The sequence below is a fragment of the Schistocerca americana genome, chromosome 1 (genome assembly GCF_021461395.2).
Source record: "Schistocerca americana isolate TAMUIC-IGC-003095 chromosome 1, iqSchAmer2.1, whole genome shotgun sequence".
Classification (NCBI taxonomy): domain Eukaryota; kingdom Metazoa; phylum Arthropoda; class Insecta; order Orthoptera; family Acrididae; genus Schistocerca; species Schistocerca americana.
The window spans coordinates 779,709,567-779,853,745 of record NC_060119.1 but is presented as its reverse complement, the minus strand read 5'-3'; positions in this window follow the sequence as shown (position 1 = coordinate 779,853,745).

Genomic DNA, 144,179 nt, shown 5'->3' with positions numbered 1-144,179 from the left:
TTGAGCAATTCGGCGGTACGTCCACCCGGCCTCCCGCATGCCCACTATACGCCCTCGCTCAAAGTCCGTCAACTGCACATACGGTTCACGTCCACGCTGTCGCGGCATGCTACCAGTGTTAAAGACTGCGATGGAGCTCCGTATGCCACGGCAAACTGGCTGACACTGACGGCGGCGGTGCACAAATGCTGCGCATCTAGCGCCATTCGACGGCCAACACCGCGGTTCCTGGTGTGTCCGCTGTGCCGTGCGTGTGATCATTGCTTGTACAGCCCTCTCGCAGTGTCCGGAGCAAGTATGGTGGGTCTGACACACCGGTGTCAATGTGTTCTTTTTTCCATTTCAAGGAGTGTATATCTCGACAGATATAGTCATAAAAACACGAGTTAAATGGAATGTCTACGTAAAACATTGATTATAATCTGTGTCGTACTCCTAAAGTAAAGTGGTGTGATTAGTAGTTGACAATGTTGAACCAAGGATGATGACTCGACTTTAATTGTACTTTAAATGGATATGGCGATCTGACTGTAATTGATGCGTGTGGCATTTATTGTGAACTGAAACCAGAAACAATGTGCACTTGTATCAGACAAGAACTGCTGCTGCTGTGGGCGTGCAGTCAAATAAGAGAATTCACTCTAAAGATTCCCAGCGCGGTGCTGTGAAATGCTCGCCACACGCATGTAGAAAAGTCGAGATGCAGTGCTCAGTGTGCCTCAGCATCAAGTCGGACGGTGGACCTTCGTCACCTCTTCCCATTCGGATACATGGTTGCGCCCAGTTCAAAAACACAAATGCCACCGAATTTCGTCCATACTCCTCCACGAATCCCTTGCTCCTCACACTATCCGCCAGACCACGGAAAGCTTTGCGTTTTCACCAACAACACCCCAGCTAAAAACTCGGAAAACATTCCTGCACCAGTTGTGCATCGCTTCACCAACCATACAGTCTTCCTCCGTTAGACACAAGAAAAACTATTCCTCCAATCCTAGTGCCCACTGTGCCCATTTCTAACTTCACGGACCGCGGTCCAATCAATACACTGTTATTTTGCGTGCAGTGGAAACCGTTCTATCCGTAGTGTCTACGTGACCTGGAAAGAGCGCCATAGCATTCTCGGCCTCCCAGTGTCCGGCCACCAGCAGTGTTTCCATGAAATGTTTTCGCCATTTAAGGTGATACTGATGCTAGCGCAAGCAGGAAACAATATGAGGCCCCCTGCTGAAACACTGGGCTATGCTCCACCTCGTCTGGGAACAATTGTCACTCTCACATGCCTACGCAACTCTGCGAAAGAGGTTGTGATAACCGTTTTTCTTCCTCTGGCTGAATGGACAATACGCCTAGCACATTTGCTCCCCCCCCCCCCCTTCCGACAGCTCGGGCCACGGGCCACATCCTCTCTGCTGAACGAAAGCTCCTTCCCGGCTGCCCGCCTCAGAACTAGATCCACTGTTTCCGATAAGATAGTGGAGCGGAACCACGAAGGGACACGTACAGCACAAAAGCGTACAGGCCGATCGTGTGTTGAGTAACAGAGACCGCCGACAGTTGAAGAGGGTTGTAATATGTAACAGGCAGACATCTATCCAGCCCATCACACAGGAATTCCATACTGCATCAGGATCCACTGCAAGTACTATGACACTTAGGCGTGAGGTGAGAAAACTTGGATTTCGTGGTCGAGCGGCTGCTCGAAAGACACACATCACGCCGGTAAATGCCAAACGACGCCTCGTTTGGTGTAAGGATAGTAAACATGGGACGATTGAACAGTGGAAAAACGTTGTGTGGAGTGACGAATCACGGTACATAATGTGGCGATCCGATGGCAGGGTGTGGGTATGGCGAATGCCCGGTGAAGGTCATCTGCCAGTGTGTGTAGTGCCAACAGTAAAATTCGGTGGCGGTAGATGTCTTAAGCACCTTCTTGCTTCCCACTGTTAAAGAGCTAATCGGGGATGGCGATTGCATCTTTCAAAACGATCGAGCATTTGTTCGTAATGCACGGCCTGTGGCGGAGTGGTTACACGACAAGAACATCCCTTTAATGGACTAGCCTGCACAGAGTCCTGGCCTCAAACCTATTGAACTCCTTTGGGATACTTTAGAACGCCGACTTCGTGCCAGGCCTCACCGATCGCCATCAATACCTCTTCTCAGTGCAGCACTCCGTCAAAAATGAGCGGTTCTAGGCGCTTCAATCAGGAACCGCGCGACCGCAACGGTCGCAGGTTCGAATCCTGCCTCCGGCATGCATGTTTGTGATGTCCTTAGGTTAGTTAGGTTTTAGTAGTTCTAAGTTCTAGGGGGCTGATGACCTCAGACGTTAAGTCCCATAGTGCTCAGAGCCATTTGAACCATTTGAACCAAAAATGGGCTGCCATTCCCCAAGAAACCTTCCAGCACCTGATTGAACGTATGCCTGCGAGAATGGAAGCTGTCATCAAGGCTACGGGTGGGCCAACACCATACTGAATTCCAACATTACCGATGGAGGGCACCACGAACTTGTAAGTCATTTTCAGCCAGGTGTCCGGATACTTCTAATCACATAATGTACCAAACACTTATACCTTAAGATGGAGACATAGACAACAATTAACTTTCAACCTGTTACGTAGGAAACTCTTTACTCTCGTTCTGAGGACCCCGGTTACAAAACTACCCTTTTTTGTTTTGGTATGAGAACTGCCAGTCCCGACAAAACTCTACCATCTGGTGAGCAAGGTATAAGAGACTGGCGAAATACCCTCAAACTTCAAGAAGAATATAATAATTCCAAGCCCAAAAAAAGCAGATGTTGCCAGATGCGAAAATTACCGAACTATTAGTTTAATAAGTGACGGCTGCAAAATACTAACGCGAATTCTTTACAGACGAATGGAAAAACTAGTCGAAGCCGACCTTGGGGAAGATCAGTTTGGATTCCTTCGAAATATTGGAACATGTGTGGCAATACTGACCCTACGACTTACCTTAGAAGCTAGATCAAGAAAAGGCAAATCTACGTTTCTAGTATTTGTAGAGAAAGCTTTCGACACTGTTGACTGGAATACTCTCTTTCAAATTATGAAGGTGGCAAGGGTAAAATACAGGGAGCGAAAGGCTATTTACAATTTGTACAGAAACCAGATGGCAGTTTTAAGAGTCGAGGGGCATGAAAGGGAAGCAGTGGTTGGGAAAGGAGTGAGACAGGGTTGTAGCCTCTCCCCGATGTTATTCAATCTGTGTATTGAGCAAGCAGTAAAGGAAACAAAAGAAAATTTCGGAGTAGGTATTAAAATCCACGGAGAAGAAATAAAAACTTTGAGGTTCGCCGATGACATTGTAATTCTGTCAGAGACAGCAAACGACTTGGAAGAGCAGTTGAACGGCATGGACAGTGTCTTGAAAGAAGGATATAAGATGAACATCAACAAAAGCAAAACGAGGATAATGGAATGTAGTCGAATTAGGTCGGGTGATGCTGAGGAAATTAGATTAGGAAATGAGACACTTAAAGTAGTAAAGGAGTTTTGCTATTTGGGGAGCAAAATAACTGATGATGGTGGAAGTAGAGAGGATATCAAATGTAGACTGGCAATGGCAAGGAAAGTGTTTCTGAAGAAGAGAAATTTGTTAACATCGAGTATAGATTTAAGTGTCAGGAAGTCGTTTCTGAAAGTATTTGTATGGAGTGTAGCCATGTATGGAAGTGAAACATGGACGATAAATAGTTTGGCCAAGGAGGGAATAGAAGCTTTCGAAATGTGGTGCTACAGAAGAATGCTGTAGATTAGATGGGTAGATCACATAACTAATGAGGAGGTATTGATTAGTATTGGGGAGAAGAGAAGTTTGTGGCACAACTTGACTAGAAGATAGGATCGGTTGGTAGGACATGTTCTGAGGCATCAAGGGATCACCAATTTAGCTTTGGAGGGCAGCGTGGAGGCTAAAAATCGTAGAGGGAGACCAAAAGATGAATACACTAAGCAGATTCAGAAGGATGTAGGTTGCAGTAAGTACTGGGAGATGAAGAAGCTTGCACAGGATAGAGTAGCATGGAGAGCTGCATCAAACCAGTCTCAGGACTGAAGACCACAACAACAACAACATGAGAACTGCATTATTCGTCTTTAGTCTAAACAGAAATATCAGTGGAACTGACAGAAGGTTTGCATGCAGAGCTATTTAACCGAGAATAAGCCATCATTCGGCGACCTGCTCTCAGTTTCCGTCCGAGAAATAACTGCAGACACCTTCCGCCCTTGCTGTGTGTTTGAACACGGGTCCGGCGGACAAGAGTTCTAGCCCTGTGCAAACCGCGGAAGCCAGCAGGATCAGAGCTCCGCCGGGCAGAAGAATCTGGTCGCCTGCAGGCGGTGCCGTAAAGAGCCGCCCTGATGAAAGCCGCCGGCTGCGGGCGTAAATGCCCGAGATGGCAGCGGGCCGGCCGCCCGCCTCCGCCACCCAGGGGCGGCGTAGCTGCGTCGTAAAGGCGTGGCCGGCGGCGGCTGCCTGCTGGACGCTGCCCACATGACGTCACGCCAGAGCCACTCTGCTGCCTGTTCCCTAACGACATCGTATGCAAAATTTACCAGCGGAACGACGCAGTCAATAACTCCACTGCGTGTTAACAATGCTGGTATCACTGGTGAAGTGCCTCTAAAGCAAAGTTACTAAATACAGTTTTCCCAAATTCCTTCATCAAAGAAGACGAAGAAAATATTCCAGAATTCGAATCAAGAACAGCTGCCAACATGAGTAGCTTCGAAACAGATGTCTTCGTAGCGCAGTAGTTTCAGTTAGCTAATGGCAATGCCTCTAGTACAGATTGTATACTTGTCAAGTTCCTTTCTGAGTTTTCTGATACAATAGCTCCATACGTAGCAATCACATACAACAAACGCTCGCTCCTGAAAGATCCGTACCTAAAGACTGGAAAGTTGTGAAAGTCACACCAATACTCAACAATGGAAACAGGAGTGATCCACTGAATTATGACCTATATTGCTAACTTCGATTTGCAGTAGGATTTCGGAACAAATGCTGTGTTCGAAGATTACGAATTACCTCGAAGAAAACAGTTTGTTGATAAACAGCCAACACTGATTTAGAAAATATCGTTCTTGCGAAACACATCTAGCTCTTATTCTCAAGAAGTAACGACTGCTTTCCACAGGCGACCAGGGGATGTCAAATTAATTCAATATTTTTAATTTTCCAGAAGGCTTTTGACACTGTTCGTCACAAGCGACTCCTAATTAAACTGCATGCATTTGGAGTATCGCCTTAGTTGTGCGAATGGATTCGTGATTTACTGTCAGAAAAATAGGCCTTCCCCATGGAAGTGTTACAAGCCTTCTGCTGTTCGTGATCTACACAAACGATTTAGGAGACAATCTGAGCAGCCCTCTTGGATTGTTTGGAGATGTTTCCGTTATTTATTGTTTTGTAAGGTCATCATATGTTCAAAACAAACTGAAAAACGATGTAAACAACATGTCCTTATGGTGTAAAAAGTGCAAATTGATTTTAAATAATGAAAAGTGTGAAGTCGCCCATATGACTTCTAAAGGAATCCGCTAAATATCGGTTACAGAATAAAACACAGAAATCTGAAGGCTTTAAATTCAACTAATTACATAGGGGATTACAATTACGAATAACTTAAATTGGAACGAACACATACATAATGTCGTGGGAGAAAGCAAACCAACGACTGTGATTTGTTGGAAAAACACTTAAAAATGCAACAGTCCTACTAAAAAGACTAGTTTCGCTACGCTTGTCCCACTTTTCGCAGTATTGCAGTACCAGATAGGGCTGACGGAGGACATCGAAAATGTTCAAAAAAGGGGAGCTTGTTTTGCATTTTCGCGAAGTAGGGGAGAGCGGATATGATATGCGAATTGGGGTGGCAATCATAGAAAGGTGTTTCACGTTGCTGCAGGATCTTCTCACGAAATTTCAATCACCAACTTTCTCCTCAGAGTGCGAAAATATTTTGTTGCCGTCCATCTACATAGGGACGAATGACTAGAATGACTGTCATAATAAAATAAGAGAAGTCAGAACTCGCACGGAAAGATTTTAGAGTTCGCTTTTGCCGCATGCTGTTCGAGAGTCGAACGGTAGAGAAATAACTTGAAGGTGGTTCGCTGTACCCTCTACCAGGCGACCGATGGCCTTTGTAGTCTGGTCCCCTCAACCCCCACAAACCAACCAGGCACTTAATTTTGAATAGCAGAGTAATCATGTGCATGTAGATGTAGGTGTAGATCGAGCTGCGGTCACATAAACTACTCTACTATTCTGTGGGTAGTGTCTCCTACTTCAATGTGCTGTTATACTGGTGTGCAACACTTAATCGTGAGAGTAGATTTCCCATGATGTGCCTCTGCAAAGTATCATAGCTCGATGAAACTTCGACCACGCATAGAGAGAACCGCTACAGTATAATACAAAAGGTAACTGAAAGAAATACGCAATGACACACCACTGCCACTGAGATTTTTGATGGTCCCCTGGACATTACAAAAGGTGGGGCATGGTTGTTAATAGGATCTGTGATCACCATGAACAGCAAGGCATGCTTGTACACAGGTTGGAAAGGAGTTCTTGGGGCAGGGCGTAGCATACCTTCACCAGCACGATTGAAAGTACTGGATGGTCGTTGGTGCATATGGATATGCTGCGATATGTCTCCTCAACCCATTGAAAGATGGCTTACTTGTTCATATAGCGCCATTCTACATATTTTATTCATATTTTTATGCTCTAGTAGTACTCTCCAAGTGTATTATCACAATTAATGCGAAACTCAGATGATGTTTTATTAATTCGATTTACTATTGCAAAATCCTACTGTCAAGCTGGGAACTGAATTAAATGTTCATTTCGGCTTGTGTGAAGCTGTATTTCTCCGTTTATTCCGCACAGCAGCCTAGCAGTGAGAGACAGAGGAGGGGCGCAAGCATCCGACCTTTGCCACGGCCATACATGCGTAGCTTTAAGTGAGGTTCAAGCGACGATGCAGCCTTCACCCTCGCTGGTTCCCCCCACCTCAGGGCTGGCCACGGTAACGCAACTGGAAGTAATGAGATGGACAGCTAGGAAGCGTTTGTGCAAAGGTGCGATTCCTACATGAAGGAACGTTTACATGAAGAAAGTAGCGGTTGGACGTTTTCGGTGGGAACAGCAAGACACAGTTGTCAACGGCTACTCTAGAACGTGGCTAGAGAGACGGATAGCTTTGCCCGTGGCCTCGCCCACGAAATAAACAAAAAAATCTCAGTCTTTCTGGCGCTCTGTGGAAATCTCGAAATTTCATTGGGGCGAAGATCGCAATCTTGGCTGCAGTTGGCTAGCACTCGGAATCATTACCATAATTCGTGGATGACTTGGAATTTAACCAAAACTTGAGAGAGAAGTTAGAATTTCTGCTTTTGGACTGTCTGTCTCCGGCATCCATGAACGACGACGACCTTTCTGGCTTCCTCGCGGGCCGTACTCGCGAAGATGGGGCCAGTACGCTAACTGGCGCTCACAGCTGGCGCGCACGCAGCCGAACGCTGGAAGTTTGTTTGGTGAGATGCTTTTCCGCGTAACAGTTCAGGGCGGGCGGTATTTAACTTCTCTGGGTCGGTCCTTTTGGTAACTGATAACCACACTTAGTTGTTTGATTTGCAGGAGGCACTTTGCATCTGTGAACGCTTTTTGCTCTTCCGAGATCATTTTTCATTGGCACTCTTTTGACATGCTCTTCGCTTGACCATTAACAATATTCATTATGCAATCCTGAAATTGATATCAAGATCGGAATTAAACATAACTGTTCTCCACCTTTGCATTTATTGCTATCTTGTTCAAGGTTTTCCTACTTGAATGCTCGTTAAGGGTAAAAAAAAAAAAAAAAAAAAAGGTCGTGTGACTAAGGCCTCCTGTCGGGTAAACTGTTCGCAGGGTGCAAGTCTTTCGATTTGATGCCACTTAAGCGACTTGCGCGTCGATAGGGATGAAATGACACAACACCCAGTCCCTGACCGGGAAAATCTCCGACTCAGTCGTGAATCGATCCCGGGCCTTTAGGATTGACAGCCTGCCGCGCTGACCACTTTTTTTTTACCATTTTGTTCGATATAGTTCGTTGCGCTTCGTCTGGGCGGACGTCACAAGACACCCGTTCAAATTGATCGTTGTTTTTTTATTTATTAATTTTTTTACAGAGGGCAGCTAACCCTCTGAGCGGACACGCTGAGTTACCGTGCTGGCATATTGAGGACAACACAAACACCCAGTCATCTCGTCCACTCAGCTACCGGGGGCGGACATTAAGGGCAATAATATATAATGTCGTGTGACGAGAGCCTCCCGTCGGGTACCGCTCGTCTGGTGCAGGTCTTTCGATTTGACGCCACTTCGGCGACTTGCGCGTCGATGGTGATGAAATGATGATGATTAGGACAACACAACACCCACTCCCTGAGCGGAGAAAATCTCCTACCCAGCCGGGAATCGAACCCGGGCCCTTAGGATTGACAGTCTGTCGAGCTGACCACTCAACTACCGGGGGCGGACAGGGCAATAAATAGCGTCTTTTATAATAGTGGATTTCCATTTAATAATTAGATACCTCCCTTAACTGAAAGTTACTGTCCCGTGGTGATTGAACTGTGTATTTCATGCATGACCATTAACTTTGAAAGGTGAGCCTACCCCTATTAAACTCTGACTCAATAAGACGTTATTCACTGCGCGATTGCTTCGATACCTTCGTAGGAATAAATTCGCTTGATTGCATAGGGGCCTCAGTCCGCTTTCCGACGACGGGACCTTTAATTTTGCATCTCAGAGGTATGCATACTACAACCACAACCATCCAACCTCACACCATCCCCCATCCCACATGTGCTCGATGAGATTTATGCCTGGGGAACGGGAAATCAAGGCCGAATGAACCCCTGTAAAGCAGAACATGGAGAAGGAGTACAGCGTCACAGTAACGTCGACCAGTGAGAGCACCGAGTCCAAACATTTGGAGGTCAGTAGGTCGATGCAACATTATGCCTCTCCACACCGTAACACCTGGGTCACGAAAACGATCATGTTAGACATTGCTGGACAGACTCTCATATCGTAAGAGGTGGGAACACCTAATGAGCCCAGGAACGTTATCGAACACGATCGTGTTCCCTCGATCTAAATCCCAACGAGGACGTGTAGGTTTCGTTGAGGAGACATACTGCAGCACGTATACGTGCAGCAACGACCATCCAGCAGTTGTCCAGCGCACTGACGCTGGAGTGGGATATCCTACGACCACCTTTGTAGCCAGCAAGGGAGCACGTTGCAGGGCACGTTCTTCCAGCCGTGGTCATCATATACCATATTAAGAACCATGTCCCGCGTCATTTAATGTGCAGGGAACCATCATAAATCGCGGTTACTCGGTGTAATTATTGTCTTTGAATAAGATGTCATTTCTGTTCGTGTCATTGCCTATTTCTTTCAGTTACCTTTTGTACTACACTGTAGAAGTTCTTTATATGTTTGATCCATGATTCATCGAACTGCTTTGTATGGCAACTGGCCGAATTGGCCGAGCGGTTCTAGGCGCTACAGTGTGGAACCGCACGACTGCTACGGTCGCAGGTTCGAATCCTGCCTCGGGAATGGATGTGTGTGATGTCCTTAGGTTAGTTAGGTTTAAGTAGTTCTAAGTTCTAGGGGACTGATGACCTCAGAAGTTAAGTCCCATAGTGCTCAGAGCCATTTGAACAGCACAGATAAGAGGGCTTGTGATCCCAGGCGTGTCAACACTAGCTGTTGCGAACCGGTTATTAGCAGTGGGACTCTGGGCATGCACACCTTCAGCCCGTTTTCCACTTACGGCACAGCACCGCAATGAACGGCTCGACTGGTGCCGTCGGAGGATCACCTGGAAGATGGAATGGCGCGCTTTGGTCTTCAGCGATGAAAGCAAATTCCGCCAGCACGCAACTGATGGTCGTCTGCGCGTACGACGTAGACCTGATGAACGCTGTTTCGTAGAGTGCATTCGCCCAAGACATATTGGCTCCACCCCAGCCCTTATGATCTGGGATGCGATAAGCTACAACTTTCGTTCACCTTTGGTGTTTCTGGAGAGGATACTAACAAGCGCACAGTAAGTGCAGAATGCTGTTAGACCTGTTCGTTTGCCATTGTTGCAACAGAAAGGTGATGATGTGATGTTCCAGCAGGAAAATGCTCGCCCACACACTGCCCGTGAAACTCTACGAGCTCTGCAAAACGTGCGGCAACTTCGCTGGCCAGTACGATCTCCGGACTTGTCTCCAATTAAGCACATTTGAGATATGATTGGAGGAGAAGTGACTCGTCCGCCTCGTCAACCAACAACTATTACAGAACTGCGTGAACAGGTCGAGCAGGCGTAACGTATCCTAAGACAGTATTCGCCATCTGTACGATCGACATCAACTGGTTGCCAGAGCCAGCGCCTGCATTGCCGCCTCTAGAGGCTGCACCACATACTAATACGGGCGATTCAGGATGGGTCGATACCCGGTACCTCAGAATCGCTTGTGCTACTCATCTGTAAATGTAATAACTTCTAATCATTTCATGTACTCCATCTACACTGTTGCAACAATAAATCTTGAGTGGGGTTGGGATGTTTGGGGAAGACCAGACAGCGTGGTCATCGGTCTCATCGGATTAGGGAAGGACGGGGAAGGAAGATGGCCGTGCCCTTTCAAAGGAACCATCCCGGCATTTCCCTGGAGTGATTTGGGGAAATCGCGGGAAACCTACATCAGGATGGCCGGACGCGGGATTGAACCGTCGTCCTCCCCAATGCGAGTCCAGTGTGCTAGCCACTGCGCCACCTCGCTCGGTAAATCTTGAGTGAATTCAAAACATGTAACACTACAGGCACTTACCAAATTGGCAGCCGGCCGGTGTGGCCGTGTGGTTCTAGGCGTTTCAGTCTGGAACCGCGCGACCGCTACGTTCGCAGGTTCGAATCCTGCCTCGGGCATGGTTGTGTGTGATGTCCTTAGGTTAGTTAGGTTTAAGTAGTTCTATGTTATAGGAGACTGATGACCACAGATGTTAAGTCCCATAGTGCTTAGAGCCATTTGAACCATTTGAACCAAATTGGCAATGGTCGATACTGTTAACCTGTACCTGTGAAAGAGTCTATATTGTTGCATTTATTGGCGATTGTATGTTCTGCGTATTAGTTAGGCTGTCAAGTGAGATTAGTTTCTAATTTGGAGTTTATTTCCGCTTTGCCATAAAATTTGATACCGCATTGCCTAATTAGGTAGGCGAGCCCATGTATATATAATTACAGTTTGCTTTCATATTAGTAGAACACAAGTTCAAAACTCATTTGCTTTTCTGCTGCTACTGCTACACTTACTTCGTGATTACGAAATTATAGTACGTTTCTTTGTCATTAGGTGTATTCTCTCATTGGACTCAAAGTTAAAATGGCTTTGTAAATGACTACACAACTTGAAAAACTAATTTAGAACAACCTGTACAAAGAAACAAACAATTACAAGTATACAAACCTGTTCAAAGTAAAATAATACTGCTGTCTTTTTATAATTTTTACTTACAGCTAGCTATAAACACTTTATTTTTTGACATTGATTATTTTAATGACAGCTTTTTATTTAAAGAAAAGAAAACTTTAAGATCAAAAATTATGTGGTGTAAATCATTTACTGGTATACAGAAAAATAATCTAATTTCATACTCCATAAAGTTAATAAAAACTGCAAAATCTTTTACTGTCAAAATTGTCAGTTTAATAAAAAACAGGATACACGGAATTAACTCAAGGAAATACCCTACCTAGGAATGTGCCTGGGCATAATCACTGGTGTGCACATGTAAGTTATGAGTTACACAGAAAGTTATTATTCAATAAATAATACCTGGTCCCTTGGAAGTACGTATTTAAGTAACAACTCTGCTGAAGGTGGTAGCGCTTGTGGCAAATTACAGTAGCTTTAAAACTGGAGGCAAAGCAACCACGGTTCTTGATGTCAGCCACGACCTGATATAATTCTTCTCGGCGTCGTAAATTTAACCAAACAGAGCCGATAACGATACACTTTACACTCCATCCGTGGCTAACTTAAATGCTCGCAAGCTCTTCTTGCCTCAATTTATACATCCAAATTAACCAAAATATCTTACCAGTATCACAGTTAGAAGTCGAATATCCATTCGCCTTGCACGCCAAGTCCACCTATTCCAGTACCGCCAATTAATTCCGTAGTGGTGAGGCTTTACTACATGTTTTACATTTAGCTTCTCTACTCATGAACGAGTAAGATACACATAGTTTTTACAAATTTACCAGAGGTACATTTACAACATAATTTCTTAAAACTCCAAAATAATTAACATAATTATTACATATTTACACAACCAAAGATTTTGATTATGCAGGTACACTAGTGTACAATGTCAGTAAAGAACTTACACGAAATATACATGAATCTATGAAATATTAGTATTATACATCTTTAAAAGGATTGCTAATTTTTTCCCAGGGGTGTATACCTTCTACAAGAATGGAGGCAGCAACTATAAATGAATGTTAAGTTACGCATCAAAACTAAAAGTTACTTTGACACCAGTCTGAAGTTGTTGGTTCACATGGTTGCCGGTAGGGGTCTCCACGGCGCAGCTAGCTCTCTCCGTTGCTCGTTTATCACCCACTGTACCTCGCGTCGAGTAGGCGATAACACGACAACCAGAGGTGTTCTTCGTTCTCCGTTTCAAACAGGGGCAATCCAGCTTAAACCGTGTCGTTGGGTATCGTCGAGAGTACGGTAGTCCATCTCCAGCTGTAAGGGGCGCACGTAGCTCGCATTGCGCCATCGACTTTCAAGATGACCAGGTCTCACGGCATGTGACCTATTCCTGTGGGGTTCGCGAAAGACGTCGTCTGTGCGCTTTCCCTTTCAGCAATAACTCCAAGTATACTCAAAAAGTATAGGACTAGCTTGACCTACGTCAACATGTTTGATGGTTCAAATGGCTCTAAACGCTATGGGACTTATCATCTGAGGTCATCAGTCCGCTACACTTAAAACTCTTAAACAAAACTAACATGCATGCCCGAGGCAGGATTCGAATCTGCGACAGTACCAGCAGCGCAGTTCCGGACTAAAGCGCCTAGAACCGCTCGGTCACAACGGCCGGCTCGACATGTTTGACTTCCGTCCAGTGGAGAGTAATTTTTGAGATTGAAGAAAGGGACGGTAAATGTAAAGTTTGTCTGTAAATGTACGAGGGCAGTTCAATAAGTAATGCAACACATTTTTTTTTCTGAAACAGGGGTTGTTTTATTCAGCATTGAAATACACCAGGTTATTCCCCAATCTTTTAGCTACACAACACTATTTTTCAACGTAATCTCCATTCAATGCTACGGCCTTACGCCACCTTGAAATGAGGGCCTGTATGCCTGCACGGTACCATTCCACTGGTCGATGTCGGAGCCAACGTCGTACTGCATCAATAACTTCTTCATCATCCGCGTAGTGCCTCCCACGGATTGCGTCCTTCATTGGGCCAAACATATGGAAATCCGACGGTGCGAGATCGGGGCTGTAGTGTGCATGAGGAAGAACAGTCCACTGAAGTTTTGTGAGCTCCTCTCGGGTGCGAAGACTTGTGTGAGGTCTTGCGTTGTCATGAAGAAGGAGAAGTTCGTTCAGATTTTTGTGCCTACGAACACGCTGAAGTCGTTTCTTCAATTTCTGAAGAGTAGCACAATACACTTCAGAGTTGATCGTTTGACCATGGGGAAGGACATCGAACAGAATAACCCCTTCAGCCTCCCAGAAGACTGTAACCATGACTTTACCGGCTGAGGGTATGGCTTTAAACTTTCTCTTGGCAGGGGAGTGGGTGTCGCGCCACTCCATTGATTGCCGTTTTGTTTCAGGTTCGAAGTGATGAACCCATGTTTCATCGCCTGTAACAATCTTTGACAAGAAATTGTCACCCTCAGCCACATGACGAGCAAGCAATTCCGCACAGATGGTTCTCCTTTGCTCTTTATGGTGTTCGGTTAGACAACGAGGGACCCAGCGGGAACAAACCTTTGAATATCCCAACTGGTGAACAATTGTGACTACCAACAGAGATGTCAAGTTGAGTACTGAGTTGTTTGATGGTGATCCGTCGATCATCTCGAACGAGTGTGTTCGCACGCTCCGCCATTGCAGGAGTCACAGCTGTGCACGGCCGGCCCGCACGCGGGAGATCAGACAGTCTTGCTTGACCTTGCGGGGATGATGACACGCTTTGCCCAACGACTCACCGTGCTTTTGTCCACTGCCAGATCACCGTAGACATTCTGCAAGCGCCTATGAATATCTGAGATGCCCTGGTTTTCTGCCAAAACAAACTCGATGACTGCCCGTTGTTTGCAACGCACATCCGTTACAGACGCCATTCTAACAGCTCCGTACAGCGCTGCCACCTGTCGGAAGTCAATGAAACTATACGAGACGAAGCGGGAATGTTTGAAAATATTCCACAAGAAATTTCCGGTTTTTTCAACCAAAATTGGCAGAGAAAAAAAATGTGTTGCATTACTTATTGAAGTGCCCTCGTAAATACCACAGGCCTGTAAGTGCAATCTCGTAAAATGCTCTGCGCAAGGCAATTAAACGATAACGTTTTCGGACATCGTACGTGTTTTCCATTAGACGCAGAACTTTGAAATGTAGCACAAAGATGCGTACAACCTTTCTCTGTAATGGTGCAAAAGCATGGCACTCTGCGGTGTCGCCCACGAGATCGGCGACGCCTCAAACCGCAGGGTATCGAAACGGGCGAAAAGAAGGCCGAAGTCTGGAAGCTGTAAGGTGGGTTGATGACATCAGACTGACAGCAGAGTTCACCACAATTCTTTCCAACATCACCGTAGGCGTGTCACACCATGGGAAGGTCATCACACCCCGTCTTACGCACATTTCACCCCATCTGCGTCTGTGATTGAGATCAGAACAGCGACGACAGATGTTAAAGTCACACGGGTTTTTTGTAGCTGGTCGGCGAAAACATTTCAGACACAACGCCGCTCAGTACAGACACGGAATGGCCTCACTGGGTGACATAAAGGGCGTCAATGAAACCAGCCCTTCACTTGGGCCGTCGACTTCCACACATTTTGCAGCCGCAGACGACAGGTCGCCCTGTTACGAGCAACAGGACGACGTTCTTGACCACCTTCAACACTGATGGCAATTCCCCGGACATTCCCACCTTTTTCTAAGAACATTATGGGTCTTCGACTCCACCGCACGTGTTCGCAGCCCTTTGGAGTGTAGTGCGAGTGCAGCTTTTCGCTCTGGTGTACATGGTGTAACCACTAGGGACCGCTCAAAACCATTTAACGAAATCTGAAAGGCGTGAATAATACGGCAAAAGGTCCTCTAAGACCCCCCAATTCGGGAACACCGTCGGTGCCACCCGCGCACCTTTATCAGACACTTTAAAACTGTTTCCATACAGAGACAGTGATTGATTTCTAGGCGCCGGCGTGAAAGGCATCCATATCAACACCCGTTAGATTTCGCATGCGGTCAGCTGGCAGGTGACATAGGACCGCTCAGCTCAGGAGTGCCGAAATGGCTGCCTCTCACACTAGAGCCCAGGAGCCAATGACTGGCTGTCTCTCTACAGGTACATTTTTAAAGTGCTCAACAAACCGTGATCACTCCGCAGGAGGGCTGAAACAGCATAACCCTCTGCTGCTTTGGATCACTCTGAAACTTCGTCGAACCTTTTTGCACGATCCCTAGTGGTTCCATCCGTACATCAGAGCAAAAATCCTGTCGTGCTACACTCCCAAGGGTTGCGATCACGTTCAGTGAGGTCGAAGGCCCATGATATCCGTAGGAAAGAGTCCGGGGGTTTGCAGGTAGTGCCACAGGTGGTCAAGAACGTCGTCCTGTTGCTCATAACTCTGCAACCTGTCGTCTGAGACTGCCAAACGTGTGGGAATCGTCGCCCCAAGGGAAGGGCCCTTTAAGTCACCCAATGAGGCCTTTCCGTGGCGATACTGAGTGGCGTTGTGTCAAATGTTTTCACCGGCCAACTATAAGAAAACCGTATGGTTTCATCGCCTGGCGTCACTGTTCTGATCTCAATCATAGACGCAGAAGGGGTGAAATGTGGATAAGACGGTGGTGTTGGACAGAATTGTGCTGAATTTTTGTGTCCATCTTTCAGCTCACATGAACTTCTGAACTTGCCCTTTTTTTCGCGCGTGTCGACATCATACTGTTTGAAGCGTCGCCGAGCTCCTGGGTGGCGTTGCAGGGCATCAAGCTTCTGCACCATTACAGTGGAAGTGTGTAGGCACCTTTGAGCCAAACATCAAACCTCTGCGTCACAATCAGAGATACTTACGAGATTTCGAAGAAATGATTCTTTAATTGTGTTTCGCAATTTACATACCATCGTATAATCACATGATACTTTTGAAAATCAAATAAAAACACTGTTGTCCTGTGTGTAAGTTAAAACTCACCTCAAGTTATATATATATATATATATATATATATATATATATATATATATATATATATATATATATATAGTGTGTCATCCACGTCAAGTGGATGACACCATTATGGAATGGGACGAATCTTCTTGAAACACTCTGTGTTTGAAGTCTACTCAGTTCACGACGTGCGTCTATCAACAGTTGTCCATTATGGTGAATCATTACACTAGAGTGACAATACTTCGGCTGAAGGTTCGTAGGCATTATGTAACGTTTTCTCCTTTTGATGGCTACACATTGCTGCCCACAGTAGCTAATGTATGACGTACCAGTACTTCGTGAATTACAGACTCACAAATATCTGACGAAGTACTTTCCCTTTAAAATTCTGTGGAAGGACTCACTACTGTCCACTAGAGGTCCAACAATATTTGTCCTTTTCAGTTATTCTCAGACCTGTAAGCACTCTGTTATATATACGCATAGAGGGCTGAATTTTACTATTTCCACACTGATTCTTTTATCGATCATGTTAGTGCTAAATCTTCCTAAGATCACCATAAATTTAAAAAAAATGGTGTTAATGAGTCACTGTAATGTAGGAGCACTGAATTAAGGTTCAGATTCACAGAATTGTTTTATTGCCACATAAAATCTTGGGAAATCAGTTATCAGTTTACACGCTAAACTCTTAGATTTGGGATGTGACCATGCGCCGGCCGGGATGGCCGAGCGGTCCTAGGCGCTTCAGCCTGCAACCGCGTGATCACTGCGGTCGCAGGTTCGAATCCTGACTCGGGCATGCATGTGTGTCATGTCCTTAGGTTAGTTAGGTTTAGGTAGTTCTAAGTTCTAGGGGACTGCTGACCTCCGATGTTAAGTCCCATAGCGCTCAGAGCCGTTTGAACCATTTTGTGACCATGCATGCCTTGTTTTACGATGCCTATACAGAGTTCGCCGAGGTATTTTCACGCAATATCGATGGATCTCTAGAAAGCGATTCTATACCATTGGAAGAAGAATTTCTCACCCTTGGGACTAATTTAGCAAGGGCAGAGATGGTGGCGAACAACTGTTGCCCACCGAACTGTGGACCAGTCTCCAATGTTAAATCGCACATTTTACTGGAAGGTCTCTTGCAGCGTGAAGATATATAATACTGGTGACGTTGATCTCTCCGTCACATGGATCGTTAATCTCGGAAGCCCACCCACAAGTTGCGACGTGATGTACTATAAACAGACCAGAGGTGATTGCATTTGGTTGTGTATGGCATTTAGTTCACGGGTATCACAGTGCAGAAGGCACGATATACACTACGTGATCAAAAGTATCCGGACACCTGACTGAAAATGGCTTACAGGTTCGTGGCGCCCTCCATCGGTAATGATGGAATTCAATATGGTGTTGGCACACCCTTAGACTTGATGAGAGCTTCCACTCTTGCAGGCACACATTCAGTCAGGTGCTGGAAGGTTTCTTGGGGAATGGCAGCCCATTCTTCACGGAGTGCTGCTCTGAGGAGAGGTATCGATGTCGGTCGGTGAGACCTGGCACGAAGTCGGCGTTCCAAAACATCCTAGAGGTGATCCATAGAAGTCAGGTCAGTACTCTGTGCAGGCAAGTCCATTACAGGGATGTTATTGTCGTGTAACCACTCCACCACAGGCCGTGCATTATGAACACGTGCTCGATCGGGTTGAAAGATGCAATCGCCATCCCCGAATTGCTCTTCAACAATGGGAAGCAAGAAAACATCAATGGACGCCTGTGCTGTGATAGTGCCACGCAAAACAACAAGGGATGCAAGCCCCCTCCATGAAAAACATGACCACATCATAACACCACCTCTTCCGAATTTTACAGTTGTCACTACAAACGCTGGCAGATGACGTTCACCAGGCATTCGCCATACCCACAACCTGCCATCGGTTCGCCACATTGTGTACTGTGATTCGCCACTCCACACAACATTTTCCCACTGTTCAGTCGTCCAATGTTTCCGCTCCTTACATCAAGCGAGGAGTCGTTTGTCATTTACCAGCGTGATGTGTGGCTTATGATCAGCCGCTTGACCATGAAATTTTTCCATGAAAGTTTTCTCACCTCTCGTCTAACTGTCACAGCACTTGCATTGGATCCTGATGCAGTTCGGAATTCCTGTGTGATGGTCTGTATAGATGTCTGTCAATTACACATTACGACCTAATCAATTGTTGGCGGTCTCTGTCAGTCAACAGACGAGGTCGGCCTGCACATGTTTGTGCTGTACTTGTCCCTTCACATTTCCACTTCACTATCACACCGGAAACAGTGACCCTAGGCATGCTTAGAAATGTGGAAATCTCGCGCGCAGACGTATGACACAAGTGACACCCAATCAGCTGACCATGTTCAAAGAGCGTGAGTTCCGTGGAGCGCCCCAGTCTGCTCTCTGACGATGTCTAATGACTACTGAGGTCGCTGATATGGAGTACCTGGCAGTAGGTGACAGTACAATGCACCTAACATGAAAAACGTGTTTTTGGGGGTGTCCGGATACTTTTGATCACATAGCATAGCTTCATCTACATTTTCGAACATGCATCACAAACCATAGTATTCTGAGAAGGGCGATGCACCATCTTAAACACCGAAGAGAGATAATTCAGCTGGTATATAGCTACACTATGAAAGAAATATACGTTATTAGTTATAGAACCGAGAAAATGTCTGTAACGGGTTTTCACTAAATATTTAAAGAAAATTGTAATTATGAATGCACAAAAGAAATCTATTCATCAAATTAAAGCCCTCATTGATATACATCGATTGAGCTATATACATGTTTGTTTAACTACGCAATTAACCACTGAGAGCCAGTTTGATCAGACTTAATTAATGTCAGCTTAATTAATAAATAAAAAATACGAAATTAGCATGGCAATATGTGTTGGCAAATGTGCACACGCTTCGCGGAGAGCATTTAGATTATAAGTTTTGTATGTTTGCCGGCCGGAGTGGCCGAACGGTTCTAGGCGCTACAATCTGGAACCGCGTGACGTTACGGTCGCAGGTTCGAATCCTGCCTCGGGCATGGATGTGTGTGATGTCCTTAGGTTAGTTGGGTTTAAGTAGTTCTATGTTTTAGGGGACTGATGACCTCAGAAGTTAGGTCCCATAGTGCTCAGACCCATTTGAACCATTTCTTGCATGTTTAATTTACAGTTTTAGTTAATGACTCATAATTTTACATAGTTCCTTTGTACACTTATTGGGTATAGCAGCAATCACAAGGAACAGTCTTAAATATTATATGGAAAAGTCTTGGTCGCAAAAAAAGACTTTTATTCATAAGTGGTGAAAGGTTTCTACCCGATGTCGATCAGCTTTGCTCAATACTCTGTAATACTGAATACAACAGTATAGAGGGAAAGTAGTAACATAATAAGCACGAAGTAAAAAATAAATTGTGCGTTGTTATACCCAATGATGACGTGTGGAGACGATGGCACTTAGCAGGAACTGTGTATCCCACCAACTGATGTCAACTGCTGGCTATGTTGACGCTGTCATGGAGTTAAATAGCAGAGGCCTCCCTCCTTTCCTGTCGCCCTACGTCTTCTTAGTCAACAGGACACGACGTATGCGACATATGTCACGCAGCACGAACATAAAAATAGTATGCTGTGTAGTATTATGTTATATCTAAATAACAATTTATATATTCTACGGTTAAAATTTACATAATATAATGTAAAAGAAAGTATAATTGACCAGCCAGTGGCATCAGTTAACACTAGTGGACTTTGCATACGCTAAAGATGGGCTGCAGGACGCCGCCGGTTGCCTATCACCGCGGACGAGTTGTCGATAACGATCAAAGTTGTTATGGCAAGGCGCGGGGCATCTGCTGTTTAACTCAATAACAGGGCAACCGCAGTTTAACGTAACAGTCGTGACACTCCGTCTCGCGTTTGTTACCCCCAGTGATAGTAGCAAATGCAAACACCCAGCAAGCGACACATCCGAATACATTTTCGGATGAGTCCGAATACTAACGTTTTCATTGATTTATCAAATAGTTTTTGCAATAGGGAGTGCATGTACTGTCATAACAATCATACATGTCCGAAGGAACCGGCATTGTGGCGACTACAGCCGTTGTGAAATACATTAAATATATTCGCAGCTGCGGATGCGAACAACCGCCAGCTGTAGAATGGAGTGACGACAATGAAAAGCTCTTCCGGACTTGGACTCGAATTCTGATTTCCCGCCTATGGCCAATCGTCGCCTTACTATGTGGCGAACATGACTCACGGCGAGAAGCAAACTTCCATGTGTCGTCAACCGCGTGTCTGCAACCTGTACTCGATCATCCATTATGTATGTTCCCGTACGGGGCAGACATTTTGGTCGAGGGTCGCTTGCCCGCTGTCGGTGATTAAATACGATGCTGCAGTGCCTGCGTTATTCCGATTTACGATGCAGGGTTCCACATGACGACATATTGAAGTTTCGGTAGGACCTTGGGCCGTGCTCCGATAGCCAAATGGCAAGCAACTGCTTGGCGTAACCGCGAAATCCGGGCTCGAGTGATCGTCCGGCACATGTTTTCATTATCGTCATTCCATTAAATAACTGATGGTGGTCCATATTCTGGGAATACATTTAATGTTTTTCATAATTTATATATTACTGATTTTTAAATACCATTATTAGATCTCCAGTGTTATACACCAAATTAAACACAAAATGTTCTTTTTTATAGCCTACTTCAGTCGTAAATTTTACGAGGATTTAGTAATCAAGGGTTCGTTGACTGTAAATTCTTCGAACAATGCGCAGTCAGTTATTCAGGTTTGAAGTATCATCAAAAATATAATCAATAACGGAAAATAACCATCTCATCATCAGGCTGTGATGTGAGACTTGCAATTTGAAACCATCAAATATTTTAACCAGTGGTTTCCCTGCAATCGTTTGAGAACAGTTGCATAGCCAAAAACACGCGAATCAAAAATATGTGGTGCTTTATTTTTTATGCTACAAGTAACACGTTTTTTGAAAAACTACTTGAGTAACTTTGCTTCGTTTATAGACAGTGAGTTCTTGCAGGAGCGCAAGAGATGACTCAGCTTTCAGCTTTCTCTCCTCTTTGAATCAAACCGAGATGTGGACACGATTCTCTGAGAGGCATGGGGAAGAAGTTTGCCATAAAGAGTCTACGACAAAGAATTGCGGCAGTGAATCTCAACAGTTCATCACACTGCGTACTAAACAGGACTGTTTTAACACCTGCTAAACATCTCAATCTTGCCTGTTTTTTCCTCACATTTTCTTTTATTTCTGGTGCCTCAGCCAGCCTTCGACACATACTGGATCATTCGCATACCCTTACACCCGTAATTCAAATGCAGTATTTACATAGGTTGTGAACATATTATTTGCATCACGATGTGCTTCCATTATTGCCATGAGATGTCATACCAAACGGCAATTCAATATGGAACGCATGACATTCATACCTCCATGCAACATTCCTGTCTTGCACTGTTTACATGGAAATGACGATATTAAATTACGTAACTTTGTTCTCAGAAATTTATTCATAACTCTGTGCAGTGGCCCACAAACAAAATACACTACACCACAAAGGCGTGTGGCTGCAGATATTAATGCTACCCATGCGAAACCAGGTCGGGGCGCTGGTACCGCATAAAGCAACACGCCGGAATTGCTGTCAGCAGTGATCGTTTTAATCGAAAGCGAGCTTTGTTCATTACATTCTGCCTAATGGCGGGAAACAACTGACAGAGTTCGAATTTGGTACAGTAATTGCGGTGCAAATGCCTGCATATCCGCGTTTAAAGGATAGACGATTTGACACGTTGAATTGAAATCTGCGGTGATTAGAGGATTTTGCAAAACGATAACGTGACGCAGGAGTTCAGTACGGCAAAACTGAGCAAGCAGCTCTGACGCCAGGTCATTATTGTCTCTCTGAGTTGCTAGGTTAGCAATAAAGGATCACACCTGCTGCAAGCGGACCTAAGAGATCCCGATCCACTATTGTGGCAACACCTCACAATCGAACAGCACCATCATCCAAGACTGCAGTAGGACATCGAATACAACCACAGACAAACTTTCCACTTTTCTGACCAATATTCCTTTAGTTTTTCGAACTACGTTAGGCTTCGTGAGGACTAGTCGTTTTACAGTTCTGCGTCAAGTAGCTCCATGGTGGCCCATCAACATTAAGTTTCGTTTCGTGTGCAGTTGCCTACCGCTTACAGTCTGCTCTGATACACATTTTATGCGTTGTCACCTGCCATGGTTATTTAAACTTTCCATGAAGTACCATTATCTCCAAATGACTGTCCAAGAGAGCCATTGTATCCCAGAGAACTACGCATAACTTACTTGCATAGAGAATGGCTATGATGTTTCACAATTTTTCCAAGGCTGCTAAATGAGGAGTCGAAGCGCGAAAAGAAATATGACTTGTGTTGAAACTCCCACAGTTGATTCAGAGGACTCGAATTAAAGCAAATTATTGGTCATTGCCCCTCCTTTATAAGCTTCGTATCAACGTCTCCGTTCCCCCGCCGAGACGATGGATTCCATGGTTCCTGTAAACTAATAATGGCAATCACTGGAATATTTGCTAATCATCTGTATTCTTTCCATTTACCCTTTAGTCTCCAACTGTGCAGATGGTACGAGGTCGAAGAGACGCTGAACGCTAAACTTTCCTTCTTTCTTGTAGTATATGTCATCGCCACATGTAGGGGCTCAACGAGAAAAAAAATGAAAAACGTCTGTTCAGGTACCGTTGGCTATTTGATGTAGAGAGTGGTGGTAGACTCATTGCACTACACAGACTACTGTCGCAAAAGTTACCAAATACCGCGCTTTCAAAACGTTGATTATACATAATTATAAATAAAATAAACCTATACATTACTCTGTGTCAGATGATATTCTGTTAAGAGTTAGAAAACGATAGCTAAGATGCATTTTGAGTGAACAGATTTCATGTGGCCAGTAGGCTTTAGCGTGAGCAAGCAGATGCCACAATTTTTTGTTGCTATGCCGAAGTAGTAAACCGAGCTCTCATAGAGACGCAGTAGTCGATTTAATAAAATTGACCGTCGTAGCTCTAGATTTTTAAATGCCTCGTGTTTTATACCATAGTTGCCTGTTCCACTGACAATACGTCAAAATGTTGTGGAATGATGGTATTGCAATGCGGGCCTGGAGACCACGTCGGGGGCTGCTCGTCTGCCTGCTGCAAATGTTTGTGTTTGACGCCCCACTGGCGTCGATGAAGATGAGTTGAAATTATTAGGACAATCCAAAGGGCCAGTACTGAGCGAAGAAAATCTCCAGCTTGGCCAGGAATCGAACCTGGGATCCCACGATCGAGAGGAAGCTACACTAACCACCAGACTAAGAGCTACGAAGAGTATGGGAACATTTATACAGGTGTGATAGTAGGATGTAACAAAATCAAAATGTTCGTGAAAGACTATTTCGCTGCTTCTCATAGGAAACAGTCTAAAACCACCTTCAACAGCACATACGAGGGTCGTTCCGTTTTCCACACCAGATGTTGGTGTCGTGCTAATGCTCGAACCTTCCTCTTTGATTTGCAGGTGACTCCATTGGCACAGCATAAAAGTGTTCCAAACGTTAGTGTGATATATATAAAACAGCTATGTGTGATTGAATCCCTCACTGAAGAAGAAACTGCGCCGATTGAAATCCATCGACGCTTGCTAAAGGTGTATGGAAACGATACAACAGATGTGGGCAATGTGAGGCGATGGGTGCGGCATTTTCAAGGTGGTGAAAAGGGTGTGCATGGCAAGCCATGGCCCGGTCGACCCTGCACAGCTGTCATCTCTCGCAATGAACTCATCCGTGCTGATCTGCGGATAACGATCAGAGAACTGTGCGCGCCGGCCGGAGTGGCCGTGCGGTTAAAGGCGCTACAGTCCGGAACCGCGTGACCGCTACGGTCGCAGGTTCGAATCCTGCCTCGGGCATGGCTGTGTGTGATGTCCTTACGTTAGTTAGGTTTAAGTAGTTCTAAGTTCTAGGGGACTGATGACCGCAGCAGTTAAGTCCCATAGTGCTCAGAGCCATTTGAACCATTTCAACCAGACTGTGCGCAAAGCTGAATGTCGGCTGTAATCCCTTGGAAACAAGGTTGGAATGTCTTGGCTGTCGCAAAGTCTGTGTGAGATGAGTCGCGTGGGCGCTTAGAGAAGAACAAGAAACTCATCGAACGGAAATTTGTCAGGAGCTGCTGGACCAATATGAAGCTGAAGGTGACAATTTCTTAATAGCATCGTAACCGGAGATGAGACGTGGCGTCACTACTACAACTGAAATCCAGAAGACAGTCCATGCAATGGCGGCATGCGAATTCTCCGTCAAACAAGAAATTCGAGACACAGCCATCAGCAGGCAAAGTGATGTGCACGGTCTTATGGAATAGCCAGGGTGTGGTTCTTTTGGATGTCCGGGAGCCTGGAGAAACTGTCAATTCAGCACGCTGCAAGACGTACTGACTAACATGAAAGTCCGAATTTCCAGGGTAAGGCCAGGGAAAAAGACCAGCTTTCACCTGCATAAATATAATGCCTGACCCCACACCACGCAACTCATTGCAAAATTCGGTTGGACTGTATTATCACCTTCAGACTTCTATCTCTTTGGGCCTGTGAAAGATGGACTACGTGGCGAACATTTTCAAGGCACGGATACTGTTGTCAAGTGGTTAGCCTCATCTGGTTCCGACTTTTACAAGCGCGGCATGCAGGCTCTGGTTCATCGTTGGCAAAAGTGAATAACGAATGGTGGTGACTTTTTGGAAAAATAACCCTCTGTAGCTGAAATATTGCTCTATTTATCTGTACTGTGATTTATATATCTCCTCCAGTTTCCATGAATAAAAATACGAGGCATTACGTTCAGTACGACCCTTGTACGTTTTAAACCTCACAGCCTGAAGCAACAATGAAAAGTCAGTGTTTAACTTCAAAAAGACGAGCAAGGGCACAGTAGACAGACATGGACGATATAACTTAACAGACAGTTTTTTAAAAAATATTAAATTAAATTTTTGTTTTAATTTTATGTGAGTATGAAGTGCCCATAATGATTGAATGGTATGCAGTAATACATGTCTCCCACTTTTGTCTTGTAGACTCCTTATTTCTTTTCTACATTTTTCGTTCTTTGAGCTGAGCAGCAAAGTGGACACGAGAGATCTGCCCCTTTATTGAGGAGTTTGTTTTTCTCATTTTTTAACACTTTTCATTCCCTAGTTTGAACGAGCTGCTCGGTTAATGACCCATATAGTCAGGGATTTTTCTTAGAAACATAGTTTTAGGACATGGATAGTGTGACTAAATTGCAAATACTTGACATGGGATTTTCAACCCAGGCTTTTTCCTTGCAACCAAACGAAACCTCCCAAAAACTTTGGTCAGAACCGAGCCATGGAAAGTAATTCAAATTAATTAAATGTAATTTAACTAGTATTTGCCTGAGCCAAGACCGTCAGTGATACTTTTTTAAATACTTTTCATTCCATATCCCCAACGTTAGAATGGAAATTTGAGTAATGAGTCCTTGGATGGCAGGGACTTTCCCGCCAAATAGCAGACGTTCTGGTACCAGGGCAAAAGGAGCCTCAAAGCGGATAATTTGGGAGTAGATTTCCAGTTTCAATATTTGCCTTACAACCGAGGAAACAACCTGAAAACCTCGGACAAAACCGGTAGGGGCGAACTACTGTCCCAGGCAAAATACGTGAAAGCATAATTTATGTTTAAGTGTACAACTATTTATTTATGTGTGTACTCAGTAAAGTCGATTACTGGCTTCACATGTGTATGTATTTATGCTGTGGCGACTGTTGTCATGTCATTATTATTATTATTATTCATTCCCACCTCATATTTTTTGACAATTCGTTCTCTGCTCCAAGGATCAGAGCCAGATATCTTAGCTGGCTAAAAGTCTTCTTTGCTGAATACAGCAGTTCGGTATAATATGGAGCACCTATGGAGATGTACGTAGCATTTCTCACCATCATTTTGTTTTCATTAGGAACGCCATCATACACACTGTAACATTAAGCAATTAAGCACTTCAGTGATCCCACACATGGCGGCTAACGCTTCATCAGTACGTCTCTCAAGAATTCTGCAATTCTGCTTGTGTGCCAAATACGTCAGAACCAATTAGTTTTTAGCTTTATTGTTTAACTGCAATTGAATGATACTGTGAGGCTGTGGCGGGAAAAACTGTTCCTGTCTCTATTCGGTGATCCTGTCACAGTATCAAGCAATATTCTGCATGCCAGCAATTCCCTTTTAGACTTTCTGTAAGTGTGAATTATATTTTTCGCTGAGAAAAGTGACCAGTAAACTTCTCACTACACAGATAACCGTTTACCTAGCGGAATTACATTTCCTTATCGTTGGTAACATGTCAAGCGACGTGCTCGGAGATATTCTACAGGCTGACGTAAATAAAGACTAGCAATGGCTAGAAAACGCTGACAACATATTACTCGATTGTAACACTGTTTTGGTAGAAAGCATGATTGCCGTTGCCTCACACAAATATTTTTTTTACATTTGTAATGAAGTTTAATTCCTTACCAAATTGAAATTTCGCTGCTAGACGAAGAGGATAGATATTCAGAATCGTTCCGACTCGAAAATCTCATAAAATTTACTACTGAACTCAGAAAAATTGGACTGGTTGTACTCTAAGCCTGACAGGAGGGCGTATTGCAAATTATTCAGCGTTATGTGCCACACTTGTGTCAATAAAGACACGACTCAAGTCGTGATCCAATGATGATCATCATACACTTCGGCAGTTACTTAAGTATAGCAATATTGTGCAGCACATCACAATTGTGTGTAAATGTCTTGTGTTCTGGTTTATATTCTGACGACAATTGTGCACCAATTTTAGTTCGTAACTGTGGCTCAGAAGTAGCCGTAGAGCTAAACTTTCTGTGAGCGCTCGCTATAACAACTGTACGTAGAAAGAGCGATAGTGAGGACGATGGATTTCAATTCGTGAGCCTTGGTGCTAGAAGTTCTCACGGTGATAAGTATATCCATTTACTTTTCTAGTTTTTCCGGGTAGAACAGCAGCAAAGGTACCAGCAAAGCCACTATAGTTGTCTCATATTAATCATAAACTACTTGAAGGCTTCTCTGTTAATTGTAATATGCAGAGCCAGTTAATGAAAGCCGAAATGCTAAGTTGTAACTTTCGTTGGTGGCTACAGCAAGTGATGTCGTTAGTACCTTTTTTCTTTCTGAAGGTGTACCGTAATTTAGCGGCGCACAGCACAGTTAGGGCCGGTTTCCACGTAGGGTACCGTGTTCAGACTGTGTTGCGACTGTGCTGCGACTGCGTCATGAAGCATGGGATCGCGACTGACCTCGTCCTATTCACTCTGCATAGGCGTCAAGTACCGCGCTTCCACATAGCCTGCTGTGTCGCTGCTGTATCCGTGTCATGCGCCTGTCGTGCTGTAGGCTACACATCGGGAGAGCGATTCCACCGCAGATGACAGGTGCGCAGCGGAAACACAGTACCTCATGTGGAAACTACACCGAGGCGCCGTTACGTCGCCTGCTGGCGGTCGTTCCGCGTTCGGATCTTTCCGGCTTTGCCCAAACTCCCACGAATCTCTTTCAAACCCACATGACCTGTCTGACCTCACACTAGGCTCTGCGTGTTTTTCGTGAACACGGACGAAGAGATTGTAATACTTGTTCAGCACCATGCAGAACTCTACGATTTCTTGCATAAATATTAGGACAGTACTCTTGTTAAAGACAATGTATGGATGGACATCGGTGAGAAGCTTAACAAATCCATTAAGCATAAGTTTTGTATTACTTTTTGTTGTATTTGCTAAAGGTAACAGTGATAATATTTTTCACATATCTGAACCAAGATTCCAAAGTTATTCTCACAACTTATTTTGCACATGAGTGGCGATAATTAAATATAGCCACCGATCCGTTTCGAGGAACTATATTTCGAGCTTACGGTCTCGTTAAATATTTTTTCAGGGGAAACGCCGCATCTCCAGTTATAAGAAATGGTAGTTCCTCGTTGTTCTTAGAAGGTAATGCTACATCTGATATGTACATTTGGTTACAGTCAAACACTATTCCCATTGCAGAGTTGTCAAACAGAAAAAAAAATGGTTCAAATGGCTCTGAGCACTATGCGACTGAACTTCTGAGGTCATCAGTCCCCTAGAACTTAGAACTACTTAAACCTGACTAATCTAAGGACATCACACACATCCATGCCCGAGGTAGGATACGAACCTGCGACCGTAGCGGTCGCGCGGTTCCAGACTGTAGCGCCTAGAACCGCTCGGACACTCCGGCCGGCAGTTGTCAAACAGTACACCATCGCTGACTTTCCCAGATCCTCCAACATCAACGAAAATAAATTTGCAGTTCGCATACACCAATTCTAATAGTGTAAGTAGGCTGTTCAGGTTTTTATATTGGTAACGCCACGTAGCGCTCTATATGAAAATCACTGACTGTGCTGTGTGAAGGCTGTGGTTGGTTTGCATTGTTGGAATAGTCGCCATTGTAGTTTTGGGCAGTTGGCTGTTAACAGCACGTAGCGTTGCGCAGTTGAAGGTGAGCCGCCAACAGTGCTGGATATGGGGAGAGAGATGGCGGAGTTTTGAGAGCGGATGACCTGGACGTGTGTCCATCAGAGACAGTAAATTTGTAAGACTGGACACAATTAAGCTAAATACATTGTTTGTTCTTTATCAAAATCTTTCATTTGCTAACTATGCCTATCAGTAGTTAGTCCCTTCAGTAGTTTGAATCTTTTATTTAGCTGGCAGTACTGGCGCTCGCTGTATTGCAGTAGTTCGAGTAACGAAGGTTTTTGTGAGGTAAGTGATTCATGAAAGGTATAGGTTATTGTTAGTGAGGGCCATTATTTTGTAGGGATTATTGAAAGTCAGATTGCGTTGCGCTAAAAAATATTGTGTGTCAGTTTAGTTTTGATCAGAATAGGTAAAGAGCGTAATGTCTGAGTACTTTCAGTTCTGCTCAGCTGTTTGAAAATCAAATAATGTAAGAGGTTTATCAGCAAAGTAATTCATTAATTTTTCAAAGGGGACGTTTCAATAGGACTGTAGCAAATTACCCTTCGGAATTATAGCAGAGACATTCAGTGTTTTGCGGAGCTTGTATGAAACCATGTTTTCTGTCTATAGCACCTATGCAGTTAGAAAAGTACTGCATCTCGCCAAAGCCCTCAGCAATCTTCTTCCCCGCTGCCTCATTTGGCTGAGGCATTTCAACAGCCGACAGAAACTTCCACATGAGATTACAGGTAGAAATGATGAAAAGATGAACTCATGCAGGGGTTATTCTGTAACTGAAGCTGATAGAAACTAGAGAATCTCCACAAGCAGGATACCCAAAAACAAAAATAAATTGAAACGAAATAATAGAGTGAAAAAACAATAAGAATGCATGATAAATGTGTAAATAAATAATACGTAATTATGTACAAAGTTAATGGTAGGTGCAGTTGGAAGTTCTTACCCTAGTAAGACTTTACTCAGCTGAAATGCGCTTTCTCCATTTTGTGTGGTTTTTCCGAAGCTCAGAAAGAAGGGATTGTAGTAAATTTTCGAAGTAAGTGAAAGTCATTCTAAAATGCTTTGCGGATTTCACATGATCACCAGCGAGCCTATTAAAAATCATGTGGAATTCTCCCTCTTTTTCTCTACCTCTGAATACAGGTTGAACCCAGTAGCGATGTTTCTTGCTTTCCCACTCTTGTTTCCCCCTCAACAAAACTAAGTCAGTCCCGAGAGCCACAACAACAGCCTCGTCTATCTGCTCCATCGGTGTCTGAACGCAGCTGGCACACTCTCGTATATGTGGGAATGCACGCAGAGCGACTCGTCAGGAGCACAGTAGGAGAACAGTCGGAACGCAGTGCCCTGTGTGGAAGTCGCCTCTGACAGTCCCGCCCGCACGGCAGTTGGTGCTAGGGCTGGGGATGAGTTCCTGCCGCTGCAGAGAGTGCGCGAAACACCAGTTGAGCCAACCGCAGCACCAGTGCGAGGCGACGACCACACAACAAGTGCAGCGTCGTTCCGTGAAGGCGTGTGCGGTGTGGTCCCAGAGGGGCTTGAACCTGTAGCTGACCGGCGAGCGGCGGCACCACCTGGTTTCGGAGTGCATGCCTGATGAAGCATGTCGTGATCAGCAAGCTGGGAAACCGAGAGAGTGGCCCCAAGTGCAAGGAGCCTCACAGGGCCGGTGCTGTCTGGCGGTCCGGCAGTCGATCGGGCAGCCACAGAGCTGCGCAATGTGGCAGTACTGTACGTACCTGCAGGCTCCACACTTAACAATCATATACAACCGTTCGCACGACGAAAGATCAGTACCCAAAAACTAGAAAGTTGCACAGGTCACAGCAATATTCAATAAAGGTAGTAGGAGTAATCCACTTAATTACAGGCCCATATCGTTAACGTCGATATGGAGCAGGATTTTGGAACATATATATTGTGTTCGAACATTTTGAATTACCTCAAACAAAATGGTCGATTGACACACAGCCAGCAAGGGTTTAGAAAACATCGTTCCTGTGAAACACAACTAGCTCTTTATTCACACGAAGTGTTGAGTGCTATTGACAAAGGGTTTCAGATCGATTCCGTATATCTGGATTTCCGGAAGGCTTTTCACACTGTACCACACAAGCGGCTAGTATTGAAATTGGGTGCTTACGGAATATCGTCTCAGTTATGTGACTGGATTTGTGATTTCCTGCCACAGAGGTCACAGTTCGTAGTAACTGACGGAAAGTCATCGAGTAAAACAGAAGTGCTTTCTGGCGTTCCCCAAGGTAGTGTTACAGTCCCTATGCTGTTCCTTATCTATATAAACGATTTGGGAGACAATCTGAGCATCCGTCTTTGGTTGTTTGCAGATGACGCTGTCGTTTATCGACTAATAAAGTCATCAGAAGATCAAAACAAACTGCAAAACGACTTAGAAGAAATATCGGAATGGTGCGAAAAATGGAAGTTGACCCTAAATAACGAAAAGTGTGAGGTCATCGACATCAGTGCCAAAAGGAACTCGTAAAACTTCGGTTACACGATAAATCAGTCTAATCTAAAAGCCGTAAATTCAACCAAATTCCTAGGTATTACAATTACGAACAACTTAAATTGGAAGGAACACATAGAAAACATAGTCCAGGTACATTAGGAACTCCCGTACCTCCACGTACAATGGCTACAGTGAGCCAACCATTACCATGATCAAAAGTATCATTAATGTCAATACTAAAATTAAGTCTGCAACCGCAGAAAACACAAGGTCCGTCGACAAGTGCAGCAGCAGCAACACGGTCCTTCTTGTCTCCAGCTATTGTGGCGAACTCGATGTTCACATTAATGATACTTTTGACCATGGTAATGGTTGGCTCACTGTAGCCATTGTACGTGAAGGTACGGGAGTTCCTAATGTACCTGGACTTGAAAGTTTCGTTGATAGAGACATTATTGCCTGTCGTACCTACCATATGGCAGAACTTGCAAATAAAGACTCTGGTAAATCAGCTTATATGTCGCCTTCGGCATTGTCGTTGTATACTCGTAATAAGAGAAAAATATCTGTAAATGAGTCTGTATTCATTTGGGTTAAAGATAAAGGAGTATGTGAATATGTAAAGTTTATTGGTGACTGTACCTTGTATTTTCATAAATAAAGTGATCTGTATGCAAACTGATCTGCAGCGTCAGTGACTGCGTTTTATTGGCAGGACACTTAGCAAATGTAACAGACCTACTAAGGAGACTGCCTACACTACGCTTCTCCGTCCTCTTTTAGAATACTTCTGCGCGGTGTGGGATCCGTACCACATAGGACTGACGGAGTACATCGAAAAAGTTCAAAGAAAGGCAGCACGTTTTGTATTATCGCGAAATATGGGAGACAGTGTCACATAAATGATACAGGATTTGGGCTCGAAATCATTAAAAGAAAGGCGTTTTTCATTGCGTCGGAATTTTCTCACGAAATTCCAATCACCTACTTTCTCCTCCGAATGCGAAAATATTTTCTTGACGCCGACCTACATAGAGAGGAACGATCACCACGATAAAATAAGGGAAATCAGAGCTCGTACGGGAAGATATAGGTGTCCATTCTTACCGCGCGATATTACAAGACTGGAGTAATAGAGAATTGTGAAGGTGGTTCGATGAACCCCGTGCCAGGTACATAAATGTGATTTGCAGAGTATCCACGTAGATGTAGATGTAGATGAATGGCAGTTGGCTGCTGGCAGCCTGTGACAACTGCCCCGCAATGTGGTAGCACTGTATGTATCTGCAGGACTAGTGGCAGTTGGCTGTTGGCAGCCTGTGATAGCGGCCCCGTAAGTATGAAGAAGGGATAACGGTTGCTATCTGGGACTGGAAGAGTGAGTCAGTCTGTCGAGAATCAACAAGGGAGCAACAGAGACGGCAGTGTGGGCAGTAGGGATAGAGCTGCAAGTGGGCACGACCAGCAGTAGGGCAGTCTGATGCGAAGTCCAGGCCAGAGCCTCACATTGGTGTTTAAAGAATCTCTCATTTTTATTTTATTTAAGGAATAATGTCCTGAGCTTGTGCCCAGCAACCTTGTTTCATTATTATTCTTTCTGAGTTTGTGTTGTTAATTAGCATTGGCATTGGTGATTTACCTCGTGCTCTCCTTTCATTTGTTGAAGCAAAACTCGTTTAAAGCAATAATACTTTTGTCAAATTGTTGTTTATTGTGAGACTTAGTGTTTATGTATTGTTTTTTGGAGTTGAGTGCACGTAATATTTTCTTGTTTTGTGAAGCTCGTGAGCTCTGATTAGCTGGGTTATATTATTGATAAATAGTACTGAAGTTAACAAGTATTTAAGAAGCCACACCTCCCTACCAACTTACCACACTCGACGTTTCTCGCACCACGAAGAAAATAAAGAGACGATCTGAGAGATCACCATTTCCTAATTTCTTGTGCTAACACATACCAAAGTATTATTCATCATATGTCCAATTTCGGAGATGCAATACAACATTTGTTGGAAGATAGCAACAAATAGTTTTTTACTTGTGGACACTATTTCTGTTCGATTTGATTCATTTGAATTTAGAGCGACATGAAAAAGTGAAGCACATATGCAAAGGATTGTGAAGTAGCGATCACTATGAAAACGAGCGTTGGGGTCGCGATTCTGATCCTATATAGATTTGTGAAGAACCGTCTGATTTTTACTATTATGATCGGTGAGTGTCCTATACGTTACAAATTATGGCGGACTAGGTGTTATAAGCAAATGTGTCGATCTCCTGCATCTACGGATCGTACTTTGACACCAATGCATTCGACGCTAGTCTGCTGGTATCCCTTACTACACCACTGATTAATTGGATCTATTGTACGTTACTCAGTTTTGTGTAACCTGGCTTCAAGTAATTTCTGCTACTGATAGTCTGATACTGTGGAACCCGTTCCATAAGTATTGCTCTTGTTGCTGGAATTGATTCCTTTTATCAGAAAGAGAGTGAAGAAGTGCTATGTGGTTACTACGTTCGTACAGTTAAAATATACTCAGCAAAATGCAGCGGAATAAATACAAACAATGACTTTGTCTACCAGGAAAATTAATAAAAACTACGAAAATCCACCTTCCGAAAAAGTGATGAGGTTTGCATTACACTTCGTGTTATTATGAAATGTTGATTGTTGCATAAGCATACAACCAGTCATTGTCCTTAGGCTCCACCCAAATATGAAGTGCAGAGCGAATTAATGTTGGTGATACATTCAAACGTTTCTGTCATTTGCGAAGTACAAATGGACCCGTATTTTCTTCCTGTAGTTTCCTTTTGTTCTTTTACTCACTTGGTTCATTCACATTCACACAAGTGAATGAAGCATTGGAGAGAGTGTATTCCGTTTTGCCTTGTACGACTGTTTGGAATATGGGTTGATTGTTCTACATCTGCTCGTATAGTTATTAGTCAGTTATCAGTCTAATTTTATCGTCACTCTAAGGTAGCGGTATGCAATGGACTCAAGAATATCGATAGATACCAGTTCTTTATATTTATTCATGGCTTTTCGTGTGTTGTTAACTAGTTTATAGCATTTGTAAACATCAGTTATATTCCTTAAATTTTAAGAACGACATCTGGTCCTTTGCGCATTTGTGATGCTACAGAAAAGTATGGATCATTGTTGTTTAAGCCAGAGACTAAAAAAAGGAAACATCCTGATATTAGAGTGTTTTATTCTCTTGATTTCTGTTTCGTGTAGGCTCAGAAGTGTCTCAAAAATTCTTCTGCACATCTGATGCTATAGGAAATAAATTGTCGACAGATAAAAATGACGAATATTTAGACAAGTTATCCCAGCTTGCGTAAGGGAAATGTAGCGCAAGTTACACTTTGCATGCCACGTGGCGCGGGTTTTCAGTTCGCCATGTGCGTGCACAGTGGCATTTTCTTGGGCACTCCGTGACTTCTGCCACAGTGTTTGCGCTCGGAAACGCCATTCAGGAAAGTTCCCTGCGGCACAGTAAAAATCCAATAACGTGCACGTTACTAATGTTTCAGAAGTTTGCGACTTGGGGGAGATACTGAGTTGCGAGTTCGCAAGGGAGCGGTTGCCTCAGACTTCGAGACACGTTGACCATCTTACTGTTCACTGTCAAGAGTAAAGATTAGACTGAGTTTTTATTTTATTTTTGATCAGCAGTATTCTAAGTTTTTGATGCAGCCCATCACTAATTCCTCTCGTATGTCAATCTCTTTGTTTCTTCGTACACGTAAGGCATTCAGTTATTTCTTGTAGTGCTCGTCGGGACAATCTGTGGTGTACTATGGAAACTTTGACCCGCCCTCTTGTCTTAACGATAAACCACACATGCGTGTAATATTTTGCCCGTAAAATTAAAATGTTAATATCTAAATTTGCAATGGTTGAAATAAATGAAATTTTTGGGGCTAGTGACAAATTGAAATTCACACCGTTTTATTCAAGTCGAAATAACTTTAAATGTAGTGGTGTGGATCGATGGGAACTACATCATTTGATAATGCCTCATTAATACGCGAGTTTAGCTAATGTTTATACACTTTCATAATCGTTCATACTGAAATACTATTCAATATTAATCATGTAAAATACTTTCCTGATGTTTTGCAGAAAATCAGAAAAGAGATTCCCGTTTAATATTGTTGCCATGGTCTGTCAAGCACCGACGTAAATTTCATTCAGACTTACTGTGCACAGATGAAAGTATTAGTGCAAGATAGGAAGAGATGTAATAAAATAACAAGTCGAGACGTTAATGACTCAGAAAAGCTATCCAAATCAATAAAAATAAATAAATAAACGTGTATGTACAGTTTAATTAGTCGCGTCAGCCTAATAATTTGAACTAACAATTAATAAACAGAAGTCAGCCACAACCGCTCGGATTAATAAAATTTGTATTGAAGGGTTAGACTTTCGGAAGTTGATGTCCTAAAAAACACTGCTGATTAATGATACAATCCGAGGAATTTGCCTCGCAAGACGGAAGCCACAGTTCGTTGCGATAGCATTGCAATCTGTAAATAACAGAATGTGAAATACTTTTTTTCAGTAACATTTGAGACACTCAGAATGGGTTCATGTATATCAACGTGTTCTCTAGAGATTTGTAAAACACATTTCCACAGGACAAAGGCTGGAGAATTCGTCGTCGGTCAAGAGGATTGTGTTTCTTGTTGCATGCCTGGCACGATACCAGGGCGTCTTTCACAGCTGAACAAGTAACGCTCGGCTACCGTTTGCTGCTTTACGACGCGATAAGCGGAAAATACTGGGCGCCAGCTGTAGCTGTCCCTACCAATGCGGAGGAACCAGTGGCAGCGCTGGATACCCGCGATACCATCAGATCTCGGCATAAAGTGTTGGAGTACAGTAGCGCCGTACCAGGCATGCGGCAGAGCGCAGTCTGTAACAATGTCGTACTTTCCTCTCCGGTTTATTGTTTTTCTCTGGCAACGACCGCCACATGTACGAAAACTTGTTGTGAGCCATTCCAGGCCACATATTCGGTACTCACAATTACTCACTTTATCTGATTTTGACCACCGAATGTTTTCAGAGCGGAATGCGCAAACATAAATGTAGGGAAAAATTCAAGATTCGGACGAGAACTAAAAGTGGATAGGATTTATTTTTTCCTGCGGGGAAGATACAGATTATCAGAAAAGCTGAGTGACTAATGCAGCATCAGATGTAAAGTAAGATAATAGAAATGAAACTTTCATTTTAACTTGGTTAGTTTGCGATCGCTTATGTTCATGGCGACCTGTTTAGTTCCACCACTCACTTCGCTCGCAGTAGGGATGGGTGTTGCCTTTGCTGAGACAGGGATTCTCTTAACGCCTAAGAATTATCACTGTAAAACAACTAACGGAAGAAGGGAAGAATATTCAAACAATTCTGCACGATTCATCAACTATTTGTTTAATCAGCACGAGAAGATTGTGGAATTGTTGTAAGATAACTAATGGGAGAACGATCCTTCCATGACCACCTGGCCGGCCGCAGTGGCCGTGCGGTTCTGGGCGCTGCAGTCTGGAACCGCGCGACCGCTACGGTCGCAGCTTCGAATCCTGCCTCGGGCATGGATGTGTGTGATGTCCTTAGGTTAGTTAGGTTTAAGTAGTTCTAAGTTCTAGGCTACTGATGACCTCAGAAGTTAAGTCGCATAGCGGTCAGAGCCATTTGAACCATGACCACCTACCGATATTTCCCCACTAGACTCGAAACCCACAGTGACCTAGAAATTGCTTCATTATGCACTTCGAAACAGATAAACGAGCTAATTGACAGCACAAGGTAACTTTAATATTTAATGGCTACTACAACGCAGTAGGACCCACTGTAGAGAAACTGCAGCCCATATGGAAGACATAGCGGAGCCAAAATCGCAATCAGAATTTAAAGTGGCTCTGGAAGATTTATGATGAAATAAAGCAGAAGAGGTAGACAACAGTCCATCGAAATTTACAAAATCTTAAGTGGAAGTGGCAACCAAACGACTGTTCAAATAGTGTGTCGAATCTATGAGAATGGCGATATACCACCAGACTTTTGGGAAAATATCATCTACACCATTCCGAAGATAGCAAGGGCAGTTAAGTCCGTGAATTATCAAACAATTATCTTAACATGTCATGCATCCAAATTCCTTATCAGAATAATATACAGAAGAATGGAAAAGATAATTGAGGTTTTGTTAGATGACGACCAGTTTGGCTTTAGGAAAGGTAAAGGCACCAGAGAGGCAGCCCTGACATTCCGTTTGATAACGGAATCCAGACGAAAGAAAAATCAAAACACGTACATAATATCTGTCGACCTCGACAAGGCTTTAGACCATATGAAATAGTGCAAGACGCTCGAAATTCTGAGAAAAAGTAGGAGCAAGCTGTAAGGAAAGGCGGGTAATAGACAACATGTACAAGAATCAAGAGGTAACAATAAGACTGGAGGACCAAAAACTAAGTGCTTAAAAAGAAAATAAGATAGGGATGCAGAATTCATCAGTTCAATTTATACGTCGTAAAAACAATAACAGAGATAAAAGAAAAGCGCAACAGCGGGATTAAAATTGAGAGTGGGATGATATCAGTGATAAGATTCGCTGATTACATGCTATCCTCTTCAGTCAAGGAGAATTACACGATCTTCTGTGTGGAATGGATAGTGTAATGAGTATAGTATACTAATTGACAGCAAACGGAAGAAAAGCGAAAGTAATGAGAAACAAAAGAAATGGGACTGTCGAGAAGCTTAAGGTCAAAATTGGTGATCACGCAATAGAAGACGTTAAGGAATTCTGCTACCTTGGAAGCAAAATAACCCGTGACAGACGAAGGAAAGAGGGCATGAAAGCAGAATAGCGCAGGCAAAGAGGGCATTCATGAACGAAAGAAGTCTATCAGTATCAAACACGAGCCTTAATTTGAGGAAAAAATTTCTGAGAAAGTACGTTTGGAGCACAACATTGTATGGAAGTGAATCACTGAGTGTCGGAAAACAGGAGGATGTTGAAATGTAGATGGACTGATAAAATAAGGGATGAGAGGTTTCTCCACAGAGTCGCGGAGAAAGGAACATGTGGAAATGACCGAAAAAGAGGAGGGACAAGATGGTAGGACATGTGCTGACATACCAGGGAATAAGAGGGAGCTGTAGAGGGCAAAAGGTGTGAGGCAAACAGAGATTGGAATACATCCAGCAAACTGATGAGGACATGGCGCGCTAGTGTTCTCTGAGATGAAGAGGAATTCGTGGCGGGCCGCACCAAACCAGTGAGAGAAAAAAGAAGGCTCGCCTTGTTACTGGTAGAAGGCAACTCATAGTTATCGCACACACAGTTCGGGATCAGCAGCGGACTTCCTGGCTAATACTGATGTCCACACTGCTGACACGATTACATTACTAAAGCCTTTATCTGTTGTGGCTCCACAAATGTCTTTCACGAGATCTGCGTCATGTACTCGACTGATACGTAATTCTTCATTATACGAGACATCATTCTCTGCCTACATAGGGGCTGATATTTTGCAGGTTAGCTACGCACGTGATAATGAGGGAAATGAGGCTGCAAGTGAACGAGCAAAGGATGCCTGATGGGAAGCAGTGGTGTTCGATGTGCTGCCTTCCTGGGACACAAGACGGTGCTACAATTGGAGGAAGAGTGTCTGCGGTTGAAGAACAACTACCTGCGATCGCCCAGGCCAACGATTGGCGTTCCTTATATAAGGCGAGGTGGAGTGATTTCAGTGCGCCTCCAGATGGGTTAGTACGCTATAGGCCGGCGACCTTCTAGTTTGACATCGGTAGTTCGATGTTTTACAACGGGAAATGGGCAATTCTGCAAAGAATAACCTTACCACGGCCTGTTTCCTTTACGCAATTAGATCTACTCAGTATTCATTCACATTATTTAAAATGTTTATTTGCTCAATTTATTCTTCATCCACGCAACACAAGCATGCTGATATCTCGAATAGCTAACCTGATATTATTTTAGTAAATACAGCAACCAGCCACATCGTTGTGTATTTTTATTTAAGCTAATACGTGTCTCGGGGCTTCACCCATCTTCAATCAGCGTAATACATATTTGAGTCTTTAGTCAGTACATAGTTAGTATATCGACGACAGATCGAATGCTGCAGCTATGCTGTGCAAAGTAACAATTTTGTTTAATTCTTACTCTACGCGAGTTGTATATTTACGATATATTCCTCTTTTGGGTATAATTAATTTCTAATCAGCTTCTTGTTATTCCTATTTTTGTGTTTATGGATGTGGCACAATTTTTTTTTTCTATTTAGTACAAAAACAGCCCAGTATCCTCCTAAATAATTCTATGGTCAAAGATTGTATTTTGCTTACCGTTTCTGTAAGACTAAAAAGAACTGAAATTATTTAACATGAATGTGCCGTGTACTCTATGTGTTTATTAAGTAAATAATTTAGTGAGTGTTAGATTACATGGAGTATTGTAAAAATTAATAATATAGTACATTTTATATAGGAGAATTAACATTACTCTTTTCCCCAGTTTGAATGACATTTATAAACAATGAAGACAGAATAACGGATTTACGTTATGTAGAATTATTTTATACACTAGATGGCCTCACATTGGATTATATCTTATACCCTACTGTGGCTCTTGAAAAGAGTATTCGCTTTTAGCAACTGTGATTTGTAGCAGACTGCAATTAGTCTTTTTCCTCTCTGATTCCTCTGATTCCTACTGCCAAACCCATATTCTCCTATTCTTTCCCCTACAACCGCGTTCCCCATGATTATTAGATTTTCATATCCGTTTAAATTCTGAGTTACTCGTTCGGTATCTTCATATAGCTTCTTTATTTTTCAAATTCTGCCTGCAGCGTCGACACGTATGCCTGAAGTATTGCCAGCGTTAGTTTGCTGCCGAATCTGAAGAGAGCAACCCTATCATTGAACTGTTCACAGTAGCTCACTCTCTGCCCTACTTTCCTATTCATACAGAAATCCTACTCAAGTTACACCATTTTCTGCTGCTGTTTATATTATCCTTTATTTGTCTGAGCAGAAATGGTTATCTTCTTCCCATTACACTTTACTGACTCCACTACATATCACTAGATTGAGCATTTGTATTTCCCTTTTCCGATTTTCCACAATACGTTTGCCAAACGTCAGTCATCTAAGGTACGGTACGTGGTGATAACTTTTATTGCGATACCTTTACGCAGAGTAGGACGGACAGATTTAATTGCCCTTCTGGCGTAGACTGTTCAGGCTGCTTGGCACGGACTGACCGACTGCTCCAGGACGATTTGAATATCGTTCGCGGGCGCGAATGTCTGAGAGAGCACTCAGCTTTCTGTCAGCGAATTTCTGCGTGAGGCTAAGAAAGGCCCCTCACGTCATACGAAAATCAAAATATTACTTGCACTTGGGAATCTACGTTAATGTGAATTTTTTTCGTCGTAGAATAAGGTTTCCTTGATACGATGTATGTAATTATAATCTTGTATTCCTACAAGATGTAAGCGATACGTTTTCGAGCGAGACCGTTGCAGACTTTTACTTCCGAAAGTATCGATTCAAAACCATTTGTACGTGTAACTATGACAATTACAAACATGAAAACTGATAAAGTTTTATTATGCAATAAATACGTTACTGAAATTTCCTAATCTATACGTTGAGCCAAAACAGTTGACAAACAAAAACGTTTTTCTGTTTGTATACTACAAACACATACGTATTAACTTGGAAAGCACTCAAAACATGATTTTAAGGCTGACTTCCTTGCACAAATAGCTATATAAACCGTTAAAATTTACTGTTTATAGCTTCTGTGTTTTGAGGCAATTCAAAATTATGAAAAAAATTGATTTTCTCATTTAGCTTCAAACGTCGAATATTTTACATATTTGCACACATGAACGTATGATACTTCCCTTGCTATAAATAGTAACGACAAATAATTTTAATGATGGTGTATTATGCAATAGTTAACCGCCGACCCTGAATGACATGCACAGGTAGGCTCCAGTAAGCTGGAGAGGAGGGAAGGGGGTGGCCCTCGATCCCTTCGGAGATAATGCTGGCCGTGCACCACACGCACAGTTTGCTTCCCACACTCTTCTTGCGAGGCAGCCCCCACTGAGCATGCAGATTTATCGACGACCAGTTCTAACAATATATATTTCATGTAATGACACGAGAATAGGAACCGGATTACCACAAGATTTGCTCTCTGTTTCACCTGAAACTGGGACAATGACACACGCGTTAGCATTTTGTGTTATGACCTCTTGCATAATTTAATAGGTAGAAGATTTTAGCGTGTTCACAGAACAGCTGGCTCGTAGCTATTTTCCCAGTGATCAGCCAACCACAGTATCTTTAAAATGTTTTACTTGTGTTGAACTGCTTTTCTTGTATTTTACGAACGAATTCCATATACTGTCCATGAAGCCACTACATATTGTTTGTTTGTGTGTGAAAATGTGAGAGACTGCGAGCGAGAATGGGACTAAGGCAATATGGAATTCCAGTTTCTACACTCACGTTCAACAAAAAAAAAAAAAAAAAAAAAAAAAAAAGAGAAAAAGAGAGAGAGAGAGAACACTTTGAACAATTAGAGACGGAACTTCCACATTCACAGGACATGTTCTGCAGAAATGATTAGCATTTCAGTCAGCTTAGTTCAGTATGTGTCCGGTTGCCTAGTAGGCACAGGGTCCGTCATGGGCCCTGATAACTTGTTCCGTGCATAATGGTATCCACACCTATAAGGCACGAATGGCATCCACGCTGCATTCACCTTGTTCCAAAGTTCATCTGTGGTGGTTGACATTGGGCCACAGCGCTGCACCCATAGTTTCACCAGATCTCTCACATTTTCGATTGGCGACAAGTCTGGTGATCTGGTGGGCCAGGGCAAAAGGCTGACATCCTGTGACTCCAAGAACGCACGTGTTCGTGTAGCAACATGTGATCGTGCATTCCCTTGCTAAAGAAAAATGGTATTTGGGATGTTGTGCAGAAAGAACATGGCTACTGGTCGCAGGATGTCATTCACATACGCCACACTGGTCGTGTTGCCCTGGACAGGCATCTGCTGTGATTTGTAATTGTACCCAATAGCATTCCACACCATAAGACCATGAGTTGACACTGTATGCCTCGCGCGAATGCAGTCTCTGTGATGCCGCTCCCCCTGTATGCGGAGAACCACAATGCGGTCATCATTTTGAAACAAACAGAACCTAGATTTGTCCAAAATACTACCTGATGCCATTCCTACCCCAGTGACGTCGTTTCATACACCACTGCTCTCTAGCATTCTTTTGCACGTTCGTCAAAGGTAGGCGGAGAGATGGACGACGCCCACGTAACCTATGCCGTAATAAACAGCAACGGACTGTCACCCCTGATAGTGTACGCTGTGTTACACTGTTCCACTGTTGCGCCAGAGCCGAAGAGAATGAATATCTGTCCTACAATACCATTCGGATGAGGTTATCGGTCTTGTAAGGGGTTGGTGTTGGTAGTGAGATCTGACCCATCTAGTCGTGTTCTACGGCCTTCCGTGAACCATTCGCACACACTCATTGTACTGCAGAAACACTTCGTCCCACACGAGCAGCAATTTCCCGTAGAGATGCATCACATTCTCTAATGTCGATAATGCGCCCTCTTTCAAACTCACTGATTTGACGGTACAGTTCTCGCACACGTCTGCAAGGCATCCTGCACGTCTGCTCAAGCCATACTGATCGATTCAAAAATGGTTCAAATGGCTCTGAGCACTATGGGACTTAACATCTGAGGTCATCAGTCCCCTAGACTTAGAACTAATTAAACCTAACTAACCTAAGGACATCACAAACATCCATGCCCGAGGCAGGATTCGAGCCTGCGACCTTAGAAGCAGCGCGGTTCCAGCCTGAAGTGCCTAGAACCGCTCTGCCACAGCAGCCGGCAGTGATCGATTACCTTCGGTTTATACACTCCTGGAAATGGAAAAAAGAACACATTGACACCGGTGTGTCAGACCCACCATACTTGCTCCGGACACTGCGAGAGGGCTGTACAAGCAATGATCACACGCACGGCACAGCGGACACACCAGGAACCGCGGTGTTGGCCGTCGAATGGCGCTAGCTGCGCAGCATTTGTGCACCGCCGCCGTCAGTGTCAGCCAGTTTGCCGTGGCATACGGAGCTCCATCGCAGTCTTTAACACTGGTAGCATGCCGCGACAGCGTGGACATGAACCGTATGTGCAGTTGACGGACTTTGATCGAGGGCGTATAGTGGGCATGCGGGAGGCCGGGTGGACGTACCGCCGAATTGCTCAACACGTGGGGCGTGAGGTCTCCACAGTACATCGATGTTGTCGCCAGTGGTCGGCGGAAGGTGCATGTGCCCGTCGACCTGGGACCGGACCGCAGCGACGCACGGATGCACGCCAAGACCGTAGGATCCTACGCAGTGCCGTAGGGGACCGCACCGCCACTTCCCAGCAAATTAGGGACACTGTTGCTCCTGGGGTATCGGCGAGGACAATTCGCAACCGTCTCCATGAAGCTGGGCTACGGTCCCGCACACCGTTAGGCCGTCTTCCGCTCACGCCCCAACATCGTGCAACCCGCCTCCAGTGGTGTCGCGACAGGCGTGAATGGAGGGACGAATGGAGACGTGTCGTCTTAAGCGATAAGAGTCGCTTCTGCCTTGGTGCCAATGATGGTCGTATGCGTGTTTGGCGCCGTGCAGGTGAGCGCCACAATCAGGACTGCATACGACCGAGGCACACAGGGCCAACACCCGGCATCATGGTGTGGGGAGCGATCTCCTACACTGGCCGTACACCACTGGTGATCGTCGAGGGGACACTGAATAGTGCACGGTACATCCAAACCGTCATCGAACCCATCGTTCTATCATTCCTAGACCGGCAAGGGAACTTGCTGTTCCAACAGGACAATGCACGTCCGCATGTATCCCGTGCCACCCAACGTGCTCTAGAAGGTGTAAGTCAACTACCCTGGCCAGCAAGATCTCCGGATCTGTCCCCCATTGAGCATGTTTGGGACTGGATGAAGCGTCGTCTCACGCGGTCTGCACGTCCAGCACGAACGCTGGTCCAACTGAGGCGCCAGGTGGAAATGGCATGGCAAGCCGTTCCACAGGACTACATCCAGCATCTCTACGATCGTCTCCATGGGAGAATAGCAGCCTGCATTGCTGCGAAAGGTGGATATACACTGTACTAGTGCCGACATTGTGCATGCTCTGTTGCCTGTGTCTATGTGGCTGTGGTTCTGTCAGTGTGATCATGTGATGTATCTGACCCCAGGAATGTGTCAATAAAATTTCCCCTTCCTGGGACAATGAATTCACGGTGTTCTTATTTCAATTTCCAGGAGTGTAGCTACAACGAGAGCCGCAGGCACGTGTTACCGGTAGGTGGAGTTGCACCGCGATATCGATGTTGATCTCGAACCCGCCAGCCGACATGGTTCAAATGCTAGTTGTTTCTTCAGAACATACGAATGTACATGTCCTGTGAATAGGAACGCGCTATCTCTAGTTGCTCAAGGTGCTCTTTTTCTGAACATGACTACAGTTTCAAATATTTATCCATATTCATCCCAAAGACAGTGAGAACTATAATGATAACGCTATCAGTAACTAGGGTTTTTGAAGAGTTGCGTCGTCCGCGTAAGGACTAGGAAGGAGTCAATGCAATGGTAATAATGAGCCACAGTTCATTTTTATAGTTAATAAGTGGAATTATAAATTGCAGAAATAATTTCTGTACTCATGGTGCTACCTAGCACAGACATGTTGTTGTGGATAATTCAAACTGTTCATAAGTTGTTTCGAGCGACTTACGACATATATCTCAAAAACGGATTATGATGTGGTGCCATTGAAGGCATTATAGGTAGTGGTTATTTGTCCATTCATTTTAAAGTAAAAGTATTTTAACTCAAACTGTAATTAAACAGCTTATATTTTAAATAAATATCTACAGCAACTGTGTCTGTCATGAAGATCTTTATAAGACCAGACTTCAAAAAGCAAATTGCACGTTATTATGGCCGACCAAGTAACTTGTATTCGATGGTGAAATTCACTTCAAAGTAACACTGATAAATGACACTGTTTTTCAACATTGTCACCAATTCTCTGAAAACAATGATCCGAACGCCTACCAATAGTTCAGTTCCTCTGCTCCTGCTAAAAGAGCCATTTCAGAAGCGATGTGTGAACGTCCGCATCGTTGGAATATCTGCTTTTGACGCGAATCAGTTCCTCGATTGTGTGCACATTGTCGTCTGTGGTCGCTGTCGATGGCCTTCCTTCCCGATCATCAACAGCACGCGTCTATGCGGCTTAAGTCAAACTGTTGGCACCATTTCAGAAATGCTGAACGTGACATCGTATTTGGTCCATATACCTCCAAAATTTCACCGTGAGTATCTATGCAATTTCGACGTTCTGTCCATAAGAATCGTACTGACCTGGACGCTTCAACTTTCGAGTACGTTTCCAGTTGTCTTCCCATTTCACTCCGGCACTGTGATGCATCTATTATCTGTACCATAACAAAAAAAAAAAAAAAAAAATTCTGCAGGGAGCTCAGAACGTACTCTCTTCCGATAATATGTCACTCTTGTTTCGCGATGAACTTGCGTGGAAGTAATATTCATTTACTAAGAAAACACATCATGCTAAGATACGACCGAGTACCCTACACGTCTTCATTTATGGGCTTTTCACAGGTAGTTAATAGTGCGGCTATATAGTGAAACCGTCGTTCAGTGTTAATAAACGGTGGAGAACGGCTCAGGTACTTGTAGATCCAAATGCATATTAGAAACGTACAGTACTTTTATAGGGTGTTTGGAAATTCCCGTTACAGACTTCTAGGGCTTGTAGAGGGGAGCGAAGAAAGGAAGGAAGTAGGACTGGGTTTAACGTTCCGTCGACAACGAGATCGTTAGAGACGGAGCACGTGCTCGGATTGTGTCAAAAATGCGTAAAGAATTCGGCCGTGCTCTTTCAAAGGAACCATACTGGAACATGCCTGGAGCGCTTTAGGGAAATCATGGAAAGCCTAAATCTGAATGGCCAGACGCGAATTTGAGCTGTCATTTTCCCGAATGCGAGTCCAGTGAGCTAACCACTGTGCCACCTCTTTCGGGTAAGAGGGAAGTGAGTACACAATATTTTGAATAGGAACTCATGTCCGGAAACGTATCGTTTCATTTCAGAAGTTTAAATAATCCTCTTCTGCTTGAGGAATTGAATTTTACGTGACACAATACAATTATCAGATAACGATTTGAAAGGAAGGAGAACGAAACAGCCGTTTATCACTTAAGCACATTTGTTTCTATTACCAGTTAGACATTACGTGTTTACATCATTCCAGAACGAAAAAGAACCCAGAATACTGGACGTATAGAACAGTACCGATTCACTGCAACAGAGGCTCCATGTGGCGACCACCAAACGTTGTTACAGACATCGTACCTAAGAAGCATCTTCTGTTATACACTGTCTATCCCACGTGGTGTCTCTTCAGTTTCTAGTGCAGCGGGCAGAACTCGTGCCAGCAGATCTTCCTACGTCTCTACATAGGTGTCTCGTAAATTAAACTTTGCATACGAGTTCACAAGAAGCAGTACACGTCATCCTGTCTACCCCATTGCATACCAGGACAAGCAACTCTGAGACTTTTCTCCCTCCCTCAGCAGACGTGGACGTGTTACACATCTGAACTGAAACCGTCGAAGAACGGTACGTTACCGGACATGCATTTCTGTTCAAAATGTTATGTACTCACTCCCTTCTATCAAGTCCTAGAAGTTTGTAACGGGAATTTCCGAACACCCTGTATAATTTATGATTCTGTAAAGTAACATTTGGTATCAAGGCTCTAATAGGTACAGATGTACGCTCCACCTAAACAACATATGAAAATTTGTGCCGCACCGGGACTTGAACCCGAATTTCCCGGTTATCGCCAGCGGTCGCCTAACCACTTAGGCTATCCGAGCACTCTCTCCGGACCGACCTAAACTTCCGTATGTCACACACGTACCTATTTCTTCTAAAGCATTATTAATTTATGACGAGTTATGTGTAGCACATCTGTACCTATTTTAGGAAAAAATTTCGGTATTTGAAACCGTAGTTCGTCATCAGACATAAAAAAGTTGTATTACAGGTTCCTAGGCCTTTCCTGTCATATTTCATTGTTTATCGTGAAGCATATTCGGCAATAAGAAACCTGTGATAATAGTTCACCTTAGAGCAAGTCTCTTACACAAATAGTAGGAAAGGAGCATGAGGAATACGTAAAAGTCTCAGAAATAAAAGAAATGTGAAACAAGTTTTTTGCTAATATTTTATCAGCTGAAGTTGTAAACCATAGCAAACTGAAGCCAAAATTGTACCTTCAAATAGAGGGCATATTTTCAAGCGATAGACTTGTATTTGTACTTTTCACTGCATGTGAGAAAATCTGATTCGACAGAAAATACTGCAATCTGAAAAATAAAATGCTGGATTTTTCCCTGTTCCCATGGCGTAATTTCCAGTTATTTACATAATCCCCAATTAATTTATGAATATGCATCTGGCAAAGCCTTAAATTGTTTCGTTTAAAGCACTGAAAATAACAGATGTCATAGTCAAAAGTTAATTACTAACTTCAGAACTTGTTACTTGTGGACTTGTATTTACATATCCGTGTGGTACAATAACTATGATTAATAGAATTTTTTGCCACTAATTGCTGTGTACGATTGTTGAATAAAATGACAACGAATTACGTTCAATTAAATGTACCTAAATTCCGCCTCCATAGCTGACCGGTCAGCGCGGCTGACTTTGTGGAGAAACTGGATTCAATTCCCGGTATTGCCAGGGATTTTTTCTTGGTGGCAGGCCCGGAACGGGGGCCAGTCAGCGTGGTGATGTCAACTGAGAAGCCACTTGATAGAGAAGTAGCTGCTCCAAGATCTGCGAAACCGACAACTGCCAGGAGAGAGATGTGTTTACCCCACCATACCGCAACTAAATGACGCGATGGGTCCTCTGACGATAGAACGGCGGAGCAAATTTGCCTGACTGTCCGTGACTGTCTAGCATAAACATTCTAGAAAGTCTGTTGCTGTTAACAACAATTCATGTTTTATTTATCTCATTTATTTTCTTTGAAGATCGATTTACTGGACATTGTATTGACGCATTCCTTTCATTCTTCACATCTGATGTCGTAGTGGTAGTTTGACTCCCACTGTTTGTGCATCTTTTGCATTCCCGTGCTTGTGTGAACGACTGGAAAACGTCTTAAGTAAGGGGAAATGTACCGACTAAAAAGGTTAAGAAGAAGAAGCACTAAATAAAGTTATTATGACAAAGAAAATTCCGCGTGTGATTTCCTTGGCGTGAACTAATTTTTACCAATGCAATGTCGCAATCATGTACACAACTGACCATTAAAATTGCCTCACGAGGAATGTTAACATGACACGTCGACAGTTCAGTAGGCTTAACATGTTATTAAATAAGGTGATTAGGGCGTATACATGTCGCGAAAATTAGTATACAGAGCTGGCACCTCTGTTAGCAACAATGGCTCTAACCTTGCTCTGGCTAATCATCTAATCGAACTTAGTTTGGGTTACAGGTACGACTACACCATTCGACGCTGCATCAACTCTACGCAAGTGTTCATGAACCGGAGTGGTTGGCCGGTGGTAGCATGACGTTTCTCAGCAAGAAATCACTAGTGGTTTTTAGTACGTGAGAGATCTAGGGAACTTGCTGGCCAGGGCAACACTGGATTAACATCTGTACCGACGAAGGTCGGGTCAGTACGGACAATAAGCAGTCTTGTCTGTCTTTTTGAAACATGGCGTCTCGGAGATCTCAAAGACAGAACACAAACTGACGTTAAAAAGTTAGGAATATAACGCCCCCTAACCAAATTACAGGTTATGCTACCTACTGATAATCGTGTTGTGAACACAGTGGCAGCCCATATAATCAAGCCACATGCTGGCGCGTATGACGAATGCAGTCTGATAACGATCGTTCGCCTCGTAGCCTCCATACGCGGATACATCCATCATGATGCTGCACACAGGACCAGGACTCGTCTGAGAAGGCAACATGGTGTCACTCCTCTGTCCAGCGTTGTCATTGGCCTCAATACTGTAGGGGCGGCTCCGTCTGTTTCCGCGTCAGGGGAAGCCGCAACAATGGTACCCGTGATGACAGTCCATGGTGCTGCACTAACTGTCGCATTGTACGTGTGGATGTTGCAAATAGAACAATTTTCAGATCAACGGGACGTGATGTGACGTGGCTGTACGATCTCGCACAGTTGATGGTATGTGTGTCCCACTGGGCGCTGGTCGAGTAGCGACTTTGAGGTCCCAGAATGTCGTTGAGTATTGATCCCACATTCCCGATTGTGATGTTCCGATCATCAGCAGAATAATCGCAGAAAGATAAAAGGCAGTCTCAGAAGGCTACAGTCGTAACACTATCGAATTCAGACACATGCTGGTAGAAGTTTCTTTCACAAACTAACCAGTATTCAAATGACTTTTTTGAATGAGAAATCTATTCCGTAATCTTTCTTTATTTATACAAATAAAAGGTAGACAGCATGACTCCTACTTACTTTGCGGCATGAAGATGAATGCTAATCATCTGTGTAACCCGGCCTGTCTTTAACGTTTATTGCACGCTGCTTTGCTGGTGCACCAGTTTTAACGGTAGTAATGTACATTTTTCATACTTTTCTCGCACAATGCTTTCTCCAACAACGGGAACAGCTGCTACTGTTTAACATGTTCGTTGTTTTAAACTGTCATCGCGTTTCTCGGATAAAGTGCGGTACAGGTTGTTGGTTACTGCTACGTGAGGCGTAACGGCACAAGAAAGGAAAATGAAGCAGTTCTTTTCCAGATCCTTCTTCCGTTTCGTTTTTCGAGAGAGCTGTGCTCTTAAAGACGGCGATAATCGTATTTCGGATGTTTAGGCTGGCTGCGCTCCTGCAGCCCCGTCTGTGAAGCCCGAGAAGCGGCCGCGAGGGGGTGCACAGTTAAGCCCGCCAGATCAAAAGCACGCGGCGAGGCACTGCCAGGCAAGGCGCCCACTGGCCTACTTGATCCCCGGCGGCAGCAAAGCTGCGAACTGCAGCTGACGACACCCTTAACGCCGCTCCGCAACCTTTGACGGTCTCGATCCACTTACCAAAAACAGCGTGGCAGGACGAACACTGCCCCTCACGGAAATTCGAGGAAGCTGATGCTGGTGTCCTAGTGATGCGAGTTCTGATATATACGTAAGTACTCTGAATACGTTCTGTAAATAAGTCTCGAGATGCAATCTTAAAAGTAAGTAACAGCAAGCAGATACACAGCAAAGACGAAGAGAGAAGTATACTATTCGCAAAACCTTTAACACACGGTCCAGTCGCATTAATGTGACCACCACCGGTGTTGGATGTCAACGGGCAATAACCACCCACAGGCGACGAGTGGCAGCAGTTGAGATCATATAAAACTTGCTGGAGGCATGTAGAAAATTCATAAAGTCATTGCCGTAATGCGAAAACGGAGCGATTTATCACATGTCCAAAAGGGCATAATCATAGGCTTCTGGACAAAAGGTCGAAACATTTGCGAAAAAGATCAGTTCATAAATTGTTCCCGTGCTGGCGTTGTTAAAGTATACCGTCCATGGCAAAATGGCGCTATGCAAATCCGGCAGGGAAACAAGTGGTGCACAATGGCCCATAGATGACAGGCGTGAACGACAGCTGCGGTGTTGTGTACAGTGGAATGGACGAGCAATGGTTGAACAATTGAACGCCCAGATGGACCAAGGAGCTGCTGGACGTGTGTCCTAAACGACCGCTCAGCGAACGTTGTTGCGAGTGGGCCACCGCAGCAAGAGGCTGGTCCGTGCACCCATGCTGACTACTGTTCATCTGTGACGAGGGCTGCAACTTGCACGCCAATACCGCAACTGGACGTCCACCGGATGACGTCAGGTTGCGTTTTCAAATGACGTGAAGGCCGTGAAATGTCTGGAAGCGAACACCCTGCATGCACTATGGTCCGAGGAATGTTTTCATAGCATTCCCTGGGCGATCTCGTCGCTCTGGAAGCCACAATGGGTCAACACAAGTACGCGACTATCCTTGGGTACTGTGCGCACCCCTAAATGCAGTCTGTTTCTCCTCAGTACGATGGCATCTGCCAGCAGGACAGACAACGTGTCAGACTGATCGCAGTGTACGTGCCTGCTTCGAAGAGCACCAGCGTGACTTTATCGTACTTCTCTCGCCACAAACCCCTCGGATTTAACGCCAGTAGAGAATCTGTGGGACCACCTCGATCAGGCTGTCCGCACCATGGATCCTCAACCGTGAAACCCAGCTGGCACTGGAGTCACTATGGCTCTAGATCCTCGCTGGTAGCTTCCAAAACGTCATTAACTCTCTTCCTGCACGTCTCGCAGCAGTCTCAGTTGCAGAACGTGGGTCCATTTATTTTCAGTCATAGCGCTGTCCACTGCCAGCAAGTTTAGTGTACATCCGCAGTCGAGAAAACAGTACTCTTCGCATCTTGTGATAAGCTCTGGTACCTTCGGCTGTGCATAGCTCCCACCATGGATAACTCAACACGCACCGGCACCGGAGGCAGTACCACATGTAACACACTTTTAGTAGTGTATTTGTTTCCTGCTTATTGTAAATATTTCGCTTGTACACCGTCCTAATTTTCTGCGATTGTATATAATTTGCTGCATATTGTTTTATACATAGGTTATAGCTCTTGCTTTTATCTGTTTGAAACCCCGAGATCTTCTTCTTAGAGCCGGCTGGAGTGGCCGAGCGGTTCTAGGCGCTACAGTCTGGAGCCGCGCGACCGCTACGGTCGCAGGTTCGAATCCTGCCTCGGGCATGAATGTATGTGATGTCCTTAGGTTAGTTAGGTTTAAGTAGTTCTAAGTTCTAGGGGGCTGATGACGACAGAAGTTAAGTCCCATAGTGCTCAGAGCCATTTGAACCATTTTCTTCTTCTGAGAATTCACAAATAAGAGCAAATCTGTCCGTTACGTGATAGCCACGTGGCTGTGTTTGAGACTGTGAAGTAATTAAAGTTCGCGTACCAGATTTTTTTTTACAATTTATTGTTTACTGATGTGTTGAAGCGTAACACCAGACGAAGTATGCCAAACATGATAATACACTGTGCTACGATTGGATATATGACGAACAGTCATTTGCTGCCAGGATGTCTCGCCACACGCAGGCCATGTGAGATAGCGTCTTGGCACTTGCCCAGTATGATGGTTTCAGTGTGCGTGAAGCGGCGTACAACCTCGATGTGCCCAGAAGTAAATAATGCCAGGCAGCCCTCAATGATCGGTCTTAGGAGAGGTGTCGACCGTTAAGCAAGACACTGTTAGTTGATATCTATATGGAACGTCCATTTTTAACGCCGTCCAACTTCAGAATGAGACCAATTTTCCTGATCGTAAACAGTTCAAAGCCGCTGTAGGGATGCTGGCGTTAGAGACCATTTGCTAATAAAGAGGCCCTCTCTCATGATGACGAACTTTGTAGGCTTGCGTTCCCTAAATTGAATGTCGAACGTGACTGGCACCACGTCACCTTTTCAGATGAGTCAGTATTTAGCTCAGTGAATGAGGGTCCGATGATGGTCTGCAGGCTACGGGGAGCACATTATGATCCACAGTATGGTGTTCAACATTCACGTGTTGACCGCATCACAGTCTCCTGCTGGAGGTGGGCAGGAAAACTTTGTCGAATTGACTGTCATCTCGCCACGGATGAGTGCGTGCACGGCACGAAACATACTGTGGTGGTGAGTGTGAGGACGCGCTGTCCCAGCAGGACCAATTACACGTTCACAGAAGTCGAATCGTTCGGCAATAATTTCTGAAACAGGCTAACGCCGACCTGACTGACTGGTCTGTATGAGTACAGAATTTGAGTCCCATTGGAGATATGTTGGCCAAAGTGAAGAGTCACTTGAACTTCCACTGGCCGACACGGGACCCACACACACTTGACTAGCCGTGGGACCTAGCGTTGGATACATGGCATAGTCTCGCGGACGATGAGACATATTTCCATAGGGAGGCCATCTCCATGCCTCGTCGAATAAGGCTGGTAATTGCTTCCAATGGTGAGTGGATCTCCTATTAGCATTATCACTGATGTGAAACGGTCCTCATCTCACATTACTCAACTTTATATTTCAACATCTGATATAACTGTATGTTTATTAATTGTAAATCTATGTGAAATGATTGTAGTTTAAATTTTATTTATTGAATTAGTGCTAGTTAACAAATAGTAAATGTAAATTTAAAAAAAAGCACAAAGAAGTCAATTTGAATCAAAAAAGACATGGTGTTCTAATTGGAGACTGTCAGATAAAACACTTAATATCGACCAATATATGAACAGGTAGGCGTTTATTGTGCAAAACAAGTGTAGTAAAGACGTACAAATGCTCTTTTTCAAGTTAACATTCTTTGGGAGCCCAGAGATAGCATTCTATGCACTGTGCCCGTTCTCTGTGTTAGTCTTCAAAGGAATGACCACTGCAGAATATGCATTCTGTCTCTTCTTCTCCATACTATACACATGAAGCATTATATCAGACTCCGATTGTCTGGTAGATTGTTTCACGTGTCTTTCTCTCTCTCTCTCCCTCATTTTTTTTTTCAAAAAACAAATACACCTTTCTTCTCTTCGAATCGTTTCAAACCAAACATTCCCTGTATAGAGACGATGTTAGCTGCTGAACATTCAGAACGTACCGATTTTATTAGAGCTTGTGGCTCTTGATGTGGATTGCTGCTTTTGGGACTTGTCCTGATACCATTTGGATTCACATTTACTCCATTGTTTGCATCTTGTATTTCAAACTCCTGGTATATTGCAAAGTCATTGTCTCTAAGTATATGCCTGTTACAGGGGAAATATTTCGATTTGCCATTTATAGTATTTTCCTTTGCTACTGTTTCCGGGTAGGCCACTCAAAATAGCCTCGTAGTCAAAAATGAGGTTAATACTTCATCTGAATCATTTGTCCACCAGATTTCTATTTCTTGGAGATAATGCGTTTTAAACGACCTCATGCTGTATTTTATGCATGGAATGCAGTGCTAAACGGATGGTGTTGACACAGTTTTTTCTTACGTTTTCTGTCACACAAATATGATATGATGCCCATCAAGTATGAGAATAACAGGGTAATTACCAGAAGGCTTTAAAAATTCGCAAAATTGTCAAACCCTTAGTGAAAATATGATTCTAAAACCAGTTATTAGGGTGGCAACCTGAAGTTGTTCTAATATGAGACAGCATGTCCTAATATGTGACACTCTCGTGTATTAGGATACCTATGATATCAAATATTGAGAATAAGGCATCTTGCGCTATAAACTAGCACCATAGTTTTGCTGCGCGGTTTAGAGGCCAATTCATTACAGGTGAATGAAAGAGTACTTTGTGAAGAATATAACGATATGAATATTGTTGCAACAGCCACTCAACTTCAGATCTCAAAGCATTACAAGCATATATTCTCACACAACCTGAAATTCAACACTCTTAAAGCAATGATTCCCGACTGGCTTTGGCTCCGTAATTGTCTCCTTTTCGCTGCTCTACGCCCCTACTAAGTTCAGGCACTTCCAAACAGAGGTGAGCTCTTAAGCCTTAGCCAGAATTTGACATCAGCGAATTTTGCTATGATAGGCACCTCCCTTTATATTCAAAATCATTTTCTGTAATGGTAGTATATTGTGAGTAAATTAAAAACAGTAACAAATCGGAACATAAATAGCCATTTCCTCAAATGAAATTCTGATTGCAGCGAGGCAAAGCTTAGTGCATTCCGTCATTTGGCGTTTATAGACCACTAAAATTAATGAGTTCTATTTCCCTTGAATATTAGGGAGAAACGAACCATAATTTCCCTTGTAATATCATACTGTGCTCTTGTCCTGTTAACTGGAGAGTCGTGTAGTTTCGTATGTGCTTATCGCTTTCTGATTATAATGCGCAACCAAACGCATTTTAATAAAATTGTCTGACAGAATTCAAATGCCTTATTCACATCGATCATGCTGAATAGTTGAACTTTTTTTTCTCAATAAACTTGTAATTGTACTTCGAGACCAAAATTTGTGACCTCATCGTTAAATATTTATCCTCTCTTACTCAATTTCAATTTACTGATTTTTTTCCGCTGCATCTGCCTTCCAGTTCTGTATGCTACTTCTGTGAATAGTTTTATGCATACGGACAAGACTTTCTGTCCGGCAATTTAATTTGGGCCTGATTGTTTTCAAAACTGAGAATGATAGTGTTGACTAATAATACAGCAGAGGGAATGCTGTTGTATTGGCACTTGATTTGAAACCGTATTTCGAAAAAAAAGAAAGTTTCTCATTACCAGTTTCATTTGTGCCACAGAACAGAGTAATTATTCGATTAGTTACTGTCCCCTGCATTTGAAATACGTACGAGATCTGTGAAAGATTTCTCTCTAGATGTCTGTCTGACCTAAAATCACTTCCTCCTCAAAATGCTACAAAAGGAATCTCCTTAAAATAACTTGGATGAATTTTGATTAAAGTTTTGTTAACTTGTACTAAAATAATTGTCTTAAAGACTAGAAATAATATGCACTAGAGCTATAGTCAAGTCAAGATAAGCTACTACGTGAAGGCCGTTTGCACCTACAAAATGGGGGACATAAAAAATATTGGTCATATGGCGGATCCGAAGTCTGATACAACGAATGGCGATCAGGCACTGCGACCTTGAGCTGCTTGCACAGTGACAGCAACGCCTCCTTCCTACCGCCTCTAGCGCTGGCCCTCAAATCACTACGTAGTTCGTGACCACTGTTGACAGCCTATGTTCCTCATATAATGTGTAATTAGTTTTAATTTCCAGTACCGTATGTAGTACGTCTCGCTGGTACGATAACGTTTTGTCACTGTTACCTACAAATAGGCATCAACAGGGCGGAAGTGTTGCATCAATCTGTTTGGCTGTACACGCCGAGAATGCCGATGTGGGACGTAGCCATTGTACGTGCGAATAGTTTTGTTTTGTCGACTGTACTTCTACGACTGCGCTTCTCAGCCAGCGTGTGTTTGTGACGGAGGGTCCCTAGTATACTTGTGTAGTCTTTTCATGAGCTTGTCCTGTGGGCTGCTGATTTTCAAGATTTTTCAAATTATTTTCCTGTCCACCGTGTGAAAATTTAAATTTTTCCGATTTTCTCTTTTCTTTCGTTCCACAATATCTCGTTCCTCTTTCTTTACACCATCTATACTGCTAAACGGCTACCCCGGTTCATTAGTCATGGTTCATGACCCCAATCGATTACTTCCAGGGTCAAAAAAAATTATTTTCATTATTTCATACAATCATGTTATGTTATGTTTCAGCGCCATCTGTCAATGGTTTAAAAACATGTTTCAGGCAAAACTTGATTACTTTTTTATGGATAATCCGAATCTGCAATAAAAAGATTTATAAGTTTCCACCCACCCCACCCAAAGGGGTGGGGGCTGGAGGTCACGTGTCGTATCATATGCTGTCCCCCTTTGAGCTTACGAACTTGTCTTACTCACTATTTTTACCCGATGTATAGTTTTCGAGATACTCTCATCCGAAAATTCAGATGGACCACCCTGTATGTCTTGATGTAGCGTAGCTCACAGCACGCACATACCCAGATTACGTAATTCAATTATTTGAGAACTTTCCTGAGTTCCTTATCCCAGCGAGCAGATGGTCTTCGTTTTTCTCTGGAACTCCACTCTAAAACCGATTTTGTCCATCTTCCATTCTTTGTTCGTACAATATGTTCTGCCCATTGCCATTTTAGAGTCTTAACTCGTTCTGTAATATCTTATAAGATGGAAACAACTTACAGACTGAAAATATGAAATCTTATTTCAAGAGGAAAGATTTACAATCTCAACAGTTGTAAACAAAATCATTCTAAGCAAGGGACTATTGTAGTTCTGGGCAAAACGAGAACAGCACAAGCACAGGACTCATCGGTAATTGCGATAATGCAACACCGTTTTCCCTTCCACTTGCGACAATGTGACTTATGACTGTGAGAGCGTTCTTTGTTTGTTTGTTTGTTGGTATAGTGTGCGCATGCGTGTTTATTGTGGTGGCTTGTTTCATTTCATTTCACTATGGACGCGTGGATTATAACAGGATCATGCCGTAAAAGACAGACTTCATGTAATCACGACGAACCTTCCACGTCCGGTACCAGTGCATCATGTAATACACCTAAAGCTGACTGTATTTGTGAAGTTAGTGAACTGAACTCCTTTCAGAATTATGCGAAATTTTGCTTTCGTAAATACAATGATGATTATTTGAAATATGGGTTTGTGTTTTCTGGCACAGATCAAGAGCCGCTTCCTCAGGTGTTGTGTGCTTTGAAGTGCTTGCTAACGAGAGGATGAAACCCTCAAAACTGAAAAGCCATTTATCAAAGAAGCAACCAGAATACATGAGTAAGTCAACTGATTTTTACCAAAACAAAAAAGAGAATTTTTAAAGTCAAAACCAGTGATGACAAATCGACTTCTGGGGAACAAAATAACCAAGCTACAATCGCTTCATATCGACTATCATTATTGATAGCCAAACAGCGGGTAGCTCACACCATAGGAAAGGATAACATTTTGCCAGCGGCCAAATAATATCTGATGCTTTATTTAGAGAAAAGCACACAAGATTAATTTACAAAATACCCCTATTAAACACAACGGTAAAGAGAAGGATCGATGAAATGTCAGAGTTTATAAACAGTCCATGATCACAGTTTTCAAGCAAAGTGACTACTGCAATTTTGTCATATGATGACATGGTTGGAGACTGTGGCTGTTATTTGAAGACAAATGTTGGTAGTGTTGAGACAGCACTTTGTATTGTATCGAAACATGTGGTGTGTGCTAGAAATCTTTTCTGTGACGAATCTGAAGGGTTCAGTGAGAAAAATTTACGTGTGCAACGATAAGAATGCTGTGCGAATGTATTCACAACTGTTGGACGAATGTAATGAAAAGAAACACTCCAAGCCGACGTTTCATGCAGTTAATCTGTAAGAAAAAACGCACCGCAGGTTGTAATGAAAGCATGAAAACCGTCTGAAGATGAATCATAACGATGCGAAACCGGTAACGTTACGCTTTGAATAAAGGAACTGAAAACAAATTTGTGCCTGGTCTGTCTCAACACCTTCAACAAAGTGACTACTTTTCACTTCATCTTGATGGAAGCACAGATATAGCTGGCGAGGCTATTCTTTTAGCTTTTGTTAGGTTTGAATTTGATGGGAGTATAGAAGAAGAAATTCTCTTTTGTACATGTTTTCCAATGATAACAACACGGGAAGAAATTTTTAAATGTCTTGACGGCTTTATGGTAGAAAATGAAATAGAGTGGACAAAATGTGTTGCACTGACGACTGACGGTGCTCGTGCTGTCTGACGTTTACTCAGGTTTGACTGCTAAAGTTAGGGCAGCTGGCCCTTCTGTTCAGTGGACCCACTGTAGCCTGCACCGGAGGCCCTATTGTGTAAAGGTCTGTCTGAAAGCCTAAAGAAGATCATTACTGACGCAGTGAAAATTGTGAATTTCATTAAATCTAGACCTAAAAATTCAAGATTCTTTGCCGTATTGTGCGATGAGATGGGCAGTGAGCACAAAACACTTCTCCTGCACTGTGAAGTACGCTGGTTGCCAAGAGGGAAGTGCTATCAAGATTATTTGAGCTTCGAGATGAGCTGAGAATCTTCCTGTTGGAGCACAGAAGTGATTCGAAATCTGTGATCAGTTTCTTGGACATCTTAAATAGCGAAAATTGGCTAATACGTCTTTCATATTTGCGTGACATATTCAGTGCTCTTAATAGCCACAATTTATCGCTGCAAGGGAAGGATCTCCACAAGTTCTATGTTCAAGATAAAAACCACTTCACAATGATTTCTCAGAAACTTATGGAATCAAAGTTAACAAGGAAAAAGCAGTTGCCATGAAGCAACATCTCGAAGCAATGGCCTCTAGTTTCAGGTACGTATTCTGAAATGATTTCACTAGTAATCAGTTAGATTTTAAGTACTTCTTATTAAACATGTTTATAATTTTCTTGTTATTGTTTTTCCCCAGTAAAGAAAAGTAAAAATTAAGTTCAGCCACCTCCATTCTCAAAATGATAGTTAGGTCGTCCCCACAGAGTGAACTCAAAAGAATGTAATAGTTTCACGTTAATCCCACTGACAGTTATTTGCATATTCAAGAGTGTTATTTAATATTGATTTCTTGTTGTAGGTATTACTTTCCAAGAATCCCTGATGAACTCCGATGGAAAAGAAATCCGTTTCAAGACAACAACCTTAAAAAGTTAAAAATGTCGGCATCTGCAGAAGACTCCCTGGTAGAACGATCATGTGATTCTTTTTTGAAAACTTTATTTCAAGAACTAAGCCTAATCACATTTTGGATCAAATTAAAGGGAAAGTATCGAGTACTTGCAAACATAGCATTGAAGGAACTAATGGGATTCACAACTGTAATATGAGGTCAAAAGTATCCGGACACCCCCAAAAACATACGTTTTTCATATTAGGTGCCACGTGCTTCCACCCACTGCCAGGTACTCCATATCAGCGACCTCAGTAGTCATTAGACATCGTGAGAGAGTAGAATGGGGCGCTCCGCGGAATTCACGGACTTCGGACCTGGTCAGGTGACTGGTTGTTAGTTGTGTCATAAGTCTGCACACGAGATTTCCACACTCCTAAACATGCCTAGGACCACTGTTTCCGATGTGCTAGTGAAGTGGAAACATGACGGGACGCGTACAGCACAAAAGCGTACAGGCCGATCGTCTGTTGACTGACAGAGACAGTCGACAGTTGAAGAGGGTCGTAATGTGTAATAGGCAGACATCTATTCAGACCTTCACACAGGAATCCCAAAATGCATCAGGATCCACTGAAAGAACTATGAAAGTTACGCAGGAGGTGAGAAAACTTTGATTTCATGGTCGAGCTGCTGCTCATAAGCCATCACACCGGTAAATGCCAAACGACGCCTCGCTTGGTGTAATGAGTGAAAACATTCGACGACTGAACATTGGAAAAACGTTGCGTGGAGTGACGAATCACGTTTCACAATGTGGCGATCCGATGGCAGGGTGTGGGTATGGCGAATGCCCATTGAGCGTCTCTGCGAGCGTGTGTAGTGTCAACAGTAAAATTCGGAGGCGGTGGTGTTATGATGTGATCGTGTTTTTCACGGAGGGGGCTTGCACCCTTTGTTGTTTTGCTTAGCACTATCACAGCACAGGTCTTCATTGATGTTTCAAGCACCGTCTTGCTTGCCACTGTTGTATAGCAATTAGAGGACGGCGATTGCATCTTTCAACACGATCGAGCACCTCTTCATAATGCTCGGCCTGTGGCGGAGTGGTCACACGACAATAACATCCATGTAATGGACTGGCCTGCACAGAGTCCTGACCTGATTGCTATAGAACACATTTGAGTTGTTTTGGAACGCCGAATTCGTGCCAGGCCTCACCGACAGACATCAATACCTCTCCTCAGTGCAGCACTGCGTCAAGAATGGACTGCCATTCCCCAAGAAACCTTCCAGTACGTGACTGAACGTATGCCTGCGACAGTGGAAACTGTCATCAAGGCTAAGGGTGGGCCAACACCATACTGAATTCCAGCATTACCGATGGAGGGCGCCACTAACTTGTAAGTCATTTTCAGACAGGTGTCCGGATACTTTTGATCACACAGTGTACTTACTTATGTGAACGTGCTTCTTCTAGCTTGTTGTTTTTTTTATATCTAGAAACTCACTTTGCGTGGTTAACAATTTACTACTAACTCTAACAAGCTCCAATTCAGATATAGAAAGTGTCATTAACACCAAGACTGAACAATACCACAAATCTCCATTTAATTTGCATAAAATAAAATTCTTATGGGCCAAGATATTGTTTCTTTTCTTTAATTACGTTCCCTTCACCATCTTCAAAATTATTACTGAGCAAAGCATTTCTTCATACAATACTAATTTCGGTTTCATATTATATATAATTTTTATATTACTATTAAATAAGGCGTAGTGAGTGTAGGGGTAGAGTACACATATGTATACATTGGGTCGCGAAAATGTTTTCAGAAAAATAGTGGGTCGCGTTAAAAAAAGTTTGGGGACCACTGTCTCAGACTATGCTCACCCAGTGATTGATAATAACAGCATTTAGCTTTTTCCAACGAACTTTGAAGATAATGCCAAACATTTCGTAAATTTTTTCTGGCTTTCACGATTGATTTCAACAATTTAACACATCAACACGTGTGAGAAGTAATAAGAAGTCTGAAGCTATTTACTTACAAAGGGCCGGCCGAAGTGGCCGTGCGGTTAAAGGCGCTGCAGTCTGGAACCGCAAGACCGCTACGGTCGCAGGTTCCAATCCTGCCTCGGGCATGGATGTTTGTGATGTCCTTAGGTTAGTTAGGTTTAACTAGTTCTAAGTTCTAGGGGACTAATGACCTCAGCAGTTGAGTCCCATAGTGCTCAGAGCCGTTTGAACCATTTTTGAACTTACCAAGGACTTCGATTATTTGCAGGATCGGAGGCTCACTGGTTTCACTCGAAGTCTCACACTGTACTACTTTTTCCTTCTAAAAATACCTCTTCCTGCTGTTTTTCTTTTCCAGTTTCGTTTTGTGTTTTAAAGTTTATTATGACTTCTCAGATCCAGCTTGTTATTATTTTCGTTTTCTGTAGGTACCTGATGACCTGTTTTGACAAATTTATTTAGGTTTTAGTGCCCGGATGCCCTTTCTGGAGCCACAGTCGTAAGTTAACCGAAAGAAGGAAGTCGTGTGAATGTGTAAAGTTTTGTTCTGTGAGTTAACCGTACAAACTACGGGGTGTTTCAAGAAGGACTTCACAACTTTGAAAATTCATATAAATGTTTTGTAGAAACAGGGTGCCCGTTAAGATATGGGAAATCGTCAGGCCGTCCCAACACATTTGACGACATCGTTGAGTGAGCGGGCGAGACAACGTTTTGTCCACAGCCTTACGAAATCGACCTGGCTTGCATTCCGAGAACTGCAAATCCCACGTACGACTGCTTGGCGTGTGTTGAGAAACCGTTTGCTTTTGAAACCGTACAGATTGACGATCGCACATTCAATAAAAGACACTGATAAAGTTGCTCGCAAGAACTTCTGTGCGGATATATTAAATCGATTACATGAGGATGAACATTTCTTGCCCAAATTCATCTTTTATGACGTGACGACTTTTCACTTAAGTGGCAATGATAAAACACATAACTGTAGGATTTGGAGCAGTGAAAATCCACATCAAACATCCCAACAAGCTCGTGATAGCCCTAAAATGAACTTTTTTGTGCATTGAGCAAGAACAAAGTGTACGGCCGCTCTTTTTCCGTGAGAGAACCATCAACTGAGTGGTGTACCTGGATATGTTACAACAATTTTTGATACCACAGCTCGACGAGGATGACCAAGAACTAAATGTTTACTTCATGCAAGATAGTGTACCTCCCCACTACCTGGCTGACGTCCGTGATTTTCTCAGTGACCGATTTCCAGGAAAATGGTTTGACCGTGATAGGCCAATTGCATGGCCCCACGTTCCCCAGACCCGACACCACTCAATTTTTTGTTACGGGGATTCATCAAGGATATCGTGTTTGTTCCTCCTGTGCCAGCTTCTCTACCTGAACTTAGAGCAAGAATTTACGCCGCCACTGAGCGAGTTACACCTGCAACGCTACAGCGAGTTTGGAAAGAAAATGACTTCTAGTGGGATGTGTGCTCAGGATAACCAACGGAAGTAATATACAGGGTGTCCGAAAAGTCTTTCCCTGATTACATAAGTTGAGAACTCAGGCTAGAAGTAAGATACAAATATGAAACTGGTGTCTAATTGCTTACAAACTATCAAAGTTTTTTCACGCATCAGTAAACTTCCACATGAGCACCCTTGGTAGCACGTAGCACATCTAGGCGATATTCAATTTCCGTCCACACATTAGCCAACATCACTGGAGGGATTGATTTAACGACTGTGGTTATCCGTTGCAGCAGGATTTCAAAATCTGGTACACGTGTTCGGTAGACGTCGTCCTTGACATAACCCCATAAAAAGAAGTCTAATGGGGTTATGTCAGGAGAGCGTGGAGGCCAAACCGTTGGCCTATCACGACCAATCCATCGCCCAGGAAAGATCATATCGAGAAAGGCACGGACGTCCAAACTCCAATGAGGCGGTGAACCGCTTTGCTGAAACAAGACATCGGGGTGATACTGAAGCAGCTGATGAACAGCATACAGTTGCAACACGTCCAGATACACTGCAGATGTGATGGTAGCCTCAGCGAAGAAGAATGGCCCGATAATTCGATCGTGCAATAGCGCGCACCAAACATTCACCTTTGGACTGCCTCTGGTGCACTCCATGACCTCGCCAGGGGTTTGTAAACCCCAAATGCGCACATTAAGGCGATTCACTATTCCACTGACAAAAAAGGTCGCTTCGTCGGAAAAGGCAATTCGTCTGAGATAACCATCATCGTCCTCAATACGTGATAGCATTTCGACCGCAAAGTCATATCGACATGTACAGTCATTGGGCAACAAGACCTCAACGATTTACACTTTGTATGCACGAAACAATAAACGTTTGTGTCATGGAGAGAGCTTTTTGGCATCTGTAATTCACGTGAGGCCCTGCGCGCCGATTTCTTCTGACTTCGCAGAAAAGACTACCTTACAGCTTCCACCCTGTTTGCTGAGGTTCTTGGTCGACCAGACCTCGGAAGGTCAGCAACCGATCCTGTGTTCTTGAACTTCTCATACCAGGCTTTAATGCTCTTGACATCAGGTGAATTCCTTCCAAATGTTGTCTGGAAGTGTCTCTGCACTGTGGTTGGTGATTGTGCCTCATGGTACCACAGGACACACTGTGCCTTCTCCTGATTGGTTAACATGGCTTCTTGGGCACTGCACCTCATCCACTACTTATGTACTGCGAACCTAAAACAGAAAAAAGACTTTGATAGATGTAAACAATTCGACAGAAGTTTCATATTTGTATCTTACTTCTTGCCTGTAATCAGGGAAAGACTTTTCGGATATATATATATATATATATATATATATATATATATATATATATATATATAAATTTTTAAAGTTTTAAAGTGATTTTTGAAACATCCTCTATTTGTGTATCGTATTTTCCGTGGCAGAGATTGAGAGATTGGAGACCAGCCTAGCATTTGCTTAAACGAGCGTGAGAAACCGCTTAAAGAATCACACTCAGGCTGCCCGGTGTCCTAGACCAACGGCCGTTGATCTGTAGTGCGGATTCCACTCGAATCAAGCTAGCGTTTAGCTATGCGACCAAGTGGGCTCTATACTTGCAGAGCCAATCCTCCTCCGTATTCCACTCGCGGTCGGAATGCCGAAGAGTGCTCCTGTGCCTCTGTACGAGCTGATGTTTCTGTAACTGAGGTGCTGAAACTACAAGTGCTTGCTGAATCAAACTGAGTAATCCACTACCAAAGTTAGATGGCTATTTATAAACTGTCTCAGTTATTATCGAAAGATCAGATATTTCTCCCTAATCGTCATTAGTCTATGTACAACTGTAGGTATGGTTAGAGATTGTCTTGCCCCTGCATTTTTATAATAGTATATAGTATATAGTAAAAGTATTTATAATCCTTGCCTCTTAAAACGTTGTAGCGTGAAACAGATGTAAGTGAAAAAAAGTTTTATTCGCTATGCTATATTTTGAAGATTTTTTGGTACAAAACACATGATATACATACTACATTACAAGTTCATTATAAAGAAGGATAGGTGAATAATTAAAGCGAAATTAATATAAAAAGCTCAAAAATTATACATAAGTAGAAAATAAAATTAAAATACCTAAACGAAAATATATTGGTGTGGTGTCTACATACGAGAGGTTATTCATGGTCACTGTTTATAGTTCCCTCACAGTCAGTTTCTATAGAATCATAATCATTTCCTTCCGTCCCGTCTCTTGAAGAATGTCCTTCCTCAACAACACTCTTTATTCTGTGTCATTGTGTTGTACATTTTTTAGTCTTCCCTGCCCCATTCTTGTACACGTTCTCTTTCTGCAACCCTCCTCTTACAGACATGGTAACTGCTGTGTGGGAATGGGATATACTGTAGTAGAAGACAAGATAAAGAGGAGGGAAGTAGTTCATCATCTCGTGAAGATTTTCCCATTACTAATTTTTTTTTTAACTCATCTTCCTGCAAAGGCTGCAGAAAAGGCACTGTTGTGGGTCCAATATTGGGCCTCCTAAAATCCGCTTCTATAACCTCAAGATGGCGGTTTAGTGAATACCTGGACTGCATTTCAAAGGATTTTCAGATGGCTCTGAGCACTATGGTACGTAACATCTATGGTCATCAGTCCCCTAGAACTTAGAACTACTTAAACCTAACTAACCTAAGGACATCACACAACACCCAGTCATCACGAGGCAGAGAAAAATCAAAGGATTTTCTTTGCTGATGTAGACCCATATGGTATTCCTTTCGCAACTTTATCCTTTGCTATGGCATCCATGACTTTAATTGAAATAAAGGTTTCTGTTTTCATTTCCACTACGAAAAAATTTTGCTGACCTACTTAACAGCTTCCATATTTTTCCTGAAGATGTAGTAGAGGTATTTCAAAATATGGCTTATTTAAGCATTACTTTAACCACTCTTACAAGCATACACATTAACCTTTTGCTGTATTTAAAAAAATACATTCCTAGACTTTCATTAAACATAGCAGCAATTCTCCTTCTGCTCTCCATTTTGCTTGTAGTAGTTGTATTCTAAATGCAGTCCACACAATGTTTGGAGCTTAAGCTTTATCGTCACAGATGCGTAATTACGAGTAAATCACTTGTACTTCTTTTACACAGAAGAGATTCACACTTTAACTTTCTAAATGTGCTTTTAGATCATTTCCTTTTGAAATATCACATGGACCACTTGCACTCTCAGCCGCTCAGTTGTGTGATATGTGAATGAGAGGTAGTAATAGGTTCCTTAACTCTTCCGGATAAGAGTATCTTGGAATTTTAACATCAGCTAGTCTCGTGAACTACAACGTTTTTCGTAAGTTCCAAGTGGAGTTTGTTACGAACGTCTGTGACATCCTCAATTTGATAAATAACTCATTACGTATAGCGCATATTTTAAAACTTTTTATTATTGTCTTTCGTATTTGAACTTAAACGGGCATCGGATAGGCCCCGCGAACGGAATCAGAATAAACAAAATAACGAACACTGTAACTTGCTCAAGATGATGCGTCAGGAAACAAATTCGGTTTCGCTCCACGATTCTGAATTTGTTAAGCTGAAGTACCAAACTGAATAAGACTGCGGAACTTATGTGTGTAATACACTGAGAGTGATCAACATCGTTTTTTATTTAGTAATTCCGATGTGTCTAATCACGTAAGTGTACACGAGAAGTAACTAAACTTCAGAAAATTTCGTGTACATGAATTTGCCATCAATTTGTAAGACGAACAATATATTCTTGTGTACTGTGTTTACCGATTCGTTTCACAAAATGAGAAAAAATGCCTGCTCCGTGGTTGTCACTGCGCTAAGGGTAGAAGGCCGCAGCAGTAACGTTTCCGTTCATGCGGCACACCGGATGTACGAGGGCGTGCTGAAAACTAATGTCTCCGTAATTTTTATATGAGAACCCTTAAAGCTTTTTACATAAAGCAAACCTTAGTAACATTCGAAATTTTTATTATTCGTGTCTACATATTTATTTCTCAACATAGCCACCGTAGCGACGAACACATTTCTCTCAACGAGAGATCAGGTTGTTGATACCGTCACTGTGGAATGTTTGACTTTGTTTATAAAGCCATAGCCTCACCTCCGCTTTATCACTATCAGTTTGAAGACCTTCAACGTTTTCTTTACCTTTTGGAAAGTGGTGAAAAATTGGATGGGGCCAAGGCGGGACAGTATGGAGCATGATCAATGAACCTAAGGCGTAGGATTGTTGTAGATGTCGCAGCACTCGTGTGTGGTTTGGCGTTTGTCATGCTGAAACAGAGGTTGTTGCATGTGTGGATGAACTCTTCGAATTCGAAATTCGATTGCAGCATACTGTTTCTCACGCGACGACATAGTTACGTTACACACCGCTATGTTGCACAATAAAATTCGGAGCCCTGTAGCGGTAGAGAGCTGCAAGTATGTAGACAAGAAGAATAAAGTTGTAGAATGTTAATAAAAATTTAAGAGTTTTCACGTAAAAAAATTCGCAGACATTACTTTGCAGCACTCCTTCTAGCTTTGCCGCAGGTCTGCCAACCGAATTGACCATTGCATCCGCTCCTTCTCCGTCACTATCGTCCAACTAGAGTCGTCTGTCTTAACCATCCTCCGATTGGTCCTGTAATGAGTAGCTGCGCTATACACTGGTCTACCCATTATTGGTAACGAATTATTCGATGGCATACTCAATTTCCGACGTTGATGGGCAAGTAGTATTGAAATACGTGATAACACATTGTGCAGATGTGATTCGTAATTAAGTTGAAATATAAGTCTCAAATAGAAATACCTGAACCATTAAAGCCGTGAGCCATGCGGCTGACTAGTATGTTTCAAAGCGTTTGCAGGACTTATCGGAAACACTAATTAAGGTTTCGAGAAATAAATGAAACATGGAGAGTATCTTCAAATAAAAAAGATACGAAACAAAATAAAACTAATGCTACACATTTTAAAATACTGTTGAAATGCGCTTCGTGGACATGGGCGTGAAAACAGCTTTTGGTGAAACGCTTTTATTTCCTTTTCTGACGAGCTACTAAAAAGCTTACCAGCTGGACTGTCAAAACTAGCAGTTAAATTCTCGCACATCACGTGGGCCTGAAATAGCGACAGCCAATCTGATACAATATCCGGCTTTGAGATTACGGTTGCTGACGCAACGCGAGAAAGCGATGTGAGAGGAGTGAATATTCAGCTTCTGTGAAGTGTGTGTAAATGACGTCATCGTGATGTTATTTGTGTTCGTCAGATGGAAATAATGAATAATGCTCATGGCGCACGCGGTGCTTTACTGGGATTAGAGTGATTCTGAACATCGACAATTAAGCCAGTTAATGCTGCGTAATCTGACGCCATTAGTCCCATCACTTAATGAGTGGACGGGGAAAAAGGTAAACGACAGTGCGAAGGAAACCGCTGCCTCTGTAAGACTAGGGCTTTATAGCACTATTGTGAAAACTGATGTGGTACGGACAAAAAAGTTGTAGCTTCGTTTAAAGTTATTTGCAAATCCAACTATCTGTTTTATGCATTTCTGTGCTACTCTATTTATTAATTAGATAACCAGGAGATGGCGATAGCGGTATACAAAAAGCTCTCAGAGTATGTCATGTGTGTATAGTATTTCGTCTGGAGAGGTTTCACACACTACTCTCTGGCCTGAAGTATTGACTTCTCTGCTTCTCTGAAGAAATGTTGTTTCAAGAAACGTTATCACCACACAAGTTGTTCCGAGGCTGTGAAACACGAGCTCTGGTGAATGGAAAATAGTTGTATGATTCGATGGGAGATCGTTTGCCATGGTGGCAACGAAAGAACAGGTTGGCATCCACTGTTTTTCATAAGATATGTTAGACTATCGGGATTGTATCCATTTATCTAAAACGCACAAAACAACAAAGAGTCTCGAGAACGATAAAACTGGTGTGTCGGTAGTAGATGTGGCTAATGAAGACTGTCATACATCCACAAAAAGTTAACGAATTAATAAATTTATTTACACTGAGTACACGTGGTAACTGGCATACACATAGCTTCGAAGTTCTGTTGCCTCTTCTGTGGTACTGACTTATATAAGATGTCTGAAACAGCGCAGTTAAATGTTCCTCCTACAGAAAATGTGCACTGAGCTTGCGGTGATCTGTTCTCCTGCAGTCCTCTCCACACGCCTGCCCTGTTAAAAAACGGACAATGTATCTTTTGACTAGAAACGCTGTAGTGGAATCAGTCGCACTATCCGTGTCTAGACGCTGCAACAAATGTTTTATAGTTTCACGATTACTGAACTTCTAAATGGTAGACAGTTTGTGGGTGAAGAATTCTGTATATTGTTACTTCTTTGATACAAAAACATCGACAAGCCCGTGCTAATTTCAACTTACAGTTTACAAACACACACACACACACACACACACACACACACGCATAAACAGACGCGCGGGCGCTCGCAAAAACAGTCACTCGTAATAGTCAGGTTATAGTAGTGAGCCGACCCTGTTACTAAAAATATTACAGAACAGAGTGTCTGTGACAGAATACTGGCTCAAATACTCGACAACTGGAACCCTTTGAACGTTCAGTTATCGGTCTTGATTTGCACAATACGCCACATTGATTTTGGTTATTCAAAACTCATAGTTTGCCTTAAAAATCGGAATTTCAAGAGTTCCTCTTCCTCCCCCGTTCTAGTTCACGCTCACTTTGAGGCACTCCGCAGTCAAGTTTAACTCGTTATTTCGCTAAATCATCACATCTCCTTATACTTACGTTCTAACATAATGATGTCTTAGCTCCTAACTTAACTTTGCCTTCAGAAAGCAATTCTTTGGTCCACAAAATGACAAAATAATTATCGCAGACTTACTGCCTCTGGCTGAGGAGCATTATAGACAATCCGATACCAGAATTAACTCACGCTACCTCGCGTCTTTTATTACTAACCAGTCACAACACAATGACTTTTATGAACAAATTATTAAATCAACCAATTTATAACGCCCACAAATATAAAAATAACTCCCCCTGAATTATAGTAAAGTGTTTCTGATTTTCCCAGTCCCTAGACTGGCTAGATGCGCTTTACAAATTTCCCCGGAGAGTATGATTCTCTCTGTGAAACCACAGTTCTCACGCTAGCATATACTCAGTTAATAGTCCTAACGATGTTCATTTATGACATTAATTCGCGTTCACACCTCCATTCACATTCCTAACAAAACTATTTTATCAGAAATAATTAATAAAAGTCGTAAAAGTCACAAAAGATAAAGTTTAGTTTTCAAAATACTAATTTAGACAATTTAGGACATTGGCCTGTAAGATGCTGACATCCACACGAGAGGAATTCAGCTATTAAATCCGGAGGAAAGGGTGGATAAGTGGAAACAGTGCAAGGAAAAACGTGCAGGAGGAACGGTCTGATGATGTGATAGAACAGGAAATGAGAGCTGATGTGGAAGATACGGAGGATCTAGAGTTACTCTTAGATTTTAACATAGTTTTGGAAGACTTGAGATCAAACAAGGGGGAAGACGCAGATAATATTGCTTCTGAATTCCAGAAATACCTGGGAAAATGGCAACCAAACGAGTATTAAAATTTTTAAAGTTTGCTTGTAGAATTTATGAGACTGAAGACACACAGAAAGGATTGATTGTGTGTGTGTGTGTGTGTGTGTGTGTGTGTGTGTGTGTGTGTGTGTGTCTGTGTGTGTGTGTGTGTGTGTGTTTGAAAAGAAACATAGATTACACCAATAGATAGTGACTAAGGAGTCCTGCACCTATTAAATTGTCCAGACAAATACGTAATCCCCAAGTGAATATCCTCACACAGTACACGTTTTCCTGAAAGCATGACAATGGATAGAATTGAGGGCCTGGGTATCTTAATATCTTAATATTGCAGGTTGTACATAATGAATTACTTTGCAACTTGTATTGAAGACACTGAAGACGTGTTAGCTTTTCGCTTGTACCAAACAGCAGTGCAATTGGGCTGTCTTCCTAGGTCTGTGCACTTAAATAGGAATCGCAGAAAATACACACATCAAAAAAAGGTTTGCATCACCCCAGTTCCCAGAACTCCTGAAGATAGACGTTGAATGTGGATACTGTATCACAGACACAGTGTCTGTGACTGTTCACAGATGTCAGTAAACCCGCCAAATGATGTAAATAACTATGTATGAGCAGCGCCCATTAGACGGAGGGAGTCCGACAGCCGACCAGTTCCAGTCATTCCATCAGGAAGGAGGTACACAGTCGTGTTGTCTGTAGTTCAACAATGCCTAGATGGTCAATACCACGGTTCGATCGCATCTGCATTGTTACATTGTGCCAGGAAGGGCTCCCAACAAGGAAAGTGTCCAGGCATCTCGGAGTGAACCAAAGCGATGTTGTTCGGACATGGAGGAGATACAGAGAGACAGGAACTGTCGATGACATGCCTCACTCAGGTCGTCTAAGGGCTACTACTGCAGTGGATGACAGCTACCTACGGATTATGTCTAGGACGAACCCTAACAGCAGTGCCACCATGTAGAATAATACTTTTCGTGTAGCCACAGGAGGTCGTGTTACGGCTCAAACTGTGCGCAGTAGGCTGCATGATGCGGAACTTCACTACCGACGACCATGGCGAGATCCATCTTTGCAACCACGACACCATGCAGCGCGGTACAGATGGGCCCAACAACATGCCTAATGGATCGCTCAGGATTGGCATCGCGTTCTCTTCACCGATGAGTGTCGAATATACCTTCAACCAGACAATCGTCGGAGACGTGTTTGGAGGCAACCCGGTCAGGTTGAACGTCTTACACACACTTTTCAGCGAGTGCAGCAATGTGGAGGTTCCCTGCTGTTTTTGGGTGCCATTATGTGGGACCGACGTACGCCGCTGAAGGTCATGGAAGGCGCCGAAACGGGTGTACAATACGTGAATGCCATTCTCCGACCGATAGTGCAACCATATCGGCAGCATATTGGCGAGACATAAGTCTTGATGGACGACAATTCGCGCCCCCATCGTGCACATCTTGTGTATGACTTCCTTCAGGGTAAAGACATCGCTCGACTATAGCGGCCAGCATGCTCTCCAGACATGAACCCTATCGAACATGCTTGGCATAGATTGAAAAGGGCTGTTTATGGACGACGTGACCCACCAATCACTCTGAACGATCTACGCCGAATCGTCGTTGAGGATTGGGACAATCTGGACCAACAGTGCTTTGATGAACTTGTGGATAGTATGCTACGACGTATACAGGCACACATCAATGGAAGAGGACGTGCTACTGGGTATTAGAAGTACCGGTGTGTACAGCAATCTGGACCACCACCTCTGAAGGTCTCGCTGTATGGTGTTACAATGTGTGGTTTTCATAAGCAATAAAAAGGGCGGAACTGATGTTTATGTTGATCTTTATTCCAGTTTTCTCTACAGGTTCCGTAACTCTCGGAACAGAGGTGATGCAAAACTTTTTTTGATGTGTATAATTAACTAACATAATGATCATTTGACGAGGCGCAGGAAGAAGTTTCGCAACGGAATTCAGCAACACAGAATCTGTAGCTTCCCCTTTCTCAATTCTCAGTTATTGTTACCTAAATACCATGCATAGTATTTCTGTTTATTAATACCGTGCATTAGGCATTGCTTAGTAACCGCAGATTTAATTACCAGAGAGACAACGATTCTAGCAGTTAGTTTACCTGAGGCAGACCAAGATGGCTGCCAACCAGAATGAGAGGGTTCTTGGTAAAAGTGAAGTCGTAAGAACTGAGTTTAACGAACGCTATATTGTCAAACCACCCATGAACCATGGGCCTTGCCGTTGGTGGGGAGGCTTGCGTGTCTCAGCGATACAGATAGCCGTACCGTAGGTGCAACCACAACGGAGGTGTATCTGTTGAGAGGCCAGACAAACGTGTGGTTCCTGAAGAGGGGCAGCAGCCTTTTCAGTAGTTGCAGGGGCAACAGTCTGGATGACTGACTGATCTGGCCTTGTAACACTAACCAAAACGGCCTTGCTGTGCTGGGACTGCGAACGGCTGAGAGCAAGGGGAAACAACGGCCTTAATTTTCCTCGAGGTCGTGCAGCTTTACTGTATGGATAAATTATGATGCCGTCCTCTTGAGTAAAATATTCCGGAGGTAAAATAGTCCCCCATTCGGATCTCTGGGCGGGTACTACTCAGGTGAACGTTATTATCAGGAGAAAGAAAACGCGTTCTACGGATCGGAGCGTGGAATGTCAGATCCCTTAATCGGGCAGGTAGGTTAGAAAATTTAAAAAGGGAACTGGATAGGTTAAAGTTAGATATAGCGAGAATTAGTGAAGTTCGGTGGCAGGAGGAAAAAGACTTTTGGTTAGGTGAATACAGGGTTATAAATACAAAATCAAATAGGGGTAACGCAGGAGTAGGTTAAATAATGAATAAAAAAATAGAAATGCGTGTAAGTTACTACAAACAGCATAGTGAACGCATTATTGTGGCCAAGATAGATACGAAGCCCAAGCCTACCATTGTAGTACAAGTTCAGATGCCTACTAGCTCCGCAGATGACGAAATGATTGATAAAATGTATGATGAGATAAAAGACATTATTCAGATAGTGCAGGGAGACGAAAATTTAATAGTCATGGGTGACTTGAACTCGACAGTAGGAAAAGGAAGAGAAGGAAACTTAGTAGGTGAATGTGGATTGGAAGGAAGAAAAGAAAGAGGAAGCCGCCTGGAAGAATTTTGCACAGAGCATAACTTAATCATAGCTATCTCTTGGTTCAAGAATCATAAAAGAAGGTTGTATACATGGAAGAAGCCTGGAGATGCTAAAAGGCATCAGATAGATTATATAATGGTAAGACAGAGATTCAGGAACCAGGTTTTAAATTCTAAGACATTTCCAGGGGCAGATGTGGACTCTGACCACAATCTATTGGTTATGAACTATAGATTAAAACTGAAGAAACTGGAAAAAGTTGGGAAATTGAGGAGACGGGACCTTGATAAACTGAAAGAACCAGAGGTTGTAGAGAGCTTCAGGGAGAGCATTAGGGAACGATTAACAAGAATGGGGGAAAGAAATACAGTAGAAGAAAAATGGGTAGGTTTGAGAGACGAAACAGTGAAGGTAGCAGAGGATCAAGTAGGTAAAGAGAAGAAGGCTAATAGAAATCCTCGCGTAACAGAAGAAATGTTGAATTGAAGTGATATAAGAAGAGAATACAAAAATGCAGTAAATGAAGCAGGCAAAAAGGAATACAAACGTCTCAAAAATGAGATCGACAGGAAGTGCAAAGTGGCTAAGCAGGGATGGCTAGAGGACAAATGCAAGGATGTAGAGGCGCATATCACTAGGGGTAAGATAGATACTGCCTACAGGAAAATTACAGAGATCTTTGGAGAAAAGAGAACGACTTGCATGATTATCAAGAGCTCAGATGGAAATCCACTAATAAACAAAGAAGGGAAAGCAGAGAGGTGGAAGGAGCATGTAGAGGGTCTATACAAGGGCGATGTTCTTGAGGACAATATTATAGAAATGGAAGAGAATGTAGATGAAGGTGAAATAGGAGATATGATACTGCTTGAAGAGTTTGACAGACCACTGAAAGACCTAAGTCGAAACAAGGCCCTGGGTGTAGGGAACATCCCATTAGAACTAATGGCAGCCTTGGGAGCGCCAGTCCAGACAAAACCCTACCATCTCATATGAGACAGGCTAAATACCCTCATACTTCAAGAAGAATATAATTATTCCAACCCCAAAGAAAAAAGGTGCTGACAGGTGTGAAAATTACCGAACTATCAGTGTAATAAGCCACGGCTGCAAAATACTAACACGAATTCTTTAGAGACAAATGGAAAAACTGGTAGAAGCCGACTTCGGGGAAGATCAGTTTGGATTCCGTAGAAATGTTGGAACGCGTGAGTCAATATGACCCTACGACTGCCGGCCGGAGTGGCCGTGCGGTTCTAGGCGCTACAGTCTGGAGCCGAGCGACCGCTCCGGTCGCAGGTTCGAATCCTGCCTCGGGCATGGATGTGTGTGATGTCCTTAGGTTAGTTAGGTTTAATTAGTTCTAAGTTCTAGGCGACTGATGACCTCAGACGTTAAGTCGCATAGTGCTCAGAGCCATTTGAACCCTACGACTTATCTTAGATGAAAGATTAAGGAAATGCAAACCTGCGTTTCTAGCATTTGTAGACTTAGAGAAAGCTTTTGACAATGTTGACTGGAATACTCTCTCTCAAATTCTGAAGGTGGCATGGGTAAAATACAGGTAGCGAAAGGCTATTTACAATTTGTACAGAAACCAAATGGCAGTTATAAGAGTCGAGGGGCACGAAAGGGAAGCAGTGGTTGGGAAGTGAGTGAGACAGGGTTGGAGCCTCTCCCCGATGTTATTCAATCTGTATATTGAGCAAGCAGTAAAGGAAACAAAAGAAAAATTCGGAGTAGGAATTAAAATCCATGGAGAAGAAATAAAAACTTTGAGGTTCGCCGATAACATTGTAATTCTGTCAGACAGCAAAGGACCTGGAAGAGCAGCTGAACGGAATGGACAGTGTCTTGAAAGGAGGATATAAGAAGAACATCAACAGAAGCAAAACGAGGATAATGGAATGTAGTCGAATTAAATCTGGTGATGCTGCGGGAATTAGATTTGGAAATCAGACGCTTAAAGTAGTAAATGAGTTTTGCTATTTGGGGAGCAAAATAACTAATAATGGTCGAAGTAGAGAGGATATAAAATGTAGAGTGGCAATGGCAAGGAAAGCGTTTCTGAAGAAGAGAAATTTGTTAACATCGAGCATAAATTTAAGTGTCAGGAAGTCGTCCCTGAAAATGTGTGTACGGAGTGCAGTCATGTATGGAAGTGAAACGTGGACGATAAATATTTGGACAAGAAGAGAATAGAAGCTTTCGAAATGTGGCGCTACAGAAGAATGCTGAAGATTATGTGGGTAGATCACATAACTAATAAGGAGGTATTGAATATAACTGGAGAGAAGAGAAATTTGTGGCACAACTTAACTAGAAAAAGGGATCGGTTGGTAGGGCATATTCTGAGGCATCAAGGAATCACCAATTTAGTGTTGGAGGGGAGCGTGGAGGGTAAAAATCGTAGAGGGAGACCAAGAAATGAATAAACAAATTCAGAAGGATGTAGGCTGCAGTAGGTACTGGGAGATGAAGAAGCTTGCACAGGATAGAGTAGCACGAAGAGCTGCATTAAACCAGTCTCTGGACTGAAGACCACAACAACAACATATTTTGAAAGGCATATAAAATCAAGTTTTACCACCTCGTAGGGATATTTCCACCTACAACTATAATTATTGGGTTCACAAGCAGATGTGACTTCATTCACAAAATATCTAGTTACAAATCTTTACACTTCAGGAGACGTATTTAAAAAATAGAAGGAAGATAGCAACGCCGGCCGCTTGTGGCCGAGCGGTTCTAGGCGCTTCAGTCCGTAACCGCACTGCTGCTACGCTCGCAGGTTCGAATCCTGCCTCGGGCATGGATGTCCTTAGGTTAGTTAGGTTTAAGTAGTTCTAAGTCTAGGGGACTGATGATCTCAGATGTTAAGTCCCATAATGCTTAGAGCCATTTGAACCATTTTTGAAGATAGCAACGTCACTAGAGACGGAGCACAAGCTTAGGTTATGGAAGAATGGGGTAGGATATAGACCGAGCACTTCGAGAGGAACCATCCAGGCATTTGCCTGGAGCAATTTAAGGAAACCACGGAAAACCTAAATATGGATGGCCGGAGGGGGATTTGAACGCTCGTCCTTCCGAATGAGAGTGTAGTATGCTGACCACAGCGCCACATCGCCCGAGAAGTGGATAAAGTTGTATGTATGCTATAACCAGTATCGTCGCAGTTCTGGATTAGCAGTTGCACTGCGTGGAAACGTGCGATCAAATAATTACAAGCTTAATAAAGCCAATAAACACTGGCAGATAATCTAACACGTCGAACTAAACTTTGTGAATGAATATCAATTGGATTGATCTCAGCAGAGCCATTGTACATATCTGTTGAACAGCGTGGATTTTCGCTAGACGGTGGCGACTTCAGTCTCAACACTGCACAGCTGCGAACGTAGCTCTCCAACTTAGAAGTGGAACCGGACTAATAGTAGTATGGCCAATTCTCCTAAAACGTGGAAGTCATATGACTTCCAACCCTTCAACGATTACTAATGTAGGAGAATTCGAATGGTTGAAATGGCTCTGAGCACTATGGAACTTAACTACTGAGGTCATCAGTCCCCTAGAACTTAGAACTACTTAAACCTAACTAACCTAAGGACATCACACACATCCATGCCCGAGGCAGGATTCAAACCTGCGACCGTAGCGGTCGCGAGGTTCAAGACTGTAGTGCCTAGAACCTGCGACCGTAGCGGTCGCGAGGTTCCAGACTGTAGTGCCTAGAACCGCTCGGCCACCCCGGCCGGTTCTGTAGAAGAGTAAAGCGAGTCACTAACGACTTAATATTGTCACAGCGACTGAGCGAATGAGTCGCGAAAGAGCTTGTATCGCTATATTAAAACTAGTTTGTGCAATATCTCATACATTACAGCTAAATACGCAAAGCGTTTCTCTAAAAGGTGAAATATACTCTGAGGAAATGAAAGTGCTGAAAAACAGCCATCTTTTAACACAATCAGACTTCCATCGAAACATCGCCCATACAATCCCGAAGACAGCTAGAGCAGATAACTGTAGAAACTCTTACACAAGCAGCTTAACAGTGTTTGCGTAAGCTATAGTGAAAGACATGCGCACTATCTACAAAAACCCAGCGGTAACTATAACAAAGGAGTGCTCGGATTAAAAATGGTGGAAGAAAGGCTCAGGAGTTGGGTTGAAAGTTTAGGGTGAAAGGATATCAATGATAAGATTCGCTGATGAGCGTACTATCCTCGGTGAAAGTGAACGAAGAAAGACTAACTTAATAAGGAGTATCAGAAATGAGCTTATAGAAAAACTTGACAGCAGAAATGGTGACCATAAAGTACAGGAAGCAAAGGAATTCTGCTACCTTTGAAGCAAAATAAAACGTGACCAACTAAGGAAAGAGCGCATGAAATGTAGACGACTATAAGCGGAAAGGGAATTTCTGGCTAAAAGTAGTCTACTAGCATCAAATATCCGCCTTAATTTCAGGAATAAATTTCTGAGAATGTACTTTTGGAGCACAGAATTGTATGGAAATGAATAATGGTCTGTCGGAAAACAGGAAAAGAAGAGAATCGAAAAGTTTGGGGTGTGATGCTATAGAAGGACGTTGAAAATTAGGTGCAATGGTGAGATAAGAAATGGATAGGTTTTCCACAGAATCGGCGAAGAAGGGAATATGTAGAAAACAATGACAGAACTAAGGGGAATCAAGGTTGGGACTTGTGTTGAGACATTAGGGAATATTTTCCGTGGCACTAGAGGTAGTCGTAGAGGATAAAACTTTATGGTCAGGCACAGGTTGGGATGTATACAACAAATAGTTGAAAAGGTACGGCGCAAGTGATACTCTGACGTGAAGACGAAGTTGTGGCATGTCTCACCTAACCAGGCAGAAGACTGAAGAATAAAAAAAGCACCATCATTCAGAGCATGTCTAGTAGTTTTTCTGGGTGTAATCATCAATCCATGTAGATGTAACTTGCTCTGTAACATGCTAACACAATTTTTTGTACTTTTTAGACCAAATTTGAAAGTGGAACATGAGTTGTACGTCCACAATTGTTTATCGATGGTGCCTTTATATCGTGTAACGCGTTCTTTGCTTTAATTATATCTCATTACGTTCGACTAACTACTTTTACATTTACTCTCACGATTTCTACCTGATTTATAAAGTCTGGTGTTTACTGAAATACATAAACTCAGATACGCAAACGAATTTATGGGCATTTTCTGTGTAGAAAGTGGACTCTATCTCGAATCTCTATCGACTCTTTTCATTTTTCAAAATGGTTCAAATGGCTCTGAGCACTATGGGACTCAACTGCTGAGGTCATTAGTCTTAGAACTAGTTAAACCTAACTAACCTAAGGACATCACAAACATCCATGCCCGAGGCAGGATTCGAACCTGCGACCGTAGCGGTCTTGCGGTTCCAGACTGCAGCGCCTTTAACCGCACGGCCACTTCGGCCGGCTTTTCCTTTTTACCTCGAGAAATTCTCAAGGGGAGCTATGGCTCCCATTACATCTCATCTTTTTATATGTAACAGTCTAAGTGCATGTTACAGCTGTCATCTACCATCGTGACTAAATGCATTTTTCAATTCTGTTTTAGTATGAACGGTAACTTAATACGCCGTGTTAGGCAAGTGTGTTGGAATATATAGGTACAGCTTAAAAAGTCCTATTTTCTATTCTTTTCAAGGAAAGGCTCTGAAGCTCGAGCAACAGTCTTATTTAGGTAAGACCAAGCGTCAGATTTAAAGCCAGCACCTTTACCAGTTTTAGGGTCCTCGGCCACGTAATGCATGGAGTCTGGTCTTCGTATCCTAAGTCTTATGCACCAGAGTATTCACTCTGACTCGGAAGCTGTGAGCACATAGAACGCCGTCTCTGTACCCTGTTACTCCTGCAGTTAGCACCGCTGGTACCTTCAGAGCGCCTCTGTACGATGAGAGCTTGGTATTAAAACGCCGTGCGGGCTGCAGAGCCTGCGAGGGAGCAGAAGGTTATATGCTGTAGCGGCAACGAGCTGTAGTGGGATGCGAGTTTAGCACTCAGACCTGCGCTAGAAACCCCAAAGCTATACCATACCGAGCTGTGTCGTCTGCGGCGAGAACACGGAGCCTCAGTTAAAGCATATGATTACCGTTAAACGTGTTGCCGAATGTGACGTCATCAGGGAGACGAAAGACCAGCAGGTGCAGGAAACGGTGTAACACACAGCCGCAGTTGATCACATATACTGCTGAACTGTCTAACAGAGAAAAAAGAGGAAATATAGTTAGGAGGGGAGCAAAATACAAGTGTTTCCGAAAGGATTATATGAAGGATAATGGCGGGCCAGTTGTTCTCATTGCTGACGCTAAGAAGGACTTGGAAGAAATATTGAATGAAACTGACAAGTAATTTAACAGAGAAACCGTCTCGTGGGTAAAAATGAAAAGTAAAGACAATCCGATGCGGTGAATATGATAATAATATATGTGAACCAAAGAATAACTGCTGACAGACGCCAACAGAGCTGGACACGCCTTCTGGCAGCCACAGTGATCCGCATCGGTTGGACCTTCCGAGGGACAGATCATTCCCATCAACTCAGATGTGATAATGAAAACACTCGCGCAGTGGAATAACGTGATGGCCCTGACAAATCAGTTTGTGGCATGACGGGCAAAAATATAGTGCTTATTCTATAATTTTATAAGATGAAGTGTTTGGTAGTTTTGCGCGATTTTTACATACCCCATTACATGTGCCTCAAAACTATTTATGGAGACTGCCAGAAAGCGATGAAAATGTACTGTTGAAAGTTGTTAATAAATGAAAAAGGAAGACTGTGTAAACGTACACCTGTTTTCTATAATTCTAAATTGTCTTTTCTGAAAGTATATATGTCTTAATGTATGTAAGCTGTCGCATACCAAATAATTCTGTTCGAAGAATAGAAATATGTCCGTAAGTTACCGCTGAGAATTAAAACTATTTGTCAGAGTGAGAAGCAAATCGGACTGCGACAATGTAAATGAAATATGCCTGATTGAACCAACATTGCCTGCGAGAAAAAAAAATTGACTCTGAACTTTAATGAGAATAATCACACTCAACACCGTTACTTGACCCTGCGAAATTGAAAACTCGTGTCTCCTGATTCTGGCTTACCTGTGTGGCACTGGAAAACGCCGTGAAGCTGCTCTCCTGGAAAATGAAGAAAATGGCCATCTCAATTTCTATCGTGCTACTAACTACAGTGAATCGCGGTTGTGCGATGCAATCTGTTAAATACATGCAACGCAGACATGGTTCACATAAAATTTATCTCTCATAAAAAAGAATCTTCATTAGGTAATGGGAGCTGGATAGTGATGTAGCATAATCTGAGTTACTCTCTAGACAAAAAGTTTTCTCAAGAAAGTGTATTAAAAAAATTCATGTCAAAAACAATTTGCTAGCACTATCATATTTTCAAAATTTCACCATTGAAGGCTTACAAAATAATCAGAAAAAATTTCATTACATATTGCAGTTAAGTATGATTAACACTGGAGAAGTAAATAATGTAACTCAACATGAAAATTTATTCTAATATAAAAGTACTCATACTAATGATTAAATTCTTTTCGTAATTTTCAAGTCAGCAAACACTCACTGCCACAAAACATAAAAATAGCAAGAAATTTCTGATTCAGATGTCTGTGTTGAATCAAGAATGCCTAACCAAATTCTGCAGCAATAAGTAAGATATGTTCATTCATTACCTTAAAACCCAATCTTCTCAGAACAGTTTCTGTCTTAGTAAATCCATCTCATTCTACGTTTATGATAATATTCCATTTGTAATAATAATATCTTCCATCAGATCAACAAATAAATCACAAGAGTACCTTGTTCTGCGTCCTTCCTGTACAGGCTCACTGTCGCGACACCCCGCCACAACTCCCTTATCTCTTCTCCTCCAGATCAACACTTAACACCCACGCCTCTTCGGAGATAAAAAATGACGTAACTAGTCCCCGGACGAGCAGCGTCTCTAACCGATACAAATATTACATGCCCGTCGTAAGACATCCAAAAACAGGTAAATTACCTATAAAATTATGTACACACACCTTTCTTCATTCCATACTTCTGCTTCTTTGCTCGCCTAAACTGAAATGAAACGTTACTACTTACCAAGTAGAATGTAAAGAAGTCAGGAACCACGATGATAAATAAAAGTCTACTGTCGCGCAACGAAGAATGTAAAAAATGTGATCATTGTTCATGTGCTCAACAATAAGTACGAAAATCATCACAAATTGTCTTATTGTTCTCAGAATTCGAAACAATTCAGAGACGATTTCTACTTTTTGTCACCATTTACGAAAAAATAGTGGCCCACCTTAAATGTGGACAATGATGTCGGACACTTTGGCACGCGGTTTTATATAACATAGCGAGCGGCACACAAAACAGAAGCCGACCGCAGTGGCCGAGCGGTTCTAGGCGCTTCAGTCTGGAACCGCGCAGCCGCTACGGTCGCAGGTTCGAATCCTGCCTCGGGCATGGATGTGTGTGATGTCCGTAGGTTAGTTACGTTTAAGTAGTTCTAAGTTCTAGGGGACTGATGACCTCAGAAGTTAAGTCCCATAGTGCTCAGAGCCATCTGAACCATTTGAACAAAACAGAACACCGAGAACGAAATATGGGCTTTCCAGATAAAACCTTTTACAGAGTTTCACAATATGTGGGAGTTATATCGTTCGACCGAAACACGATAACGTCGGCCATTATTAATGCCATCCGACGCTTAAGCAGAGACGAACAGGATCACCGACGTTCATAGCATATTCCCGTATGACTAACAACGATCGAATAACTTCTAATATGCAGACATCTCGTTACTTACATATGCTCAGTGCGGATGGCGAAGGGAACGCTTGCTCCAAAATTGCTTCCAGCATTGGCAGCAATGCCCAACCAGCACCCTCTATGATTTCAAAATTATTAATATCATTGTCAACTGAAGATTAACAACGATCCCAGTTTTTCTATGATTAAATCTGTACTTTGTTTTCAGAAAAATTCTTAGCCCGATAACTCTTAAATTTTGAACTCCGCAATTTTCAAAGCGGATTTGACGGTAGATGGAGGTCTCTGAACTGTCTCTGTTTTAATTCTGTACGTTTTAAAATCTACAATATTATCTTAAAACATGGTACAATTTCAGTATCACATATATTGAATATAGTGTTGTCATGTTAGTTTTGCAGCTTAATAATAAAAAGATTGGTTAATCCAACTCGTTCTACAAAATTTAGTTTTGAAAATTTGCTTTTTCTTAATAATTCAAAAAGTAGAAGAGGTAGCTTGATGGAAACTTCTAACTTACGTTTTTATGAGAAACTGAACCTAATTCCTGAAGGTGAACTCAGTAACTTAAATATTACGCGCTTCTAATATTTCGAAAAAAGGAAACAGTTTAAAAAGTGGAACATGTAGCTTTCTGAAAACATCTACCATATTTTTTCCTCATAAACTACCTCTAATTCCGAAAGTAGAACTTTCTAGCATTAATATTACGCGGCTCTTCTAGAACTTTACCTCAAAAAGTGGAATTTTGAAGTAACGAATCAGTGAACCATGTTGAGGTTCTCAATATTTAACCTTTTCTTAGTTTTACGTAATGGGATCCAGTTTTGTAACAATATTTACACATCTAATTTTATGTAAGTATGTGCTGCAATCTCTTCGTCAATGGCTCACAGCATACCTCAGTCGCGCCTTGGGCAAGAGATTGGGAAAAAAAGTTAATACAATACTGCAGTACCTGTGTTATTCTGATTACGATGCAATGGTCATTTGGACATGCATGCATTGCGAATGAGGACTACCATCAGCTGTAGAGTCCTGGTCCGGCACAAATTTTCATTGTCGTCATCCCATTCTACAGCTGATGGTAGTTCTTATCCGCAAATGCGAATTCGATTGAAAAAGTTAATACTCTACTCGCCTCACTAGAGCTGGCTCGCTTCCCCGCAAGTTCTGGGTATTGTTTTTTTTTAAAAAAATAAATAAAAATGAGTTTTTATCTCTCTACTAAAATGAGGGGTTTGGTCAATTTTTTCCCTGATTTATTACTAAAACATAACACGAATTTTCTTACAGAATGATATCGATATATGAATTTACTGGTTTCGCTTTGTGTATTAAAAACTTAACGACATTGCTTTGCTTCTTTCGACACGTTTTATTTATATGTTTTACTAGGAAAAACAATTTATTAAATCTTCTTTATGGTTTGGGTGCCTACTCATCACATTTTGATTCCATTTTGTGTACAAATGAAATGCCTAGAAAATAGTTGAGTCTTTATGAATACGACAAGAACCGCAAAAAGACTGAGATCTACGCAGTCTGAAGAATCCGATTAAGATCCTGAGGTGAGACTTGTAGCAGTTCAATAACACTGGGCTTTAAGTCGCTCTTTGGAAACTCCTTCCGAAAACGAGGTGTGACGTAACTCTGATGGAGACCTTCGTGCATTATCTCGTTCCTTAAAGCCTTTCACCCATAGTGGCTTAAAGTTTCTTCTCTCCTACACTACATATAGAAGCGGAAATTTTGACGCGAAGTGGTGCAGGCGAGCGAGTTTTTACACCCCGAATCCCTATTATTCTAACAGTTTACCATTTCGCTTTCAATGTGTGTGATTCTAGACGAGCTTATGTTCAGAAACAGAGCAGAAGGCCGGCCTCTGCATGTTGCGGTCATGGACCATAGTGTCAGTTGCTCTCGCGAGTTAGTGAAGCAAACAAGCTCTTCGTTCACGTCCCCAATCGTACTGCTTCAGACGTTGTACACAGGGAAGCGTTATAAGTCCAAATTAACTCCACGCATATGAAGTCTTGAGCACAGCCATAAATAGATTCTCGGGCAACGCCGGATTTCTCAACTAGTAGACAATGAAACTACACTAGCTGACTTTTGTCTTAGCCGAAACGTCGCTAGTTTTATCAAATAGGCTCAAGCTGCGAAAGCCTACGCTCTTATACCGATTTTATCCTTTGTTACATTATTATCAGTTCTCTACAATTTTTGTCAAGAAACTGGAGTGACTTCATTGCAAGGAATCCCGTGAAAAAACGTTTGCTGGATTTAAACGAATCTGTCCTTAGGAGATACGGGCTATGTTTGGCGTCTAACGTAATCATATGCTGTGTCAGTGAGGTGTTCATACTCCACTTAGGGAATGAGAGTACGAGAGTTAACAATGGTCCCACAGCGTCCGGCATTGGATAATGTGAGTACTGCGTGTCACAGAAGCTCCTGGTATTAGCTGGGATGCCGAGTACCTGCACACCTTTGGTGGATAATCGGAGGCTACAGAGCTAAGCTACGTCATTAAGCTGAGTGCTGCAGCGGAGCAGGCGTTCTAAGTGCTCGATCTGCGTTACCCGCGATTACCTGGTACCGGTACTGCAGTGGTGACGTCTACACGGCTATCGTAGGATCTACGGTCTGCAGTAGCGACAATTCGCATTTCTGATGCTTGCAGTTACGCTATAGTACACACAGTTGACACGATGTGAACTCTGTTTTTCAGATGATGCAATTGTTATAGTCCTCATAAAAATAGAGTGAACGATGCTGTGATCATCGTTAAAAATTGTGGATTCCGACAGACGACCTATATGACAATATTTTCTTTCGTTAGTGTGGTGTCACCGCCAGACACCACACTTGCTAGGTGGTAAGCCTTTAAATCGGCCGCGGTCCGCTAGTATACGTCGGACTCGCGTGTCGCCACTGTCAGTGATTGCAGACCGAGCGCCGCCACACGGCAGGTCTAGAGAGACTTCCTAGCTCTCGCCCCAGTTGTACAGCCGACTTTGCTAGCGATGGTTCACTGACAAATTACGCTCTCATTTGCCGAGACGATAGTTAGCATAGCCTTCAGCTACGTCATTTGCTACGACCTAGCAAGGCGCCATTATCAACTGCTATTTATCTTGTGATGTATGTACCGTCAGACCGATGTTCACCAATTATGGATTACAGTTAAGTATTCCAGAAGCCACGTACTATTTTTGCTACTATAAAGACCTTGTCATTTTCCAGACCTCACACCATCCTGCGTGAGCTTAAACGCGTGCCTTTCGGCTACCTCCTAGTGGCTTGGCTATCTTGCCAAGTCACTACAGTTAGAAAGATAGAATCTGTTAGAAATGGTATATTTGGAGGGCAGTTTACCGTGTAACGGCATCATTTGTCCACCGCGTATGGTAGACAGTAAGGAAGCTTGTCACTTCCCATTTTTAAATCCTCTTACTTTGCTCTCTTTAACATTATCTGAGATGTAGGTTTGAGGGAACAGTATGTTTCTAAATCCCTGTTGGATAGTTTACTTAAAGTTTGAAGTTAATGCTCTCTGCGATGGACAACGCTTTTCTTGTAGCATCTTTCATGTTCTGTGACGCTCACCCTCTGACTGTTGACACCCGCGACAGTTAGCACAGTTTTCCATTTTCATCTTTGAATATTTACTGTCTCTTCCGTTAATCCAACTTGGTACAGATCCAAGACCACTGACTAGAACTTAAGAATTTGTAGAGTGTTACATAATGCACCTACTCCGTCAGTAAATTGCAATTCCTCAACATTTTTTCCTAAATCTGTCCGTCATGTACTGTCTACACTCTCCTCACGGCTACAGTAGGTGCTGGTTGCATCTCATGGATCATCAGTCTCCTGACTTCGTGCTATCCGCCACGCATTCCCCTCCTGTGTTAACCTCTTCATTTAAGAGTGGCACTTGCACCCTAGGTCGGCAATTATTTGTCGGAAATTTTGAATCTCTGTCTCCCTCTACGGTTACTACCCCCCCTCCCCCCACATCTCCTTCAGTAACTGTGGGATGTACGAGTATTCCTCGATGTCAACGCATGTCCTAGCATCATCTCCCTTCTGCTTGTCGGTATTCTCAGTGTTTCTTTCCTCGTCGATTCTACAAAGTACCTCCACATTTATCAGCCCATCTAATTTTCAGTAACTTTCTACAAGAACGTTTCGATTCCCTTTTTCTCCGGTCTTCCCATAGTCCACGATTCTTTCCCTACAATCCTGAACTTCAGAGATACATTCTCAGACTTTTCTTCCTCAAATTAAGGCCGATATTTGATACTACAACACTTCTTATAGCCAGGAATGCCATCTTTGCCCGCACTAGTTTGCTTTTTATGTCCTCCTTACTTTATTCGTCGTAAGTTTTTTCTTTCCAAGGTGGCTAAATTCCTTCGTTTAGTTTACTTCATGGTCCCCAATTTTAATGTCAACTTTAACGCTTAGCTCATTGCTGCTACTCCTCATTACTTTCCCGTTTCGTCGGTTTACTCTCACTCCATGTTGTGTGTTTGTCAGACAGTTCATTCTATTCAAAAGTACATGTAATTCATCTTCACTGTCACTGATGACAGCAATATCATCAGAGAATCGTATCATAGATATCGTCCCACTCTAAATTTTAATCCCACTCCCGAACCAATCTTTTATTTCCGCCATTGTTTCTTCGACGTACAGACTAAATAGAAGGGACAAAAGACTACTTATGATCTATCTATTCCGAGCTCCACATTATTAATCTTTTGCTATTATTTTTCCCTCTTTCTTCTTGTATATATTGCTATCTGCCTACTTTTCCTACAGCTTGCACGTATTATGCTGAGAATTTCGAATATCTTGAACCATTTAACATAGTCGAAAGCTCTTTGTAGGTCGACAAATCCCATGAACTTCCTCTGCCGGAAATCGGAACGGGGGACTAATTCGGAATACTTTGCCACTTTTTCAATTACACGCCACATGTGCTGTAGGTACACATTGTGTGTTTAATGCATTAGCTTCCATTGCATTCTGCAGCCTTATGCCGTTAATAGTTTCTGACACTTCTGCCGTTATGGGAAATTTCCAATCACAATGTCAAAAGTGTGGCCAGAAAGCTCTTTCCATGCTCCACCGTCTTTCACGAGACCATTGACAGAAAGATGATGACTTCTTCCATTGAAAGCCTTCGGTTGTCATTGCTCCTAATTTTAATTCTGCCATCGAGCGTGGGACCCAGCACGTTAATACTGCTTGCCAAAAACTGTACCGCTAGATACGGTAACTGTGGACAGTCCTGCATTATATGAGGTTTGCGTTTGGGTCCGTTTACTGGACGAATATCGTGCGTGCAAACGGTTTCAGTTGTTTTCGCCTATTTACGTGCATTACGTTACATTTATTTGCGTTGAGGGTCAGTTATCAGGTTTCGCACCGTCAGGCACTCAACGATTTTATTGCTGTATCTGGCCCACTAGCTCGACGTTGACGGTGACTCACACGTGACTATAATCAAAATTTCCTTTTCGTCGCGAAATGTTTCAACCAACCACATATTCTCCTCGTGGATTCAGTTCTGTGCACCTTACCAACTTGGTATTCCTACTGGTTTTTATTTTAACAAAACTTCTTTTTTATACTTTGCTCTCACAGTACGACACTATGCTTGTGTGACAGCAGCTGACAAATCTGTTTCACTGTCGTGTTTTTCACACCTTGACACTTCTATACTTCTCGAAATGCATCTATAGCGCATTATCGCGAAAGCATTTTTAACAGGTTTTTTCACTTACGTATCTGTTCAGCCATCGAAATTTTGAGCGCACCTTGTACAGCTGAGCTAACTGACGGATTACCTACGTAGTGCGACCGTCAATAATAAGATTCTAACCCTGAGATACATGTTGTAAGTATTGAAGTTTTTCATTTATCATCAGTATTGAGTGGACAAGCTTTCTGAAAGTGAGGAGAATATATTTTCGCTCACCGTTCGATTAATATGTTGCAGAAGTTTTGTATTTGTAACGGCTAGCGGAGTTTTTGATAGTACTGGGGAAGAGAAAAGTAGCTGGCACAGAACAGCGTGAGCTGTGACAGGGAGAATACAATCTACTGGCAGCAAAGACGCCCAGATGAAGAAAATGAAATAGGATTTGGTTCATATGAATGTGCAGTTCTTGTTTGGATTGTTTTCTGGAGAGCTTGATGCGACAGCCCAATATTAAACTTAATATTGAGTGTAATTTGATTTGACTTAGGCTAGTTTGAGAATATTAACACAGTACATGTAAATAATATTTTCAGAATATACGATAATTCGTGACTCTGTTTGTGCTCTTCTAACTTCTTAGTCTGGTGTTGTCGAATCGATTGCCTTTTGGAGAGGTTATTTAATTATGTATGGTTTTGAACAGTTTACTTCATTCAGAGTGAAGAAATAATTACGAAGAAGTACTAGTTAGTTATTCCTTTGAAACTAGAATCTCCATGTGTGTTGGACTTCATCCCTCAACTGCAATACCGGGACGGAAGGGGAGGGGGGGGGGGGGGAGGGTGGAGAGCTTTATGTCCACCTTTTGAAAATATTGTAATCCAGTCAGTTACTTCATATTTTAAAATTTTGTACAAAATCTTTGTTTCAATGAATTTTATTACCAGATCTTACTTTCCACAACGAATGTTATTCAGCATTTTCAGGTTTAGGACCTCGCACATCAAAATCTCTTTTAAAGTATGTTGTTAGTAGAAGTCAACAAAAATGAGCGAAATTTGCCATTTTAAATTTTTTTATGGTGGTCATAAAGTACTCTCAGCTTGATAGTACACCTTATTGAAAATTATATTGATGTTACTAAGAGTGTGGTGAAAGATATTTCCACGTTATGAATCCTTCTTATACGTCAGTACTTCTTTAAAAAGATGTTGTTCATATAGTAAACAACAATTAACGAATTAACTTCTTTATATTTCTTTTGGTGAGCATGAAGTAACCCCCCTCACCCCACTATGGTAATGTACATTATGGAAAATGCGTTCGTATTACTAGGGTTAATCAGTCGCGAGAAGACAGGATATTCTTTACCTGAAACTTCAAACTGTTAGATAATATAGTAACTATTAACCAGAGGGCATTCTCAGGAAATTTATTTTAGACCCCTGTAGTTAGCGCTGCACCTGGCTCAGTTTTTAGAATCTTTGCAAGTACAATTTCGGGAAGGTGGGAAAGTGAACTGAGTTACTACCATCGGCGATAATACAGACCTCCCGATAGGCAGACCACCACAGCTGTAGTGTTGTGCGCTAAGGCCAGCTGGTCTCTAACGAAACGAATTGACTTGTTCAGCAGTTCTGTTCTTCTGCATATGCTTCATACAACAATTAAGACTCTGAAAAGAACTTGGCATACTCCATGAACGGCTGGCCATTATCTACCTCCATCGGGAAGGCTTTCGCTTGGTCCCTGTCAGCCGAGTCCTGAGAAAAGAAAGAGAGGAGAGCCGCTGTCTGTGTCGGCTGTTTTCTCCCGCTGCGTCACGAGGTGCGACGGGCCGCCGGCCGCTGACACGGCGTGTAGAGCCGCCGCCGCCGCCGCCGTATCTGCCATCTGCGCCGCCGGCACTCGGAACCCGCCGCTCTCGCCGGCGCTGTCTCTGTTACTGCGCCAGCTACAGCCGTGCTGTGCGGGACTGCCGTCTGCAAGGGTACGAAACACATGTTGCCCCCCAGCACCAATGTTGTCACTTTTCTTGCAGCTTTACAATAGAAGTCCGCCACAAAGAGTAAGGCCAGACTGGGGAGATATCACAATGAACCAATAAACGGGGGGGAGGCGTCCTACAGGGTTCCAATTTGAGTCCGCTCCTATGCCTTATACAGGATGTTACAAAAAGGTACGGCCAAACTTTCAGGAAACATTCCTCACACACAAAGAAAGAAAATATGTTATGTGGACATGTGTCCGGAAACGCTTACTTTCCATGTTAGAGCTCATTTTATTACTTATGTTCAAAATGTCCTCCGTTAGCGAGGATACATGCATCCACCCTCCGTCGCATGGAATCTCTGATGCGCTGATGCAGCCCTGGAGAATGGCGTATTGTATCACAGCCGTCCACAATACGAGCACGAAGAGTCTCTATATTTGGTACCGGGGTTGCGTAGACAAGAGCTTTCAAATGCCCCAATAAATGAAAGTCAAGAGGGTTGAGGTCAGGAGAGCGTGGAGGCCATGGAATTGGTCCGCCTCTACCAATCCATCGGTCACCGAATCTGTTGTTGAGAAGCGTACGAATACTTCGACTGAAATGTGCAGGAGCTCCATCGCGCATGAACCACATGTTGTGTCGTACTTGTAAAGGCACATGTTCTAGCAGCACAGGTAGAGTATCCCGTATGAAATCATGATAACGTGCTCCATTGAGCGTAGGTGGAAGAACATGGGGCGCAATCAAGACATCACCAACAATGCCTGCCCAAACGTTCACAGAAAATCTGTGTTGATGACGTAATTGCACTATTGCGTGCGGATTCTCGTCAGCCCACACATGTTGATTGTGAAAATTTACAATTTGATCACGTTGGAATGAAGCCTCATCCGTAAAGAGAACATTTGTACTAAAATGAGGATTGACACATTGTTGGATGAACCATTCGCAGAAGTGTACCCGTGGATGCCAATCAGCTGCTGATAGTGCCTGCACACGCTGTACATGGTACGGAAACAACTGGTTCTCCCGTAGCACTATCCATACAGTGATGTCGTCAACGTTACCTTGTACAGCAGCAACTCCTCTGACGCTGACATTAGGGTTATCGTCAACTGCACGAAGAATTGCCTCGTCCATTGCAAATGTCCTCGTCGTTCTAGGTCTACCCCAGTCGCGAGTCATAGGCTGGAATGTTCCGTGCTCCCTAAGACGCCGATCAATTTCTTCGAACGTCTTCCTGTCGGGACACCTTCGTTCTGCAAATCTGTCTCGATACAAACGTACCGCGCCGCGGCTATTGCCCCGTGCTAAGCCATACATCAAATGGGCATCTGCCAACTCCGCATTTGTAAACATTGCACTGACTGCAAAAGCACGTTCGTGATGAACACTAACCTGTTGATGCTACGTACTGATGTGCTTGATGGTAGTACTGTAGAGCAATGAGTCGCATGTCAACACAAGCACCGAAGTCAACATTACCTTCCTTCAATTGGGCCAACTGGCGGTGAATCGAGGAAGTACAGTACATACTGACGAAACTAAAATGAGCTCTAACATGGAAATTAAGCGTTTCCGGACACATGTACACATAATATCTTTTCTTTATTTGTGTGTGAGGAATGTTTCGTGGAAGTTCGGCCGTACCTTTTTGTAACACCCTGCATATGTGAATGACCTTCCACTTAACATTCAACAAGTAGAATTGGTAAGTTTTGCGGACGATACTGGTGTTATGATAGATACCTTTAGAGAGAAAGCAACAGAAGAGATGGTAAATAATGTTTCTTAGAGAATTATTAAGTGGTTCAGATAATGGACTCTCCCTTAATTTTGAGAAAATACACTACATTCAGTTTTGTCAGTCATACCAACAACTGAACAAGAGTCAGCAAAAAGTGTGGAATTTTGGTGTAATATTGAAGAAAATCTGAACTGAAAGAAGCACATTACAGTGTATCTCAATTAAGTTCAGCAACTTTTTCTCCTCGTACAGTTGCTAGTTTTGGAAACAATGAATCAGTCTCCTTACATATTTAGCATATTTTAACTCAAAATTTCTTATGGAAAAGGGGTAACTCAAGAATTAGAAAGAAAATAATGATTGCACAATTGTGAGCAGTAAAAGTAATACGTGGTGTTCAAGGAGTTAGGCATTTTAACTGCACCATGAGAATGTGTATGTTTGCTGATGAAATTCTTCATAACTAATCCATCAACGTTTGACAAGAATAGTAATTTCCACATCTACAATACTAGAGGAAAAATGACCTTTATTGTCCATTATTAATGCTGCCAGTGGCTAAGGAAGCAGTTCAATACGCAGCAACAAAAATTTTTAATCGTTTGCCCAATAGCATAAAATGTCTGACAGGTAGCAAAGCAAGCATTAAATCTAATCTACAATCATTTCTCCTGGACAATTCCTAATCCATAGAAGAATTTCCCGCATATTGGAGAACTGCTAGTATATCGTTCTGAGGGTTATTTGATGATCTGTGTGTAATTCCTTCGGTTACTGTTGTCTCTGTTATGTTCAGGATTTCTATTTGTTTTTGTGCTTACGTTTCTCATCAGAACTGCCGGTAAGTGTTTTCATGTGCCTAGTTTATGTATTCATGCAGTAAGTCTGTTTTCTCTGCTGATTGATCTACCATACATATTACACCGTCTATATGGTTATGTTTGCAGTTAATTTCTTCGTGAATATGCTATCTAGTGGATGCGTTGGACCTAATACACTAAGAAGGTACGGATAAACAGCTTACACTTTTGTTAACATGTTGTTCAATATATTTTCTGTTACTGTTCAGAACTGTTTCTTTGAATGTGATTTTACTGAATAGGCAACCTGCAAAGTTACGTAGACACATTACTAACTGCAAATCCATTCCAGTTCACAGCGCAATAAGTTGTTACTTGCAGCACCAACATAGAAGGAAGCGTGGAAAATGTTAGTATTGACAGCTAACTATTAACTTCATTCATAAAAAGGACAGTGCTAATGGAGAAAGTAAAGGAATGCGAATAAAAATTGTCGGAATTGTGTAAATACACGTTATGCGAATGCTTACGGAGATAGGATTTTGGTTTCTGAAGAATGTTCTCTTAGACACAGTTTATACAGCAAAATGAAGAAAACTGTGAGGCAACTTCTAGCCTTTGTCTCGGTCCGGCACACAGTTTTAATCTGCCAGGAAGTTTCATATCAGCGCACATTCCGCTGCAGAGTGAAAATCTCATTTTGGACCTAGGGATGTTTAGGACTGTGGAAATCTCGCATACAGACGTATGACACAAGTGACACCCAATCACCTGGCCACGTACAAAGTCCGTGAGTCCCGCGGAGCGCCCCATTCTGCTCTTTCACGATGTCTGATGACTACTGAGGTCGCTGATATGGAGTACCTGGGATTAGGTGGCAGTACAATGCACCTAATATGAAAAACGTATGTTTTTGGGTGTGGCCGGAGACTTTTGATAACATGGTGTATATGCTTAACTCTTAGGTAGGTACGTGGGGTCAGAAATGTGTTTCGACGCTCACAATAACTAGATGGTAACTGGCAGGACGATGGAAACGCACTGGTGGCTTACTGCTGTGAAGAGTGGGAAGGTACTGAAAATGTAAACAATGGCAGGTGGCGCGCGTCAGGATGCGAGGGTTAACACGTAACAAAACTCCACTTGTAAGAAACCGCAGAGTAGTCCGTTGGCACTGGCCAGGACTTCAGTTCGTCACTGGTGTAATAATTTGGCGTCTGAGGCCCTCGGGCTGCTGCTACCAGTCAATTCGAGATAATAGCTAAATAGGGACTAGCGATGCCAAAAGCCAAACATTGAGGCTTTCACCCTCCCATCTGTATAATATTAGTGTTTATTTAACAAGTGTAGTAGTTTCTGATGTACAGTTATGAGTGTTTTTTTTAATTCTTTATTTCAATAACAATAATAATTATACAACATAACCCACTTCCTTATATGGTTAGTGGGTCCTAATTTCTGTAAAGATCAAATGCAGCTAATTATAATTTAGTTAATTTGTGAGCTACAGCTAGAGCTATGACTAATGACAGTGGGAAGCTAAATTCCTACGAGTATTATTATTAGTATTTAGTGTATAATCTCTTAACTAGAAACTCTACTGCCTGCAGCGTCACAGTTGTGTCAGAGATATATAAACCTACTTTATTGCCTTGCCCATCGAGCTAATCCCGATGCGCGTGCCCTGAGAGTGGGCAGGCCAAGATATTATTCGCTGCAGGTTCCTAATAACTAATTTCCTAATCTAAGACCTACTAACTAGTTCTAACCTAAGTCAAACGCGGTGCTTTGTCTAGTATTGGTGATATTGTTCCCCACTCCCCCTGGTCCTGTATATACAGGGTTATTACAAATGATTGAAGCGATTTCACAGCTCTACAATAACTTTATTATTTGAGATATTTTCACAATGCTTTTCTTTGTTCGATGCAAGTATAATGTGCCTATGGTAACAGACGCTGTTATCCCCAGCGAAATTCCGCGGCGCGTCTATATGGCGATCGAATATTTACTGGTACTAAGCGACGTTTTTCCTCCCACGTGAGAGCGCATCGCTACGACCGTACTCTTTGACGTTCCCACACGCTTTACTGCACTCGCGGGACTGGTATATTGCCTCTTTCGTTCGGTGCGCGCGGGAAGGTCGTCGGAAAGAGATATAGATACCATAAACATAGGGAATGTAGGTCCAGACAGGCGCACACAGTGGTGGCCAGTTGTAAATTACTGTTCTTTCCCGTAAGCAAATAACGGCGGGTCGACATTTGCTGTGTGTGACCTTTGGTGCGGGTCGCGGCTGCGCAGATGGGGAGCGGAGGCGGCGCCACCCGCGTGCCGGGCCGCCCGTGTCCCACGGCACGCCGCGGCGCGTCCACAAGTCAGCGCGGCAGGGCAGCCGGCCAAGGCGATGCGCTCTCACGGCCGACGCGGCAGGCGGCAAAACGTTCTCGTGTGATTCACGCCATGTTTACGAAGCCCACCCACAAAGGTTTCGCCATCATCTACCAGTCTGAGAGTGTGTTGCTACTGACTTGATGCCGTCTACATCTACATACAAACTCCGCGAACCACACCGTACGGTCTCTGGCGGACGGTACGTTGTACCACTATTAGTCATTTTCTCTCCTGTTCCACTCGTAAATACAGCGAACGAAAAATGACTGTCTAAAAGTCTCCTTACGAGACCTAATTTCTAGCATCGTATCTTCATGGTCTTTAGGTGAAAGGCAACGTTGGTGGTTTCACAATCGTTCTGCAGTGGGCCTCAGGTACCGGTTACTTAAATTTGCCCAAAACTGCTTTGAGGAAAGAGCCTCGTCTTCCCTCCAGGCATTCCCATTTGAGTTCACGAAGCATCTCCGTAATACTCGCGTGCTGATCGAACCCACTATTAGCCGGCCGGAGTGGCCGAGCGGTTCTAGGCGCTACAGAGTGGAACCGCGCGACCGCTACGGTAGCAGGTTAGAATCCTGCCTCGAGCATGGATGTGTGTGATGTCCTTAGGTTAGTTAGGTTTAAGTAGTTCTAAGTTCTAGGGGACTGATGACCACAGCAGTTAAGTCCCATACTGCTCAGAGCCATTTGAACCATTTTTGAACCCACCATTAACAAATATCCTAGGATTAATGAAGCTATTTAAATCACTTAACAAAGGCAAGTCTTCCGGTCCAGACTGTACACCAGATAGGTTCCTTTGCGAGTATGCTGATACAACAGCTCCATACTTAACGATCATATACAACTACACGCTCTACGAAAGATCCGTACCCAAAGACTGGAAAGTTCCGCAGGCCACACCAATATTCAAGAAAGGTATTAGGAGTAATCCACTAAATTACAGGCCCATATCATTAATGTCGATATGCAGCAGGTTTTTTTAACATATGTTGTGTACGAACATTATGAATTACCTCGAAGAAAACGGTCTATTTAGACACAGTCGACACGGATTTAGAAAATATCGTTCTTGTGAAACACAATTAGCTCTTTACTCGCACCAAGTATTGAGTGCTATTGACAAGGGATTTCAAATTGATTCCGTATTTCTGGATTTCCAGATGGCTTTTGACACTGTACCAGACAAGTGGGTTGGGTTGTTTTGGGGGATGAGCCCAGACAGCGAGGTCATCGGTCTCATCGTATTAGGGAAGGACGGGGAAGGAAGTCGGCCGTGCCCTTTCAAAGGAACCATTCCGGCATTTCCCTGGAGCGTTTTAGGGAAATCACGGAAAACCTAAATCAGGATGGCCGAACGCAGGATTGAACCGTCATCCTCCCGAATGCGAGTCCAGTGTGCTAGCAACTGCGCCACCTCGCTCGGTACACAAGTGGCTTGTAGTGAAATTGCGTGCTTATGAAATGTCGTTTCAGTTATGTGACTTGATTCCTGATTTCCTGTCAGAGAGGTCACAGTTCGTAGTAATTGACGGAAAGTCATTGAGTAAAACAGACGTGATTTCTGGCGTTCCCGAGGTAGTGTTGCAGACCCTTTGCTGTTCCTTATCTATATAAACGTTGTGAGAGACAATCTGAGCAGCCATCTTAGGTTTTTTGCAGGTGACGCTGTGGTTTATCAACTAGTGAACTCATCAGAAGGTAAAAAGTAATTGCAAAACGGTTTAGAAAAGATTGAATGGTGCGAAAATTGTCAGTTGACACTAAATAATGGTAAGTGTGAGGTCATCAACATAAGTGCTAAAAGGAATCCGTTAAACTTCGGTTACACGATAAATCAGTCAAATCTAAAGGCCATAAATTCAACTACATACCAAGGAATTACAATTACGAACAACTTAAATTGGAAGGAACACACAGAAAATGTTGTGGCGAACCCCAACCAAAGACTGCGTTTTTTGGCAGGACACTTAGAAAATTTAACAGACCTACTACAGAGACTGCCTGCACTACGCTTGTCCGTCCTCTTTTAGAATACTGCTGCTCTGTGTGGGATCCTTACCAGATAGGATTGACGGAGTGCATAGAGAAAGTTCAAACAAAGGCAGCACGTTTTTTGTTATCGCGAGAGAGAGGAGAAAGTATTACTCCAAGGATACGGGATTTGGGTTATACATCCGTTTTTCCTTGGGGCGGAATCTTCTTACGAAATTTCAGTCACCAGCTTTCTCCTCCTAATGCCTAAATATTTTGTTGACGCCGAACTACATAGGGAGAAACGATCACCATAATAAAATAAGGGAAATCAGAGCTAGCTCGGAAAGGTATAGGTGTTGATTTTTTCCACACGCTATACGAGATTGGAGTAATAGTGAACTGTGAAGGTGGTCCGATGAACCCTCTGCCAGACACTTAAATGTGATTTGCAGAGTATCCATGTAGATGTAGATATAGAAATCTAGTAGCCCGCCTCTGAACTGCATCGATGTCTTCCTTTAATCCGACCTGGTGGAGATCCTAAACACTCGAACAGTACGCAAGAAGGGGTCTGTAATGTAATCCTCTCTGCTGACTTATTAACGTACCCATTTCAAAAAATTACACTACATAATTTGTTTACGTACTTTGATTGGTGTCTAAAGTTGCATATGCTAATATCTTCTTTTACTATGGGGTTCCTACAGATGTCGCCGCATTTCACATAACTGTCATCATCCGTTAGTGTCTTCCCCTGCTTACTCGTCTTATTCTACCTTCCTTTCTTTGCGGGCTCACTTATCCCACCTAACCAGGCAACCTTCGATTTTCCTCTTCTCTTTCGTCCCTGAGGGTGGTGGTTCAAGGCCTTCTTTGCCATCTGTCATGTGCAATATTTGTTCATACCAGGCACACTGCCGTTTTTCTATTCTGTGATGCGTTCCTGATTGTCGTTCATTTCCCTAATCTTTGAATTTATTACGTGGTCTCCTCGAGATATTCTACACGATCTTCTGAGATGGTTCATTTATACAACACTCGGTTCGTTTTTGCGTTTTCTAGTAGGCTCCTAGTACTCGTATCCATAAGTTCTTATATGCTCTACGTTATTTCTATAGAGCATCTTCTTTGCTTCCCAATTTATGTAGATGACCGTAACATAGAATTTAGCTTGCTGATTTCCCAAGGGCTACTCGTAACTGTATTTTTCAACTATGTGTCCTCTCTTCTGATAGGATGCTATCCAAATATTAAAATTTTTATATGCTTCAGCTGCTGGCCATCTGCTATTGTTATTCTTATATTTACTCCATTGCATGCGTATTCAGTCTTTAGAAAATTCGCTTTCAGTCCCGTTTATCACAGACTTCTAATAATTTTCTTAGCATAAAGACCGTATTATCCTCTTTACTAGCCACCACTGCCCGACTATCTGCGAAGAACAAGGTGTTCATACACTGATTTTCTCTTACGTCGATACCTGTTCATGAATGTTTCCCACTTAACAAGTATAATGCTTTCTGAGTGTATATTTTTAACACACTACGAGAGAAGCAGTATCTCTGTTTCAATCCTTTTGTAATTTTGAAAGGCTGTGACGAAATTTTATACACCACTTTGATTACACAGTCTGCAAACCACATACTTCTAACACAGATCTTTTCAAACCTACTCGCCCTCAGGACTTCAGTTTCTTCATGCGGCACTAGGTCATACCCCGAGATGTATGAAAATAGGTGATTTACCGAGATCTATGGACATAAAATGGTACCTAGATTTCTTTCCAATCGCTTTATCATTAATTGTTTTAAGATAAAGATGTTGTCATTACAGGATCTCTCCTTCTGGAATTGACTTTGCTCTTCAACGTCCATCCTGTAAATTAGGACTTCACCATACAACCTATCAATAGACTTTGTAAAACTGACTCCGCGATAATTTGGGCACATTATCCTTTCTACCTTTCTTATAAACTGAACTTAGATACGCCGAATTCCATTCACTGGGCCCTTCGTATGCCCCTAACATGTATGTATTAAACAACTTATTCAGAGATTCCCATAATACACACATACACACCGCCCATATCTTAATAATTCTTTTGGAATGTTTAATGATCCGGGAAATTTTCTATTCTCCAATTCTTTCACAGACCTCCCTCATTCTGCTGTAGTTATGGGTCTCCATTTTCCGTAGATAATTCATTCTCAAAATCCAGTTCCCTGTCTTTATACCTATTTCTCTCTGTGTCATGAAGTGATTTTTTTTCCATTCTCTAACGTCAATATGCTAATCTTTGTCCCTAAAAGCTTCGCCTTGTTGTGCTCCTTCCATCGCCAAATATACCTCGATATTGCAAGTGATATTCCACAAATCCAATGAGTTCCGGGCGCGCGGCTGGAGATATTCCATTTCTTCAACTGGTATTTCGTTTCTCTGTCAGTCATCTTCCGAGTGAGATTTCAGTGGGCTGGCATCGATACTATGACGCTCTTAGACCGAGAGGAGAAACTAAAATATACATAGTTCATTAGAGAATATACAAAACATTTCGTTAACAAAGTTGAAACTCATGGATTTACTTTTAAGATTTTAAGCAAAATAGTGTTGTCTTCTTTAAAATTCAGTCATTGACGACAGTCTTTATAAAAATGAAGCAATTCACTTTACAGATGGTATAAGACCAGGGTGAAGACGGTTTTTGGGAGAAGAATGTTTCTGAAAGAACATGAATGGAGAGGAGAACACCAATAAAACGTTCGGAAAATGTGAGACAATTGTGGGTGGCAGGTGGGAGAAGGAAGGGGTGATTTGAACAGGTCCCTGACGTGGAGAGGCAGTGTTTTATTGTAACTGTATGTATGGGTGGATCTCGAACGGATTTCTTGGTCATGTAGGTGAAGGCCGCGCAACTATCGTTGAGGTGGGACGTGGAGAGTTGTGAGTGTGGGGGATGTGTTTGTACAGGCGCGGCAAAGTACGAGGGTTCACGATTAGGAATGAAACTACAGGATGGTTGGTGTCGAGTTTGCGGGAAGATATCTGAGTGTGTTCAGTGTGGGAGAGAAGAGAGGGAAATTAACGAGTTGGGGTTGGTAGACGGGCACGGAAGGCGAGGCAGCGTGCGTGGCGTTCAAAGATTTCGAGAGAGTGGTTAAATTTTGATGATGTGGATTGTCGGATTAAGGCTAAGTAGGTGTGGAGTGTGGTGGAGGCATGTTCGGCCGGTTAGTAGATTTAGTCTGTTGTGGGCTACTTATTGTATAGTTAGCGGGTGAGGATTTCATGTTAGTTTACTGTCAATGACTAGTCCGAGGAATTTTAATGTGTCGGTTAGTCGGACAAGACGGCGTAAATAATGAGACAGAATCATACGGGTTGATGTATCGAGTGGTTCGTCCTATTATTATTGCCTGTGTAGGGAAAAGGATGATTTGCCACGCAACTGGTTGTTCTAGGAGGTAAACTGGGTGAAGCGAAGGGATCGCTAGGGTTTCTAGAGGGTAGGCTTAGAAACACGGTATCGTCGGCATACTGGAGGGGATGGACAGGTGGAGGGGTTTACGTATGGCGGCAGTGTGATTACTGGAGTCAGAGGGGCGCATTTCTCAGGTTAGAGTCAGGTTATAGACAGTCTTGAGTGGAATAAGAACAGAGCGGAATCCAATATATGTAAGTTTCCAGAAAAGCAAACTAGTTTGTCTCCTCAGAACATTTGGGGGCTAAAACATAAGGTAAATGAGCTTACTGTATGTCTAGAAGATATGGAAAATTCTGGAGCGATGAATATTCTATGCCTCCTGAACATCACGTAATCACAGGGATAGAAAAGTTAAAGATGGTGGATTATAGACTACCATCATTTTCCTGTAGACTACACGCGAAATATAGAGGAGATGCAACATATATAAAAGCTGGACACAAAGTAAAAATTATTGAAATGAACAGTTTTTGTGTAGACCAAAATCAAGAGCAGCATTCTTATCCTCTAACTGTAACAATCTACAGAACCACACTAGGAAACTTTCAGTTACTTATGAGAAATGTGGAGACACTGAGCACCCTGTCAGGAAAGAAGAAAAAGTTAGTGCAGACTTCTTAAAAGATATATACAGGAAAAATGAACTGTACTCATTATTTTTATGTTTCAATGTGACTTCTGTGGTACATTTTCTAACTCGTGTGCAGCAAGATAACAGGACCCTTATTAATAACATTTTTATGGACAATTCTCAAGTTGAAACAATTAATATGTGCCGAGTTCCTAATGGTCTATCTGCTCATGACGCACAATTAATGGAAATAAGCGATGTGGCACTGTACAGCTAAGAGGCATGTTCATACAAAGCAGGAAGGCTTATTAATGAGAACAGAGTACAAAGCTTTAAGAATAAGATAAAAGAGGTGGTATGGGATGAGGCATACATAGAGAGTTGCTAATATGAAATTCAGTATATTCAATAGTAAATTTTTGTCGATATTTGAAAGTAGCTTTCTTGAAAAGTTGTCCAGAGGGTTAATTGAAAAAAAAAGGTCAGCTATAGACAATTGAAGGGATAAAAATTTCATTTAATAGGAAAAGGGAAATTTATATAGACGCGATTATAGGTCAAGATCTTATGTTACCAGCTTTCTACAAGAAATATTGTACTGTTTAAGACAAGTCATTAAAACGTACAGAAACTTTGGAAATTTGTGGTAAGTTTCTATGAGACCAAACCTGAGGTCATCGGTCCCCAGGCTTACATATATTTAATTTAACTTAAACTGACTTACGCTAAGTACAACACACACACACACCCACGATCGAGGGAGGACTCGAACCTCCGACGGGGGGAGCCGCGCGAACGGCGGCAAGAAGCCCTAGACCGCGAGGCTACCCCGCGCGGCTGTACAGAAATGTTGAACTCCTGATAGAAATGAATGATGCGGACAGTAAGTGTAAAACTAAAGGGGATATTATCAAATGGGTGACAGGATAATCAGTCAGTATACAAGGTCCCACAATAATTTAACTGAATGACAATTTTGTGACTGATAATTCAAAAGCTGAAAGTATCACTCTTTAAATGTAGGTACAAAAATAAGATTGAATGATTCAGTTTCATAAAGAAGAGATCTTATTAAATACGCCATTCCAAGAAACTTTAAGAAACTGGAAATAGCACCAACATCCTTCACTGAAACTGACAACCTATAAAAATTCTAAAAACTGATTAAATGCCGAAAGTTTTTCTAACATTTATGTTTATTAGTAATATATGTAGTGCATCACTGGCACAGCGAATTTTTGCAGACAGATTAAAATATGCCAATGTTAAATCTCATTTTAAGAAAGATAACAAGGAAGACTTAAATAATTATCATCCAATTTCCTTAGTGACATCTTTTTCCAAAATATTCTAAAAACTATTTTATGCAAGAGTAGTCTCACAACTTCCTCAGCACAACAAGGGTAGAATTCCTAACGGATTGCTTGATTGAGAATGTCATTTATACATTCGCTCTCCAAATATTACAAGCGTTAAATAATAAAATATCGCAAATTGGAATCCTTGCAAGGCGTTTGGTCGGATAGATTATGTTACTCTGCTAGAAAAACTTAGTTTTATGGAACTGATGCTTCACACACAACTAGTCTGAATCATAATTAATAAACACAATGCAAAAAATTGTGCTGCATAATTCAAACAATATTGGAAGCAGAGAAAATTTTAGTGGCTTGGGAGGATTCGCGAAGTGAGTACCAAAAGATTTAATTTTGGGTCCACTCTTATTCCTTATATATGTAAATGACCTTACACTTAACAGTCATCAAACAGAATTGGTTCTCTCTGAGGACAATACTATTGTTATAATAACTCACATTATAAAGAAAGCAACAAAAGAGACTGTTATGTTAATGACATTTTTCAAAGAATTATTGAAGTGTTTCTCTACAAATGGATGTTCTCTTAATTTTGAGAAAATATGCTATGTTCAGTTCTGTACAATAAGTAGAGCTGTACCATCAATTGATGTAGCACATAAAGAGGAGCGATAAACAGAGAAGACTTCTCCAAATTTATAGGTATACATATTGATAACAACTTGAACTGAAAGTAACGTGTTACAGAGTTGCACAAACAATTAAGTTCAGCTACTATTCATCTTTCTTGGAGCCAAACGTACCAACCTCGTAACATATTTTATGTATTTCCAGTGAATCATGTCTTACGGACTATTTTTTGGGGTAACTTAGCACTTAGAAGGAAATTTTTGATTCTACAAAACTGAGCAGTCAGAATAATATGTTGTGTTCACCCTAGGTGGTCATGTAGGCACCTCTTCAAGGGGTTAGGTTTTGGAACTACATCATCACAATACAAATACGCTATAATGAAATTAGTCATAAATAAACCATCATAATTTGAGAAAAAACAGTGATGTCCATATATACAAAACTTGAGAGAAAAATGACCTTCATAACATATAATTAAACCTGTCTGTGGCCCAGAAAGGAGGTCAATATGAAGCAAAAAGAATTTTTAATTATTTCCGTAATAACACACAATTCCAAACACTTAGCAAAGCATGTTTTAAATCTAGCCTAAAATCATTGTCCTGTACAACTCCTTCTATTCCATGGGCAAATTTTTATTTAAAAACTGTAAAGAGAGAACACCTAGTTTATTTGTGTAGCTGCATGAATAAGACTAAAAAAATATGTTTATTAACGTTAACACTGATCACCTTAGATATCCTGTAAACTGACTCGTTAGACATCATTTCGACAAAGGAATCATTCAAACGATTCGGGAACATGTAACTACATTGCTGGCCATTAAAATTGCTACATCAAGAAGAAATACAGATGATAATCCGAAATCGCGATGGGCAACAATCCGACCTTTATCAAAGTCGGAAAAGTTCAAATGGTTCAAATGTATCTGAGCACTATGCGACGTAACTTCTGAGGTCATCAGTCGCCTAGAACTTAGAACTAATTAAACCTAACTAACCTAAGGACATCACGCACATCAATGCCCGAGGCAGGATTCGAACCTGCGACCGTAGCGGTCGCTCGGCTCCAGACTGTAGCGCCTAGAGCCGCACGGCCACTCCGACCGGCGTCGGAAAAGTGAGGTTGTGGGAGATACTGACTGGGATGCGGAGCTATACAGACTCCGATGCCGTGGCCATCTGCGCAATATTTCTGGGTTGAGGATCCATGGCGTGAGCAGCCCGGTCGAGATGGTCCCAAGGGTTCTCGATTGGGTGTAAATCCGGGAAGGTTGGTGGTCAGGGGAGTACGGTAAACTCACCTTGGTGCACTGTGACCCACGCGTGTTCACTGCGAGCTGTGCGACACGTTGCACTGTCCTGCTTGCAGATGCTATTGTACCAAGGACAATCGGACTGCATGTAAGGATGTACATGGTCCCCATGGATAGATGCGTACTTGTGTTGATCCAGTGAGCTTTCCAGAATGACGAGATCACCCAGGGAATGCCATCCACAGACCATAACGCTATCTGCACCGGCTTTGATCAGTCCGTCTATTATTGCAGGTTGTATCCTTTCAGACGATGGAGCAGAAAACGTTATTCATCTGAAAAAGACCACCTGTCACCACTTTGTGGATGTCCAGTTGCGGTATTGGCGTGCGAATTCCAGTCTTCGTCGCCGACGGACAGCAGTCAGCGTGGGTGCATGAAACAGGCACCAGCTCAGAGAGCCAAGGCAGCAACGTCGCTGAACGGTCGGTGAGGACTGACTGTTGGTAGGCCCTTGGTTCATCTGGGCTGTTATATGCTCAACAGTTGCACGTCTATTCGCTCGTACACATGTGTGCAGCCTTTGTTCATCTCTGCCATATGTGGCACGTGGTGCACCACAGTTGCTTCTGCGCTGGTTTTGCATGACGCCATTTTGCCTGCAATGTGTGCTTTTCATACGAGCACCCGAACGGTTTATGTAGTTAGCCGTTTCGGAAATGCTTCCACCCTTGGCCCGAAAGTCAATGATCATACCCTTTTGGACATCACGTAAATGGCTCCGTTTCCGCACTACGACAATGACTGCACTGTTTTCCGCATTCCGACGACACGCTTTATACGCTCCAGTGCTGGTGCTAAATCCTGCCGTCTGTGAAAATTATTGTACGTCAACGTCGACCATAGGCGCTGGTCACATTAATGTGACTCCACCGTATAGAGAAGCTTTGTATCGAGTTAGGTTTTGGTACAACAAATGTAAACAATTGAATACCTCATTCTGCTGAAGTACGAAAGTCTGTAGATGGAAAAAGGAGGGAAAATAAGGATTTAATGACGATAATGTCATTAGATATAGGACAAATGATACATCTAGATTAGGAGGGAAAAGGAAATTGCTTTACTTTTTTTTAGGGAACGCTTCTCGGAATTTACCCTTCTCGATTTAGAGAACCCGTGATAAATCTAAATCTGGAGGAACAGTTACTGGGTTTGAACCGCGTTTCCACCCGGATGCGAGTCTACCGCCGCGCCACCTCGTTCGGTGTTAGTAGATGACACTGCTATAATTGCACGAGCTATATCGGTTGCACGGCGCACCCCGAGGATAAGTTCATTTACTCCCTTTGGTGGCTTTTCCCGCGAATAATAGGTATTGCTTGTTGGAGATAACTCCATTAAACATGGCAGGTGAATGCGGTCACAGTAGAGTGTTTTGTGCTGCGCATGATTTAACATTACAAGCGAGAGGATGTAGCGCAGTTCCAGCAGATGCACTGATGACCCAAAACTTATGATCACTGCCCACCGTGACAGTTAGCGCCGTTCTTTGGCGTTGCGAGCACGTGGCGAGATAAGAAAAATTTACAAGCAGAGTTGAGAGGCCACAAATGGGGAAATCCACGGATAAAACAATTTTTAACAAAGGGCAGATTTCTGTGGCCCAGCGACTGGGACTGAGTAACTAATAACGGGGAAGTTGGTCTTCTGCTCGCGTGCTACTGTCGTGGGCGTCTATGGAAAGCGAAGGACGGTGAAGCCATCAGTAGGCGACAAGGTGTTGTTCACGCCTCAGTATAGAACACGGAGGTCGCAGGCTTGCCACTCCGTAAAGTAGTATAGGCGGCCATTTGTTGCACATCTGATGACAGATTACAACGCAGTGCAGGCACAAGTACACTATGTGATCAAAAGTATCCGAACACCCCCAAAAACATACGTTTTCCATATTAGGTGCATTGTGCTGCCACATATTTCCAGGTACTCCATACCAGCGACTTCATTAGTCATTAGACATCGTGAGAGAGCAGAATGCGGCTCTCCGCAGAACTCACGGACTTCCAACGAGGTCAGGTGATTGGATGTCACTTGTGTCATACGTCTATACGCGAGATTTCCACACTCCTAAACATCCCTAGATCCACTGTTTCTGACGTGATAGTGAAGTGCAAACGTGAAGGGACATGTACAGCACAAAGGCGTACAGGCCGACCTCGTTTGTTGAGTGACAGAGACCGCCGACAGTTGAAGAGGGTCGTAAGGTGTAATAGGCAGACATCTATCCAGAACATCACACAGGAATTCCATACTGCATCAGGATCCACTGCAAGCACTATGACAGTCAGGCGGGAAGTGAGAAAACTTGGATTTCATGGTCGAGCGACTGCTCATAAGCCACACATCACGCCGGTAAATGCCGGCTTGTGCGTGAGCCGACGGAGGTATTAATTTAAGATGCCGTCCAGACCGGGAGTCGAGTGTCCTTGCTTGCGCCAGAGGATCCGCTGAACTGCCGGGGACGTAAATGGTGGGGGGCAGTAAGAAGTGGTCTTTCATTGAAAGCGCGTTCATCTTGGAGTTCATTAGGCATAAGGTGCTGGACAAGCAGTTGATTATGGGCCTCAAATGCATCGGTCAGAATTTCCACCACTCGGAGCTCATTGTTAAGTTGGGCCATCCACTGTGTGCTTGGAGTTGTTGGTCGTGACGGAGCGGCTTAAGGTTCGGACAACAGCTCAATCTGATTTATGTTGGAGGGGAGAGACGAACTTCCGTCTTCCAATCGGCAAGGTAATGGCCGACTTCACCTTGGAGGCGTGTTATGTGTTGCTTATATGGAAGATCAGAAATTGTTTCCACCACCTGTGGTACAGGGCTGTCATCTCTGACACAGGTCAGAAGGTCCTTTGGTTGGCGGACGGGCTTACAAAAGTCTGTGAAATGTAGCGGTCACCAGCTATTTTACGCTGCAGCAACACCAGGGGTGGGGACCTGTGTAGTGTGTGCGTATGGACTCCGGAATAGGCTGCTCACCAGGTCTACACTATACTGGTAAAGGTCCATCACTCACATACAGACAGATCCTTCTCTGATCACTGAGGACAAAAGAGGGCCATTCCATTTTCCATTCAACTCTTCTACGACACCCGAGTATCCGTGACTGGCGCTAAGATTTCAGTGGTAGCTTAGCTAGCGACATACGTGATCTTAGCCCTCCCGAAATGAGACCGTTGCCAATGGCACCTTACGGCACGGCAGGTGCTCGAATTCTTTCCCTGGATGATGTCGCTGCGCTACCGTTTCGTGCAGAACGCTTCGATCTTAACGTGCGACTGTAATACGCGGACGTCAAGAAGCTGATCCACGGGCAGCAACACACGACTGATATTGTGAGTCCAACATGTGGAGCAGTCCCTCGATAGGTCCACCCAGCTTCCCGCTGGCCTACAATGCGGCCCCGTTCAAATGACTGAAGCTGTTTAGCGGGAGTACATACACGTTAGTGGTGCGAGGTTGTACCCTAGAATGAATGTTACGAACACTGTTCACCTCTAAACTCACCACAGTTAGTGCCTGCAGAGTCAAAACAGAGGGTGCACTGTCAGGTCTCCTAAGCGCCATCTGATCGCCGACTACTGTAATTCAAATCCCTAACATTACAATCCCTCAGTATGCACATATTGTATCCTGGTGCCACTGAACACAATCCTTAAGGGTGTTCTATTTTCTACCAGCAGTGTATATTCCTATTTCTTTTACACTGATGTCTGGATTATTCGAATAATTTTCAAATGAAGGAAACATCTTAACAACTTTAATTTTTTACATTGGATATCTTAAGAAGATTGTCGTGAGTGTCATATATATTATTTCTCAAGTCAGTATCACTTGTTTTCAACACATACTAATCGTGCAGGGATGAATGAGTTATCGTTAGAAGGGTGTTTTAACTTATTTCTGAGACTGCATCCCGATTTTGCACTAAAACTTATTATTCGTGGAAAATTTTAACATAAAATAGATTTTTAACTAAAAGGGCCCAGCTTCATACCTCGTATACATTACGAAGCTAACTAATTAATCAAACAATGGAAACTCGACGTCGGAATAACAACGATATAAGGAAAAGGATACACTGCTGCTCACCATAAAGAACCACCCGTTGAGTTGCAGATAGACACAACAAAAAGACTGATGCCCATGCAGCTATCGGGCAAAGCCTTCCTCAAGGCAAAGGAAACATTCACAAGTTTATACAAGCCCCTCACACCTCACGCACCACTCGGCCACCACCACCGCTAGCTCTGACCGGACAGAGTTGCCGGCGGTGGCGGCCGAGTGTGTGTGAGGTGTGCCCGCTTGTGTGAATGGGTGTATGATTTCTTTGATGAGAAGGCTTTGGCCGATAGCAGCACGTGGATCAGTCTTTTCGTTGTGTCTACCTGCAACTCAATGGGTGGTCTTTGTGGTGAGTAGCAATCTATTCTATTCCTTGTATTAACTTATTAATCACGAATAAGAGACTCCCTTTTCACTTCACATTACAAATACCGTTTTATTGGTTTTAACGTAATTATTAATTCCATAATTTGTATAGATCATTGACATAGATAACACCATGGGCGCTGCGGTAATCCATTATCTCTGCCTGTCATAGAAGCTGACTTCTGTAACGAATATACTTTCCGAAACGACAAACATATTGCTCATCGTAGTCTTGAATTGTGATTTACCTATTGCTACTACGACCTGACGTGGTACCAGCGCAGACATCATCTCCATCTGAGCGGCAGTATCCAGGATATGAAGGACCAGATGTAACAATTGTGGGCCAGCTTGCCTCAGGAGAGGATACATACTTCCCAAGTGAATCAGAGCATGCATCCAGGCATAAGAGAGTGCGACGTGATACTGACAAGAGGGATCATACTGACAGGTTCTTTGTAGATTTGACTTGATACTGCACATCACTGAAATAATATCTACTCTAACTGAGAACGTTTCCCGTGCTAAAATTATAGGTTATGGGGTTCTACTGAGAATCTCTGAATTCTGCCCGTCGTACAAGTCGGGACAAATATTCCGAATGCAAAACACTTTTTTCGACAGGTGTAAATATCTATACAAGGATGTATCATAAATTCATGATTATTATTTCACGTTATTGATTAAGTTTTTACGATGTTTTCTCTTCATTTCCACAACAACCCTTATCCCAAATGGTTCAAATGGCTCTGAGCACTATGGGACTTAACTTCTGTGGTCATCAGTCCCCTAGAACTTACAACTACTTAAACCTAACTAACCTAAGGGCAGGACACACCTCCATGCCCGAGGCAGGATTCGAACCTGCGACCGGAGCGGTTGCGCGGCTCCAGACTATAGCGCCTAGAACCGCTCCGCCACTCTGGCTCGCCCCTTATCCCAACGACTACACTTATTCCAAGTACTATTATTATTTAAAAGTATAAACGAGCGGAAGTTTCGCAAGAATCCCCTGGTTTAAATTGTACTTCGGCAAATAGGGAACAGAAGATGAGGGCAGATACCAGGAACCACTTAAGCCCCTCGTGGCGTGCACTGAGCGTCCTTGTGACAGCAAGCCACCTGAAGAATTGTCAAGTAGCTGCATGACTGACTCGTTTGCGAAAGCCAAATTTGTTTTAAAGAAATTACAGGAGATCAAAAACAGAAAAAGGGCACTATTGCTTTTTTAATAACGTAGTGAAATTAATTTTCTTAGTGAACGTACACTGAAGTGCCAAAGAAAATTGTATAGGCGTGCACATTCATATACAGTTATGTAAACAGGAAGAATACTGCGCTGTGGTCGGCATCGCCTATATAAGACAACACGAGTATGCCGCAGTTGTTAGATCCGTTACTGCTGCTACAATGGCAGGTCATCAAGATTTAAGAGCGTTTGAACGTGGTGTTATAACCGGCGAACGAGCATGGGGCAGCATCTCCGATGTAGCGATGAAGTGGGGATTTTCCTATACGACCATTTCTCTTGGTGTACCGTGAATGTCAGGAATTTCGTAAAACATCAAATCTCCGAAATCGATGCGACCGGAAAATGGTCCTGCAAGAACGGTAGCATCGACGACTGAAGAGAGTCGTTCAACGTGACTGAAGTGCAACCCTTCCGCAAACTTCTGCAGATTTCAATGCTCGGCCATCAACGAGTGTCAGCGTGTGAACCATTCAACGAAACGACATCGACATGGGCTTTCGGAGCCGAAGGACCACTCGTGTACCCTTGGTGACTGCACGACACAAAGCTTTACACCTCGCCTGGGCTCGTCAACACCGACATGGGACTGTTGGTGACTGGAAACATGTAGCCTGGTTGGACGAGCCTCGTTTCAAATTGTACCGAGTGGATGGGCATGTACGGGTATGGAGACGACCTCATGAATCCATGGACCCAGCATATCAGCAAGGGACTGTTCAACCTGGTGGAGGGTCTGTAATTTTGTGGGGCGTGTGCAGTTGGAGTGAAATGGGACCCCTGATACGTCTAGATACGATTCTGACAGGTGACACATACGTAAGCATCCTGTTTGATCACCTGCATCTATTCATCTCCATTGTGTGTTCCGACGGACTTGGGCAATGCGACACCGCACACGTCCAGAATTGGTACAGTGTGGCTCTAGCGACACTCTTCTGAGTTTAAACACTTCCGCTGGCCTCCAAACGGCCCAGATATGAACATTATTGAGCATCTCTGGGTTGCCTTTCAGCGTGCTGTTCAGAAGATATCGCCACCTCCTCGTACTCTTACAGATTTATGGACAGCCCTGACGGATTAATGGTGTCATTTCCCTCCAGCACTACTTCAGACATTAGTCGCGTCCATGCCACGTCGTGTTGAGGCACTCGCGGTGACGCTACACATTAGGCAGATGTAGCAGATTCTTTGGCTCTTCAGTGTAGTTTACGGTGAGGATCAACAATACTTATTTCCACTATACCATTACTTTGTTCTTTTATTCACAGGCCGAGCGGTTCTAGGCGCTACAGTCTGGAACTGCGCGACCGCTACGGTCGCAGATTCACATCCTGCCTCGGGCATGGATGCGTGTGATGTCCTTATGTTAGTTAGGTTTAAGTAGTTCTAAGTTCTAGGGGACTGATGAGTTCATAAGTTAAGTCCCATGGTGCTCAGTGCCATTTTTTTTATTCACATTCCGAGGATAATCTTGACTTTCACGATATGTGGCGGAGGATATTTCTCGTACCTGTATCATTTCCCCCCTTCCCACTTTAATTCACGTATTGTGTGTGGTGAAGAGTACTGCCTAGGCCTCTGTTTGACGCCTTATTACTGAAAGTTTCTCGTCCTGCTCTTTTCGCGACACGGACGTCAGAGGCAGTAATAGGTTGCCTGACTGTTCCTGAAATGTACGCTCTGGGAATTTCAACAGAAAAACTCTGTTATGCACAACGCATCTCTTGTAGCGTCAGCCCTTGGAGATTCTTGAGTATCTCGGTAAAACACTCGCGTTTACTAAAAGATCCGGCGAGGAAACTTTCCGCAGCCTATTGGATCTTACGGCTGTTAGTGATCCAGAATGAATAGTGCCCAAGGTGGAATGAATGTACATCACTTTATTCGTGGGTGAATTACATTTCCTGAAGATTCTCCCAGTGAATCCCAGCGTGGCATCTGCTTTACCTACAACTAGTTTTATCCGGCCCTTATAGTTCAGGCCACCTCGGACAGTTTTTCCAAGGTATTTCACTGCAGACACTTATCCATATCGCTTCTGGTTAGACACACCCCGGAAAACGAAGCGTACTCTTCTTAGGAACTGACCCGACAATTTTCACTGGGATATCATCCGGTGCCCTCGCCCCCTACTGTTACATAAACGCGTGACTGCCCTCTCGAACAGCCCTGCGGTGCAGTATAACCTGAGTCCCCGCCGACTCGTCAGCATTAGTTGCGTAACGTTAGAATGGCGCTTACCGACGCATGGCGCCTGCCGTTGACTGGCCAGTGGAGCGATAGCGTTGCGAGCGACATGCAACTGACACGTCCTTTGAGCGCCCGGTCGCTGGTATCGCGGTCGCACTGGACCATTAGGGCGCCACACAGGGCCCGCCAGCCTGTTCCGCTGAGATACGCGTCGGCCGCGCCGTACTTCCGCGTAATCTGCGCGGCCATTACGACTGTCGCCACCCTTACTACTGACAGGACGCTTTTTCTGTTTTTTGTTTTTTTAACTGTCGGACTCACAAAGAGGTGCCTTGCCCTCAGACACTGGTGCCCTTTCTGCGGCACTTAATCGCGCCCAACACCACACTCCAGGTGCGTCCAGCCGTGCACGTCACTTTTGTGAATTCACTATGAAAGCTTCTTTCGATCGTTTGAAGACTGCACACTAATTTCTCTTTCCAGTCCGTAAATCCAAGACTGAGAGAAAACATTTCTTTGATCTTACAAAGAGAAACGTATATTCCCCGTACTCTAGCAGCCACCGAATCGAGAACGAGGGCTACATATGTACTGTTCGATAAAAGACCTATTTATAATCTGTAACAACGCATCTGCTTTCTTTAACAGGCTCGTGAAGAGACTTTGATAATTACGTGAGCTATGTTACGTCAGGCCAACGTCCACTACCAGACAAAAAAGTGTAGCATCCAAAAAGGGAGGAGCCAGCGAACTTCGCAGGTTGAGATGCTACGTGATGTTATTTCAGTGATGTATAGCATCAAGTCAGATCTACAAAGAACTTGGCAGTACGATCCCACCTGTCAATATGACGTTGAACCCTTTCATGCCTGGATGCATGCTCTGATTCAGTTAGGAAGGATGTATCCTCTCCTGAGCCAAGCTGTCCCACAATTGCTGGAACTGGTCCTTCATATCCGGAATACTGCTGCTCAGACGGAGATGATGTCTGCGCTGGTGTCCGCCCCGATAGCTGAGTAGTCAGCGTGACGGATTGCCGTCCTACGGGTCCGGGTTAGATTCCCGGCTGGGTCGGGGATTTTCTCCGCTCAGAGACTGGGTGATGTGTTGTCTTCATCATCACTGCATCCCCATCCGGCGAACGGGTCGCCCAATGTGGCGTCGAATGTAATAAGACCTGCACACAGGTGGCCGGACCTGCCCCATAAGGGGCCTCCCAGCCAATGACGCCAAAGGGTAATTTCCATTTCTGCGTTGGTCCCACGTATGTTCCATCGGGGACGGATATGCGGTTGTGCTGACCACGGCAGTACCTCAGTATCACGCAGACATTTTATAGAGACAAGTTCCGTAGGTGGACGAGCATTGTTCTGTTGAAAAATGGCTTGCTGTCGTATGAACTGATGGCTCCCCACGCCATGACACCAGGAGTAACATCGCTTTTCCTCTCCAAAACATTGGAAGAAGGAGCCATCCCCCTCCCCTCACGGCCCTCCCTTCCCCACCCCCACTCAGGTCGCCGCCGCCATATTCGTTGACGACGGTAATCCAGTATACTGCAGAACAACGATTCACTGCCGAACACAATGTGACACCATCGATCAGTAATCCACGCTTCCAGGTCAAAACACCACTCCAACCAACTCATCTGTTGCAGAATGTCAAATCAAACATCATCAGCAGTCTAAATTTCCAGATTGTTAATTTATCGGGCTACCACTTTCGGCGATATATTGTGTTATCTTCAGGCCCCCTGCCCGACGTGTGTGAAGATTTCCACCTGAAAGACTGGTATCCGTAGATTACTGACACAGCGATCACTTCAAACATCACCTCTCTGTCTGAAGTGATCGCTGTCTCAATAATCTACGGATACCAGTCTTTGAATGCTGGCCCGCATTTTGACTGTGCCAAAAGGTGGAAATCTTCATACACGTCGGTCAGGGGGCCTGAAGATGGTGTAATATATCGCCGAAACTGGTAGCCCAATAAAATAACAATTTGGTAGTTTAGACGGCTGAAAGGTGTTTGATTTGATATTATGAACAGAAGAGCCGAGGTCTCTCAATCGTCTGTGGAAAGATGGACATACAGAGAATTCATCTGCTGTGTTGCAGTGTTAATGGCCTACGCATGGGTGGTGATTCCCTGGACCGGTTGCTGCTAGTCTGTGACCAATGGTGTGGGATGACACGCGATATTCCATTACTAGTTCTAGGATGACAAGCAGAGACGTGAATGAATTATGATATGCTTAGTGCTCCAGTCACAAAGCATTGCAGTGCTTGTCATTTACATACCCGCCGACGGTATGTACGTGCACGGAGTTATACTTTGACATCCGACCAAGTCTGCTGCGTATTTGTTGTTCTAAAAACTAGTATCAAACTCAGTGATGTCGTTAAGTTCAAGTACTCCAACAGTGAAACAAAATGTACGGACGAAAATTGAGCTTCTGATCTACGTAATAACCAGCTAAATTGTATGCACACGCATTATGTTCTTTGTCCTGATGCATTGCATTTACTAATTTTATGGTCTCAATACAAAAGTCTGGTTTCATTTATGTAACATAAACTAATCTTCTTGCAAACGCAGAATTAATTTCTTGAAAACAGTACATCACTGAAAGTAACTGATATCGTAGCGTCATCTTATTTTTTCGTATCACAAAAATTCTTGACTTAACCTAGACGTGTACACTACGGTTTTCGTTGAATGCTTGCGCAACAGAAATAATTTAATAGTAAAACATATTAATGTACTTCACTGAGTCTGAGGTTTATAAATATCGAATTTTTGTCACCTTCCTTTTCCCGAGAGAGTCCTTAAATATTGTCACTTTTTAAGGTTGACAGTGAGAAAAATAAGTTTGTAGTACGTGCCTCCTCCAGCGTAATTTAATCCCTGATTCTTTCAAAGTAAGGCCACTATTAAAAGACAAAAGTGGTAAATTTCTTTGTGAGATGTTGATCTGTTAAGTGCGTTATGCTACAAAGTTATCGCTGTCTGTTTCCAAATTAAGCGTTGCGCCTGGTGGCCCAGTGTTAATGGTGCGGTAGTTCACCACGGCCATCGGAGGACTATTTACCCTCTGTGTTAAAAAAAAAAAAGAAAAAAAAAAAAAAAAAAAAAAAAAACCCCGAGTAAACTTTTCAGTAGCAGACTTTGACAGACGTCCTATGACGTGAGCACAGAACCGATCTGCTTTTAGAAGGACGACAAAAAAAAGGGCGGGAAACTGCTTCTCTGGAAGCCGAAAGGTCGAATATCGGCCGGACTACGGATTGTTTTTTTCTTTTTGTATGTCTTTATTCATCACCTCTAAACAATGTGGAACTTCGGAAAGACACGAAGTTCATGATTGCAGGACTATTATGATAACAAATTGAGACCAATAAAAAACACGCATCTCACACTAAAGGTCGCCAAAACAGTCGCCCCGATGTGCAGTGTTCCCGGATGTGGCTGAAACGCTGGAGTGTTTTCTCGTATGCAGACGATCATAAAGGTGCCGAATGGCGCCCTGCAATAGTTTGTCCCATGTATTTGTACCTTTTGTTGCAATTCGGCTATGGCTCTTGCATGCTCTGAAGAACGAGTAAGTTCCCAATTTAACATGTCCCATATGTGTGAGATTTGGTGATCTTGCTGGCCAGGGCAGTTTTTATGCATCACCAAGAGCACCTTGCGTAGCAACAGCTGTTCGTGGACGTGCACTGTCTTACTGAAGGACCACCTCACTTTCCTATCGAAGAAATGGCACTAACACAAGGATAATAACATGTGCAATGAAGCAGTCACTGATGAATTCTTCTCGGGTTATCAGCCGGGTGGTAGCGTCGCGTCGTCTTGTCGCAACATTTTGATGAGTTTCGTACCCATCATCGAAACGTTGCGACACGACGACGCCACCACTTATCAGTGAAATACCCCGAGAAAGACTGCAATCGCATAAAAGCAGCCACTGGTTTCGTTGTCCTGCAGAAACACCAAAAGTGAGCGCTCAGTGTTGGCTTCCCACACTAAGAGGCTTGGGGTGGTTCAAAATGGTTCAAATGGCTCTGAGCACTATGGGACTCAACTTCTGAGGTCATTAGTCCCCTAGAACTTAGAACTAGTTAAACCTAACTAACCTAAGGACATCACAAACATCCATGCCCGAGGCAGGATTCGAACCTGCGACCGTAGCGGTCTTGCGGTTCCAGACTGCAGCGCCTTTAACCGCACGGCCACTTCGGCCGGCGCTTGGGGTGGGACCTGTGGGTCGTGGGCGAATGAACTCCAGAGTAGGCACCTCAAAAAGTCTACGCGGTATACGTGTACGAACATCACTCACATACAGACAGAACCTACTCTCATCACTGAAGACAACAGAGCACCATTCCACTCTCAAGTCGATTCGTCAACGAAACCAGAGTACCCACGCTTGGCAGTGAGTTGTAGCCTGTGCAGAGGTCCATGTGATCCTAGCCCTGCTGCAAGTAGCCAGTTTCCAATCGTGTTTAGTGACACAGCAGACGCAACGTGTGCATGAATTTCTTCCCTGGATGATGTCGGACGGCCGTCGCTGCTCACACAATGCGTTGACGTTGACATGCATTGTCCTACGCGGACGTCCAGAACCTGGTCTACAGCTGTGGTAATATTCCACAGGCCACTGTTGAAAGCAGCAACACAGCACGTAGCACGTAACATGGGCAGCAGTGCGTCGATACGCTCATCCAGCTTCCCGCAGGCCCAAAATGCATGGTGTCCAAAGCTCGTGGTAGTGCGGTAGCGTTCTCGCTTCCCGCGCCCGGGTTCCCGGGTTCGATTCCCGGCGGGGTCAGGGATTTTCTCTGCCTCGTGATGACTGGGTGTTGTGTTCTGTCCTTAGGTTAGTTAGGTTTAAGTAGTTCTAAGTTATAGGGGACTGATGACCATAGATGTTAAGTCCCATAGTGCTCAGAGCCATTTGAACCCAAAATGCATCCCCATTGAAATGGTTGCAGTTGTTCAACAGGATCACGTATTCGTCGAGGGGCTGGTTGCACTGAAGAATGAGTGTTGTAATCACTGTACACCTCTAAAGTCAACACAGTTGCTGCCTTCAGAATCAAAACAGAGGGCACACAGACAGCCTCCTGGGGGCCATCTGATAGCCGATGACCGTGGCAAAGGAATCACTAACACTACAGCCCCTGACCATGTACATATTATTCCCTGTTGCCACTGAACACTGTCTTGAGGGTGTTGCATTGTTTTCCGGCTATGTAAATTGGACCCGCACCCGTCACTTTAACTGACAAACAAAATATCTTTTAGCCAGTTCATGCGTGCGGTATTACAAACTGATCCCTTTTTAAGACTACTACCTCCTCAGAGTCAGAAATATTCTGCACGTAACTGAGTTTCACTTCTGTTCCATTACGACTGCAGAAGCGTGCTGCTAGTGAAGCAAAAGCTGCTTGTCTAGAAAAAGCAGTAAACTTCGTTTCTCGCAATAAAGAAGGTGAGTCCTTATGTCAGAAGTCATCAGTCGCCACAGCATGCGAATTTCATTCAGAATCTAAGTAGCGGCCGGCCGAAGTGGCCGTGCGGTTAAAGGCGCTGCAGTCTGGAACCGCAAGACCGCTACGGTCGCAGGTTCGAATCCTGCCTCGGGCATGGATGTTTGTGATGTCCTTAGGTTAGTTAGGTTTAACTAGTTCTAAGTTCTAGGGGACTAATGACCTCAGCAGTTGAGTCCCATAGTGCTCAGAGCCATTTGAACCATCTAAGTAGCGGCTGGGATTGAACCTGCGAGTCAGTACCCTTGGGTTAGTGGTGTAAGACATATCTTTTAATATTTGAAGTTATTATCTGACCTGCTCATTTCACTATGGTCCTTGTGGCGTAGAGGAGCATCCTCTCTTGAAACATGTCGTCACAGTTAATCATGCATTTACTTCGTTTCTTTCATGACAAGAGGTTGAGCCTAAAATGAAATTACTTGAACTTGATTATTTGAGTTCCTCTGCACTCTGTATGCTGCGATTTATTTCCTAGAGTTCGTTCAAATGTTCAAATGTGTATGAAATCTTATGGGACTTAACTGCTAAGGTCATCAGTCCCTAAGCTTACACACTACTTAACCTAAATTATCCTAAGGACAAACACACACCCATGCCCGAGGGAGCACTCGAACCTCCGCCGGGACCAGCCGCTCCTAGAGTTTCTTCCAGCTGTTGTGGAAATTTTATCCATCGGTGTTCCGCTTTGCAAATTACTTTTAGCGATCATTTTTACTAAACGTCTCGAATTTCACAAACCTAAGACCGAAATGATGTGCCTTTCAAGATACAGCAGAACTTTTGGGAAACTCGTGGCAAAAACTAAGACATAATTTACAAGTCTGAGTGAAACTGCGCAATATTTCTACAGCAGCTCTTGGAGCAAGAAAGTAATAAAAGATAACAATCACTTTGCGAGGGAGCTGAAACAAACAATTTCGAGGAGTTTCATATATTAAAACAAATTTTGGTAAGGGAAATGCGTTTAAACAAAAGAAACATCAGATAGAAATAATGCAGCCAAGTGGAGAGAAAATTGGATGGGCCAACCCGGACAGACAGCCACGTAGACAACGTTAAATGTGCTGTTATATTATATGTTTTAAAAATTTACAGTGGAAATAATGACCTTAACTGTTTTCCAGTTTTCCTCAAGATAACACAAAGCAGCTGATAATTACCATCCTCGAATCAGAAACATACAGATACACAGGCTAACAGTCAAGCGATGATATGGATAAATGTTAGCCTGAAGAAATGCAACACTTCTGGTGAACTGTTTTAATTTTACATTTGGCCGGAACTGCGCAACCCCCCAAAGCAGTTGGAGCAGCACGAAAGATATTAGCCTGCGAAATGTTTGGCACAGAAGAAATAAAGCCTGTCTTGTGGTTCACTCATGTTCGCACTCACATCATTCAACTCCCATTTCTTCATATTGCGATTGGATCTTAAAATGTCGGAACGTGATTTCTTCGGTGATTTCCAAATTTACAACCTTCCGCTTCGTTCAGGCTGTAGTTGCTCGGCCATTTGCGGAACTGTAGAGTTCTCTCTTCCAACAGTTGCAGTTAGGCCTGTGTAGGAAATACTGTGAGGTTCTTAAGACGATCATAGGAAGCTCTTCTTGGCACCCAGCTATCAAGGACGTAAGCTGTAAACATGCAATAGATATGCAGTGTTCTGCTCCACTTTTGAGATATCTTCTTTGTTAGCAGCCACTTCTGATAATGACGGAACATTACCCGGAAATATTTGAAAAAAGTAAAAAAAAAAGTTGAATATGGTATCCACAAAACACACTGAGGTGTAAAAGTCATTTAGTACCTACTAATATGGTGTCAGACCTCCTTTTGCCCTCCGCAGTGCAGCAGCTCGGCGTAAGTGTTGCCGATGCAGGATTTTGTGCACGAATTGAACTCTCGATAATGTTCCGTGAACGTTCAATGGGATTCATGTTGGGTGGTCTGGGTGGCCAAATCATTCATTCGAATTGTCAAGAATGTTCTCCAAACCAGTCGTGAACAAACATGGCTCGGTGACATGGTGTGTTGTCATCCATAAAAAATCTATCGTTGTTTGGGAACTTGGAGTCCATGAATAGTTACAAATGGTGTCTAAGTAGCCAATCATTTCTGGTTAATAATCGGTTCAGTTTGACCAGAAGACACAGTCCATTCCATGTACACACAGTCTACACCATTACGGAGCCATCAAAAACTTGCACAATGCCCTGTTGACAACTTGGGCACATGGCTTCGTGGGGTCTGCGTCACATTCGAACCCTACCATCAGCTCTTACACACCGGGGGTCACCCAGGAAACAGTAGCCCTACTGGAAGAGTATCAAATGCTCTTCGAAAGAAACCCCTTCAGTGAAGAAACCATCACCAAAGTAAGAGTTATCACCTTCCAGATATCAGAAGTGAGAAGGGAGCAATGGACCAAACTGATGGAGGAAACTAATTTTGAAGAGATGGTCAAAAGGCCTGGAAACTCATAAAACGCCTAGCCAATGACCCCACCAAACCAAATCTACACGCGAACGTCACAGCACACCAAATTGCACACCAGCGTCTCACAAATGGGAAAACACCAAGATACGACAACCTAAAGACAAAAAAGAGGGGCGTCGAACGAAACCCCCCTCAGGTGACCGAAGAACTATCCAAGCCATTTACCTTGGCGGAACTGGAGAAGGCGATCAGTAAGTGCAAAATGCGGAGAGCAGCTGGCCTTGATGATATATGCGTCGAGCAAATAAAGCATTTTGGACCTGTAACAGGGAAATGGCTAGTCGATATGATAAACAACTGCATGACACCCTGCAAAATTCCAAAAATCTGGAGAAAATCGCGAGTCATTGCCATCCTAAAACCAGGCAAAGAGCATGACAATCCCAAAAACTACAGGCCGATCTCTCTGCTATGTCGTATGTACAAGGTTTATGGAAGGATGATACTCCACAGCATCACGGACGCCATCGAGCCCCTCCTGATCCCACTACAAGCAGGCTTCAGACAGGGCAGACGCTGCACGTCACAGGTGCTAAAATTAACGCAACACGTAGAGAATGGGTTCGAGAACAGGAAGATCACCGGGGCTGTCTTTCTAGACCTATCAGCAGCCTACGACACAGTCAACCACCGACTGCTCCTGGGGAAAATATACGCAATGAGTAGGGACTACAGACTAACCTTACTGATTGGAAACCTACTCCAGAATCGAAGATTCTTCATGGATTTACAGGGACAGACAAGCCGGTGGCGGATACAGAAAAATGGCCTCCCCCACGGAAGCGTACTGGCCCCAACACTTTTCAATATATATACTAATGATCAGCCCTTCCCCCAAGGCACCGAAAACTTTATATATGCAGGTATTGCGCCATTACCGCTCAAGCAGACAGCTTTGAAACTGTTGAACAGAATCCGTCAGAAGCCCTCAAACAGCTTACCTCCTACTATAAGGGGAACCATCTCAAACCCAACCCAGGGAAAACCCAAACCTGCGCCTTCCACCTAAAGAACAGACAATCTAGAAGAAGACTACAACTTAACTGGGAAAGAGTGCCCCTGGAACATTGCGAAACACCAAAATACTTAGGCGTCACCTTGGATAGAGCACTCACCTATAAAAAGCACTGCATGAACACTAAACACAAAGTAGTCGCGAGAAACAACATTGTGCGCAAACTAACGGGCATTACATGGGGGGCACAGCCTGGAATAGTGAGAACCACAGCTCTCGCTTTGTGCTATTCAACAGCGGAGTACGCGTGCCCAGTGTGGTACAATTCTAGCCACGCCAAGCAAGTGGACAGACCGCGTAATGAATCCTGCCAAATCATCACAGGCTGTCTGAGACCAACTCCGACTGATAAGTTGTACTGCCCGGCAGGCGTGGCCCCACCAGATATTAGAAGGAAAGTAGCGGCCAGGAAGGAAAAGACAAAGGCGTTGACCTCACCTGCCCACCCGCTGTACAAACACCAGCCAGCCCGCCGTCGACTGAAATCTAGAAAAAGCTTCCTGCACACGGCAGAAAACATCGTCGGTACACCGCAGCAAGTGAGGCTGGCAATGTGGCGAGAAGAAAACGCGCACCTTGGAGAATGGTTCATCCCAAACGAAGAACTCCCTCCCGGCCATATGGAAGGATGGACGACATGGAAATCTCTTAATAGGCTGCGCTCTGGTGTCACACGATCCAAAGAAAATATGCGCAAATGGGGCGTCTCAAATGAACCGGCGCTGTGTGACTGTGGACACACTCAAACCACCACCCACCTCACGCAGTGTGTGCTGTGCCCAAGCACCTGCACCATGAAGGATTTGATGAATGCCACCCCAGAAGCGCTGGACGTGGCCAGGTTCTGGTCCAAGACTTCATAAAATAAAAAATAAAAACACTACTTGACCCTGCTTATATATCTGTATACATTTATACTCCTTTTGTATTTGTTATATACTTGATATGTATGTGTTAATCATTCTGATTTTATGTATGATGCTTCTGACAACATTAAATAAATAGCTCTTACCAATTGGAATCTGTGCTCATCTGAACTGGTCACGGTTTCCCAGTCGTTTAGGTTCCAACCGATGTGGTCACGAGACCAGGAGAGGCGCTCGAGCTGATGTCGTGCTGTTAGCAAAGGCACTCGCGTCGGTCGTCTGGTGCCAAAGCCCATTAACGCCGAAATTCATCCTACTGTTCTAACGGACGGTTCGCCTTCCATCCCACACTTATTTCTGTGGTTATTTCACGCGTGGTTCCTTGTCTGTTAGCACTGACAGACCTACACAAACGTCTCTGCTTTCGGTCGTTAAGTGAAGGCCGTTGGCCACTGCGTTGACCGTGGTGACAGGTAATGCCTGTAATTTGGTATTCGTGGCACACTCTTGTCACTGTGAGTTCCTAAACGATGTTCGAAATGGAATGTCCCATGTGTCTAGCTCCGACTACCGTTCCACATTCTTTAATTCTCATCGTTCAGCCATGATCAAGTCAGAAATCTTTTCCGATGAATCACCTATTTGGGGAGCAAAATCACTGATGGTGGTCGAAGTAGAGAGGATATAAAATGTAGACTGGCAACGGCAAGGAAAGCGTTTCTGAAGAAGAGAAACATGTTAACATCGAGTATTCATTTCAGTGTTAGGAAGTCGTTTCTGAAAGTGTCTTTATGGAGTGTAACCGTGTATGGAAGTGAAACGTGGACGATAAATAGTTTAGACAAAAAGAGAATAGAAGCTTTCGAAATGTGGTGCTACAGAAGAATGCTGAAGATTGGATGGGTAGATCACATAACTAATGAGGAGGTATTGAATAGAATTGGGGAGAAGAGGAGTTTGTGGCACAACTTGACTAGAAGAAGGGACCGGTTGGTAGGACATGTCCTGAGGCATCAAGGGATCAGCAATTTAGTACTGGAGGGCAGCGTGGAGGATAAAACTCGTAGAGGGAGACCAAGAGATGAGTACACTAAGCAGATTCAGAAGGATATAGGCTGTAGTAGGTACTGGGAGATGAAGAAGCTTGCACAGGATAGAGTAGCGTGGAGAGCTGCATCAAACCAGTCTCAGGACTGAAGACCACAACAAAAACAACACCTAAGTACAAATGACAAATCTGCCAATGCACTGCCCTTTAATACCTTGTGTACGTGACACTACCACCATTTGTGTATTGGTATATCTCCTTCCCATGACTTTTGACACCTCTATCTACTTGTTGTTAAGTTTATCTGAAAATAAATAGTGACCTTGAAGACTTCCAGATGTTTCTGGTCTAAGGTATATTGATCAATTTTGCTAACCAATATCTGGTGCCGAATTTCCATGTTAGAAGAATTTGTGAAGAATGTCATAGCCGTAGTTTGCATATGACGGTATGACCTTAATTGTGTAAGGCGAAATAAATGAAACTGCAATGAATAATACATACAACAGTTACGTTGAGCGCGTTTCTTGAGCCGCTGCTGCTTCGCGACACGGGAGGACGAGAACTGCGGCCATGGCGGCCGCTGGGAATACCCGCCGCGCACGGCGCATGCAAATGGCGGGGCCGGGCGCGCAGGGCGGCCAACCTTTATCCCGGGAGGGCGTCATTAAGTAGGGGGCTCGTGTCGGCGCGTCACGCGCCCACATTGTGCCGCAGCCGGATAAACCCTCCAAAAAGAAAATCCCGCGCACTCGCTTTGAATTACAGATTTTTGTGCCGTATTTTGGCCGTATGATGTTTTTACGGAGACTCTTGCCTATTCTTTCCATATGAATTCCTGAATACCAAGCGGCGAAAAAGGGTCTCCGCGGTGGGATACCGCGTGCGGAATTGAATGAGGATGTTCGAGAAAGCTACGACGTGGTGTCGGCCGTTAAGTACGGGGACGATTACACTCATTTCGCATGCGCGGAGCTTCCGAGAAAGCCGCGTATCCCAGCTGTCGTGCTCGGCTGTCGGAGAAGTTTTATACGAACTACCAGCTCAGTTCTTTTGTAATTGTCCTGTAACTCGCTGGTGTGTAAAAAGACCAGAACGTGGGAGCGGCGTTTGGTTTTCCTTTGAGATCACTTTATTGAATCACCTGTTACAAGTAAGCAACGGCAGCCACCGACGTTAATCTTTTTCCTATCCTGCAGTCACAAATCTTCGGACTGTATTAACCGGCCTCACGACCGGCGGACGTCAGTATACTGTATTGTGAACCTGGCAGTCTACAAGGCAAAGCCAGTACATTATTGCAACAGTTTGTCCTCCGGAGGAGCGAAATTTATATTTTCTGGTCGGTAACGCCACCTTTTGATCCTCTCAAAAGAGAGAAAAGCAGCGCAGATCAGTTTGCACTCGGCTGTCCCTCGCAGAAGAGTTCGCGATAGGTGATCAAATCAGTTTCGACGAGGAAGGGATATTATTGTACCGTTCTTTTTATGAATAATAGATTGTCTTACTAGTTTCCAAGTTCTAGACCAAAAGTCAAATATAATATTTTCCTTCAGATTTAAGAGTAACTCATTTTTCAGCAAAATGTTTTTCTGACACGTGTCAGTCTCCAAAAAATATTTCTGGTTTTTTGCAGTGGATTACTTGGCCATCGAAGCCAAAGCCATCTACAATCGAAATATGTGTGACACACCAGTATGGAAGATAATGGAACGACTAGAAAAATATATAATAGTACTTCAGTCCAGTTACTTACGATTAAGTTTATTTATAGACGAAAAAACAAGTGCGTTTCCAGAGAGTGTTTAGTAAATGATGAAGTATTCGAGTGTAAGTTGTTGGACGAACTTCATATCAATGGTGTCAACTGAATCGGGATAGCTGATGATACTCGACCAATAACTTCCTGCGCCTTTCACCTGGTCATCGGATGACTTTCGTAACACATTTATGCCAGTCACATGGAAGAAGCCGATTTCTCAATTTGCGCATGAGCGTTTCTTTCTGACATTCTCACAGCCTAGCTGCCGGCGCCACCTCGGTTTACATGAGAGCCCGCAGCCCACCGAACGTTGGCTGGTGGAGAGGAAGCACGCTTCTGACGTTTGAGCTAAGTACAGCTACTGACGTGGTACACACGTACCGTTTATTTTACATTTTATGCGAGTCTTTTGCCCTTTTGGGCGTTCTGTATTAAGAATGGACTATGCCTCTTTAGGCAGTTTATAGTTTTAGTGTATTCCGAAGATGGCCTGGTTATCCGCGCCGAAACCTAGGTCAACATCCGGTTTCTATTTGCAATCGAGGCGGATTCTTTATAATCATTATTTACTGAGTACATCAAGTGCGACTGACATCTGAGTGCGAGCAGAGGCAGGAGCTTAAAATATACTGCTCTGCGTCCGTTGACGTCATCTGAGACATGGATGAGGGAAGAATACGGGCGTGGTTGGGTGAGACAGACATGAGTTATGTCTGCTTGATCTGACTTAACGAGAGCACTGAAAACATAATGTGCGGGGACCGAACCGGGATATCATCCCTACTGCTCCCGGATGCGAATTCCCTGTTCTCATAAGTGTGCTGCGTCATGCAATAGAATTAACGCCATCTGTTCTGACACATTACTGAATAACGTAATTTTTTGCGGCATTCTCATTGTACTATATTTATGAATGCTGTGTGGCATTTCTACATTTCTTAATGACGGAAATCATAGAGAACGAATCATAAATGCTAATTTCAGAAGTCAACCGAGACACAGATAAAATTATTCTACATAATAAATTCTGGCACAGGGACCAAGAAATATAAAATCCTAAGTAGCGAAAAAACTACTTCAAACAATACACTACAGCCACCGGTCAGCAGCAGTTGTGTTTACCACATGAATACCCTGGCTTTTACAAATCAAGCGTAATTCGTAAAACTAGAGATGCAAATAAAAATTATTTGTCGAATGTTATGAAGCGTAACTAAAGACTAGAAAACATGGCAGGGTGTAAGTACAATATGAAATACACAATTTTAGGAAAAAATTGATTTTAGAAATTAGATTTCAGTCCAAAATTCTAATACTTATGTGAATATATGGGACAAGCTGACCTTCACACAATGTTTTGTTTACTGCAGTGGTGTTTTCTTCAACATCAGTGACGAATTTGGATGATAATGGGAACTGAAAATCATCTGTAGCATGTGTAATTGGTGTATCAATGTGGACAGTCATTTCCAAGCATTGATAACATTTCTTCGTCCACTATCACCATAGACACATCATAGTGGGAAACTAAAAGTAATCCAATAATTCTGGACTTGACATATATGGAGTACCAGTTAGGAAAAGTAACGACACACTGTACTGCCGACCAACAATCATCATTGCTCTGGCTGCTACAGATTTTCATCATAATAATGAGCAAATAACAACATTCACACATCTTTGACGTCTTTCCATTCTAATTTTCCTCTGAATTCATTGTCAGTTATAAACATTCTTTGATTACTTTTTAATTTTGTTTACAAATCTTAAAAGTGTCCAGTGAACTGTTTTTGTATTTCATTTGTACTGTGTAAGCCTTCTTTAATATATATTTGCTCCTCATGAAGTAAGGATGGCGAAACTTAACCGAATATGCAGCCACCAGCTTTGTTGAAGTTCAGTCAGAAGCTTTTTAATTGCATCTTCATGTTTTCACGGCGCAATAACTGATCCATGACATTTCGGACTTGTAGCAGTATAAATCCTGCTTCTTTTACTAGTACTATTGCCTCGTACCTTTCGATCTTCTTCAGACTATGGATGCCCAAAGTTTAAAGGATCTATTTTACACATTATCTGACACCTAGTACAAGGTGCTACTTCACCAACACTGACAACACCACCATACACTGAAAGATTCGCATATTCTTTTTTCACTCTACCTCGTAGTGTAAGCTATTTATATTTCCATGATCAATATTATTCCATTTTTTAAAATTGGTCACAAAATGGTTATTTAGCTTAAACCTGTCTCGAGTAAAAATAAAACGAAGCTTGCATTTTATGTCACGTTATAGTAACTCTTCTTCCTTCCTCTGTGAGATCTCATAATGTTCACTGATCAAACGCTACAACAAAGAGATTTATTCTATTGGCTTCACTGCGTTTTTAGAGAAGTCAAATAACGCGTAGAAAAGTGTCCGTACAGACAGAGCCTTCTTTTGCAAACTTTTTCTGTAATGATTCCTACACCCGCACACAAAAGGTCCACAATTACGCTCCATACATTTCGAAATTGCTCTCAATTTTCTCAAACAGTCCTTCTCAAACTTCTCATTGCCGAATTTTAAAGCCTGTATGAAAAGTATTTAAGTTGTGAGTGATACAACATTGAAATCTGATGTAGCAGAATGCTTTTGAATGCCACAGGCAGCAGCACAAAGCTTAGTACATGAAAGGTTTCGTAACTAAAGCTGTTCTCGAAGCGAAGGCTGTTTTGGTCACCATAGTGCTTTATTAGGTATGGTCTTATTGGAGTTGGTACGTTCATACCTTCCACCGGCGTTCGATATGACTTATCTAGCCAATTAAAGAGAGAATAAGGCCTTAACGTTAGTTCATAAGCACCGTGTAGTATGGAATTTCAAGTGAATAAATGCTGTCACAGGCGTAAGAGACAATAAATGACAGTGAGGCTTGTTCTACGAACCTATAATTTTGCAGTGTGACACTCAGCACTTAGCCACAAGCCAAAGTATCGAAGAAAAGTATAAAACGTTGCAACTGTTTCAAATTCTTATATTTTCTTTCATTAACTTTACACAAAACCAAGTGTGGCTACCGCTATGGTTTTCATAGATAAACAATAAAGCGAGAGAACAAGAAATAATCCTCACGAACATACAGAAAGTTATCGTAGTCATATTGTACAAAACTATCGTATGCAAACTGCTGGCGGTAAAAGCTGCTTGAGTCGCCAGTACATACAAACTGGTCAAAATAAAACTAAGCCGAATTTTATTTTTGGCGCTTCATGGAAACGTAATCTAAACAAGAAAAAAATCATTAGAAGCAAAATCCGGTAAGATGGAGCAGCTGAACGTGCAACCGTGGTACGAGTTCATAAGGTGTTGGGTACAGACAGGATGATCAGCAAAGCACAGTGAAATTTGTTGGCCTCAAAGCTCGGTTTCTCTGTGATTTTTACCTGTGGGGTAAATTGAAGGGTCATATGTACTCGTATACTGTAGATAATATCCACACCCTGGAAGAGCTACAAATGACCACTTTAAATGCTGCTGGAAATCCTAAGACAAAGTTGGTTCGTACGTGTCATACTTCGGTGTATCACACAGTTGCATGAACGTCATCGATGGGTATGTTCATCACCTTCTGTAAATATAAGTGCTCCTGTTTCTTAAACAGGGTCACTTATTTCGTGCCAGCCTTAGAAACAGTACCCTGATCAGTTTCATTTCGATTGTCCGGCACAATAACTAAGCGTATAGTGATAGGACTGTGTTTCATACTTTGATACTGAAGTAAGTCAGTTGGTACAGACAGACTGATCGAAACACTGAAATTTTCTGGCAGATTAAACTGCGTGCCGGACCAGGACTAGAACGTTGGACCTTTGTCTTTCACGAGCAAATTTCCTCCATACTAATTTAGCTATCACAGCATGACTCAAAATCCATTGTCACAGTTGTACTTCCACCGGTACGTCACGTCCTACCTTTCGAAGTTCACAGAACTTCTCCTCATACCTGGCTAGGCTAGCACTTCATAAAGAACGGCTGTTGCGGAGATATGGCTTAGACACAGAGTTATATCTACAATGAGTTTTAACTTTGCAGCGAAGTGCTAGTTGCTCAGGGTGTGAACTTCATAAGGTAGACGGACGTAAAGATGTGAGGCCGGATTGTGAACTGTGTTTGGTTATCTCACTCGATAGAGTACTTGCTCGTGATAGGCAAAGGTCCCGGGTTCGAGTACCGGTGTGGCACACATTTTCATCTGCCAAGAAGTTTCAAATCAGCGAAAAATGCGCTGAAAATTCATCCTGGTCGATCGCTGTTCGCCGAATAAAATGGTACATAGAGCCATTGGAAAACTGGAAGCAGTTCGAACTGTGGCAGAGATGACTCGGTTTCGGATATTGGAGATTTGGCGGAAGACGCCTAAAAAACAACAGTGTTTGGTACATACCGCCGTAGCGCGAGGAAATAGAAAAAAATTCTAGCCACCTTAGCTATAGCCACAGTTAGTGAGATATCGTTGACAGCTCTGTACAGAAGGCTTAGAGAAGTAGGTACGTATACGAAGCGTAAGGCACATGTGGGCCTTCACTGGTCGTTACAGGATCGAGTGCCCGCTGTGAGCATGGCAGCACGTAAACTAGAAGGCAAAACATAGAGGGATCGCAATCTTCACTAACGAGTCTCCAGTTTCTAAACTCTACCTGGGGACTGGGTGTTTGTGTTGTCCTCATCATTTCATCATCATCATCATCTTTCGTGACAGTGGCAAGAATGGACTGTGTAAAAATTGGGACTTTATACGGGCGCTGATGACCGCGCAGTTGAGCGCCTCACAAATCAAAGATCATCATCATCATCATCCAGTTTCTGAAGTGGAAATGGAATTGTTTAGTGCCAGCGACAAGTCAAAATTCTGTATCATCATCAAATATCTGTGGGAGTAATATCTTTGGCGGGTGGAAATTATGCCTCTTTAGATACCCAATCCTATTTTTCCTCTTAATCCGTTTCGGGACATCGTCTTCGCTGATCTTCTGCAGGTAGTGATCAAGTTGCAAGTGCTGTTGTAGAATATCAGTGAAGATGATGTGCCACACGAATATGATTGGCTGATGACTTAAACGTCGAAATCAGTCAAAGTTGTAAAAGTTTGCACTGACTGCAAGTGAAACTGATTTACACTGAAGGGCCGATGAAACTAGACTAAGCATGCTGCTACAATGGCAAGTTATCAAGATTTAAGTAAGTTTGAAGGTGGTGCTATAGCCGGCGCACAAGCGATGCCACACAGCACCTCCGAGGTAGCGATGACGTGGGGACTTTCCCGTACGATCATTTCACGAGTGTACCGTGAATATCAAGAATACGCTAAAACATCAAATCCCCGACATCGCTGCGGCTGGAAAAAGATCCTGCAAAACGACTGATGAGAATCGTTCTACGTGACAGAAGTGCAGCCCTTCCACAAACTGCTGCAAATTTCAATGCTGGGCCATGAACAAGTGTCAGCGTGCAAACCATTCAACAAAACATCATCAATAAGGGCTTTCGGAGTCGAGGGCCCACTCGTTTGCCCTTAATGACTGCACGACACAAAGTTTTACTCCTCGCCTGGGCCCGTCAACACCGGTATTGGACTTTTGATGACTGGAAACATGTTGCCTGGTCGGACGAATCTCGTTTCAAATTGTATCGAGAGGATGGAGAGCTATGGAGACATCATAATGAATCCATGGACCCAGCATGTCAGCAAGGGACTGTTGAACCTGGTGGAGGGTCTGTAATTTTGTGGGGCGTGTGCAGTTGGAGTGAAATGGGACCCCTGATACGTCTAGATACGATTCTGACAGGTGACACATACGTAAGCATCCTGTCTGATCACCTGCATTTATTCATGTCCATTGTGTGTTCCGACGGACTTGGGCAATGCGACACCGCACACGTCCAGAATTGCTACAGTGTGGCTCTAGCGACACTCTTCTGAGTTTAAACACTTCCGCTGACCTCCAAACGGGCCAGACATGAACATTATTGAGCGTCTCTGGGATGCCTTGCAACGTGCTGTTCAGAAGCGATCTCCACCCCCTCGTACTCTTACAGATTTACGGACAGCCCTGCACGATTAATGGTGTCATTTCCCTCCAGCACTACTTCAGACATTAGTCGAATCCATGCCACGTCGTGTTGCGGCACTTCAGCGTGCTCGCAGGGGCCCTACATGATATTAAGCAGGTGTACCAGTTTCCTTGGCTCTTCAGTGTATAATAACTGGTAAATGCAGATGACGTTCCACCAGTTAACTTGAACATTTCCTCAGATGATCGTTCAGATGTTCATTATTTTACATTAACCTTCGATTGATGCACAGATCTATAGGACGACGTCCTTCATGCAGTCGTTGCTCCGGTGCAGCATCTGCTGATTTGTTGCTACAGGACGACATTGCTCGGTCATCGGCACCGCGCGACCGCTACGGTCGCAGGTTCGAATCCTGCCTCGGGCATGGATGTGTGTGATGTCCTTAGCTTAGTTAGGTTTAAGTAGTTCTAAGTTCTAGGGGACTGATGACCTCAGAAGTTAAGTCCCATGGTGCTCAGAGCCATTCGAATCATTTGCTCGGTCATCCAGGTGTTGACTCGTGGAATAATTTCCTCAACAACCATGAAATATCTAACAACAGCCAGCTTGATCTTCTGATTTGAATCCTGCGGGACATATTTGGATAACGAAGGAGAAATCCCTGTTATTCTACCTGCCCCTTTTCCCGTCCTCGAAACTCGAGCGTGGTGCAAGTAATTTTGCAAAGGAGATTGCCAGTCGGTTCTGACAGGACTGTGGTTCAACATCACACGTCGCTTTGTTTACTATGTTGCTGCACACGTCCCCCACATTCCACATTGACATTTCTTACTTTCTGTTGTACGGAAGAACTCATTTCGTACATTCCAAACATTATGTTCTCACTTCTCATTTTTGCTTAATTATGCATTCTATAATAAGGCTAACTTTCATCTCATTTAGATGTGATTGTAATCAGTTTTCTATATATACACTTCAAACATATTCCAGAAAGTGTTATACATACAGATACTTTATTAACAGAACTTCAGCTCGTTTCGTTTTGACGTATTTAAGAATGCAATACTTAAGAAAAATGTATCTTGATACAAATGCGGTGTTACGTAAATGTCTGTCCTCTGATAATTGAAAACTATACTAGAGGAAGGAGAGTGCTTCTTATATTCAAGCACCATATTTATTAGATAGTCGTTGTACATGCCATTGCATATTCATGATTTTCGTTCATCAATGCTATGACATTAAGTCTCAGTGAAAGACATGCCATGGGGCATATATATGAACATTATGATTAACTTGGATAAAGACGTATCCTTTTTCACAGCCTCTTGCTAAGGCAGTGTTAATTAGCTACATACGGTGAGACAGATTAGAGACAGGTGATTAATCCCTGAGCGATTTACTCAGACGGGCGTTAGTGAGGAATGCCGTCAGCGCCACGTCCGCGCAATCTCGCAGGTAGCTGGCTGATGCAAGCGACGGGCAAACACAGGGGCCCTCCGTGTTTGTGATTAGCGCTGCATATCACTTGCTCGCGCAGCTGCGAGAGCAGCTGTACCGTGGCATCGTATGACCTCGCAGGACGCTTCCAAACGCTGAAGGGTGTGAAGGGTCTGACGTCTGTCCTCTACCACACGCAGTCTCACTGTGAAGATTTTTCATTTACTAGTATATACTGCCACAGGATATCTTCTCATTTCCTATCAATGCTATCACTCCACTACATGCTCTTCGCTCAAGTGCTACTTCGTTATATAACATAAGGTAACCTTCTGGATATTTAACGCCTTTCAACTCCATTTTGGTTTCTGTAAAGACTGCTCTACTGACATTATAATCTTTGATTAATTAGTTAAGCTTGGTCTCATTCATTCCCAGACACTGCTGGTACATTAATAAGCGGTGTATCTGCCAAAATGTTGAATGCAAACATGCATACGTGTATGCATTGTTTCAATATGACAAACAGCCAAAGTTGCGAAACAGCTCTTTTTATTATTTTATGATGGCTAGTTTCGAGTTTTTATTTACAAATCATTACGATTTGCTATATTAGGTATTAAAGCACGTTGAAAAAGATCATGACATTCGTTATCCAAAGGAGTACAATACAAGTGACCATGAAATCACATACAGACAGAAACTTTTCATTAATAAAAGACAGAATTGGTTTTATTATAAAGTTTTGTTTTAGACTATTTGTTTGTTCTGACCTATGCTTGTTTGTAAACGATGCCTCACGTCATGCTTCTGTGCGCCTTGAATGGCTCTGTATCTGTTGTCTTATTTATAAAAAGACGTCCTGTTTCGATTTACAAAACTCTGCATAAAAATAAAATAGATGTATAATTTCTTAGCGGTGTGACTTACACACTACTTTATTCACTATTTTGTTGTAGCCGGCCGAAGTGGCCGTGCGGTTCTAGGCGCTGCAGTCTGGAACCGCGAGACCGCTACGATCGCAGGTTCGAATCCTGCCTCGGGCATGGATGTGTGTGATGTCCTTAGGTTAGTTAGGTTTAACTAGTTCTAAGTTCTATGGGACTAATGACGTCAGAAGTTGAGTCCGATAGTGCTGAGAGCCATTTGAACCATTTTTTTGTTGTATTAGTGATGATTATGGCATACAATAAAGACGTCCGATAGGGGCGTCACGTGCAGAAAAATTTCCTCTTTCTGGCTGAGGGTATGTTGACAGTATCTGTTTGTATCCACTTCCATGATCAGCTGCACTGTACGCCTTTGGAAAAGATTGTCTTGATTTTTTGCTATGAGAAGTAATATTTACTCTTAATGTCGTTCATCATTGATATCCCCGAGCACAGGACGGGATGGGCAAACAGGACTTGGAAGGGCAGGCCCACAATTGTCATCATTTGTCATTTACAAAATTATATTTATTTTTTAATAAACATAATACTTCAACAAACTGCATTAACAACACATGCCAATTTAAATATGATCTGGAATATACCACTTTAGATTAATCAATAATTAAAATCAGTAGACCCATAACAGAACATAAGAGATTTCTTTTATAATTAAAAAAAATATCAAACTAACTTAGCCCTTTAGGCTGTAACTTTACAGTTAATATTTAATGGCAGCTAAATTAAAGATTCCTCTAAAACATATTCCCCATGCCATCAACAGACGATCTTGACGTTAAGGTAGGTAGACACAATTAGCCTTAACAGACGATCTAAATCTGGACAAGAGGAACAATAGACAAATTTTCTTCAAAACTGAAAGTATTTACATGACACAGGGTGATGTTATGTTAAAACATTAATTATTAAAAATCAGGACTTTAACACTAAGTCTCACTACCAATCAGAGTTAAATAAGTATGACTGACTGAATTTAATGCTCACAAGCTGAAAACATGACATCTACATATACAGGTACGTCTTAAAACAATAACCTTTAGGCCGGCCGGTGTGGCCGTGCGGTTCTAGGCGCTTCAGTCTGGAACCGCGTGACCGCTACGGTCGCAGGTTCGAATCCTGTCTCGGGCATGGTTGTGTGTGATGTCCTTAGGTTAGTTAGGTTTAAGTAGTTCTAAGTTCTAGGGGACTGATGACCACAGATGTTAAGTCCCATAGTGCTCAGAGCCATTTGAACCATTTGAATAACCTTTAGGCGAGAAAGAGAAAAGCTGATCAAACTCAACTTAATCTGTAGACAGCCGACATAAACAAACTTGCGCTCCACGGTGCGGCGTCACCCCAGTTACCGGCCGCTACCGCAAACACCGCGTTCTCACACCAACAGGCCTTCCGCTCACGGCAAGTACGCCACAATCACGCGAGGATCCGGACTTCAGGAGTACACTTAGCAAAAACTGTCGACCAGAATACCGTAGCCTAAGCACAAATAAATTAAGCCAAGATAACTCAAGCCTCTTCTAACGTTACTCGACAAAAGGCCCCTTTAGAAGCTAATGCGAACAACCCAGAAAATAATTCAGTCATCTACGCATTTACCTGTACACGTTTTAACATAGCAAGGGAGTTAAAAACAAGAAAAATTTACATCATTCGCCATTGTATCTCAGAGACGAAAGCTAACTCGAACGAGACAAGACGAAGTGAATAAATTAAAGTCAAGAAAACATACTTTAAATGTAAGATCTTACCAAAACAGATCTGGCAAAGGGCCGTTAATGCAGTTAGTGTCTTGAAGGATTCTTATGCCTTACTACTATAATGGATGGTATTTACCGTAACGTCTTAGCCGTCAAGAAATACATCAAAGTCTTAAGCTAGCACATTAGTGTCTAAAACAATTCAAACACATATCAAGAGTGGCCTCAAAAATGACCAACTTTAATTTTAAGAAAACATATATCTCTATAAAATAATAAATGAGATGCAATAAATTTTAAAACTATCCCTAAGTACTAATTAATCTTTCAATTTTACGTCACAACTTGGCACATAAAACGTCATAATTCCCAAAATCTCATATGGTGGACTAAATATAGCAACGCCCTCTGAATAAACCTTGTGGTAAGTGTTTCATCAAATTAAATAGCAAAAAATCTCAGAGCCATGCAAGGCAGCAACAGGATAAGCAGACAGGTAAATGAAACCGACCGTCGTACAAGAAGTACTGTCCAGTACAAACACTTAAAATTCAGTCAACGAACGAGAGGCCAAATCCGCAATTATGGTAATCCAGTGCAACCGGTGACGACTCGCAACATCAGCGATGATTCCTACAAACCACACAGTGGCTGTAGCTCCCGGCGGGCTCTCAGGGCTTGTTTTTCACGTCGCCACGGAAACGATATTTCCAGAGATACTACACGAAAATCCTGCCACCTGTAGACATGCCAGTAAATTCGACAATTAAACGAGCCAAAGATTCGACTCGAGCCGGCACGGCTCAGCCGTATTAGATGATACAGAAAAGTCTGCATCTGTGTCATTCATGATTTAAATAATAAAAATTGCACCATTTACTTATCTTTTAATGCTTAGCATAATGCGTTTCGAGAATCTGAAATTCACAAATGATCTTATAAATGGGAATAAATTCTGGAAATCGTTTGTGCTGAGCATCAAAACGTAAGAAATTGTTGCAGTTTTCATTATTTAAGTGATGAATATTTATTTTGATTGGATGGTATGTATTTCGGTAAGTTAGACATTGCACATTGGACACGCATTGGCTGCTTGGTAAGTTGTGTTACAAATTTTAATTTTAGCCTATAGTTTCATAGACTGATTTGAGTATCGGTTATAAATAAAAATACGAAACTAGTGATGATCAAGTAATGAAAAGAGCTATTTTGCAACTTTGTCTGTTTGTCATATTCAAATAATATCACGAGTTGCTGACCCTTCAATATCATAGCGTGTTGGAAATCAGTAAGTCCATGAATTGTGTTGTACAGGTGGCGGATGTCAGTTTGTGGGATGGAGTTCCATTCCTGTAGCTCTTGACCGGTCAATACAGGGACGGTTAATGTTGGTTGTGAATGTTGCTGGAGTTGCTATTTGATGATGTCCCATTCGTGCTCGATTGCAGGCAGATCTGGTGATCGAGCAGGCCAAGGCAACATGTAGACACTCTGTAGAGCTTGGCCGGTTGCAACAGTGTTTTATGGGCGTGCGTTATCCTGTTGTAAAGCACTGCATTAAATACTGTTCAGCCGTGCAGGGTAGCCGCACGGTCTAGGGCGCCGTGCCAAACGGTTCGCACAGCTCCTCCCGTAGGAGGTTCGACTCCTCCCTCGGGAATGGGTGTGTGTGTTGTCCTTAGCGTAAGGTTAATCTAAGTTAGATTAAGTAGTGTGTAAACCTAGGGACCGATGACCTCAGCAATTTGGTCCTATAGGAACTTACCAAAAATTTCCAAATTTTCCAAATACTGTTGAGGAATGGCAACTCAGCTGATAGAATCACCAGACAGACGCACAAATTTGGGATCAGGGTGCGTGGGATAATCAAAAGAGTGCTCCTGCTGTCATACGAAATCGCATTCCAGATCAGAACTCCAGCTGTACGTCCAGTGTGTCTAACACGCTGAAAGGTAGACTGCGGGCTCTCATCTGGCTTCCTTCTAACCAACACACGACCATCTCTGGCACCGAGACAGAAACAGCTTTCATCAGAAAACGCAAGACACCCCCACACAGTCCTCCAATGAGCTCAAGCGTGACACCACTGAAGTCGCTAATGGCGGTGGTTTGGGGTCGGTGGAATGCACGCTGCAGGGCATCTATCTCGGAGCTGTCCTTGGAGTAACCGACTTGTAACTGTTTGTTGTGTTACTGTGGTGCCAACTGCTGCTCAAATGCGCCACAACCATATGCTGGTGTTCTCTCTCGGTGGTGCCACGTAGCCGTCCGGGTTCCGGTCTTCTTGCGACCAATTATTCTCGTGGCCACCGATGTCAGCAGGCGTGTACTGTGGCTATATTCTTGATAACGCAAGATGGCAGAAGAAACATCCAGCTTCTCGTAGCCCTATTGCAAGACCTCGTTCAGACTTAGTGAGGTGTTGATAGTGGAGTCTTTGTCTCCCTGAAAGTGTTCTTGGCTAACATTAACTCACCACGTCCAATTTGAAAGATGAGCTACGCTCACAACCGTGATAGCGTGTATTTAAAGAAAACGTGATTTGCATCCTCGTAGTGGCGTTACTACCGGAAGAACAAGCTGGATTTCGTAAAGGGAGAGGAACCTGAGATCAAATTATGGAAAAGGCAAGAGAATGACAGAAAGACATATCTCTGCTTTATTGGTTATTCAAAAGACTTTGACTGCGTTGATCATAATAAATTATGGAAAATACTCAAAAATATGGACGTACCAGATCACCTCATTAATCTCATACGGAGTTAATACTCTGACGAAGGAGCTACGGTGAGAATTATGCATGGAACAACTAAATGAAAAAAGATTCAGAGGAGCCGGCCGAAGTGGCCGTGCGGTTAAAGGCGCTGCAGTCTGGAACCGCAAGACCGCTACGGTCGCAGGTTCGAATCCTGCCTGGGGCATGGATGTTTGTGATGTCCTTAGGTTAGTTAGGTTTAACTAGTTCTAAGATCTAGGGGACTAATGACCTCAGAAGTTGAGTCCCATAGTGCTCAGAGCCATTTGAACCAAAAGATTCAGAAAGGGGTACGGCAAGGCTGCATATTATCACCTTCCTTATTCAGTCTGTATGCAGATCATGTTATGAGGAATGCCGGGCTACATGAAGAAGAAAAAGGAATGATAGTAACTGAGATAATTGTTGGATGGACACCTGATTGCATACATACTTATGCAGTTATTGTAAGAGTGTTACAGCTGAAGGCCCGATGATTTTTACTGTGGGAATTGAGAAATGAGTACATTAACGCGTTGTAGCGTGACGGTACCTACGATAAACTGGGATGTCTCGTTACATTGTGCTTGATTCATAGAAAAACAATAGATCTTCGGGTATACAAAGTAACTGGGATAAATATAAACAATCTTATATACACAGATGTTTCTATACTATTGGCAGAAAGCGAAGAAGAGTTAAAGACTGTCTTACTGAAGCTTAAAGAAGAAAGTGAAAAAGCTGGTCTTAGGCTAAATGTATAGGAGGAGAAACAGTGGAGGTAGTGTCTACTTTCAGTTATCTCGGTTCCCAGATTTATGCTGATGGTAATTGCAGCTACGAAATCAGGAGACGCTTGCTGCTTGTTAGAAAGGCAGTGTCGCACCCTGAGCAAAGATCCGCATTGTAAGGGCTATGGTCCTACGAGTTCTAATGTATAAGTGTGAGACTTGGACCATTAGAAAGGCGAAACAGCGAAGAATAGACTCCTTTGAATGATGGTGTTGGAGGAAACTTCTTAGAGTCCCATGGAAACTAAAACGAAAGCTGACCTTCTTTGAACACATCATGAGAAGACATCTTTCACTGGAAAAAAAACTCTAAAGCTGGGGAAGATCGAAGGCACTAGAAGAAGAGGGCGTCAGGGGGTGAGATGGATCGATGGCATCACAGAATTGTTACGTTCAGATCTGGAAAGCCCACGGGAGAAAGTGCAGAACAGAAGAAATTGGCGTGCTTTGGTTCATGGGGTGACGGATAGTCGGAACCGACTAAACGAATAGAGAGAGGGTCCCGCTACTAGCACCTGACACGAAGTTTGAATATACATCATATTTCAGGTAGAGAGACACTTCTACCAACTTTCCTTTATGTCGCACAACTCCTTCTTGGTGTTTCGATTTTTTTTTTCCGTCAGTGTATTTTTCTGGACACCTGATTTCATGCATACTTATGCAGTTATTGTAAGATTGTTACAGCTGAAGGTCCGATAATTTTTACTGTGGAACTTGAGAAATGAGTACATTAACCCATTGTAGCGTGTCGGTATCTACGATAAACTTGGATATCTCGTTACGTTATGCTTGATTCATAGAAAAAACAATAGAACTTCGTGTATGCAAAGTATAATACAAAATAAACATGAACTCAAACTCCACGTGTGGTAGAGGTTGACCTAGAATAATGCAGCAATCCGGAAAGACAATTGCCAATAATAAGCCGTGAATATATCGTTGGATTAGATGGACACACATTCTCAAGCCAGTGATAAGAATTTGGATACCATCAGAACGCTACCAGAACCATCAAGCGATAGATATGTATTTCAGAGGCGAGGCCAAGTATAGCAGACACAGGGAGACAGCAGATCCGAGCTGACTCGGAAAGAGGGTTGACGTCGGCAGGTACGGCGGATTGGGAGCTGTTGTCGTGTGACGACGGCCTCCCGTCGGGTAGACCGTTCGCTGGGTGCAAGTCTTTCGATTTGACGCGACTTCGGCGACTTACGCGTCGATGGGGATGAAATGATTATGATGACAACACAACATTCTATCCCTGAGCGGAGAAAATTCCTACCCAGCCGGGAATCGAAACCGGGCCCTTAGGATTGACAAACTGTCGCCCTGACCACTCAGATACCGTGGGCGGACGGGAGCTGTTACTTTTATTTGAACGAATGGGTTAGTGAACAGAAGGAAGACAATATGAGAAAATTCTAAGAGAGAAGTGACGTATGGTGGTAGTGGTATGTGCAAGTTTATTTTGACTGAGAGGATAAATATGGCACAATCTGATAAAAAAAAAAGTCTGGTAGTAGTTTGTGTCAAAAATAAAGTGAAATCCAAATAAGAACAATAATAGGAAGTAATTATAGATATTACTGATTATTTTTCAACCTAGACTACAGACAGAAACGACACAAGTCCTCACACACCATCACAAGGCGACAAAAGGTCAGACTAATTACTGTACAGAAGCTGCCACAAACTTCTCCAAACGAAAAGGACGACGCTTCACGGTACTTCAATTATATTCAAGTTGTTTGCGTGGTGCAGGAACAATAAGTAATTTTCATAGGCAGTTCATGTCAGATTCGAAACGCAGTGAGTTTTTTTAATCTAAATAGCAGTGAGAGTAAGTAACATAAACTGTTACAAAATTTTCGTTATGTGCAGACACTGATAATTTTCTGACAGGGACCGAAGACAGATTATGCGATTAGTTTAACCCTTTGCTTCCTGACATAAGAAAAAATTTACTTTTTAACATTTTCTTTGCAGAATTTATGCTATTGTGGCCTCAAATGACGGTAGGATTTTTTGTAAAATTTTATCTTATTTTTCACAACTATTTTCTCTCCTGGTACTCAGAAGTACCGTCAGACTCCGTGGACAGAATCACAATATGCGCAGAAAAATGATCCAATTTTTATAACTAGTACTTTATTCCCCATAAACATTAAATATTTTTACATTAGAAAATTAATTAACAGAAATATAATATGATATTTCTGAATTTTTTTTTAAATTTCGCATAAATTTATTCTAGAGCAACTTCACAATACATAGTAACTTAGCTATACATATCACATATTTCGTGTTAGTGATACCTCATGAAATTGTAGGAAACAGTTCTTTTTCTCATTGGAGCACAAATACACTTTACATGTACTACATTGTGAATGTGGTCTCGACTGAATTTTGTTTTTCGCACACATTTCGCATCGTCCTCTTTTACAACTGAACACTGCAAAATGGTTTTCTCGGTTGCCAAGATGTACATTCTTCGGAACAGAAAAGTTATCCTTCCTTCTCTTTGGGGGAGTTATTTCATCTTTACCAGAGTTTCTCTTTTTGAGATTTGGCACTTGCTGTTCATTCATTAGCCCTAGTGCCACAGAACTCCTGAATTCCAGCAGTGGCAGTGCCCCATGTAGATCACTGAAAATGACGTAAGCATTGACAAAAGCAATTTCTATTGCTCCCCAGAAGAGACGGTGCCACCATTTCTTTGATCGCCTGTCAAGACCATAAGTTGAACGTAATCTGTCTGCATGATCCACACCACCCATGTGTTTATTGTAATCACATACAATAACTGGTCGTGGTATAGTCATACTAGTTCCATCTTTCTGTTTTCTTGTCACTACGCTCTGTTCAGTGCCATGGAAGTTTGACGCAAAATACACTACTTTATTTTCCCTCCATTGAAATACTGTTAGGTCTAAAGATGACTCTCTGTGATTTGATTCCCCATGGTTTAGACATTTTTCTTTAGGTAAATTCCCTGGAAAACCTTTCCTGTTTGCTCTAATTGTTTCTGTGTGAAAAAAAGTGAACAGAACAACTAGTGAGAGGTAACGCATTGTTGCTACAATAAAGTGTTCGCACAACCTGACGGTACTAATAAGTCCGCCTTATATTTTCCACTTTATCTCATTCACTTGTAACGTAATGCTTCAAACTATTATAAAAAAAACAAAGAAGGTAAGAACGTACAATGGAAAACTCAACGGAAGTTTCAATAAATTGCACACAAACTCAGGTAACACCATTGAAACAAGCACATACAATCTTCTGTTTTCACAGCAGCGCGCAAAAAACAATGTCAAGCTCTGACCGCCAGAGAGGTCTATGTATTGCACAATAACATCTATGAAACAGTAGAGCAGAGTTACTGTTACGTACCGACGGGCTCTCAGATCACGAAACTGCACCACGAGAAAATAATGAGAGTCAAAACTTACTGGTACTTTTAAGTACCGTCAGGCAACAAAGGGTTAAAATGAAGAATATTAGGAAGATAACACTAACGATATTATACTTGGATTATCAGATTCAACAGTGATACAAGGCTAGGGCTCGTTATACTAGTCAAGACAAATAACAGCGCACCCGTTATAGCAGCGTTTACAGTTTCTCAATGTTGACGTAAACATATAAATGCACTAACTGTTACATACAGTGCTGCTCGCATATGAGTATTTTTCTTACGTTGACTGATGGTAAGTAAGCTATTGCATGTTCATGAACATCAGCTACTATTCCGTCTCTGTCTGGGAAAGCTATGGTATGTGAAATAACATCAGCCAGCCTCACGTCTCTGTCTAGATAAGCAGCTCCACTGCTGAGCAGTGCGTACGGAGGGATGTGGCCAGGAGCAAGCATTTACACGTTGCGCTATTGAAGTAGCTATACATTATACAATGCATACGGTAGAAACGGAAAACGTAAAGAATCTGTTCTCCGTCTGTCTGTCCGACTGTTCAGTACCCCATTTCTTAGGTGCGGGTGGATGTATCAAGTTGAAATTTATGTCAAATATTAATGTCTACCGTCCTTTGGCGATGCGAGAAAATGAAGCATCTACGCCAATGAAATCAATAGATACGGCTATTTATGTCACGTGCGTTCGTAAACTCAATCATCAAAACCTACAAGGTACTTTCCGTTGACTAGAATCATTAAATTTGGCACGAAGCAAGATTTCACAGCGCAACAAAAGGAAAAATACGAAAACTGTTAATGTCTAATTATATCACATGAGAAAACTTTCTTTTTGTTGTCATTTGTCATAAGATTTTCTTGTTTGCCTGTCCGTCTGTTAAGACCCCTTTTTCTCTTTTGGCGTGTGAAATTCAAATTTATGTCACATACTAAGGTCTATGATCCCTTGGTGGCGTAAAAAAATTTAAGTTTCCTAGTCAATGCTGTCAAAAGATTCGGCTCGTTATGTCACATATTTTGATACTAGAAAACTCACTCATCAAAACGTATAGGGTACTTCCTCTTGATGTAGAGTCATGAAATGTGGCAAGAACAAAGCTTTCACGGTATCGGTACAAGTAAAGTAAAACAAATCTGAAAATGTTAATTTGTGACTATATCACATAAAAAATATCTTAAAAAATATCGTTTTGCCATTAAAACATACA